The sequence below is a fragment of the Solea solea genome, chromosome 4, assembly GCF_958295425.1.
Source record: "Solea solea chromosome 4, fSolSol10.1, whole genome shotgun sequence".
Classification (NCBI taxonomy): Eukaryota; Metazoa; Chordata; class Actinopteri; order Pleuronectiformes; family Soleidae; genus Solea; species Solea solea.
Window position 1 is genome coordinate 10390426 of NC_081137.1, and position 133920 is coordinate 10524345.

General features: G+C 39.4%; 2 protein-coding genes and 1 long non-coding RNA gene across 5 annotated transcripts; 2 read left to right on the forward strand and 1 right to left on the reverse strand.

The window, feature by feature from the left end:
* Nucleotides 1-2421: 2421 nt before the first annotated feature.
* Nucleotides 2422-34851, forward strand: LOC131458056 (oligophrenin-1-like). Its single transcript, XM_058626736.1, has 23 exons — nucleotides 2422-3119; nucleotides 6969-7064; nucleotides 7570-7631; nucleotides 9930-10001; nucleotides 11705-11806; nucleotides 11903-12013; nucleotides 14818-14922; nucleotides 15006-15135; nucleotides 15759-15859; nucleotides 17358-17449; nucleotides 18886-18964; nucleotides 23634-23667; nucleotides 23787-23849; nucleotides 24433-24507; nucleotides 25364-25448; nucleotides 26817-26875; nucleotides 29340-29445; nucleotides 29558-29717; nucleotides 30704-30851; nucleotides 31577-31855; nucleotides 32628-32775; nucleotides 33057-33107; nucleotides 33766-34851. Exons 1-22 carry the CDS (start codon nucleotides 2966-2968, stop codon nucleotides 33097-33099), a joined length of 2304 nt encoding a protein of 767 aa, XP_058482719.1. The 5' UTR covers nucleotides 2422-2965; the 3' UTR covers nucleotides 33100-33107; nucleotides 33766-34851.
* LOC131458057 (androgen receptor-like) lies at nucleotides 31757-76240 on the reverse strand. Of its 3 annotated transcripts, XR_009240054.1 has the most exons (10): nucleotides 74979-76240; nucleotides 67022-67173; nucleotides 66514-66630; nucleotides 51677-51955; nucleotides 49699-49843; nucleotides 44638-44768; nucleotides 44408-44559; nucleotides 42728-42793; nucleotides 36462-36597; nucleotides 31757-31880 (listed from the first exon to the last, which is right to left on the reverse strand). XR_009240054.1 is itself a non-coding variant. In XM_058626739.1 (9 exons), the coding sequence occupies exons 1-9, from the start codon at nucleotides 76085-76087 to the stop codon at nucleotides 36556-36558; spliced, it is 2193 nt and encodes a 730-aa protein (XP_058482722.1). In that variant the 5' UTR covers nucleotides 76088-76240; the 3' UTR covers nucleotides 36280-36555. The 3 variants fall into 3 exon arrangements, 2 of the variants coding, with proteins under 2 accessions (XP_058482722.1, XP_058482721.1); XM_058626739.1 differs by lacking the exon at nucleotides 31757-31880 and having other exon boundaries at nucleotides 36280-36597; XM_058626738.1 differs by lacking the exons at nucleotides 31757-31880; nucleotides 36462-36597 and having other exon boundaries at nucleotides 37656-42793.
* Nucleotides 75965-86898, forward strand: LOC131458058 (uncharacterized). Its single transcript, XR_009240055.1, has 2 exons — nucleotides 75965-76072; nucleotides 85591-86898. It is a non-coding gene; the product is annotated as an uncharacterized LOC131458058 (long non-coding RNA).
* Nucleotides 86899-133920: the final 47022 nt, after the last annotated feature.

Below are 133920 nucleotides of genomic sequence, written 5' to 3' on the forward strand. Positions count from 1 at the left end.
GAATACACGTCCTTACTAGAGAGGGGGAAAAAACAAGTGAAATATTTCCCACCTGTACATAAATACAAATGTTAGATAAAATGATCATGTCACAGGCCTCTGGTTGAGAGAGAGCCTTACTGCTTAAAATATGCACTGTTAATGCAATAGGTGGATTCAATTACTGCACAAGGAGGACACCTGGAGGTCATTTACAGACATTGCAGTTTATCAGCAATAACAGACTCTGCAAAAGAGGGAGAGAGAGAGAGAGAGAGAGAGAGAGAGTATGTGTGTGAGGTAGATACTGTATATACTATATAGAAAGAGAGAGAGAGAGATAGAGACTTGAGTCATTGGGAAATGACATCAAGCTTGTCAGGAAATAACACGTCTTCAGATAGATCAAGACAGCTAATTTCATCATGTTGGTTTTTTATCAGGCAATGATCAGAACAAAGTCAGTTTTCATACAAGCATACAGTATGTTGCTATTTATTTATGACAACAGGGCCCGCTATTATGAGCCAACGCCTTTATTTGTACTTGAATAACATGTTTTTCACCATGACTTGTGGAATAGTGTGACTTGCAGGACGCCTGTGAATGTAAGGTTCAAGGTTCAAGGTTTTTTCTTCTTCTTTTATTTGGTGGTGTAAGACAGAGGTTTTCAGCTTTTCGTCAGCCATGGACCCTTTACAGAATGGGAAACAAATTGCAGACGGCGTGAATTATTTTAATTAGAAAGTAGAAATGATAAAACATCAAGAAGGTCGCCATCTTGAATTCTGGTTAGACTTAGGACCTTTCTGTGTGGGTTCTCCAGGTTCTCTGGTTCAAAACCATGCAGAGGTTAATTGGACACTTTAAATTGACTGAAAGTGAACAGTTGTTTGCCTCTCTGTGTTGCACCCTGCAATGATCTGGCAACCTGTCCAGGGTTAACCCCGCCTTTCACCCTATATCTCAGCTGGGATTTGCTCCAAACAAGCAGTTGATAATGAGTGAGTGAGCAATCTATGAACCATGTCAGGCCACATAATTCAAAGAATTCCCTCACTGTCCATTACCCTCTGAGAGTAAGGAGTATGTTGTTAAAATACAGGCCTAAACATAGCATTTGGAAAGTGTTGATGGAGCCCACGTTTGAAAGCCACTGCTATCAGGGACTCTTTAGTGCTTGTGTACGAGGTGTAAAGCTGTCACATCTTGTTGCATAGCCTACTTAAACCTGAATATGACTAACTATGAATAACACACCCAGCCATTTACAGGTCTGTCCTGTCTCACTGTGGAACAGTCACATGATTCTCATAACAGTTCACACATATAATGTGTCACTGCAGGTACTGTATGTGTATGTCCCAATCAGTGTGTGAAGTAGGACACAAGAAGTGCCAGTCCTTATCCATATTACTAAATCATTAAACACAAACTTATGAAAGTTTTCAGTAAGGGATAGAGCACATGTTAATTAATATCACTTGTTGTAAACCGGCTGGATTATAGCAACAATGCTAAAGTATGGCTGTTGTCCATAGGTAGGTAACATACAAATTAGCCTGCTAATCACAGTGTAGAACACTGGAGGTGTACAATGAGAAAAATGTAACTACTTTTCACAATATTTATAAAGGGTCACACGGCAGTGTGGTGGCTGAAACTGTTGCCTTATCAGCAAAAATGGCCAGGTTCAGCCAAGGGCCTTTCTGTATGGAGTGTGCATGTTCTCCCTGTGTGTCTCCCCCCCTCTCTGGTTTCCTTCCACAGTCCAAAGTCATGCAGAGGTCAATTGTCTCTAAACTACAGGTGTTCTCTATTGTACTCGTTGCTTGTCTAATTCTTGTCTTCTTGCTGCTGTAACAAGTGAAATGTCCCCAGTGTGGGATCAGTAAAGTAAAAGCTAATCAGTTGAATCTAAAACATAACGGCAAAATAAATATATATACATACACACAAATAAACAACACACAAGTTACAAAATGAGATAAAGTTTGCTTCAGGTTTATCTACAGTTACTATTACCTGGGACGGATTATGAGACTGTGGGTCCCTGGGCACAGACTGGAAAAGGGCCCCTGCATGCCCCGACTCACATGCCACTCCAATACTCATGCACAATTCGACATCAGTACAAACGTTACATAGCCTAAGGGGCCCTATAATGACATCACATAGTAACCAGTGTTATTTGGCTTTAGGGCCCCAATAAAATATTGGGATGAGTAACATATTAGCAAAAATATAAGGATAGTAGGACAGAGGCTTGGGCTTCAGGGGCCCCAAGCCCTTGGTTCAGTAACCGATCCTTGACTATTACCTGTCTGTTTTAGTCAATCCATTTCCCACAGCACTTGAAGGCACCATTGTTTTCATAATTCTGGCTGCGGCCCCTTTAAGAACCTCCTGGGTGCGGAGCGGGGAATTTTTTTTTTTTTTGAGTCCGTGTCCAGCTGGCAACGTTCAGTTTAGCTTTTTGCTAAGCTCTTTGCTAACATGCACAGCTTGTGAGTGTGCACGCAGCGTCTGTTACCACATAAATATACACTCATATACGTGTTAAGTTGTTTAGTTATTCGGTATCAACTTAAAAAATAACGACTGACTTCAGAATGAGGTAAAGGGCAGAATGAGGTTTCGTGGAAGTGTCAAGCATTTTCGGTAGGGCACGCGTCCAAGGGGATGCTAGCCGCTCTTCGACGCTGCAACAAGGAAAAGTGGAAAAGAGAAACAGGCTGCGGAGTTTAAACAGCAAAGGAAAGAGGGAAGTGAATCTAAACCGTGTTCACCCCACTCCACAGTGGAGCAGCAGCTGCCGCAGGCTCCCACGGACACCATGGTTTAACTCTTCTGAACAGCACAGTGTGCTAGTGTTAGAGTGTGTTTGTGTGTGTGTGAGAGAGAGAGAGAGAGAGTGTGTAGGCTGCGTGGCTCACTATATCAACCTCGGTGACTCTATTGTGTGAAAAGGCCAGTGGTCCAGAAGATGGGTCATCCTCCTCTGGAGTTCAGTGACTGCTATCTGGACAGTCCGGACTTCAGAGAGACTCTCAAATGCCATGAATTAGAGCTGGACAGAACCAGCAAGTTCCTCAAAGAGGTGATCAAAGATGGCAACAGTGTCATCACCGCAATCAGGGGTGAGTATGTCTACTTTTTAACTGTCTTTCCCATGTATAAGTGTTTGCTTTACACCTTGATAGCGCGTCTAACGAATGACAGGGGCGTTTGGAGATACTTTTGGACCAATGGGCAAAATGAGCCTGCGGGCCATCATGATCATGGTCTGTCAACTGGTGAATGTTCTATAGCACGTTCTTGTGATAACACCACTCAAAGTGCTTTACACAACAGTTTTGAGATTCAATCTCTTTTACACGGTGCATCTACATGTAGCATCACACATCTGTCATATCATATGTCAGATACCATACATGGTTAATTGTCTGTATTTATTTATTAGTATGTGCATGTGTATATATATATATATACATATATATGTATGTATGTATGAATGTATGTATATATATATATATGTCTATATATATATATATATATGTGTATGTATGTATATATGTACATGTATGTATACACACACGCTATAGCTAGTCTTGATAACGACTCGAGCTGTTTTGCTATTCACCCATTCGCTCACACATTCATACAGCCTGTCTATGTGCAGCACATTTTTCTTTCACACATCTTTCAGTACCCATTCCCATGCTGCGGGCACAGCTGTCATGAGCAATGTTGGGGTTAAGTGTTGTGCCCAAAGACACATTGCCATGTAGACTAGCTTTTTAACTTTTTAGACTAGCTTTTAACATTTCATACAAGACAGTACAACTCAAAGTACTTCACAAGTTTTAAATATTGTCAAGGAAAACAACCCAGCATCACAACAGTAGTGAGGAAGTGAATGAGGCAAAAGAAGAAGTAAGGAAGTGAGGAAGTGATTAATGTTTTTTTTTCTCAGGGAGCTGCTGCAGCAACACTAATTTAGTCAGTGGACTGACTGCATGTGCAGTGATGAAATTTAAAAGGTTTCTTGAATGCATCTCAAACCACACAGCTCAACACACTGTGAACCTTGCAGATGTAATGAAATTTACCAGGTTCATTAAATGCACTTAATTAGCTGCTCCTCTTAGCTCAACATTGTGAAGGAAACAGCTTTTTGAGAGAGATGACAGTTACCTGCATTCACTTTCTGATTAGTTCTTGTTGGCCACAACTCCAACATCAGCTGCAAATGAAAAAGTTGCCAACATTTACTTTCAGTTTCAGTTTCACTCTGTTGGGCAAAAATCCTTTCTCTGACTTAGTAGTGATTTCTGAAACTAAGCAACCAGAGGTGGCACACACTAGTCTACATGCTGAGGTTTTCTTGGGCAAGACACTTAACCCCACGTTGCTCCTGATGGCTGTGCCAGCAACATGTGAATGGATATGAAAGATGAGTGATAGAAAATGCACAGCAACTAGATGCACTGTATGAAAGTGTGAGTGAATGGGTGAATTACAAAACTGTTGAGTAATGCAGCGTTGAGTGGTCATCAAGACTAGAAAAGCACTATATAAATACAGACCATTTACACTTGCCCACTATACCTTGTTAACGTGGATGCAGATACAGAGCTGAAATGCTTGTCTGGGTGCAGATGTTTTTTTACATTTTTATTTATTTAGTTATTTTAATCCAAAAATTCTTTTAAAGATACAAATGTAAATGTATGGATGTAGCTTTTGTCAGGTTCACTTGCCCTATTGCTTGCCCTAATGGTGGTGGTGGTGGGGTGTGTGGGGTTGAGGGGGGGGTGGGGGGGTCAACATCAGTGGGCTCTTTGTGAGGCTCTACCAACTGTGAGTGGGTGGGAGAGGCACATTCAGGGATGTGAGTGATACAGCTCCCTTGGGATAAGACCAAACAGCCTGATTTGAAAGTCTGTGGCTGTAATACAGATGTTCAGGATGATCAAACGCCTCAACAGCTGCTTCCTGTATGGTGTATTTATTCCATACATTGTTTTTCCACCTTTTTCTCTGTGAGATGTTGTAGTGTAGTGGGACCAGCCCAACTCATTATGGCATACTGAAGTAGACACTGGCACTGGTGTAGGATTTAATAACCAAAAAAACCCCACACACACTGTAGATGTGTGTATTTGGGTCAGCGTGACACCCATGAGAAGGAACACTGTGTTGTTTGACTGGCTAAGATAGTATCCATTCTGCTGTCCTCCTCACCAATGACAGAAACAGAAACTGTCATTGTAGGTACTGTGGTGCTGCTGCAGAGTGGTGAGTGGTTCTATATTCAGAGCAGATAATAGCCACAGCTCGTGAGGACTTATTGTCAGCATAAACTGCTCTTGGAGATATTCATGAAAGTCTCATTTGTATCTTTCACATGTTTTTTTTTAGTAATTTATAGTTCAGCATCCAATCCTTAACTGGCTATATCCCAGTTTTCACATTCAAAACTGAATAACACAGAATCTGCCATGGGTTCAAAGTTCGAGTCTGAATCTCAGTATAAATTTGCAGGTTTCTTGATTGATGAGTCTCCTCCCACACCTCACATATAGTACAGCTGATGGTGAAAAGGCTGAAACTGAAAAAGCATTTTTATTTTAGAATTCAGTCTTATCTGTCCGTTGAGGCCAAAAACATTTATGTCTGTCCTTGTGTAAGGGTTAGGGTTAGGGGAAAAGCTGTCATTGGGAATTATGATTTAATGTTTCTGTGTTACATGTGGACCCCAGGAAGAGTGACCCTTAATATAAGGGATGACTCAATTTCACTTTTTAGTGTCTGACACATATATCAGTCCAATACACTTTACACCTTTCAAACTATGAAGCTGTTAACATATATGTGCTGATGCATTTATCACCTACAGCCAATTTCAAGCAGTTATAAAGATATGATTCTCTTTTCCCATAAAGAACAAACAGCCCAAAACATGACTCGGCTAAGATGCTGTTGCTTATTCTTATTTCCATTTCTACAGCCTGTGAATAGTGAGTCATGTGATAAGAATGATGTTTGGATTGTAATGAAATGAATTTTTCTCTTCCCGACCTGTATTGGACTAATACTGACACCGACATCAAGTGTCTTATGGGCTCATCTTTAGTTAACATAATTTATTGATTGGAAATTGCATGATTAAAATATCAGGCAAAGCGTTCCATTACTGTGAAGGATAGTTTTTAGTAGGAGAATGGATTTTTCTTAGGCCAAATGGTCTTCAGTATTCATCTGAGAAAGTGTTTTGTTTTCGTAATGGAAACCAGACGGCAGGGATTGTATAGCATGTCAGTGAGACATTAGCTGCTGCTGTGCTGCTAAGTCCTTCCTAAGATGTCGATCAGACATCATAGTTTCCTACTAGAGATAAAAAGAAAAGTCTGCACTTCAGTTCAGGCACAAAGAGTAAATTCGAGTTTGGTTGTGATGAGGCACGACTTCAAACTTGTATTGATTATTAATTGATTACTAAATTAACTACCAACTGTTCAGAAGATCATTGGTTTGAGATTTATGAAAAGTAAATATGAGTTCTCTGGGTTTATATATGTCCTGGTTTTTATGCTCCTGTATAACAAAGAGAACAAAAAAGTGAACATTTTGGTTTGTTGACGAAACAATAGGATACAATAATAGAATACAAAGAAAACAATAGGATACAGTAAGTGGTTAAGTAGGAATAACAATAAACATCATTTTGTGGTATGGGTGACATGTTAACTCGCCCTAGACCACAAAACTTTCTCTGTGGGGACCCACTTTTTAAAGATGGCAATCCATCATGACCCAAATCACTATATAAATCATGACATGAGCAAATTTTTGCCTAATGTAGCGAATAACTTACAGCTGTACCTGTACCCCCCAAAATTTTCCCCCGGACCATCTGTGGGTCTTGACCCAGTCTTTGGGAACCACTGCCGTAGACTAATTTAGTTCTTGTTTTTTTCTTATAGGTTATTCTGTTGCTGTGCAGAAGTTTTCTCAGACTCTCAGTATGTTCCAGTTTGACTTCATTGGTGACTCTCTGACTGATGATGAGATTAATATTGGTAAGTTTAAGCAACATTATCCTTATGCTGTATATACAAACTGAATGAACTGACTTTTGGAGAACAAGCAGAGAATTTCATGTCTTATTCCACAAGGATTCTCTGTTTACTTTGAAAGAAAGTGAAATAGTTCTCTGGGTTCATAGTCAGAAATACTTTGAGTTTGTAATTATGAAGTCAGAAGTGTTTTACTGTCACAAACCACCTTACCCTGCTTGACCTCAGTGGAGAGGGACATCTTTGGCAGCAGAATGGTAATTCCTCACTACTTGAATCTGAGGAACGAGGAAACAAAATCATTTGGAAAAACAGAAACTACTGCCAGAGGAGCTTGATGATGAATGTGTATGAACAGCAGCTGGAACTATAACCATTTTTACCTCACTCAAGTGTATGTTTATTCACCTTTGTCGATGCTTTCTTTATGGCTTTGAAAACGTTTCTGTATTAAGATAAAAATGTGTTAAATCGTCCTTCTCACCGTCTTTGTTGTTTTGACCCCCAGCCGAGTCCTTCCATGAGTTTGCTGGTCTCCTACAGGAAGTGGAGCACGACAGGATGATGCTGGTGGGTTATCAATTTCCTCCATGTTTACTCCACATCCGATTTGAACCCTCATTAGATAAACCAAATCACATTAACATGCCCTACTCTGCACATTAGAACAACTGGAAGGAAATATTTGATGTGATAAACTGACAAACTTAACTGTTTTGTTAAAATGGAAAAGCAACATCTTATTACAGTTGATATTTTAGATGAGGAAACAATAATATGAAAAAAACTAGCGATCCAAGATATTATCGGCACACAGGGATGGGTGATATGTCTTATAAATAATATCTGGTTATTTTTAGTCTATATCCCGACAAACAAGATATATGTGCATATAAAGCTGTACACAGAATTTTCTTTTGAGATGTTTGTGCTTCTCAAAGGAGAATGACATTACACTGTAAATACACTACAAAATAAAAATATCTACTGTTGATCTGTATTACATGATCTTAAAATACACTTATTATTAAAATACACTTATTACCTTTAATTTCAGATAATTATTTCTTTGGCTGTTTAATGTTGAAGGATATTAACGTGTGTTAGAAACAATGACATTATGACTATAAATATGGCCAAATTCTGCTGTATAATTAAGTTAAGTGACTTTTTTTTTTAATATGATTTAGTCAATTCCATGTATTTTTTTAATCAATATATATAATATCTAGTGTAGTTCACAAATATATTCAATATAATAATAATGATGATTATCAACAATGGGGTCAAAATATGTTGTGTGTCCTCAGCAACTTCAAAACCTAGTTGAAATGAAGGCAACATGACAGTGGAAGGTCCTCCTCCTTCTTCTCCCATGATTCCTCGCCTCTATCAATTGAGTTCACATCCCCACATTACATCGGGCCAGAAGTCTGAACCTGAAAGTGAAAAATAGATGTGAAACCAAATAAATCTAATTTGAAACAGGAAACATAAGATTTGAAACTACCCATTTTTTTATATGAATCTGTAAGAAAAAACATTTGCAACTAAAAAAACTCAAATATAATAAATACAAAAATAACATAAAATAATGTATTGATGCCAAATAATTCCATACTTTTTGTGTAAATGTGAATTTGTGAAGAGAGAAATGCTGGTAATTATTATGCTATTAGTGCTGCTGTTTTGTTCCTTTTTGTCAGTGGTTCATTTATGTTCCATGGGATTTCAAGCTGTGTGTGACAAAACAGTAAATAATGCTCAATAATTCATTCATCTAGTGGTATAACCGCAGTTATTTATGTACACTTTTTTTTTTACTTTCCAAATCTTGAGATACAAGCTCATCTCCTGTGTTTCTATCCTCTTATTTTTCAGGGTTTTTGAATTGCAGTTGTAGTCAATGCTGAATATGTGTCTCAGTAGCTTATACAACTGTGGTTCAGAAAACCTGAACCACGTTGAGCAGCTGTAACATGACATTGAAAGTGGCACTTCCAATTCGACTGGTTTTTCTGGATGTTGATGATCTAAACTGCCGGCCATCTGGTAAATGGTGTGTTTGTGGGAGTGGTTATGAACAGGAGTTTCCCTGTTCAAATTTAATTGAGAGAGTTTTCAAAGTGCTTGTGTCTAACATGCAGTGCATCTCATCTAAAAATGCATGTTTTACACATGACAATGAGACAACGAGTTTATGTGTTTGTGTGTACTTACACAGGTTGTATAGATGAGCTTGAGTGGTCATCAAGACTAGAAAAGCGCAATATAAATACGAACCATTTACAACACTGACCTTGTCAGGACCAGTAGTTCTGGTCCTAATGAAGCAGAACCTTATTTCTGTGGAACTGGTTTAGTTCAGGGCTAAGATTTGGGTTAATGTTAAGGTTAGGGTTAGTCATTAGCTGGTTATGGTCCTATAAGTGTTATAACAAAGTGTATCCTTACGGATCACACTTTGTTTAGGCTGTCCAAATGAATGGAATGAATTGTTCATTCCAAGTATTACTCATGTTGTGGGGACCAAAATCTGTTTACACAATCACATTATGGGGACTTGTCTTCCTTATGGGGACAAAAGCAGTTTCCAACAAGGTTAATTATTACAGGTGAAGACATGTTATATTATTAGGATGAGGGGTCGAAAGTCAGAACTGGTAGTGATGTCACCCCCAAGTTCACCGCATTCCAGTTGAGAAGTTGGAAAATGCAAGCATATCTCAGGGTAGCCAGTGTTAGCCAATAATACGACATGTCCATGGTTAAAAATTAAACAGTACTATGTGTACGACTGATTTGCTGTCAAATATGTGAAGTTTCAGTTGCATCACAGTAACAGCTGATCCATGTTTACATGTCTAGGTTCAAAATGCCTCAGATCTTCTCATCAAGCCTTTGGAGAAGTTCAGAAAAGAGCAAATCGGAGTAATGAAGGTGAGCGTTTTACTGATCCCACTGCTTCTCAAGTAACCTGTGCTCCATTCATGTGCATAGTTAACTTTTGGGTCAGCATCAGAACTCCTGTTCTGCTCCATTGGGTTGCTGAGAACCCTCTTGAGACATGTGCTGTGTTTCCATCATCTGGTACAGTACCATACCGTACTGTTTGGAATGGTAAAACAGGTCAGGCTTGTGTTGAGCAGTACGGAACGACATTTTTCTGTCGCCCAGTCAGCTGGCTGTCGTGGTGAAGCAGGTCTAGTTCCACCCTGACCTTACTGTACTGTTTTACCCTGGAACCCCAAGGGAAGTGTGTCAAAAAATGTAATCGTTGGGGCTTGTTATGTGAAAACATTGCTGCCATTGCGGACGCAAGGAAAACATTTAGTCACTCACTTAACCAAATAATATACAACAAAATCTACACCTGCTTAAGTGTATGATATATCTTAAGGAAGTGTTTGCCATTTTAACTCTTAGCCTTTTCTGAGTGGAAATCTAAGTTTTGTCACTTTAAAAACCACTCACTCACCTGTGATAATTGTTGATTTTCTCTCTGTGGTTTGGTGCTTTAAAGCCCATAGAGAAAATCATTGATTTCACATCACCTCACACAGGTGATGCTGATCCCCTGCTGCCTCCATCAGTAAGTTCAAATGTGTTAATTTGTGACTTCATTGTTTGAAATCCTTTATTCAGAATAAAATCAGTGACACAAACCTGCCAAAGGAGGCAGCAGTAGACCAGCAGCTCCTGTGTCGGTTCAGTGTCACTGTGAGGTATAAATGAGACAGAGAGAGCTGTCTAACGGCAAGATAAAATGGCAAACTTACTTTTAAAGATATTGTACGCTTAAGTTTTTGTTAAGTGGCAGCTATGTTTTTAATGCAAGCCTCTGTCTTAATGGTTTTTAGCTCCAGGAGAAACAATCTTGAATATGTCAGTATTTCAAACCTACACACACAAAACAAACACTGAACAGTGGCTTGCACAAACTGAACAGGATGTTACACACAACTTCCTCAAATCATATGTGTGAAACTGTCCACCTGCTCAAGAACAGTAATATACCAATGTTGTCTTCTTCTTTGACAGAACGTGCTGGGTATGAAGTCCAGTCAGTTTATATTTTGCATTGAAAGTAACCAAGAAACTGTTTGATGTTACTTTGTTTATTCACCATTACATGTTTGTGTTATTCTCACATATAATACTTGTGTTTATATGTTTTTCTTTTCTTTTTTTAATCCACAAGCTGAACCAACATTTCCATAAATCAGTCAAGGACCAAGGTGTTCATGACAATGATTTCATATCTTTTAAAATTGATTTTGCTGTAATACAAAACATGTTATTTAGAAGAACTACTTTTAGTTCTAGGATGTATAAGTAAGAAAACATGAGCTAGCTTAGTAACAAGTGGTTATTCAGTATTTTGGCTAATTTAATATAAAAATACTGATTGAAGTTTTTTATTTAATACAAAATAAATGTCTTTGATTGTCACCATTTAAAAACCTAATTTTCCTCTCAACTGAAAGATGATTGCATTTGTAAGATCATGCCAAATCTTAAAAAAGCGTCTGATAGTCCACAGTTTTAATTTTATGTTTTTCAGCCTACTATGATGAAAAAAATGTTGTTTTAACCTCATGCCTATCTTCTCCATCCTCCCAATTAACACATATGTCCTGCAGGAGAAGAAAAAGAAGTTTGAGAAAGAGAGTGAAAAATATTACTCCCAGTTAGACAAACACCTAAATCTCTCTGCCAAGAAAAAAGAGAGTCAGCTTCAAGAGGTACAGCCACATGCACTTTTTTTCTTTTCATCAGTCATGAAGTGAACATAAAGAGCTGAAAGCCACAGTTTGACATTTCCCTTTGTTTCACTGCAGGCTGATGATCTGTTAGACAAAGAGCGGGTGAACTTCTGCGAGTCCTCAGTGGAATACGTTTACCAGATCCATCAGGTGCAGGACAAGAAGAAATTTGACATAGTGGAGCCTGTGAGTGAAGCATGTAGTCACACACCCTCCTCCTTTTTCATCCCACACACGTAAAGAGAGATGAAGGAAATTTGGCCAGTATCCAATATTTGACACTGAAATCACCCAAAATAAAGGCAAAGAAGTAACATTTAATAAGAAATACTTAAAAGGTACTAATTGTTGGTTTATTTTACTATTGAAAATACACTGCATAATTACCCCGTCTTGTCTTGTCCACCACTGACCTTTTTTTGCTGCTGTGACGAGTACATTTCCCCAGTGCAGGATCAATAATATCTAATCTAATTTAATCAAATCAAATCAAATCAAAACAAATCAGATAATGTTTATTTTAATGTTTTTACAGAGGGCAAGACATCTTTTGTTATACAGCACCATTCATACATAAGACAATTCAAAATGCTTTACAGAGGCATAAGATACATTACAGAGCCATTTGGAAGTTAACATGGAATTAAAAAAAAGTGTGATTTAAAAACATTAACAAAAATAAAGACAATGAAAAATAAAATAAAAAAATAAAAAATAAGAAATAAAATATCATGGGATTCAAAAAAATGTAATGAATATAGAATAAAAATTAAAAGTAGGATTTAAAAACAATATAACCAGGTGTATATACTGTAGCTGAAGAATTAATGGGAAAACTGTATTAATCCCCGAAGGGCAGTTAAGCTTCTACAGTCCACTAACCTCATATACACAATCAGACAAGATCATTTTAGAATGTCGAAAGAAGCAAATCCATCTCTATGTCTTGCCATAATAAACCCACTGACTTCTTACAGAGGCAGGGCCGATGTTGTGCACATGAAACCATTTTCACAAAATAAGTCTCCTGTTGTTTTCCTGAGCACAAACTCCTGAGTACACAGACTCTGCAGATCTCTCCAGGATCGATCGTTTTCTATTACTATAGTACCTCCTCAATGTGGGCGGAGTCATTATGGCATGCTGCATTAAACTGCTGTGACGTTTAATACGCGAAACACTTGTGAAGCAGTTCTTTTCGGTGTAACCTACTGAATAAATAGATTGGTTAATTAAAAAGATTAATGAAATAATCTCACACTCACGATTGCTGCTTTTGGCAGTGCGCCCGCTAAATAGATGTAGAGATTAGATAGACATTTCCTTGCTAAATGTTGAAGATTGACGCATGTATTCAGGATTTCTCACTCACTTGGAACCTCGCCATAGCAGATAACAAAAAAGTACCAGGTACTATCACTAATGGAAAAGCAAAAAAAAATAACGTGCTGGAACTGTGTAGTGCAAAAGCGCCATTTGTCACCTGTGTTTTACATATCGGCACATGTTGGAACTTTTCTTAACTTACCTTTACCATCTTACATAAACATGACAAAAAGTGAGATATATCCAGACTTGTTAAATGCGACTAAAAGATGTTGAATTAATTTAAACTGAATCCGAAATCTGGATCAGATCCAGATAAAAGTTCTAAATCTGACAAGTTTTGACAGAGATATGATTTTTTAAGTTTTTCCCATTATAAGAGATTTATTGAAAATTGGATACTTTTTCTTTAGCCACATTGAAAAGGGGCATACTTAATGGATCAACTACCCATCACAAAAAAATGATAAAAACATAATCTCATTGGCTGAGGTAAATAAAGAAAAGTAAGTAGTAAGTATCCAGTCTTCTTGGGAGGAGATGGGTAATACAAACTCACCAGATGGGATGTGATTATGATAAATGATAATGCATTTTACAACCTACTTCCTCAAAACACAAGATAAGCACTTTCTCTTGTGTCTTTCTTCTTTCTGCACAGCTTGTCATCTTTTTTTTGTCTGTTATAAGCTGAAGTGTTCATATGACATCATGGCTGTAAACTTGATGAAATATCATTATCTGAATTAACAGTGAAGAAAAAGTATACTATAGATTATACTTAACTAAAAACACTCAACCACACTGACACATGTCTGATATACGAGATAATGGGATGAAAAATTGAAAAGTTTTCTTTTGAGATGTTTGGAAAGTGACAATACACTATAAATACATTCTATGATCTATGATGATCCGTATTACCTTAATGTGTTAATAAGTGTATTTTAATATCTTAAAATATACTTATTACCTTTCATAATAAAGGAAGATTTTTTTGGGTCCCCAAACAAATTTGTTGAATTCTTCTGACCTTTTTAGTTGAGATTTATGTGTATATGAAGTTATAATTAATTTACTAAACATCTCTTGGGACACAATTTGTTTCCAGATTCAAATTGATATTAGTTGTTACACACATGCCTGTGTTAGAAAAAATGAAATTACCTATAAATATGGTCCAAAAGTGAAAGAAGTGTTATTAAGTGACTTTATTTTTAATAGAAATTTGTCGATGTCATGTATTTTTTATGTATCAATATATGCAATATTTGATTTATAATATTTGGCGTATTTTACAAATGTATTAAAGATAATAAACATGATGATACCTTATCACGATATGACAATATCTAAAATCGAGAGACAATATCTTGTGCCACAATATAGATAAAATAACGATATATTTCCCAGCCCTAATAAGGTGTAAGGCCCCTAATATACAGTATGTCTATTGCGCAGCAGTTGTTTTTTTTAATTTATTTTTAGATTCCAGTGGACTATTATCTGTCTCATAATTTCCCAACCCATAACACACTGTTTACTCATCTAGTTAAACTTGAATCCTCGTCATCTTTTATTAATTCTTTACCAAATTAATCATTATCTCTGACTGCTCTTGGCAGTGATCCCTAAGTAATGTAATTCATGTGTTGGCTGGTCAGGTGCTGGCGTTTCTTCACAGCATTTTAACACTCAACAACCTGACGGTGGAGATGACACAGGACTTCATGCCTTATAAGCAGGAGCTGCAGCTCAGCTTGCAGAATGTAAGTAACTGGCAACTAGTGATGCTTATCCTTTTATTTCAATGACTGTAAGTTTATGAAGTGCTGTCTGGGTTTGTCTGCAGACACGAAACCACTATGAGAGCACTCGTGAGGAGATGGAGGAGCTGATGAGGAGAATGAGACATCCGTCCCAGATCTGTAAAATGCACAACTACCTGCCAATGGAGGGTTATCTGTACTGTCAGGAGAAGTGTAAGTGTTCAATAGAGCTCAACTATTAAACTCATTGCCACATATTTTGATAAGTAATCTTAGTGCAAGTTTGTACATGTGAATAAGTTCTGTTTCTTTGCTCCTCTGACGGTACACTTAATAAAAATGACTTTGGTTGCATGTCAAACTGCTGAATGATCGGATTCTTTGAGCGGTAGTATTAACTTCTGAAAATTTCTGTGGGCACATCTTTGTTTTCAATCATACTCCAACCTGTTTTACTAGTGCATTGTCGCTGTTCCTCTTCCAGTATCGCTGTTGTTCCTCTTCCACACTGCACACTTCCAGTGTGCAGTGTGGGAATGTTGCTGTGCGACAGGAGATCTAAACACAGCTTTACTGAGAAAAAGAGAGTCATGCGGAGATGAAAGGTTTTATCAGCATTTAGTGAAATAATTTGACAATAGGTTAATTTTTGTGAAATATTTTGACGATAGTTTAAATTTAAGCTTTAATTGAGACTTGACATAAAAAATATATATACGTTGCAAATCAAATCACAGAAGAAAAAAAAAATCCCAAATCATTCAGACTTTGTGTTCAGCATGTTTTACAACACAGGAGTTTATATCTTTTACAGACTTTTGATTGTCTCTGCACAGGGGCTTTGGGCGTCACATGGGTCAAATATTACTGCAAGTATCACAAGGACGGGAGACTGCTCGTCATGGTTCCCTGTGAACAGAAGCCTACAACTAAACAGGTAAAAAGCTGGCTCATTATGGTGCGTTCCATTTAGACATCAGGGGGCGTTCATGTGTAATGACCACCCCCTGGCATTTTCTTGTTGAAATTACCACTCTTCTATACAGTGCACCTACGTCACACACATCTGTGATGCCATCGGTCACTCTAGGAACAGGCATGAATAAACAATGAATGCATCAATTAAAAAAACAGTTCTTTATTCTTCAGTGATGAGACAGCAAGAATGTAGTCAGTGATGAAATTTACATGGTTTCTTGAATGCACCTCAAGGCCACTGTCGATGCATTCCATTTGTAGTCAGAACTAGCTGATACAATACTCGATATCAGTGTTGGTCCGATACTAGTCAAAATCACTGAATCGGATATTAGACTTATAAAAATTTGAAATCTTATACAATCCAAAATCTTATCACGGATTTATCTTATATATATAATATATATTCACTATGCACCAGTCACGGTTGCTCTAAGACAGCAAGGGAAGCTCAGCTTTCTCTAAAATGTGTTGTATTTACATTTAAATTCTAAACATGCACTAGAATGTGATTAGAATCAACTATTTATCGCGTATGAGGGGTCGTCTTATGTGATTTTCGTATTCATCATTTTATTTTGATGATTAAAGGAATTGTCTGAAAGGCAGAATCCGCTTTTCGATTAAGAGTTTTGCAGAAACATACACAGTGGAGCTTTTTCAGCCTCAGTTCGGGGAAGTTTGAGACAAATAGCTGGTCGTAGTGTGTTATTGGCTTGGTAATATTGCCCAATTTCATTTGCACTGTAAATAAAATCACTATTACAACATTTCAGTTTTACATAATTATCACATTTCCTTGTTCTAGTTGTTAATTTGCATATGTATAAATAACTGGACCTGAAATGAGCTTCCCCTGTTTCAAAGATCAGCATCCACCACTGCTATGCACAGACTGTAAATTACTATCCCACAGAAAAGGGGCACTTTTAATAGGTCGTCCGATTCACTGTGAATCCTGTGTATTGTAGCAACGGAGATGTGGCGAGTTATTAAGGTAAACTGGCAGCAGAAGGATACTGCTCAGGCAAAAAAATTAAGATTACAAAAATAGAATATAATTAAATATCAATTTTAAAACTGTTGATATAAAGTTACATATATAGAAATACTATTGTATAACAGCAAACTACATCTTTTTCTCAACTGTGAAAGTGTGTAGTGTGTATGATGGGGAGGGGGTAATGTAGCCTATGTAAAGTGCAGTATATCAGCAACAGGTGGGGGTGCAATGTGTGTAAAGATACATTGGTGTCCATGAAACCTGGTGCACTCAGGGGGGACGTCACTCCCAGTTGTGATGTTAACGACAGCAGCATTATCACACAGGCACAGACAAAACACCACCACTAGCTTTAGCCACTTTATACCGTATATCATAAGCTTTCTCTACTCTCATCATCCATGATGCATGTTGACCATTTTCTGACTTACACTCCTTTTCCCCCCCCCCGTAGGGCCCCACGCAGCTGACAATGAAGTCCTGCATCCGCCGGAAGACAGAGTCCATAGACAAGCGCTTTTGCTTTGACGTGGAAATTATCGAGAGGTTAGCACAAACAAATCTGAGAAACTGTGAGATGAGGCAACACAAGGGCCCTGTGGGATAAACAGGTTTGGGGGGCGAGGTGACCAGGTGGTTTACAAGGACACAGTGTGAGGGCTAAATGGACTGTAGCCCAAACAATCCCTAAGCAGCCAGTGCATGCAGCAGACAGATGGCAAACGGTGATTTCAGGGAGAAGAAGCTCATATTTATATAAGCAGGTCACTTAGTACTGAATACATTATAATAGAGACTTCTTTGTGTGTGTGTGTGTGTGTGTGTGTGGAAATTCTCTGCATGTCAGCACGGCCTTTTAAAATGTTTAAAAGCCTCTTGAATTGTGCATTAAGAGCTTGGAAGTGTCTGAATGTTGAATAAGTCATTTGTTTGTGTGAAATGAACAACAATATAATGACTCAATGGCAGCACTGCCTACATGCTGCACTGTCTAGTTAGTCATCGATTCAGGTCAAGTGTCCCTTTGCCTGAATGTCCTTGAAATGCTCCCAGTGCGAGAACCTGATCCAGCATGAGATACAAACACTCACTCGCACTGAAACATGGCTTCCAGGTGAAAAACAGATTTTAGCCACCTAACTAAAGTCTCACCTAATGAAATCTTCACCTTCTGGTGGTTAGCCAGGCTAAATCAGCACTCACTCCTGCTCCACTTTGCTCACATGCCCTGAATTCTGGAGAGTGAGTGGTTTACAAACTGACACTAACTTAAGTTTCCAGCAAGAAAGGGCTATCTAATGGTGAGATAAAGTGTCAAACGTGTTCTTAATATATCTTAGCTCTAGCTGGTTTTGAGTTTTCCTTGTGCTGGCAGCCATGTTTTCAGTGAGAGTGAGCAAGCTCTCAGTACAGGGGAGGTGCACAATGCAGTCGGCACCTCATGCAACCTTTAAATTGTTCTCCATAAAAGTTTGTGCACATCAATACAATATATATGATAGTTTTTACATCTCTTTTACTGTATTTTCTTTTTGCTTATTTTTTCAATCATTGAAGACATGGCTTTAAAGCTGCACAGTTGTTTTAGTTAACAATTCATTCAGTTGCCTACAAGCTTTAAAACTTGGCACCTGATTTTGTTGCATCTCTAGAAAGACAGATTGCATCAGTGGTGTTTTCATCATCCTAACATGCTTTTCTTATTTATCTCCATTTCCCGCTGCCATCACTGCACGCGCAATTCGCGCACACGCTCAAACCAGGTGACCCAGTTACTCCATGTTGTTCTTCTTGTAGTGGTGCTGTTCATGTGTCCACCCTGTTTTACTTGGAAATGTTTGTGCGTGATTCATGACATGCACAAGCTTTTGAAAAGCCAAATACTCACCCTGGTTAGCAACAGTAGCAGTGCATCCTAGGACTGAATAATTTCGTTGCAACCTTTGCCTCTCTAATTACATTTTCTATGATTGTTTCCATAGAAACACGCCTGTTACTTTCCAGGCACTTTCAGAGGAGGACAGGAAGATGTGGATGGAGGCCATGGATGGAAAAGAGCCTGTGAGTTCATTTCTCATCATTAATTATATTTAGGGTCATTTCTGTGGACTGTAACATGGCAACTGATCTCACACATAAAGCTCCCAGCCTCAGTTAATGTTTCCAGTCTTCATGTCACAACCTGTACACACTTTTTTCATAAATACATTCCCTAGATTTTTTTTGTCAGAAGCTACAAAATTAATTTGTCATTTGCAGTTTCCTAATTGGATTGCACCCATTTAAATGTGTTTTATCTTCACAACATGTATTAATTGAAACGAAGTGAAAGAAATGAGTCAGGAAAGTAGGAGAGTATTTATTTATTTATTTATTTATTTATGTGTTTTAATGATAGCATCATTAATTTGTTTAAATGACACCTCTGTTGAAATGATAGTTCAAGTTTTATAAAGAGTGGCTGTATGAGTTACGGATACAGTCAGTGCTGACTGTGCAGTATGCAACCACAAGCACACACTCAGTGAAAACATGGCTGCCAGCAGGGACTAGGGACAAAAAACACATTTCAGCCACTTAACAAAAGACTGACCTAATAAAACAGAGGTTTCAAACTTCTGGCCAGTGGGCCACAAGTTTTATTGTGAACTGTAAATACTTTAGTAGCACTTCAGTGCTGAAATTTTGTGAAATATTTTAACAACTATCATTATTTTGAGCTCACGATTTTATTGCCAACCCCTACTACTCAACAGTCGAAGTTGGATGTTTCTCTCCTTTATTGTAATAAAAACTGCACCCGCTTAAGTGTACCCTATTTGAAGACTATATTTTGTGCTTTGTCTTTTCCACCTGAAAGCTGAAATTTGTAAACTGCATAAAAGTCCATTGAGAAAAGTAGCATTTTACCTACTGCTGCTTTATTGTGGTTTATTGTTCAAACCTGGTATATCTATCCTGAATCCAATCAGAAGCAGTTCATACTCAGGCAGTTCAGGTCTGAATGTGTCCTGAATGCCACATCCAACCACTTTTGGATGTGGCATTCAGGATGAACGTGTTCACTTAGGGGGAAAGTTTCAGTTTTTTTTTTACATTAATCAGCACTCTTAAGTTAATGTACAGCCACCACGACTGTAATGCTGGGTTTTTCTAAACGAGGTAGGTAAGTATCGATAATTGTTGATTATGTCATCATAATGCAGCTTTTTACAAAGTCTGGGTTGGGGTCCCCTAACAAATTGGCAGAATTTTCCCAACCTTTTAGTTAATTTTTAGACACACCTAAAACAATTACTCTACATTTGTTATTTGTTACATTTGTTTTCACACATTCTCAGCCACTATTTTCTAACATAAAATGTGTAAAGACAAGAAATGCTGAATTTGCTTTACAGAATCTTTTATTTTAGGTCTTCTTCACTTGGGTATGGACATGAAATAATAATGGCACCATAATCCAGCAGTGTGCCGCTTAATATTGGCCCCTAGCTGATCTTAATTTTGCAGTTAGTGTGTTGTTTTTGTTCTTTTGAATAATGGAAAGGAAATGTCTTGCAGTAACTGGCAGCTTGTTGATCTGCCAAACCTCTGCTTCCATGGTGTGGCCCTGGTCTTTACCTTCATGCAGCTATAATGATGACTTTGCTTTTAGTGCTTCTCTGCAGTTGTCGCATCAGACGGTTTATTAGTGGTTGGTATGTGAGTTGTGGACAAAACACATGCAGTTGTAGGATGTGAAAATTACAGAAGGCACAGTTTTCAGTGCCCTCTTCCTGTACCACTTCCTCATTTAATTTGTTGTATCATGACAATTTCACAATAATATTTTCACTGCTTTGTTCTTCTGCAGTCTGCAGATCTCTGCACATTCAGTGTGGATGAGCATCAACTCTAAGTGGTGCCCTTTAATAATATCTTTATTAAAGGTCATGTAGTGTAGTAGGGCTGCAGATAGGGATTCTTTTCGTGGTCGATTAGTCTGTTGATTACGTCTCGATTAATTGATTTGTTAGTTTGGTTTAGAAAATGCAAGAACATGTTGAAAACATGTTGATCTGTTTCTAAAATCTCAAGTCTTTTTTTTTTCAAAAAGCTAAATTATTCAAGAAGCTGAAAGACCAAAGTACTTAAAACTCAAATCAATTAATCACTTTTCAAAATGATTGATGATTAAATGGCCAGCTCCTATTAATGAATAAAAAAATTATTTATTTATTTATTTATTTATTTATTTATTTATTCTAAAGTTTTCTAACTGAAGTTTTGACTGGTTGTTGTTTCTTAACTGAGGGTAAAAGGATTTCCTGCAGACATCTCCTTGGTTTTAAACAAAGTCATGTTTGATTTACTATTTTTTTAATGTTTTATTAACAACACAACTTTTAAATAAATCAAGAAGAATATCAGCACCTGATTCCACAATGAAAATAACATTTAAATGCAGATCTAGAAGACACATTTTTGGCCATTATTTAAGAGGCTTAGTGTTCATACATCCCCTGGGGCTGTGGAGGAAAAAAAAACATGCTGGATTCAGCACAGACAGTTGATTCATGACATTCTGAGCAAATTTGTCACATTTCCAGACCAAGAAGAGGTGGATATGCATTAACCCACGAGCCAAAACGACAAATGTAATTCTACCTTTTCAGGTCATTTCCTTTTTCCAGTAAAGGTTTTTATACTATTTGGCATTAAGGTGTGGGACAAAGAGCAAAATGCTTGCAATGGCTTTTCCAATATCTGCTTTCAATTCAGTGGAATAAAAAGTCATTCAATCATGGGATAAAAAACAAATGAAGCCTCGATATCTTTTCATCCATACATCTGTTTTTTCTACCCTGAAGCTGAGAACAAAATATATGGGAAAAGTAGTGGAACAGTTGAGCTGTAATGGTTGTAGTGATGATAGCTGCTGTCAGTAATGTCATTTTTGGTTATATTGTAGTTAACTTCCCATCCAATGCTGCTGTTAGCATTTCCCTCCATCTTCCCTATGTCACCTCATGGACATGTTTAGTGAGGGGGCAGAGCATTTATATATGGACAAACAGCCCAACCTCACAAGAAACCAGAGCCGCCTCTTTGTGGAGCTCTGTGACTCCTGTGTGGAGACAGTGTTTTATCAGTGATTGCGTTTGTGTAAACAAATATTTCTACTCCAACAATGACCTAATTTGTGCTACATCTATTATGACTATCGTCTATAGTAGTCCAAAGAAATAAATGAATAAATAAATAAACAAATTGCCGTCATATCATCGGCTGCACTGATTTCTAAAGATCGGCATCAGCCAAAGAAAACCTCTATAATGGTTGACAGTTAAGTTAACAATACAATATTTCTGCTGTACGCAGCGCGAGCATAAAAAAGCAATACAGCACATCCTCACCTCATTTTCTTTGGGGGTTGCCGTAGCGGATGATTTGGCATATTTGTTTTGGCAGAGACAGTTAATATTTTTAATGCTCATTAACATTTGGTAATGCTCCATCACCCTTAAAATGAATATTGACCTAAAGATTGACTGAAAATTATTATTCAAAAATGTTAAAAGAAAAATCACAGTTAGATATTTTCCCCAAACAGATATTTTCCCCAAAACAGATATTTTCCCCAAACGGATATTTTCCCTGGCAGATATTTAACTTTGCAATATTTTCATTTCTTCAGCCGTTGGAAAAAAAATATTTAAAGTAACAATGTGAAAGAGTCAAAAAAAATTCCCCACTAAACAAAGCTGAAAATACACGGATACACAGACATGACAAGTCATTTATGAGTAATAAATGTGTTCTCACTCTGGTGTGTGGAGTCTACTGTCATCTCCAGCTGCTCTGTAGTTGACACTGACCTCAGTCATTACTGATTAGATCAAAATCATTAATTTGGTAAATTTGGGTGTTTTTGTGTTTTTGTTTTTTTTTCTGTTTCAATTTTAGTTTGAGTCTCATTGGCAGGTTTGTGCTCCTGGGTGGTGACCAATAGGATAACCGAGTGCTCTGACGTGGTTTAACATACAGACATAAACATGGGAAAAAGGATGCTGCTGCTCTGTTGTTATCTCTGAAGGACAGATAGTCCACACTATCCTCTTTGTGACACACAGGAATGGGTCCACAATCTTTTTTTCTGTCTTTCCTTTTTTGTGTCTCAGCACAAGACTGTGAGCATCGCTGACAATGTTTTTGGTAACCATGATTGACAACTCCTTCCTCTGCCTCCCCAGTGACCTATGAACTGCCATGACAGTGATTGGTCGGGGTCACACTTGTAGTGTAACTAGTCACCTAAACAATACACAGCAAGAATCTGTGCCACTGTTATTAATAATCTGACATGGTAGCCATCGTGAAAGACAAAAATATCATTTAGTCTGATCCTGGCATTAGAGAGCTTCAGAACAATATTCTTAACTCTCTCTTGTGAGACCGTGCAACAGGAAGCTCCAGTGTCATAAAATCTACAACCAGTTTTTGCCGCAGTTTGTCCAATTTTTGCCTCTCTCTGTGTATATATTATTATAATCAAGTAGATTATAACTGAAAAATTGGTGCAACTCTTCCCTTCAGCTGTCCTGGAAGTTTGTTTCAGTGGTGCAGGGTTATATTTTCTGATATACCATCATCAATATTATTTATTTTTTTTGGTTCTTTTTCATAAATCAGGCTGTGGCAAATGTCTCCACAATTTCTTTCCATTTACATTTTTTTTTTCTCATTTCAGATCTATCATTCCCCAATTCACAAACAAGCTGAAAGTAAGTCGGCCGTCTGAAGTTGAGATGCTGACACTGATGTCTGCTTGACATCTTAAAGTCACTGACATCATCTGTATTCATGCATTCATCACCTGCTCATGTCTTTGTTTATGTCACAGTGGAGCTGAATGAAACTGGATTCAAGTTTGTGCGAAAGTGCATCAACTACATTGAATCGAAAGGTAAATGGTTTCCATCAAAGGCTTGGAGTTCACTTATTTTACCTTCATGGCCTCAAGGGGGCACAGTTGATTCATTGGCTAATCATTTTGATGCCAGCTCTGCAGGCTGCTCTCAGGGGAGAAATGCCATTCACTGGAAATGTAGTCATCTGGAATAAGGGTCTTTAATCATCACATCTTTATCCATTGCTTATTCTATGTGGTGGTCCTATTAGGTCTGTTTTCTATTTAAAAAAAAAAATGATTTTCTTATTATTTCATGCACGATCTCAGCTTAGCATCTGAGCCCTGTCTTAAAGGCAAATGTACCCTTATAATTTTCCAGTCATGTTATGTTTCTCCACTGGCGTGATTTATCTTTAAAGAATGGAATTAATTGCTCAACCCATGAGCGTGTAATTCGACACGATTCAAGCATGGACTATTGTTCGTTTTCAGACTAAATGGTTAAATGAAGCGTTCATAATCAGGAAAGAACATCTGTATGTTAATTCAGACTCATGCAGACTCCACAGCTCTGTATTTGTCCAGAGTACACCCCTTTTTTTCCTTACCTCCCTCTCTCTCTCTCTCCTCTTTCCAGGAGTGACACAAGAAGGAGTGTACAGAACAGTTGGCAGCAACATCCAAGTGCAGAAGCTTTTAAATGCTTTCTTTGGTAAGGAAATAAGCCTGTGAACATGTGCTACGTCCGTCCATTCACTTTGTTCCTCTCATCTACCTGATTCTACAACTAAACTGGTTCTGCAGCTTTTTAGGAAGTTTGTGTGATTTTGTTCATGATTTTTTTGTTCAACTTATTGTTTTGATTTTGTGGTCCATAACTTTAAAATTGTGCCTTCTTCTCAGAACATTAGTTTTACTGCAGATGCCCGTTTCACATTTCAATATTTTATTTAAGTCTTTATTTAGACTTTCAAATTCAGGAATCAATCTTTGTTGTACGAACAAATGCACAATAATACAAACTGTAAAAAAAAAAATAAAAAAAAAGACAATCACACAAAACATCAATAACACAATCATTCAAAATGGGAAGAAAAGGAAGAAATCTCTGACAGAAGAACAAGACTCAAAGATTGTGGATTGTGTACAAGCAACATAACACAAAAATCAAAACGGCAAAAATCATAAAGTGGTTTTAATTGTGACTTGTTTTTTTTTTTTTTAATCAATCCCACTCTACACAAACTGTTCAGCATCAGAATGCACTACAGTGATGACCGTGGAGATACTGTATAGTAGCAGCTATAGAGACAGATGATGATCCTGCAGAGTCAGTCAAGATCAGAGTATTGGACTTACAGAACATTTATCCCCTCTCATATTGCATTTACACTTCTGTTTTATGTGGTCATAATGTGTCTCCGACCACCTTCCAATGTGGTTTGGCAGATTGGATAACAATCGGTTCTCAGCTGTAGATCATAGAAAACACATTTTAATTGAATGTGTATTGAATTGAATAGCATTGAATATGTTTTGCTTGTTTCTTCTGACTTGCTTTTTCATAGACCCCACAAACCCAGCAGACGTGGACCTCCACAGCAGCGACTCGGACATTAAAACCATTGCAAGTGCATTGAAGTTTTATTTGAGGTGTGTGTTTGTTTAACATACCAATGAGACACGTTCATAGGGATGGGTTTGTCGCTGTGGGTTCAGATCATGCATGGTCAGGTATGTAATTTGGTCAGGAGACAGATTTTTGATTGGGATCAGAGTGAATACACTGTCAAGATTTTGTTGGTTTTGCTACTGACACAGGTCCTGCTGATCTATGCCCATACCCATACCTTTTGGTGCAACAAAATAACAAGAAATAGCATGAAAATATGTAAAAAAAGATTTGCCGGATTTTTAATAACTATTTCATAAAGTAGTTATATAATAGTAGTTATATAAACCCACTCTTCTGAGGCTAACGCCACTCGATGCCTGATTTTGAAAAATGCCAAGAAGAGGAGGGAAGGAGAATGAGAATCAGTGCAGGGGGCGTAGTCTGGTAGTAAAATCTGACACTGAGGTCGCAGCTGTGGGAGGTGTTCACTGAGACGAGCCTCTCAATCGCTCCAAGAGGTGGAGAGTGAAACACAATGACCCAACAGCTCTGGCATTTCTAAAGGGAGGTGCAGTTTGGGACAACGAGCCTCATGCCGATCAGAGGGTTAAGAAAACGTGTATCAGTGACACAAGCATGACCTATAAGAAAAAACAATGGCCCAATTTGAATGCAGTAGCTGGTGTTTGACCAGAGAGATGCAGAAGATACACCGTGTATAACACATGTATAATTTCAATAGACTAAACTGAAGATGTTGCACCTGGATCAACAAATAACATTAACCTGATACATATACACTGGTTCAAACCTAAAAAAAAAGGGGTTTAGGAGTTCATTGTGCATTACGTATATGCATTAAAAGTTTCCAAACATGATGCTAGCAGTGTCTTGAGTTAGTAATTTGTTCCGTTAGGAATAACCAGTGTTTTGCCGCTATTCATGTTTATATTTTAGAATTTGCTGCGTTTTTGCTAAATTTAGCAAATGGAGCTCAAAATTTTGAATACTTGATGGCTGGAGAGTATCAGCAGCAACTCTGTGTGTCCAGATGCTATCCAGATCAATATTTTGGCTCTGACCAATGAGGAATTGGAACAACTGGACATTTTCTTTTGTTAATACACTGTATTGTTCTAAATATGAACCATTATAAATATCTGAATGTTTTGTACACCCCAGATGTATTTTAATGAAATCATATTATATTATCATGTATAAGTAAACGGTCATTAATTGCATCTCAGTTGAACAAAACATCATACTCAGCTCTTGTTATTCTAATGAACTCAGTATTTTCCTTGATAAAAATAAAACAATTCGCTGATATTAGAATAACAAATGAGTTTAGGTGTATTACAGTGTGGTTTTTCATGTGACTCTTTTTTTTTTTTTTTAATCCACAGGAGTCTGTCTGAACCTCTGATGACCTACGGTCTTCACAGGGACCTCATGTGTGCTGCAAGTAAGACATGTTTGGAAAATGATTCAGAGCTGAAATTGGTTTAGGTTGTATCATGAATGCCTCCTCTTCAAAGGTCCAGGCTGTAGTACTTGAGCATCACAGTTGAGCACATGAGAGGAAAGCAAAAAGAAAATCTGTTGGCAGACAAATTTACCCCAATTTGGTCTAAAGCAGTGTTTACCAAACTTTCTGTAAGGGGACCCAATTTTTAAAATGGCTCCCTGTTTGTTTTAGGATTATTTAAAAATGTTATTGTCGTTTTTTAAAGCGTTTAATGGACTAGCACCATCTTACTCCTCTGAGCATCTTCAAACATCATCCCAAACACTGAGGTCAAGTAACTGGTTGCTTTTAGGCTAAAACTCAAGTAGATCAAGCCTTTTATGTACAGTAGCTGCCCGAACATTATGGAATAGTTTACCCCCTCAAATAAAATCTGCCCCTGCTGTTGGAACTGTTGGAAGTAGATACATTTTTGTTAATCAATGTTTTATTGTCTTATGTTTTGTACCTTGTTAGTTGACCTCTTACTTTTTTTTTTTAAATATATTATTATTTTTTATATATTTTTTCAAATATATTTTTATATATAGCATTTTTCAAGTCCTGACTACACTACAGTTCTGCCACTCACCCATTCACACCAATTCCCTCACACATTCATACAGCTCATCTATATGCAGCACTTTGTCACATATAGCATTCACACGGAGCAACTTCGGGTTAGGTGTCTTGAACAGTGGTATGTAGGTAAGTGGAGTCACCGTGTACTAAATATTATATACAGTATTAATGTTATACGTCATAGACACTAGATAGCATCTTGGTATGTTGTTATACTTATAGAAGAGTATAGGGAGGAAAAACAATTTCTCATTTGCTTTGTGTAGATTTTCTGATTGTCTCTGTAGGCAGTACCACTCAGGGTTATCTTTCCTTTAACAACAGTCAACTCTGCCTTGAAAAGATTCCTTCAAAAGAGTCACTTGTGTATCAATGCTGTGCAGACAGCAGGTCCAGCAGGTCTTCAGACAGCACTACCATCACTGTGGAGGCTGAGGAAATCTAATTCCACTGTTTATGTCGGTCTGTCACGCTACATAGTAGTAAAAACAGGAGACAATGAGTCTAAAAGCATCAGCCTCATTCTGTTGAGATGTTACAGGTGGTCTTTTTTTTTAGACCACTGCTGGTTTCAGTTTCCTGGTAAAGTCATTCATACATTTAGGGCCTGAGTTTTTTTTTTATGAGACTTTCTTTTATTAGTCTCACATCATTGTAGTGACCATATCCCTCTTTATGTTTATAGTTCAGTTTAGGGCTGGGTGATATCATATATATTTTATCCATCATTCAATATTGAGATATATATTCTGTATCAAGATAGAAATCAAATCTGTATGTTTGTAAGGCTGGGCGATATGGCTCAAGTTTTTAAGGTATATCCTGATATATGAGGCCTTATATGTGGATATAAAGCTGCACACATGTTTTTTGTCTGGACTCATGAAAAGTTTTCTTTTGAGAGTGACAATACACTGTAAATACACTCTAAAAATACTTTTCACATGTATCACATGATCTTAAAATGCACTTCTTGCCTTTCATATCTGTGGTTTATTTATTTAGCTATATAATGTTAAATTAAGGATATTTACGTGTGTTAGAAACAATGACATTGACTCATGTCTAATTTTATAATGTAATGTAATATTCATAATTTAATGTCTAATATTTATTATTAATTTCAGTTAATATCAGGAAAAGTCACAGGTAACTTATCACGTTATGAGAATATCCAAAATCTAAAACCATATCAGATCATCTTCCTCCACCCTGTCCTCTTCCTTGTGTCTTCTGTTACACTAACTGTCCTCATGTCCTCCTTCACAACATCCATGAACCTTCTCTGTGGTCTTCCTCTTTTCCTCCTGCTCGGCAGCTCCATCTTCAACATCCTTTGTCCAATATAATCGCCATCCCTCCGCTGCACATGACCCAACCATCTCAACCTTGACTCTCATACTTTATTTCCAAGTCGTTCAACCTGAGCTGTTCCTCGAATCTGCTCATTTCTAATCCTATCCATCCTGGTCACACCCAAATGAAAGCATCTCAGCATCTTCTTGTCACAATATAAATATAATATTGAAATATTTGCCAGCTTTTGGTTCAGGTCTTTTGAAGTGTGAATATATCTGTTATTGTAAAATCGTCAGTGCTGACAGTTCTAAGGGCGCCGGGAACCAGCTGGAGCAGCAGCAAAGCAGCAGCTCCTGTACCGAAGAGCTTAAAATACTGATTTTCTTCTAGGACTTTAGTGCAGGAGAATAGTCGGTTTATAAACTTATATTTCAGAAGTTCCAGAAATGACAAAGAACTGTCAACTGTCTGTCAGTACCTCATACATCTACACAAATCTATTTGTTTAAAATGTCTATCTTTTTTGTACCTTGTTTTATAGAGTCAGATAGTCTGGACTTCAGACTTAGTGAAATTCATTCCCTCACCTACAAACTACCAGAGAAGAACCGGGAGATGCTGGAGATGCTCATCAAACACTTGGTCAAGTAAGTGCCGACAGGCTCCGTTGTCATTTACCAGAGCTGAATTAATGTGTCATTGTCTATTTCTAAAGGTCAGGCACAGTGTATTCCATCCCAGCTCTGTATTTGTTGACAGTGTGTGCAGCCACAGTGATGAAAACCGCATGACTCCCTCCAACATGGCTGTCGTCTTCGGACCCACACTGATGAGAGCGAAGGAGGAGACTGTGGCAGCCATGTTGGATATCAAGTTCCAAAACATTGTCGTTGAGATTCTCATCGAGGACTACCAAAAGGTACTACATTCTAAGTTTGAAGTACATATAAGAAAAAACATTTGTGACATTTTAAAGGGATAATTTAGATTTTCGGAAGTGTTTCTAAAAGTGTGGCATCACCAGCACCAGGAACCAGCCTGGGACATGGAAGCTCATGCTCACAGATGGCTGCTGGCTGTGATAAGAGGAAAAACTGATATTAGCCTCTTAACAAACTGGAGAGTGACGTTTGTGTGGCTTTGTAAACTGCTCACTTTCCTGCACCCAAGTCCATAGAGAAAATCAATGGTTTTATATCACGGCACACAGGAGTTGATCAGTTGCTGCCTCCATCAGCACAATAACATCAAATTTGTTATTTTGTGGTTTCAGTATGTGAAATCCTTTTTTTTTGTTTACCTAAGAGACACAAACTTACGTCATGAGGCAGCAGACAAGCGTGCATGGTGCCATCACTGCTATGTGTCAACACCTTATACAGTCACACAAAAAACAACAACCCTGAACTATCACTATAAATCTTAACCTCTGCCTCATTTCCTATAGATAGATAGATAGATAGATATATAGATAGCACTTTACAATACACTCATAAATAAAAGAAATAGAACAATAGGAGATAAAAGCAAAACATATGTCATGTGAGGAAAATAAAACATAAAACAAAATGTTAGATATAGTCAGCTATACAAGAAGGTAGAAAATATTAGAATAAAAGATAGAAAATTATAATAAAGTGACAAGTGTGAGGGCATATGCTGCAGCTATGCAAGGAAGGAATGGACAAAATTAACCAGATAAACAATCCAAACCAACAACAATGAATAATTAGTGCAAATGGGCAGTTCTAAATGAATATGATATTGTATTAGAATGGAACATGAGTAAAACCAACAAATATGCAGTTTGTGCAAAGTACGAACTCTCTAAAACTAGCTGCTGGACCAAAGTATAACTGCAACTTTGGTGTGTGTGTGTGTGTGTGTGTGTGTGTGTGATTACAGATCTTTAGTTATATGCCAGAGGACAGCACCGCCCCACCTGTCCCTCCTCCGCGGATCACCCCGAGAAAGCGGCAGCCCATCACAATCTCCAAGCGGCCAGCTCGTGTTTTTCAAGCGCTTAGTCACGACCAATTCCAGAAAACAGAGAGTAATTATTAGTCTCTCTTTGGGCCTGATTGTCATTGTCGTCCTCATCATTATCCCATCTGTGCTGATCTGATCTGATACTGTAGATTTACTTTTAACATGTTTCTTCATCAGTTTTACACCATCAATTCATGACACTTTATGCTTCACTGTTTGTCCATAAAATAACAACAATCATTTTCTAAACAAATATTTTTTTATCATCATCATTATTATTTGACTTGATTGTTAATAGGAAATTCCTCATGTGCTTTTTTTTTCCTTCTTAATTTGAAGTCCAAATAAACATATATGCTCGATCTCACATTAGTCTTTCATTTAAAGGCCTCAGACTAAATCATGTAATTTTCCTTCTGTTTGAACCCCTCTTTAAGTGGGTGGGACTCCATCATCTCATACACTGTGGCAGAGAAATGTGCAGCACCTGCAGCTTGTCCTCCCTGTGTTGTGTGATATTTAACACTCCTTAACTTACTGTTTGGTAAAATAACTGGCCATGTGGTGTGATCCATCCAAATGTGTGTATTGAATTCTTTAACCCTTAATTTCTATGCCATCTTGAATATCTGGCCTGGTAGTTGTTATGTGAGCTTTACTACATTTCCATTCACATTGATAGACATATTTGACCTATTGTTTTTTTACTCAATTTCAGCTCCTGCTTTTTGAGTCCACTTCTTGTGGTCGCAACCTTGCATCAATTGTTGTGTGGTTTCTTTGGAACAGATGGCCAGAACGAAGGCTCAGTCACCGCGAACCCGGTTCCCTTGCAGCGGACAAAACCTGTAAGCTTTCCTCCAATGGTTCCAAAAGAACCCCCACCGAGACTACCAATGATGCCCCGACCCAGACATTTGGACTCTGACGCTGGGAAGATAGAAGATGCCAGACAAAGGCCAGATTCCTCTTCAGCTGCAAATGGAGAATCTGGAGTGTATGTGAGCCGAGTCCCATCATTCCAGAGCAGAAAACCATCTCAAAAGACCACATCCGCCCACAGAGAAGGTATGAGGAGTCCTCTCTGTGTATGCTGTAGGGCAATATGGGAAAAATAATATCACAAAATACTTGTTTGATCATTTGATATCGATATGTATCACGATATACAACAAATCAAATCAATATATCTGGAAGGCTAGTGGTTTATAAAAAATAGTATTAGGGCAACACCAATGGCGAGTGGAGCTTTTGAAAATTTGAGGTGAAAAGACTCTAATGGGGGAAATTATTGTTTTTGTATTTACCTTAAAGGTGAGAGAACAACATTTTAAGGTCTTTGGAACAATTGAAGATCTTCCTTGATAAAAGTACTTTAATAAATGTCTACAGATAGAACCCTAATCCCTCCATACTTACTACTACTTACATAAATAACTAGGCTTAAAATTAAAGAGGCATTATTAAGTGGCTTTTTTAAATATAATTTTGGCTAGTCCATGTATTTTTTAAATCAGTATATATAATATTTCATTTTAGATTTTTTTAGATATTTCATTAAAGTGAGTGTATTTTACAAATCTATTCAATATAATAAATATGATGATTATCAATGCAACACGACATCCAAAATCAAAGACCATGTCATGATAGAGAAATAATATCCATCATTTGCCCAGACACACCTGTACGCCGCTATACAGTGTATAGTTGTATAGTGAATATAATAGATACATTGTGATGCAGAAAGCTTCATATTGCACCTTTAATCTCCACATAACCACATGTTTAATTTAGTGAATTACTTCTCATCTTCTGTTTGTGTAATTCTTTTTTCCAGGAGATTCTGAAGGTCTGACCAGAACAAGGTCTGCAGAGAAACCTGCCATTTGTCGACCCCCGGTCAGGCCTCCCGAGCCCCCGTCCAGACTCCCCCCTCCACAGAAGCCTCCGAGTGCAGCCAGCAGTGAGGCCACACCCACTTCTTAGTAAGAGCTCCTCTGAGATATAAAAGCATGCAGACACTTGTTTTTAGATCCTTTGAAAATACAGGCGGGCACAAGAGTTTAAAAAAATGGAGCTGCAGTTTTAATGGAAATAAATGAATAAAAAGTCATCGTAAACATGCAAGAAATGTGCAGTCAGCCAAATACAACAAGCTGACTGTTGCATCACAAAGGTTTCAAAGAAAGAAAAGGGAAAATAGAGGGTGAATCATGTGTTTGTCTGTAAAATGAACATTTCACTTTTTTCTTTTTTTTTCCTGCAGTGTTGCCTCGAAAGCAAAGTTTTTTGAAAATGCCTCCCGGTAAGAAGGAAGGTATGTCTTAGTTATTTTCTTTGTTCTTTGTCACTGTGCGTTGGGCGTGTGTGTGTGTGTGTGTGTGTGTGTGTGTGTGTGTACAAAAAAAACCCAACTAAGCTTCACTCCTAAATTTACTTGTAGATTGAAAAACTAGGAAGGAAGCTTCGGTTCCTGCTGCCCAGACAGTGAGCTGGCCTGTCTTATCAAAGAAAGTTTTATCTTTTTATTATTCCAGTGTCTACATCTAGTTTGCTACAATGTGTCCAAATGGAGACGGGTGTGACCTGCTGGTGTGAAGCTCATGTTTGGTCTTCAGAAGAAAAGGACACATTTTTACTTTAGTGATTGTTCCTCCAAAGCTTTTTTTTGGAATTTTTTTTTACAAAATTTAGCCAGAATTTGTCAAATATGGATGGATGGATGACAGAAAGGTCGGTTTCTCATGCTTTTTTAACTGTATGTTTCCTTTTATGAGTTTAAGTTTGTGAGCCAATGGCAAATTTCCAAAAAAAAGAGGTGAGAGTTATTGGAATTTCACATTTATTGAGTATTTTTTATGCTCTTCAGCGTGTCAGTTATACTAGTTGTAATAAACCAGAACATTAATGTGTGTTTTGTATTTGAAACAGAAAAACTCTTCCTGAGTCGGATTGTCTTTGTTTAATTTCTTCAGAACTGAAGTTGAGGAGCTGAACACCGCATCATGTGACCTGCGTGACCTGAGGACCTGAACTCTTATCCTGCTTCACTGAGGAAAATGACCCTGAACAGTAAATAAGGATAACAACTATGTTTTAAACAACATGGAATCAAAGTTAAATGTAAATGAGCTTGTACTGTCACTGGCTCAGCGTTTTAAAGTTGGGACAGTTGAGTATTTTTTTTCCTTCCCCATCACTTACACTCCAATATTTAGTCATTTTACAGTTAAACAGAAACTAACTGTTGTGACTGGTTATGTCTTGTATAGCATCTTAACACTCAGTAGTGTAACCAAAGTGTCCCAAAAAAAATGTATTCATTCAAATTGATACGTAAAATGAATCACTTGAATGGATTCATAATGACCAGTTTGATAATTATTATTAATTTTAAAATGTGACATATTTGGTCTAATTAATTTATAGATTTTGTAAATTCATTGAGACAAAATCAATTTTATGTATTTTTTTTATTGAATGTGCTTAAAGATGAGCAACTGCTAAATATGCTGTTACAGTATTAAAAAAAGAAGAAGATTTCATGTTACAAAATAAACAAATGATTTGGTGTGTAATATTAATCATCACAGTTACAGCTCAAACATAGTTCACTTTTCAAATAATTAAAATAATATTTGCTACAGGAAGTGCAGGTTTGTATTACAGTGTATAATTTACACTGAAAACAAAGTTATTGTGTTAAACACAGGGGGAAAAAAACCTGATTGACCTCTGACCTGACTAGTCAGTTTGTACAGGTTGTGTAGTTGTTGTTGTTTTGTAAAGAGTGAAAATAACCTTTAATAGTTTTGCTCCTCAAATGGATTATTGTGATTGAAAAAAAGTGGATCAAAAATGATTGCTACGACATGACAAAAACACGTTTTTGTTTGTTGAATTTTATTATATAGTTCTCAAAATTATAATGTTTGGTTTAAAGGTGTTTTTTTTGTAAATTCATTTGAAGAGCCAAACCTGAACTCTCAGGTTGCTGTCTGGTTTCCAAAAAGTTAAATATATAAAAATAAATAAATAAATGCAGCCTGATGTTAAACTGACTGTGTGTAGGTGTGTGTGTGCATGCATGTGTTCTTGCTGTTGTTTCTCTCTCCTCACTTCTGACTCAGTTCACGGCTTCTTAACATGATGAATCACTCTATTGTATCTGATGGCTGCACTCAAACATGACTTAACAGTGCGACACTGATCTCTGCCAGCCAAGTGTCATTTCACTTGTCAGTGAAAGTGTAAAGACGGTGACACGTGCTGTGTAGCTTGTGCTCAGTGAGGTTTCAAGCAGTTACCGTTTCAAATATTTAGTCCGTATTAAAATAACTACACCTGGACTTGTGTTACACATTTTGCCAGCTTTATTTAGATTATTCTTTCTTCAAGTCCATTTTATTTGGTGTCCTCTAATTTTGATGTGGCAAGACGTGAGTGATTATAACTAAACACTAGTGAAAACTATCGAACACTTCCAATAGATATTGTTTTTGTTCAACAATAAAAACGAACACTAGACTCCTGAGAGCGGGTGAACGTCAAGTAGTGCACCCTGGGAAATTATACTGTGTTTAGAAATAAATGAAACAGAGTCCTGGCATCTTCTGACTAATTTCTTTTCACCATCAACAAAGTTTTTGCCAAGGTTGTAACTTTTTAACTCGGGCGAATGGCACAAAAAGGTGAATGACATCTCCTCATATCAGAGTAGATGTCAAAGTCAAAGCTGTGCATTGACTTTGTGTGTAAACTCACCATGCCTACATGCTGATGTGCCCTTGGGCAAGACACATAACCCCACGTTGCTCCTGACGGCTGAGTGGGTATGAAACATGAGTGATAGAAAATGTGCTGCACATAGATGCGCTATATACAGTAAATACAGACCATTTACCATGTGTCCAGTGTGACTGCGGCATATGGAGGAAAGACTTTAAAAAATGCTTTTCTCTAGTCTTCTGTTCAGGATTGTTTCAGGTGTGTCTAGAAATATGGCTTGATGATGCACAGGAGCCATCGTTAGCATAACTCTGCCTCAAGTTTTTTTTAGTGGTTTATGTTTGTTCACAACTGACGTGATGTCAGAGTATTAACATTAATATTCTGTACAAACACTGACAAGCAGCAGTAGACTGAGAAGTGTGAGTAGAGCTGGATACTAAGCCACAAAAATATGCAGTTTATAGTGTTATATTAATAATAGTATCAATAATAGTCAAGTACAGGCTACTCCGAGGTGGTAGGAGGGGCCCCAAAATCAAGTTCTGCTTTGGGCCCCATGAAGGCTTGGATCAGCCCTGAGTGTGACAGTGCATTAGGAGGAGAGGACTAAACTCCAGTGGACACAGACGCACATACATGCTTTAGGTGTGACCATCATTCACTACGTCTTTGTTGAACAGAAACTTAAACTTAAAGCGTTCATTTACATAGACTCTGGTCCCCACCTAACTTACCAGACCAGTATGAGTGTGTGACAGTGCACTGGAAAGATAAGGGATCGCCAAAGTGATTAAGAGCCATTTTGAGAAGAGCAGGTAGTTGTAGCATGTAGCACACATCAGTATGTGACATCTACTTTGTATTATTGCAGTTCATTCAAAACTGTAACCTGGTTCAGATACACTTACACATCAGCCGTTCAGTGTTGGTTTCCACCCACCTGCACAGTTCCAGTCACGTGATCCAGTCCACTTGGTTAACCCGGGCCCTGGCTATGCTCCGGCGGCCCCCGACACAGAGAGGAGAGAGAGCAGTTAACCCTCCGTCCGCAGCCAACCTTTGGCTTTTCCACAAGTCTGCGTTTGAGACAAATAACTGCATCAGTCACAACTGTCGAACACAATTTGAACTGCAATCTGTCAGATATTTCAGCTTGGACCACCATTATCATAAACTAACCCTCATAAAAACAAATGCACACCTTCCTATATTTCCTATGTATAAGCAGGGATTCAAATGTGCTCCCTCCTCCCGTGTTTTTAGCTGGATCTGTCTCCTCCGTTAACTCCCATGCAGCTATCATGTTTCTATAGGAAATACATACAATTTAAGAAGCAGAAATGGATCTCAGGATTATACGCTCTGTGTGTGTGTTCCTGTATTTTCAGTCGGACATTATAGTTAGTTTTGCTCTCTCCTCCCACTACATTCCACCCTCCACTGCCAGCCTGTGCCGCTCCTCCTCATCATCTGCAGTTTTCACTCACAGCTCCTGTACCTCAGCAGCAGCAGCAGCAGCAGCAGCGGATGGAAATTCTTTGTCGATTTGATGCTAATTCATAATTGGATTAATATCAGGCTAAGTGTGTGACTCTTGACAAACAGAGAGCACACGCACAAAGAACAAAAGAATGTGTGTTCTCACTGAGTGGAGCACACACTTTACTGGATGTCCAAACTTGCATTCATGCTAATGTATTCAACTGGTTTCAGTAATCTGTAATTTGGTCGTGTTACATTTGGGTAACTATTCTGCTCTTCCATTAACAATATGTATACTTAGAGTTTGACTTTGGCACAGCGTCACATATTATCTGTCCTCTTACCCTGCTTTAATACTGGAGTCGTATTCCATTATCTATCTGTAAGTGGTAAATAGTTTGTATTTATATAGTGATTTTCTAGTGATGATGACCACTCAAAGCTGCTTTACGCTACAGTTTTGCCATTCACCCATTCACTCACGCAGATTATCTATGTGCAGCACATTTTACACCCATTCACACACGCAACGTGGGGTTAAGTGTCTGCGCTACCGTCGCTGTCTGCCTGTCTGTCTGTCTGTCTGTCTGTCCGTCCGTCTGTATAACGCGTCCAGTTTCTTGAAATGATAACCAAACTTGTCTTCGATGTGTAGAGTCAGAAGTTTTTTAATTGCTTTCAAAAAAGTATACAGTTTTACACCTTTTGAAAAAAATGCACATATTGGAAAAAAAACACCAAAGCAAGTCACAAAAGGTATAAATCACACGGGACGACTTCAAAAGTGTCCGGACGACAAAACAGACGAGGGACAGATCAATATATACACTTAGTGTTTTCATGTACAAAGAATACGCTTAATGTAATGCAGTATACACTGTGCACATATCAGCTATTGTCCACCGACATCATGCACCAAACACAAAAGCCTTCTGTGATGATGTCAGGCCAGTATTCAACATGTACAGGAGCGTCTACAGTCATGTGGCTCATCCACTGTGTCAGATATAATGACACGACACTGCTCCAATAAAAGAGAACTACCACATTATCAAGAACTAGCATTCATTTAAAGGGTTAAAGAAAACCGATTTGAACTGTTAACAACCGTCGCGCAATATAGTGCATTCAAAAAATGGTGAGAAAAGTTTATTTCTGTACTCTAGAATTGGATTTAAACTGAATCCTGTTGTAATGATTTAATACATTAATACAAGAAATCAAATGAGTGTTTTCTGTAAAGACATGGCTCCTGGTTTCTGTTTTGTACCCGACTGCTGCTCAAATAACAGAAGACACATTTCAAATTTCAGAGCTAAAATTAGCGGCTGTGTTGGGGCCAAGTCTCCTGGATCAACTGTTTGTCCACAGCTATTGGATTCCCTTTTCTCCCCTCTTTGCTTTTTACACAGTAAACACAAGAAAAAGACATAAAGACATTATAGGGACAATTCTTTTTTTTCTTTTTTTTTTTTTTAAGTTAACAAATGCAGAGTCAGTGTGTTACATACAGTAATCAGTGTTCAGGAGAACTGGAACCAAATTGACACTTTGCTTTGACGTGATGTGAACAGTGACAGGAGAGAAAATGGCTCCGTAATGCCTGTTACACATAGTACGACTGGTGCGGTCCCATCTAAAAGATGACAATCATGGGGATTTCTTTGGTAATGGCTTCTGAAAGCCAGTGAAGATTTTCTGAGTGTCAGACATGTACAGAGTGAGTGCTGCTGTGAACCACATGAATGACAAGCCAATAAAAATGCAAAATATGGAAGAAATGTAATTCTGTTGTACACCAATTAAGACGGGAATTCCAACTGACCATTGTACACTAACTTGAATCATATCCTATGATTCACTCAATGCCATTTGATTTGTAATGATCTTACAAGATTGCTTAGATACCACAAGGAGGCTTTAGAGAAGGCCCAACTAAAAATAATCAAATAATTCATAACGATTGCATTATTTATAGCAACTGCGGTCAGTGGATTATTTGCGTTTACTTGTGTTACTCACACTCGTAAACATCATCCATGACCGCTCGCCTGGGCCTAATGCTAGACATACAGCCGACAACCATGCAACCAAGAGCTTGAATCAAGTGACACACATGGTCGACCAAGCCTGAGTGAACCCAGCTGAGTCTGCCAGCGATCTGATTTCACTCTGCACACACGTCTGGCACAGATGCCCTTTTGGCCAACTTCAGATAAAGGGGAAAAAGGGAACCAATCACAAACCCCTGGTGCGCTAGAGATGAAGACAGAGAAGTGACGTCCACTCCAACAAGAATGTTTGTTGACTAGTTTTCAGTCGCTCTGCGTACTGTGGCATTTTGATCTATGTCCGTTAGTCACGCCTCTTGAAAGTGGGCGGTGTCTACACCCTTTACAGACTCACACTCAATCTCAAGTGAGATCCTCAGTCAAGCCGGGATCAAAACTGGTGACCTTCTTGATGTGGGGCAACAATGCTAGACACCGCACCACAGTGTGTCCCTCAAAATATAATATATAGAACAGCTGTTATACTTTCAATTATCTGACAGAATGTGGATATTTTTTCAGTTGGGATTTGACCCCTCTCAAAGCAGAACAATGTGTCTAATTCAATTCAATTTGATTTGTATAGGCACTGCACATAGTAAGGCAGAAACCTTTAAGATGTTACAAAGAGAAGCCCAACAATGCACAGGCATCAAACCTCCCTTTTAACAAAAGAAGAAATCTCTGACAGAACCAGACTCCAAGTTGTGCAGCATCCGCCTCGGCCGGTTGTGGTGAAAGGAAAAATGGGGGACAGATGAGAGGTGGGAGACAGAAGAGAGAGACCAGGAGCAGATGTTCCAGTTCTCGTTCTGTATGTTACACAGTGACTCTTCATAAGTCCCTCATACACCCCACAATCTATCCCTTTAAATTACACGACAACCTTCACTTGATCAACATCTGTAGTTAAATTCGTCAGATAACCTGTTACGTAAAACTGTTTACTCATCAGTGTACAAAACAACTGTTGTCATGCCTCCTGATAGATGTGGACACTATCAGTTAGTATAGAATATAATCCAGTCACTGGAGGAAAACATGGATGTCTGTAAAGCTAAAGGCTACACGTACAGTTATACACACGATGCATGCAACCACTTGCTTGGAAAAGACACATTTCTTTATAAAACAAAGTGTTGCATTTACAGAGTTATAAAACACTGATCTGAAGTGCTGTCAGTGTTGTAATCAACATGGACTTTCTGCTATGATTCTAGTTCTTCTACTAAAAAGATGTCATTTCCATCTAAGCTGAACTCACCTCTCGCAGTGTGTAAGTATAATGTATGTACAAGGTTGTTTGACCAGCCTGGTTTATGCAAAATAGGACTACTACAGAATAGTATTAGGGCCATATGTGAATAAAGGCAGCCTGTGGCCAAGTGGAAAGGGAACTTGGCTTGTAACTGGAAGGTCGCCGGTTCAAGTCCCCACCAGGTGGAAAGGCCTGGGGTACCCCTGAGCAAGGTACCCAACCCCCATTTCTCCCCGGACGCTACTCAGTGGCAGCCCACTGCTCCTAATTCTAGGATGGGTCAAATGCAGAGAATAATTTCCCTAAGGGGATTAATAAATTATAAAAACAAAAGTTTTTTCTCACGGTGCAAAAGTCAGACTTGAAAAAAACTACTGGTTCTGAGATTGAAGTCAGAATTCTTAGAAAAAAAAGAGTGAGAATTCTGAGATTTGAGTCCGAATTAGGACTTCTTTTCTGTTTTTGTTCCCATGTGGCCCTAATGCTCTTCAGTAGATAATTGCATTCACTTGACTAATACTTTTCATCAGTTTCACTCAAGCATCACTGTGTTCGGTTATCTTCAAAGCATTCCACAGTTTTTTTATTTAGCATTTTTCCCCCGTTGGGTTTTGGGTCATGGACTCTCACATTGTACATCTGAAGATCTTCCACTTCAAAGCTGGCTGTGAGTTTATATTGATTGTCCTGTTGGAACATTTCTGCCCTAAACTACAACCTGTGGCAAATTTTAATTCACCATTTCTCTGTTTGGTCTGGGAGGAATGATGTTGAGTGAAGAATTGTGAGCTTGGTATTATAGTTGATGACTTCATTTGAGTTTTATCAGCAAATCTCTCATTGGAACTGAAAATGTTGAAATTCCAATGTGGGGCTGAGCGGAGTGTTGTTGAGAGGCTGTTTAAGTATTAATAACTGTGGTAGTATTAATTACTCACACACTCTGGGCCAAGAATCGGCTTGTGATATGAAAACATGGCTGTAAAAAAAACTGATTTGAAAATCTATAGCTTAAGTCGCTTAAGTCTACAAACATGTTTGGCAAATTGTCCCAATGCTTTTTCCCACTGGAAACTAAAGTTTGTAAACCCCTCGCTCCCTGCACCAAACTCCATAGAAAATAAACAACACAGCACACAGGAGTTGTCGAACCACTGCTGCCTCAGTAAGTTCAAAAGTGTTATTTCGTAGCTTTACCTCAGTGACACAAACGTACAAACAGCAGCTCCTGTGTCACAGGAAGCTAAAAATGCTGACATTAAGATCAGAGAAGAGCAAGATAAATTGTGTCCTCGGTGGGGGCCACAAGTGTCTGTGTCTCAGTGCAGGGGCCACACGGAGCACACTCAGTGCTGATTAAGTCGAACAGTTTTGCAGCAGCATTAAGTTTATTCTGCCGTTTTTTTTTAAACAAAAACTTCTGTACATATGAAAATGTACATGCAGCAACACTTTTGGTAGCCATATCATTAGTATCAGGAACTAATTCATGTAACTCAGGCATTCAATAACTGCGGGTTGTTGCTTGAAAAAGTGTCTCTTTAATTATCATATTTGAATTGAATCTTTTAAAAACAGAGTTTTACCACTACATATTAATGTCAGTGCTTTAACTTTAAATGAACAACGTATTGCCAATGATCAGAAAAGGGTTCATTTACATAACACCAACAAACATGAAAGGACGTCTGGATTTTATTGACTCAGTCAAACCAGAGCAACTTATTAAATGAAGACATGTGAACAGGATTAAGAACAAGCATGTCCACTGTTTTTGAGTTGAACAGAATAGTGTCACTTAGCTGCTACTTCTAGCTCAGTGCACTATGAAAGATAACAGTGACACATAATTAGATGTTTAGTTTCATGGCTGCACCACGGCCACATTTCTCCACTTTGTAGAAAGAGATTTGGTTTCTGTTCCCTGACGTGATCCATTTCTCCTGTGCAATCTCTTGTTTGCTTGTATTTGTTTTATATTTATGTGTACCTCATCAGGTATTTGAATAATGAAGGTCACATGCAATACTTTGTGCTGCTTTCATGTTTTTTAGTCGACTTGGTGCATATGTTAAGCAGCAGAACTACAGCAGAGCTGTCAACATGTCGCGCCGCTCTTCAGATAAAAGCTTTATCATTTCTGAGCAAACAGTCTCAATTATGGCTAAAAGGAAAAATAACTTTGAACAATAAAAGTAATGATTATGGGACAGGGCTCAGAGCTATTAGACCAGACGTTAAGGGAAACAGTGCAAAGTTGTCATTTAAGTTTATGGAGGCAACAAAGCTGAGTCATTTATTCAAAATAAAAACAAAAAAGATCTACTGGTGAAACAAGATTGGTTTAGCCAGACCTGCCAGCATCTTTGGTACATGCACTGAGATTATTTCTCCAATCATCTCTGGAAAGCTGACCTTGGTGTGGAGTGACTGAGCCTGGATGAAAAGATCAAATGTAAACTGATGCAGCTTCTTCACCGTCTGAAACAGAAGAATTCATACAAAAAGAATGAATGAAATACAGGCAGATTGTTGTCAGTCACACAGGGTTTTCATTGTTTTCCTTAAAATGGCTTGGAAAGCAGTCTACAAATGTAAGGGCTTTTAAATATCCTGAATCAAAGTGTTTGAGCTGAAGTAAGGATTTAAAACATGTTACAAAATATTCAATTTGACTTTACTGATCCATAGAGAACTGATTTTCTCTATGGACTTTGGTGTGTGGAAAGTTTACTTTAAAAAGCGACACACACTTTTGTTTCCAGTTGGAAAAGGCTGTATATTAAGATATTGTTAACTTGAGCGGGTGTAGTTGTCTAACTCAATGCCAAGAAATGGACTGAGAGCTGAGGGAGGGAGAGGAGGAGGGAGGGAGGAAGGGAGGAAGGGGGTGTGGTCTGATCATGAAATCGGGATCTACAAATAACATTAACTAGATACACATATACCTGAGAGGTTTAGTTACACTTTAACAACACATACATTTTTGAAATGATGCTAGCAGTGTCTTAAGTTAGTAGCTACACAATAAACCACCACACTTGGGGGTGACAGTGGCTCAGTGAGTTGCCTTTCAACTGGAATGTTGGGGATTCAATTCCCAGCCTAGTCTACATGCCAAAGTGTCCTTGGGCAACACTTAACCCAAAGTTACTGCTGACGGTTGCGCTGGCAGCACGTGAATGGGTATAAAAGATGTGCACACATAGATGTGCAGTATGAATGTATGAGTGAATGGGTGTGTGTATGTTCTAGATAAGCAGCACAATGATAAGGCTGCCATCTGCATAGGTTTAGCACTACCAGGTTTGTGGGAGCACTTTTTAGTTAAAGCGTATAATAGAAGAAACCTCTGAAGTGATTTATGTCAGTGTTTGAGAATAAAGTCATAAAATTACGAGAAAAAACCCAAAAACAATCACACAGACATGGAGGAAATCCTCTCATTTGTGGAGAAGGAAATTGCTGGTAGTGGTTAACTACAGCTGGTTACATCTGTGTGCTGTACAAAGTTTAGGTAGCATAGGTTTTACAGTTTCAATAGAAGTTGTATTAAGACTTTTCCACTTTTTTGGTGTGTATACAAACAAAATACTGCGACTTTATTCTTGTAATATTAGGAATTTTCTTTTGCTAAAAAATATTTCAAATACAGGTTTGGTTTATGACAAGAATCAAAATAGTAATATATCAGCTAAAAGTCATAATATTGTGACTTTATTGTCATTATGTTACGACATTTTTCCACTTTTTGTGTTTGTGTTGTATACATCCATCCTCATGATTTAACTGCAGTGTCACACAGCTTCAGTTTATCATAAGAATCAACATGCCAGTAAACTAGTGAAAAGTGATATATAAATACAGTACAATATACGTTTTCAAAATGATGCTAGCAGTGTCTTGAGTTAGTTGATACATAAAATGCAGCATTGTGAAAGCACCACTTTATATTAATTATAATTATAGAGAGATAAGCAGGATAATTACAACTATTTTGATTGATTTTGCAGCCACATTTTGAGGCATGGGGAAAAGAACATGTGTAGATGTGACAACAGTGAAGGTGAAATGATAGAAGATGGTGTTTCTCACCATCTGGAGAGAATCCAGGAGTCGCGTGAGTTGGTAGAACCTCTGAGAACAATTGGTCGCCATTCGATAGTTAACAAGCCGATCCAGCTCATTGATGTAGGTGAGACGCAGCTCGTCAAAGTACTTCTGACTCTTCAGACCCTCAACGGGGACTGAGGGGAAAACAGAGACAACTTTTCACTTCAGGTTCTGTGGGGGACTTTGTTTCCATGCTCAGGTCAGTGACTTACTGATGCTGAAGAGGAGCAGGGCCTTCATGCAGAGATACTCCTCCTGAGTGATCTGCAGCAGCACAAACTCCTGTGACAGATGTCTCATCCGTATGCAGTGCTCGTACATGGAGGAAATGTGCATCCGGTGTCTGCAGATGTAAAAAGGTCCAGGTTAGTGATGTGAATGAATGAAAATGTTCAAAGGATAAATGAGTCTCCACATTAGTCTGTAATGGATGACTACAGAGGAGGAGAGAATGTCAGAGGTTAGATGTATTTTACTTTCAGACTGTAATAGTGACAGTGAATTATCTTCCTAACAATACAGATCTCTGGAGCAGGACGTCAAAAACACACATCCCCTGAATCACTGTCGTTTCTTACTGGTTTAAAATCCATCACAGAAGGGGATTGGATATTTCACAGTCATCGTGAAATCGTTCTGCCCTGGATTATGGATCAGGAAAAGACTGAACACTGAAATATCACCAATCTACCAGAGAAATGGAAAGATAAAGAGATGGAGCGGAATGGAAGTGTATGCTGAGTTTCAGGTGTATGTTTGAATAACTGCAATATACACAAGCCAGTGTACAATGCAATTGTTATCAATGAAATATTATTAAGTTCTGGATAAGCAGAACAATGATAAGGATGTAGTTTGATTTACAGACTTGGGAGTGACTTTAAAATATGGGAGAAACCAAGAAACTAATGAAGACTAGGGACCAATTACTTAAAAAATCACAAAAACTCCTTCCAACTATTTACTTCAGCAAGAAATAAAGTAATCAAAACAATGTGCAAATACAAGGCAAATGTCTTTATGTCGGTTATTGAGTCTGCAAAAGGTAATGTCAAGAAGATTTGGCCAAACATTAAATATATAAATAAATTAAAGGCAAACAATTAGATGTATGGGTGAAAGATCATCTTGCTGTGGCAACTGAATTTAATACATTCTTTAAGTTCAGTTTAAGAAATCTCACACTTCTTTATTTTATTATTTTATGTTATTGATTCCTGAGTCCAAAAGTGACCTCCATTATAGGTGAATAAAAAATTCCAGCTAAGGATGCGTATGGTCTGGATACGTCACGTCATAAGATTCCTTTATATGCCCATTAACACATACCATTAATCTATCAATCAGACACTTTGTTGTTCCTACAGTATGGAAAGTGGCCATGATTACTCCAATTTTTAAATCGGGGGAATAAAGCAGATGTTAAGAATGATAAACTAGTTTATTACCAGTTTTATCTAAAATGATTGAAAAATGGACAGCAAAGCACTTAATAGATCATTTAAATAAATGTTACCCTCCAATTTTGTTTACTTTACATATTAATGATTGAATTAATGTTTGTAAAAATATCACTATCCAGGCACAGTCTGTCAAAGGAGAAGAAGAACTTCAGATTGTACATGAATTTAAATATCTTGGAGTTACAGTGGACTCCAGGTTATCATTTAAGAATCATTTTAAAAAAGCACATCGAAAATAATTAATTTCAACACAATTTCAGGCTAATCAGATCATCATTGCCAGCAAATGCAGACAAGATTATTATTACTATTGCTTCACATCGGGTACTGTTTCACTCACTGGACACTGGCAAGCATGACCACCTTAAAACCAATAGAATCTCCCTTAAAAAGACTTAGATAGAAAAGTATTAGATAGAAAGCCTCTTTCCTTCTATCATTGCCTCATTCTAAAGCAATACAATAATCTTGCTCCAGCCCTCATAGACGTACACCATTCAGTAAACAGGTGATAACAGGTGTTATCAGTCAATGGTAGTGAGATTTGAAATAACATTTCAGCTGCAATGAGACAATGGACTACCTTAAATACATTCAAAGCCCATCTCAAGTGACAGTTTTTACTGTGTTGCTTAAAATCCTCTTCACACCCCAGTTGTAACCAATTAATGAATGCATTGTTACAAAAATGAAAAGTGTCACCTATGGAACGGCAGGCTTGTAAAAACACCATCCTATCATTTTTGAACAGCTCGAACTAATTAATTTGATCGTGTTGCATCAGTCAAACCCCTCTTCATGCACTAATCGCACATGCTCAGTAGATAACACCAGACCTTATGCTATCTTACTAAATCCTACGGGACAGTTGCAGCAACGTTATGGCAGAATAGTGCCAACAACAGGTGTTGGTTGCAAATGAAAGACGTTTTTTTTGGGAAAGCTCCTGCCAAGAAAAAGGCTGAAGCAAAGCAATCCAAGACCAGAGTGAACATCGGTGCTGTGTTTGAACGGTGGCTACAACTGAAAGGGCTGCAAAGTGATGACATGGTGGCCTTGCTTCTACTGGCAACCGGAAGGGTTAACTTAATGTCTTTGTGGACTTTTTAGAGTATTTGTTGTTTTTCATCTTCACATTGTGAAATGAACAAGTATCCAAAAAATTCAAAAGGTAGCCTGCTCAAACAGGATCTCCAAACCCTACCTTTAATGCTGTTAATGTTTTTTCATATTTGTACTGTGGATTCTTATTGATGTTGTGAATTGTCTTTTTAGTTGTGCATTGTTTGATAGTGTGTTATTTTTCTAATGTGTTGTTTTTGTCTGACCTGCCAGGGACAACAGATGTAAAGTAGCCTTTTGGTATTCACAACAGCAAGAGAATCTCTGAAAGACTCAGGTGAGGAGGCGGAGCCTATCTTAGGCAGATGTATCCACTCACTGTGGATTATTCCGAGTTTCTCCTGCTGCGTTCCCATGTGAACCCACTTGGATTATATTCAGCGATTTGACTACGGAGCACCAGGACTGTAGCATTCTCAAATTAAAGTGTAGAGTGTAATTCCATTCATTTTGTCTGTTATACTCACACAGAACTTAGAACTACGTAATAAAGACATTTAGTCAGTGACTTTCTTTTATGTAAGAAGTTAGGACAAAATATTTATTATTGATATTGAAATGCTCACCTCTGCCAGGTGACCAGTGGTCTTTTGGTTGTGGTCATGCTTTCATTATAACACGACATTAAGCCAGTTTGAGACCTCTGGTTTAATACATGGGGTTAGGGTTAGGGTTAACCCTAACCCTTGTACACTTGAGTTTAATTTTGGTACAAAGTGATTTCATTTCTTTGTTAACTAGAAATTAAAGCCATTTATTAGTGTACCCTCACAAATGTTGATGACAATAAACCCACAAAAATGTGCATTTGAAGTTGTGTGTAATCAATCCTGGCTTCATATATAATACACTGTGTATTATATATATATATATATATATATATATATATGTATATATATATATATAAATAGTATATATAAACTGGTGACATGATTGTTCTTAGAGTGAACCTCTTGTTAACCATCAGTAAAAGTGTTTGTTTCTTGGTGTTGTACTAAATGTGATGCTAGCTGCCAGGCCACACACATCCATACACCCCTGTGTTTTTTTGCTTTGTCAAAAACTTTGCTGCTATTTTGCATAATGATTGTGGCGTCACATTCAAGGACACTAAAAACAGCAAAGAGGGAAAGAAAACAACACACTAATGGTCCTCTCTTATTTAAAGTATCCACTTATGTCAACGTGGGTTACTATTCACTATTCAATCCCTTACTTAATTCTCATATTTCCTGACATTTGGATAGGTTGAATAACTCCCGTTTTTAAAGCTGGATTTATTCAGTTGAGCTCCGCAGTGCACAATTTCTCAATTGTTTTTTGGGCCACTTAACAGAAGCCTCACCTTATAAAATCTATGAACATGTTCAGCACTTAATCTTGCTATTAGACAACCGGCACCAAACTCCATTAAGAAAATCAGTGATTTTTACAGCATAGCACACAGGGGTGTTGATCCACAGCTCCTTCCATTAGTAAGTTAAAAAGAGTAAATTTGTGACTGTGGTGTTTTTTTTTCATTCAAATTAACCAAATGAGGCAACAGTAGACCAGCAGCTCCAGCAGTGTCCCCACAAGCTAAAAACAGATTTTCTCTATGGACTTTGGTGTGGAAGAACAAGCAGCTTACAAAGTTCAGTTTCCAGTCAGAAAAGGCAGTTTCACAGCGAGATAGAGCAGCAAACATACTCTTAAGATATTATGGACATATGCAAGGTGAATTTCTTCAGCGAGTGCGACTGGATTGTCTGTCCGGATTGTTAATCTATTTTTTCTAATAAAAAATAGCTTAATTTCTGCACAGTTGAAGTCATTACAACTGAACTGAATGAACAGATGAGGCCCTACAATATTGCATTTTGGGGATAGCAAAATATGCCCCTATTTAAAAAAAATATATATAATAATAATGAAATATGCAAATTTTGCAGTGGCAAGCACTGTTGCTTGATAGCAAAAAGGTCACCAGTAGGGCCTTCCTGTGTGGAGTGTGCGGGTTCTTCAGTTTCTTCCCACTGACCAAAAACATGTAGAGGTTAAAATGGAGAGTCTAATTTGACTGTAGGTGTGAATGTGAGAGCAAATGGTTGTTCATCTCTGTATGTTGACCCTGCGATGGACTGGTGACCTGTCCAGGGTGTACCTCACCTTTCACCCTTTGTCAGCTACGATTGACTCTACTGGACTAGGTCATAATATTTCAATGATTTCAATTTTAGTCCAAATTCTTAGATTTATTTGCTCCATTTTTCAGTGAATTGCATTTGGTTGGGACAGATGAAAAAGTGGTCAATGGGTTTTTTTAACCATTAATGTTCCCCGATCATAATTAGACAGACTTATCCTCTGTAGTTTTTAATATTCATGCAATATCTTCCATCAGGGCCATGAGAGTGAGTGTGAAAACTAATGTTCCCCAATTTAATCTCAGAGTAACAAAAGAGTGATGACCAGTGCCTGCCACTATTTCTGCTTTACTTTTATAAAAGTCTGGAGGTTTCTTTGTGTTTGGGCAAAAGCAGGAAAGAGAATCACAGAAAGATGGAGAGAGAGACAGAGACAAGTGTGTTAGCACCAGCCTACTCACTGGGGTGATATGTATTATGAGGAGACCAGAATTTAGGTCACCCTCTGATAAAACCCTTTTAGAGATGATAATTGAAAAGAAGAATTCAGAGCAGTGCTTACTCATTGAACACAAGATCTGGGGCAAAGTAAAGCATCCTTCCGTTGACGTTCTTATAGGACCTCCATCCCAGAGCAAACACCATCACTCCCATCCACGAATGCTGAATGACAGTCATTTGGTCGTCCATGTGGAGATTTCTAAATCCTGAGGAGAAACAATACAAAGCACAAAACAAGATACTTTGTTGTAAAAAAACAAGTCCATGTACATCTCACCAGAATATTCATTTTCAAAACAATTTCAGCGAGAAGTGATGAATGATTAAATCATGATAGGAGCCAACTGCTAAAAAACATCACCAACACTAACTGAGACAAGACCAAGAATTTTAGGGACCGACACTAAGTCGAAACCAATGTATCGCCTTTTTGTGAAACCAAAAACACTTTGTACTAAGCCAATTTTACAACATTCTAACTATAAGGTTTCTTTTTCATCCAATCACAATAACGATTTGTACAATAAACCAGTTGTGCTCTTGAATAATCCTAAAATCCTCTGACCGATACCACTTTTATGAGTGCACTACTTCTGACCAGAAGAACAGCCCCTTTCTATATTGAGGCAATGCACTGACCTTTATGGACCTTTATAGGCTTTATTAATTTCTTATTTAATCTGACTGAAATCTCTTGCTGATTGTTCTTTGTTACCAAATGGATACAATTAATTGCAAAATAACTTGTGGTGTCCCTCAGGGATCAATTTGAGGCCACCTTCTTTATAATTGATGTGTTACCCATTGGTTGGGCTAAAATGCCTGAAAAGAAAGCAAACAAAGACATAAAGTAGAGAAATAAAAGGGAAAAGAAAACTCAACACAGGGGCACACAGCACATCAGTGGATAGGACTGTTGCCTCGCAGCAAATAGGTCACCAGTTTGAATTCTGATTTAACCACGGGCCTCCAATTTCCTCCCACAGTCCAAAAGGATGAGGATGAAAATAGCCCATAGGTGTTATTTGTGACAGTGAATGGTTGCTCGTCTCTGTATGTTGACAGTGCGATGGACTGGTGACCTGTCCAGGATGTACCCTGACTTTCGTCCTATGTCAGCTGGGATTGACTCCAGCTTCCCATGACCCTCATGTGGAGGATAAAGTGGGGAAAATGGTGAAAGTGGACTGTGTGTGCACCAGCGAGATAGAGAGTTAAAGTGGGGAGCAGGGAGGAGGAACAAGATCAGACTTTGTGGAAAAGTCAGTAAGCAGTGGGTCACAAAGTCTAATATGCATTCATTTGAAACAACTTGACTGTCTGAGTGAGAAAATTGACAAACAAGACAGAAAAGGTGTAAAAAAAATGGATTCATGTAAAAATCATGATTCTTGATCCTCAAAGATTCTAAATTGATTAAAAAATGACAGATATTTTTTTTTTTACAGTATAATAAAAAATAAAGGCTTCAGTTTTAAGTGAGCCAAGGTATGTCATACCCTCACATAACTTTTTCATGTTATACCCACGATATAACTTTTTCAAGTTATAACCAGGATACCTGTGTAAATTCAGCTTAAATTAATGTAAATGTTTTTTTTCTTGGATTTGGTTGTGTTACGTTGCCTTTTTCCAAATATAAAAGCTACATAATCTTGCATCTTAGCAGCTCTATGAAGTAAATCAATTTTGAATAAAAAAAAAAAAATCGATTTTTAATTGACTCTTGACCCAGGAACCGGAATCAAATCAAGATTCACACCTCTACTGATTACAACTGTCTACATTCACAAGAAAGACCCTCACTGACAGACACGTGTCAATATCAGCAGAGACTTCTTCAGGTCATCAGTCGCGGAGCTTAGGGCTTTATAAACCATGGGTGAAACTTAAGAATCATGAGTGAAACTCACAAAAAAGGAAAACAACATATTTTGTCCAGAGCAATACAAGTGCTACATGCAGAGCTGATATCAAAACTTGCAAGGATAATGTGGATTTATTAGATAATTAGCTAATCCTACACTCCTGTGTGTTACCTGGCAGTCCTTTTGCCCATTTGACCACTTTGACCAGCTGTCTCTCTCCCAGCTCGTTCAGGCTGGTGAGCAGTGTAGCAGCAGAGTCCGGTTGCCGATAGTCGTGTCCCGCATTCACCACCTCAGGCTCAATGGACTCCAGGATATTAAGGAAGACTACCTGGGAGTTAAAGTTCAGGCTCATTTTAGGAGACAGGTTCTGGATCACCTCAGCAGAGTCCTGCACAGGATGATCCTCTTCAGGGTTTTTCTGTTGTCCAATCTTCTTTAGCTTACGTGCTGTAAGACAAGAATCATAAACATTCCAACTTCAGCTGTGACATTTCACCATTTTTTTCAAAAGGTTAGTTACAAATCATCCAAATGCTCAACAGAAATGTTTTCATTTGTATGCACACTTTTGAGCACTTTGACATATTAGATTAACTTTGCAGCTGCTTTGAAGGCGATGTGTCCTTGGGCAAGGCACTTAACCCCACCTTGCGCCAGACAGCTGTGCCAATAGCGTGTGAATGGGTATGAAAGATGTGCTGCATATAGATGTGGCGTATGAATGTGAATGTGTGGTTATCAAGACTTTTTACTCCATACAGTGTTTTCCCATGTTTTGTTTTTCATTTTCACTTTTAACAGAACAACAGAACATACGGCCCAGACATTCACACACATACAGTCTGGCTGAAAGTGTTGTGCATGAAGTCACAGTCTATGGCAGGCAGTTAAGGTCCTGTCCAAGGACAGAAATGGCTCCCAAACAGATGAACATTTCCTTCATCTGTATCTGGATCATCTGTAGGGAGGGGCCTATTATAGGCCGGTTGAATATTTTTTACCAAAATCCAGTCAGTAAAGGGCAGGACCAAAATGACCTTCTGGCGCTTTCATCTGTCATATGTTGGTGAAGGAGACGGATACATTCTACATTCAATGTAATCTGGATTTACAGAACAACTTTAAATTGAATCAGATGGTGTCTACTGTTAGTAGAACAGACTTAGATCATTGCTAAGACCTTGTCCCAGTCAGCAACCGACAGTCCTATGCCCAGCTCTTCATTCCATGCTCCCCTAACACTCCTCGTGATATCAAACAAACTGTGAATGAGGCGGAGAAAATCTATCTGTTAGCGAGTCAAAAGAGGCAAATCATCCAACTACACAGTATCTTGAATTAAAGCTAAGCCCTCCCGTCTCCAGGTGTGACATTTACACCTTACAGTTAACTGAAGTGTGTAGACAACGAAATGTTCAAACATGCTGATTTGAATTCAACTCAGTCACTTACAACAGCTAATGTCACCATTGCTAAATAAAAAGAAAGTTAAACACACAATGGAAACTGTTTTTATTGTTTTGTGCATTGTTGAGAATGAAAACCGCCATAAAAAATGTTGCAGCTGTAGTTTTTAAAATCCTTTTTTTTGTGAATTATCAATTTTATCCAACAATACTCAATACTGATCTGCTAATGGCTTTAAGCATATTAAATCAAATTTAATTGGGATGAAATCTGTCATACCAGATGAGCCTCAGCTGGTGGAAGGTCCTTTTGTTATGTGTGTAGATGTGTTTTGTGCCATTATTGCTTTTCTATTTATTATTAATTTCTGCTGGTGGACATATCTGCAAATAACTGGTTTCCTCCATAACCCATAAAGGGAGTAAAAGATAAAGAAAAATCCAAACATGGTAAATAATGAATCTATCTTTGCTCCAAGCAACAAAGCTACAATTTCTTTCCTCGCAAAGCTGAAAATCATGAGGCAACGGCTTCATGACAACCTGCACTTACACAACTACAGTAAATTGGAGCAGGCACTTTGATTTGACTGCCATGTCTACCAAGTCGCGACACAGTCCAACTGGATTAATTCTATAAGATTATATAATATTATAACATATCTATAATATTCTATATACAGCCACCAGATCCATTTCCTTCTTTAGCAGTCTGGCTTAATACTGCTGCTAACCATGAACTACTGACTGTTCTGTGTTACAGAGCTGTGAACAGTTCTGCAGCACTCAGCCTGTTATTTCAGAGTGACAGAAGTGCTAGAGTGCGAGTGACAGACAAAATGACAAATGATGACTATACTGAAAGGGCAGTGAAGAACAATGAAGATATTTTTCTTGTTGAATTTTCTTGGAAAAAAAGCCACATTTTATGGTTTAATTCTTTGACAATAATATCTGCCTTAAGGCAGTAAAAAGCCACTAAGAATCAAAATATGAGCAAACATATTATTTCTGTAATCCCATTTAATATTGTTGACTGGAAGAAGTGTTAATTGTAATGCGACTGCCAGTGGAGAATCTCTCATTGAAACTGCAGCCTGGCTTTCCAGCTCAGCCTGATAAATATTGAATTGCCAGTTATAGATACAAGCTAAACCTCTGTGTGAAGGAGCAGCGCTGAGAGCCGCGCACGCAACACACAGCAAGTCCTCACATTTCCATTTCTGATCCAGTAACAAACACTGGAAATATAAAATGGTTGATTAAAAATTCCTCTGTGGGATTCTCTACTGTCTATCACACAGAGAGATATTTGCTGTTTGCAGAGATCAGGTTGCGCTAACCTTAAGATCTGTGTGCTTGAGTTGAAGGAATATGGATTCAAGTCTTTGTTACGCTCACATTACGTCCAGCGGAACAAATAATCAGCAGATACTGTCAACTGTTGTCATACACAAGCAGTCATTTGACCAGTGTGTGTGTTTCTACCTTTGTGAGGACATTTTGACCTTGTGGGGACATTTTGTCTGGGCCTCCCATATTTAAAGTAATTCTTCGGGGTTAAGACCTGGTTTTAGGGTTAGGGTTATTATTAGGTTTAGGTCATGGTTAGGTACTCAATTGCGATGGTTTAGTTTCGGGTTAGGGTTAGTCCAGTTGTAGTTATGGTTACAGTAAGTCTCAGGAAATGAATGAAGTCAATGTAATGTCTCATCTCACCTTCTCTGCTTTATTGGATCAATGTTTGAATAAAGGAATATTATTTGTAAATGACCTGTTGAATGGTGAGGACAGATTATGTCTCATGACTGTTTTAGGTCAGGAGTTCTCAAACCTTTTGAGGCCAGGAAATCTGAACAGGGGAGGAAATATTCCAAGGACACCCTCAATATATGAACACTGATATCTTATTTGAGTACCTTTTATACTCCAAAAAAACTCTCTGTGAAAAGAAAACTCTGACATCTCTCTGCATAGCTCAAAGTAGGGATGAGCCGATAACATACTCATTCATCCATCTTCTACCACTCTATCCTCAACATGAAGGTCGTGGTGCCAAACCCAGCTGACCAAGGGCAAAAGGCGGAGGACGCCCTGGACAGCAGGGCCACATGGAGACAACCATCACATACCTACAGCCATTTTAATTTACAGTCTCCACTCACTGGGAGAACATGCAAACCCCATGCAGAAAGGCCCTTGTTCTGACCAGGTCGCAAACCCAGGTGTGCTGTTGTGGAATGCTAATAAACACAATTTTTTTCTCGGTTTAGTTTGTAGTGTTCCATACTTTTGACACTTTTTGTCGTTTCTTACGCTGTATATCTTTTCCCTTGCTCCTTGCTGCCTCCTTCCATGCTTGAGGTACTTAAGCAGCGTAAGCTTACTGGACAGCGGACAGTAAGTGAGCGCATTGTGTAACTGTAACCCTGAGTGTCTGATGCAGCTACAGTATACTCGGGGTGATTTTTCTGGGCAGTAACTCCATTCTTTCAGCATATAATCCCTGAAGTCTAAATATTCTTTTCACCCATCTTTCTGCCTGATAAGGCATCATTCTATCCTTCATCACTGATTGTACTGTGGACCCCAACACCATGGGTCATGGACTCCAAGGAGTCCCCGGATCCCACTTTGAGAAGCACTGCTTTAGAGAATTGTAGGACTAACTGTGAATCTTTTACATATAATGTGGCCAGGACACAAGAGATAGGGCAAGATGGAGGCAAATTATTTGATAAAATATCTGCTGCACTTGAAGCTCTTCAGTCTATGCTGAACAAAGTTGCTTTAATAAACATACTTAGATTTGATTTACTCAACTCCATTTGATGATTAGAATTTGACCACTGAAATAAATGTTGTATGATGTAAAAAAAACAAAACAGTATAACAAGTAATATGCTAAACAACTGGACTTCAACAATGCACTTAATGTAGTTGAGGTCTTGTGGGGAAGTGCAATTGTTTTGGAACTGGCAACAAATGTCTTGACTTTTATAGCTGCCCAGAAGTCGTATTATTGGTGATTTAAGTAATGTCATAGAAGCAACTTGCTTAAATAATATCTTGATTATGATGGTAAAAGCTTTAATACTTCAGGAGGCACAAATCAGGAGGCGCACATTTAACACTGACAAAATGAGAATGGCTTTAAAACATAAGTGGGTTCTTCAAAATAAAACTAAAGAATACATTTTTCAAAATGGGCGAGATACACTGCCTGGTCAAAAAAAAAAGGTCACCACCTGGATTTAACTAAGCAAATAGTTCAGGGGTTGCTGCAGTTGGTCAGCTCTAGATTCAGCAACATTATGTGCCCAAAGAATGAGGTCAGCTGACTACCTGAATATAATGAATGACCAGTTTATTCCATCAATGGATTTTTTCTTCCCTGATGACATGGGCATATTCCAAGATGACAATGCCAGACATCATTTTCACACATGGATGGGACACCACAGAGTCCAGACTTTAACTCCATTGAGAATCTTTGGGATGTTCTGGAGAAGGCTTTGCTCAGTGGCCCGACTCTCCCATCATCAATACAAGATCTTGGTGATAAATGAATGCAACACTGGATGGAAATAAATCTTGTGACATTGCAGAAGCTTATGAAAACAACGCCACAGTGAATGAGTGCTGTAATCAAAGCTAAAGGCGGTCCAACGATGTGACCCTTTTTTTTTTTGGTGGTGACTTTTCTTTTGGCCAGGCAGTGTATTTTGAGTCAGAGTAACGTTTGGGGTTCATCTACAAAATACCAGTGCCAAAAATGTAATTCAAGCAATTGAATATCATACACACAATTATTAACTTTGTAACTGTGGTTGTGTGTATACATATGAAGTATGTGTGCAAGCAGAGAATGTGTATTTTTTTGTGTGGAATCTTGTACTGTACTCTCCATTTACTATATTAGTGGGTATTGATGTTTGCAAATATGTTTCTTATCCTGCATAAAATTTAAAATGTAATATATAGTGTAGTGTATTTTCTTTTTAATTATAAGTTTTTCTTGTTTCATATTCTTCTAAATTGTTGATTGATGTGTTATATTATATTGATGTGTGCCCACAAATAAAAGAAAACACATAATTAAAAACTGACCTCCATTGAACAAGTTGCTTGAAATAATCCATTACAAGCACAATTGACCTCATATCATGTGAAATGTATTCTCTGTGTTCTTTGGTGCATTTTTTTTGTGTCACTCTCATCAACTTCAACTGTGAAGCTTGGCTCAGCACATCTTCCTCACACACTGAAATGCCATTTTTTTCACAGATCACACTTTGGTTTCCAGGTTGTAGTTGTTATTACATCATTAGTTCAACAATGTAAATCTCTGAGGTGTGGGAGAGTGTTGCATCTGACAAAGAAGAAGGAAGTGAGGGGAGACTGGGTAAACCTTTTACACCATCACTCCCAAACTCACTCTTTCATCCATGAAACATCTAGTTCATCTCTGCTAATAATTCAGATGTTGTATTTTGCATTAAAGACAAGATCATTGTGATTTTGTGACACAAAATTATGAATTCTCACATAATACAGTGGACTTTACTATTGGGTTCCTTATACCAGTGCAATAATTGGGGTAATACCTTGATAGTATCAAGGATGACGCTAATTCGCTAAAATCAGTGTAAAATAAGTGTATAATCATGTAAAAATAAAAACTGTTTGGTTTTTGTAACCTTAGAATCATCCTTTTATATGAACTTAAGGTAATGACCTTGCTTAACAGAGAACATCATCTTGAAACGACATGTTTTTACAGCAGCCTGAACAGACATGCCTTTAATGTTCTCACGTGGAAGCTTATTACAATAACAACAATGGCATGGAAATGGAAGTGAGGAGAGAATATCTAGTCTGGTCAAGAAGGGGCAAAAAAAAGTGTTTAGTAGCCGTTGGGCTTAAAATTATAACACAATATTCCATCAGAATATCACAATGAAGACATACATAATGATATTTGACAGAATTTGTTTTTAAATGGAAAGATGTATACTTCACACTAAAAACAGATATATTGCAAACTAAATCCATTAATATCAAAAAATAGATCTAAAATCAAGTAAATAATATTGTGAAAAGTATTGTGAGCAAATACATTTCGTATCATATTCTGTCTATATTCTATCACCTCACTGGCAGTGCCTCGACCACATGTGCTGATTTTAAAGGAAGAGCCGTATGAATGGGTGAATGGGAAAACTGTGATGTAAAGCAGCTTTAAGTGGTCATCAAGACTAGAAAAGCACTATATAAAAACAGACCATTTAAATCAGGGCTCCGGACTAACCTTTTTCATTTTAGGACTGAGGTTTTGTCATTTCCCATAAATGTACTGTATATACATCTCATCATTATAAAGCTGAAATTGCACAATGGAATTATGGGGTCAGGTGGAGGGTTGAGCCACCACATTGGACCTGACCTGACCGAATATGTACATGTACATTCGTACATGTTCTGATGATGGGAGGAAAGATGTGTGATAGAAAAGTCACTGCAGATAGATGCACATTTCAGTCATGGGAGTTTCTTAACAGTTACTATGACGTCATCAGGGAGTGTGGTTTGTTTCTGTTAGCAGCTACTACTCTCAGCTCAGATCTGCATGCAAGTGGCAGGAACATGCACAGCTACAGGCAGAAATGTGTGGTCTGATGTTTTGCCAAGTTAATATTGGTTAACAACACTTAAGAGCTGAGGTGTGGTAGGAGCGAAGAACAGAGGGATGGTGAATACCTGAAAACCAAGTTCAAGTTCCTCACAAGAAAATTATTTTGGTAGGAGTTACACTGCAAACCCACTAGAAATAAGCCAAAAACAAAGTGATTTAAAATGTCTTGTTTTGAGAAAAATAATCTGTAAGCTATTTTATGCTTGGCTAGTTTACTTAAAAACAAGCTTGTAAATATCAAACCACTTTCAGACTGTGAAGTGTTCTTTAAAAGGAGGAAAAACAGGCCACAACTTAAGAAAATGAAACATCACAAGCAAATAAATTCTGTCAAGTAAAAAATGTACACGTAAAGTGTAAAAATGCATCTTTAATTCCACACACCAATCTGTAAGAGTGCTCTTAAAGACCAAACAAACATAATAGAAATACAATGTTTAGAGGTTAGTGAGTGTTTGGCGACCTATTATCTTTCCTGCTGTCTTCACAATCATATACACTCTCTCATATTAAATGACACCTTTTCCAAGATGTCGAGACTGACTCCAAACCCTTTTCAATTTCAATTAAAAGCAGACTCTGGCTGGCATTTCAACATACCAGTTCATGTGAGAATTATGAAATCTACCACCATAAACAGGGGTCATAAACATCAAACATAAGCCTTCATCATTAGGGATGTAAGAACATATCAATACACTAAAATATTGCATTATTTCATGGTGTGATACCGTATCAATTCATTAAAGTGCAGTATGGGTTCTTGTCATGAGCTTCAACAACTCTGCCAACTGTGAGTCTGGTTCTGTCAGAGATTTCTTCATCTTAGTTTGACGTGAGTTCTTTTTTCTCTCAACTGAAGCCAAGTGCATGTTCACAGTGGGAACTGTTGGGTTTGCATGGGTAATGCATACTGTGATTTGGTGCGATAGAAATCAAATTTATTTCAAACTGGCAGGAGTTTACCCTTTGTTTACCTTATGCTGCGTTCAAAGACAAAATCAGAGGTCGGAATTTCCCAGTTGAAATTTCCAGATGCATGCCATTCCCATTGTTGTGTAGCATCACATAACTTATTCTCCGTGTCGATGGATTTTGCCGAGCTCACAAGTAAGGACTCGACTTTGAGTGGAGTTCCAGTGTACTTTTTCTAGTAGGTCGGAGGATTCCTACTGTCTCGAACGCAGCACTACTATGTGCGAGGGTCACTGTGACCCACGAAAGCTTGAGACACCTCTTATGTAAGCTGGACAGACATTTCTCCTGCTCAAGCCTAAAGAGCCCCTCTGGTGCTGGCAGGCACATAGAAACCTCCCGGCAGGATGCACTTTGCTTTTGCACGCGGGCGAACACTCACCTCCACATCCTGGGGGAAACACTGAATAGTCATTCACATGTTCAGCCTGTTCAGCTTCACATTGTGGAAAGTGATGCTTGATTTCATTAACATATTGTTAACCAATGACTTGAAAGTCAGTCATCATCTACCGCTTTATCCTCCGCCAGAGGGTCAATCTCAGCTACATCGGGCGATAGGCGGGGTACACCCTGGACCGTACGCTAGTCCATCGCAGGGCCATACACACAGATAGAGACAAACAACCATTCACTCTCACACTCACACCTATGGTCAATTAAGAGTGTCCAATTTACCTAATTCCCACATTGCATGTTTTTGGACTGTGGTAGAAAGCCGGAGAACCCGGAGAGAACCCACGCTCACACAGGGAGAACATGCAAACTCCATGCAGAAAGGCCCTTGTTCCAACCGGGGCTCAAACCTGCTGCAGGGCAAGAGTGCTAACCACTACACCACTTTGTGGCCCATGACTTGAAAGTATCTTCCTCAAAACAATCTAAGAAATATTATATTGTATCAAGCCGTAAAACTGATCATGATATGTCATTAAAGGTGAATAAAACACGTTAATTTTTCATTTTGCAGTCAGTATCCATAAGACCCGCCACACACACTCCTTCTCAACTTGGCGGGCTATTTAAATTACAAATCTGTCTGTGTTACTAGTGCTACTGTGCTGGTGTTGCTTCTGGTGCATTAAGCCCAACCTCCAAACCAGCACCCCACCTGCAGGCTGCAATTGGGGTGGGAGGTGGGGGGTTAAGATGTTTACTCTTCACTCCCCAATATTTCAATGCAAGCGCGTCATAGCCAGGACACCAAAACCAAACCATTTGTATTGTGATTCAATAAACATTGTAACTCTGTTTACGCCTTGATTTGTTCTTTTTTTGGTCTGTTGCTCAGTTAAATGTGATGTTTTGTTTGTAATCTGCTGAACTTGCTTCTGTACATGTGACACCTACTACATTGTCTGTCCGACCACAAAGAGGGATCCCTCCTCTGTGGCTCTTCCTGGGTTTCTCCCATTACAAGGGTTTTTCCTTAATCATTGTGAGGGTCTAGGGATAGAGGACTGTAAACACAGGACAATTGTGTTTGGGATGTTATATATAGCTATATAAATGCAGTTGACCACCCATTGCCACTCAGTAACAAGGTTCATTGCACTTCAGCAGCAGGGCTGCCAGCAGAATCACTGCAATGATGGGTCAGAAATAAAACGTCTGCATTAACATAGACATGACTGAAAGCAGAGAGGAAGTTGACAATAGACTCTGGTCTGTACAAATCACAATAGTTCAGCCAAAGTTGGTCAACACACACACACACACACACACTCTATAGTCCGTTATTGGCGCGTTGTCGTCTCCTCTCATGGTGTGATAATTCTCCTCTGCTGCTCGGAGCACACATCACACTACGACACACTATCACTTTCAATCTCTGCCTGTTGCTGACATTGAAAAAATAACTAAACTGGGTAAATGTTCATGAAGATAAAACAGTGGGACAGTTGCACAGTTGTGTGCAGTATGTGTATGAGTAAGAACACAATGTAACACCAGGTTCAGTAATACACTCTCCAATGTTTTTCATTTAGACTGAATTACCTTTTTTAAATGTTTTTAATGCTAACATTGTGCATTATTCCCATTTAAAGTAACAAGTTAACAAAAGGATGTCATTTATTTACGAAACATAATTTTTGTTTAATTTTGTTAGAAATATAAAAACACAAGTTAAAATGCTTAGTATTACTGCTAGGAATGGACATGGATATATTTTGATTATTCATGTGATTATAAAAAGTGGATCAGTTACTGTGACTCTTTGTAATATATTAATAAGGTACAAAACAAATGTTTTGTCAATGATTGCATTTATAAAAACAAATATTCCGATGACCTTACTTGTGGTGCAACTATCAACACAATGTGGCAGCAGCAGCAAGTATTTAGTGAGTGGACTTTAAGTAAGTTTGCAGAAGGGATGGAATTTACAAGGTTTCTTGAATGAGTCTTAAAGCTCTAAACCAGGGGTGTCAAACTCATTTTTGTTCAGGGGCTACATACAGCGCAATTTGATCTCAAGTGGGCCGGACCAGTAAAATAGCATAATGAAACCAGCATAATAACCTATGAACAACAAGAACTCCTTTGTTTTTTCACCTTTTGTCTTACATTTAATGAAGGATATTTTTACAAAACATAACATTTCTTGAGAAATATTAGTGCAATTTCAACAATATCATGCCTAAATGTGCTATTTACACAGCACACTGGAATTATAAAGGCACAAATATGTAGTCACAGGTATCTGGAAGTGAAAAATATTGCATTTGACATTACGTTTAGATTGTAATCGTAGTGTGAAATTTTAACAAATTCATCCTGTGGGAAATTTACCAGGGTCTGTGAATGCATCTTGTCAGCTGCTCCTGTTAGCTCAACACACCGTGAACCCTGCATTACTGTTACTAGCTCTCATGCGTTTAGTTTAGTTCATAGAGCTGCACGACAGCGAGCGCCCCCACAGACCCGGATAACTTCCGTTATTGAATATGCTGGTGTTTTCTCTCCCGCTTGTGTTTTGGGATTTGTGTGTGTTTTCGGTTTTGCATTGTTTTTTTTTTTGCAGGGTGTTTCTGTTGATGCATGTGTTCTGGCTTTCTGCAGATCCTTTTTCTTCTGCAGCACGTTTCTCACATTGCATTTGTTTTTGTTTTCATTTGTGCTTTTGAATCTGCAGCGTTTGTGAACATGCAGCTTGTCCCTCCTTCTGCGTGTGTTTTGGGTCGTTGCAGTGTGTTTGCCCCTGTCGTGTGTGTTTGCCCCTGTCAGCCACTGTATGTTAAAGCTCCAGAGAAAAGTGTGAGAAAGTGTTAAAATATAAAGGCGGAGTGGCAGCTCGTGTAAATCATTTCTCACTTGCTGGTGGTGAAACAGCCGCCGATGTGTCTTTTGGCACACGTTCCTAAGTGTGTCAAAGTGAACACTGGCAGTAGTGCTGGGCAATATTATATCTATATGGTAACATGAGACAAGATATGGTGCATTGATAATCATCATATTTATTATATTGAAAAAAATGTGTGAAATACACTATGAACAAAAATGATACTTCAAAAATCACTTAATAACACTTCTTTAATTTTAAGCCAAATGATTTGTGTTATTATATAATTTATATTTATAGTCAATGTTAGGGTTTCTAACCCACATAAATATCCTTCATTTAACATTAAAAGGCCAAAGAAAAAACAAACAGGTATTATCTTAAATGAAAGGTAATAAGTGTATTTTAAGATCACGTAATACAGATAATATACAGCAGATTTACAGTGTATTGTCACTCTCTTTGAGAAGCACAAACATCTAAAAAAAAGAAAAGGTTTCATGAGTCCACAGAAGCAACCTGTGTGCAGCTTTTTATCCATATTTATCTCCTATATGAGGATATAGACTAGAAATATACAGATATTATTTATAAGCTATATGCCCAGCCTTACAAAAATAATGATTTGATTTACATTTGATATATATCGATATTGAATGATTATAAAAAAAAGTATATTGTGATAAGGTTTTTATTCCTATAATGCCCCGTCCTATTGTCCAGGCTCTTTTACGCAGGTAGAAGATTTATGTACTGAATTTCCAAATGCACATGTGCAGTTAGCGTTCTTCACATTGCTGCTTAATGAAGTTACTACAATGTTTGGATGGAGATAATCGCCCTGTGTAACCTCTATTTGGGGACATAATCAAAATGCCAGAAATAATATGGAACTCAAATGATGAAAAATGAAATCTCTTGCAGGTATTCTTCTCAATTTTATGCAGATGCCAGACTCAACTAAAGAAATATTTTGAGATTGCATTGCTTCTCTTGAGACTTTACAAACTAAATGGAGAGAAACAAATCACAATGATTTAATATTACAAAAGTAATAACCTCTTTCTAATGCTTTTGCAATAAATTAAGTAAAATCCTATTTGGCAAATTAGAACGTTCCTCAGAATTTAATGATTGGACTTTGAAGTAGTTTGAAAAGCCTCGAGGATAAAAGGACCAAATAGATTATTTTTCTGCCTCCACTGCAACAAATTATTGTCAGAGATTTTCCTGTGAAATACCCCCCATGTGAATTACATGTCCATGATGAGAACATAAGTGAAAGGATCTCTTTAGCCACGAGCAGAAAAGGTGTGCCTTTTTACTGACAATCACAGCATTAGATCACATTTTCCCTCCATGGGTTTGTCAGTGACTGGTGGTGAAATTACCAGCATGTCTGCTGCTTTCATTCACATGTCTCATGTCAGCTTTGTGCCTCTGGTACAATTTTCACCGCTAACAGAATGAGAAAATGGAAGAGAGTGAAAATTGAACACAAGACGGAAATTAGTCCACTACATGTCAATCTCTATGACGAACAGGTCTGGGTGACAGTAAGGAGAAGTGAATGGAAGGGGTCTAAATTGCACGGTAGCTCAGTCAGGGGGCTTGATTATCAGTAACATCCCCTATTGTGATGATGCTGCAATTGGAGAGAGTTAGCTCGGGTGTGCCGCGTACAGAATAAAGTACTTGGTCTTGTGGAAACCAGTAATAGTTTCACTTTTAGGGACTTCACTTTCTCTGTTGTTTGCTTTGTTCACACAGTATGATATATGCTTTTTTTTTAGTATTATGCATATATGTATACATCTCAAAGGGATGGTACAGTTTTTTTTAGTGCAGCTGTATAAGGGACTGACCAGCCCATTTTTATTCCAAGAGCGGCATGTAGTACCACCGCTCTATTTCGTCCTCTGGCGCCGCCTTACAGATGCACAGGTATCCTTCCATGTCTGAAAGAGCAGCTCAGAGCAGCTGCCCAAAGTGTCCATCCACACATTAACGTCACTGTGAGCATCAAGCTGGTACTAATCAGTCACTGGCAAGGAAAATATATCCTCTATTATTTTATCATTATTATTAGTCATGGAAATGTTTATGATAAAATAAAAATAAATTATGAAATAAAAGCCTGTCTGTGTGTGAGCCAACAGTGAATATCCACCTCAGTCCTTGGCCCTGACCTTCACCTCATATTGTACGGCTTTCATTTCACCACTGCTCTGCTCTGAGCATCTAAATAGTGGATTTACATTGGAGTCAATTGAAAGCCCCAGTGTGTCTCTTTCAGACATGGAAGGACACCTTGTGTGTGTCAGGCGACGCAGAGGGACACTCTCGAGATGAGAGAGGGTTGGAAAGACACATCGTTAGTGCTGACTGTGCTAAGTGAGCCCCCTGCCTTGAGAACCAGCCTGTGATATGGACATGAATGCCAGTGGCGACATGGAAAAACTGATTTTAGCCAAAAGTCTTGTGATAAAAGTTACACCTACAAACATTTTTAAGATCTCTTTATTGGATTTTTAAGGACAGAACCTATTTATATTGTAGTGACACCATTCTAAGCCCTGTAAAGTATATAACTGCATCATGTGGAAAAACATAAAAAAAAAAATTCATTCATCCATAGTCTAGCACTATCCTCCACATCCCAGCTGACACAGGGTGGAAGGCGTGGTTCACCCTGGACGGGTCACCAGTCCATCACAGGACCAACACACAGACAAAAACAACCATTCACTCTCACATTTACACCTATGGTCAATTGAAAGTGTCCAGTTAACCTCTGTGTGGTTTTTTTTTGGACTGTGGCAAGAAACTGGAGAACTTGGAGAAAACCCATGCACACACAGGGAGGACCTGCAAACTCCACAGAATGACCCTTGTTTGGGTCTTTTTTGCTGCAAGGCAACAGTGCTAGCCACTACACTTTCCTGAACCCCCTCCTCCAGTCATATTTCACCTGTCCTGCAGAAAATCCATTGGCTTCCAATCAAATTCCATATCTTATTGAGCTGCTTCACACTAATATACCCAGCCGTACTCTTAGGTCTTACTCCTCCACCCAACTCACCCACCCACCTGCCTGCTTGTCCACCATGGGGTTGAGAGCCTTCAGCCACTCGGCCGCCCGCCTCTGGAACTCTCTGCCACAGGACATAACACATTCAAAATTCTTTCACCTCCTTCAAATCCCGCCTCAAAACTCACCTTTTCAGACAGGCGTAAGCCCATTAATCCTGCGACTGAAATTACCTCACTGTTGTACTATACTGCTGTTTTTATAGGATTTATTATGTTTCACTATTTTGACTGTAGATTTAAGCATGAACTGATTTTATTCGATGAGACTTTTTGTCGCTAAAACATTTTTCTCTTTGTTTTTCCACTGACAGCCATGTTATTAATTCAATTCAATTCAATTCAATTCAATTCAATTCAATTCAATTCAATTCAATTCAATTTTATTGTACAGCGCCAAATCACTATATACATGATCTCAAGGCACTGTACATAGACAACATTAGCGAGAGCAGAGAATTGAAAAGCAACAAATGATAATCATTTTATGATACACATGATAATATGGTATGATTTAGGAGACCATATTTTAGTATATACAGTAAATGCATCCTACCTCCCAGAGTCATTCCAGCCTCAAAACACTTCTTCAGCCGACAAGAGGGACAGTTTTTTCTTCTTAGCTTATCAATGGTGCAGTCATTCTTGCTCGCACACAAGTATTTCTGTTTGCCTACATGGAGGGAGAAACCACATGTAAAGAAACACTGCAACAACAACATGGAAACAAATCAGGTTTAGCTGCTGGATTCAAGCATCAAATCAACAAAAAGAGCAAACGACCAGAGGGCTGCATCTGTTAGAAAATGTTGACCAGTGTTTTTCATACCTCAAAATAATGATGTTTTCAAATGTCTTGTTTTGTCGACAAAACAAAATTATTCAGACTTAATTAGTTCTTGATTATATAAAGCAGATAAATCAGGAAATATTCACTTATTTTAAGAAGCTGAAAATCTCTGAGAACGTTAGTAACGGATTCATCTTTGCAGCCCTAAACATCCAATATGTTTGAGCTCAATCGGAGAAGGAGGCTCCAACCAAGGAGGTTCTTTGCTGTTTACCTTCTGCAGCTCTTTTGAAGAAAACCTTGCAGCTGCCACAGGTGAGCGCACCGTAATGGCAGCCAGACGCTTCGTCTGCACAGATCAGGCACGTCCTCTGTGGTGGAAAGAAGAACTCCATGGGGAACATGTGCTCTCTGCCAGCCTCAAACCTGAAGTCAAACATATAAAGCAGACTTTTATAGACCATTAACAGCTATGATCATGGAAACACTGAGTGGTAAAAACACAATACTTCAATTGATGACTGACATTTGACTTGCAGTCACGTCAGTATCGTCACTATCATCTGAAACCAATAGTACATTTGGGATAACTAAAGCCTAACCTTGAACTCATAGACCGCAGCCAGCCCATAATTGTGTTTTACTTGTTAAATTGCGTCCGAACTGTAACCACAGCGCAGTTAATGTTCATTCCCCAGAGTCACACTTCAACCTCTCGCTGCGATTTAAGGAGGGCAGGGAGTGTGATGACAGAAGATGGTGTGGGAAATGTTTGAGCACAAAAACACCACAAGTGAGCAGGAGGTGGGGGGAGGCTGGTGATGGTGGTGGCGCACGGGGCCGCAGAGGGTGCCCGGGCTTCAGCCTTGAACACAGAGCTGAGACTGGAAAAGGCTCAGACACAACGTTGCCTCAGCGATATGCAACACACAGATATAAAGGCTCTCATTGTAAAGCCTCTCCTGTTCATAGGTTCAGATTTATTTCATTTCAACACTAATAAGCACTAAAACGTGTAATTAGTCTGTCTTTCAGCCTTGGACTGAAGTTTTCAAGGCTGTGATTAGTCATATGACAGTTTGAGGAGATGAATAGTGACAGAGAATGATTATGTGGCGTGGGATCCGTCGGTCGTGCAGTACAGTATAACTGTATGTGTAAAAAAAAGCACATCAATATCAGCATGGTAATGCTCTCAGGCCGCAGCTGCTTATAATAACCAGTGATCCTGAAAACACGATGCAATCTGGATTATGTTATATTTGCATGTGTAAAGACATCCACAGTTTTAAAAATAACCCCACAAAAACATTTTTGCTTTCCATTGCCCATAATTGTGTAAATCCCGACTGCTAACTGCTCCAGCTTCTCAGCAGGACTGAGGACAGTGTAATGAGGCCACTGTAGAGGCACAAGCTTTTACTACAAATAACAGCATTGTTTACACTATTAATGGTGAAACAATGGTAATAAAACACATTTCTTTTATTGAAAGTTTTTTTTGTTTCCAATTTTTTAAACACTAATTTGTATTTAACAGTGTGTTGATGTTTACATAATATATTAATGGTAAATGGTCTGTATTTATATAGTGCTTTTCTAGTCTTGATGACCACTACAGTTTTGCCATTCACCCATTCATGTGATGCAGAGCATGTTCACATGCTGTCGGCGCAACTGTCAGGAGCAACGTGGGCATGTAGACTAGCAGAGCTGGGAATCAAACCCTCTAACTTCCAGTTGAAAAACAAGTCACTCTACCACTCACCCACCTTCGCCTCACAATAGACCACACTACACAAACATTTAACTAAACCTGTTTTAAATTAATTTACATAAATATGAATTTGTATGAAAAATATCAAAAGGTCAGCCCTTAAAATTGTGGTACTGAATGCGACTCGCAGAGCTGGGAATCAAACCCACAACCTACTAGTTGAATGTTGAATGGTCTACCAGTGATCCACCATTGCCCCATATTATTTTATAATGATATATTGTAGATCATATTTTGTAAAGGACAAAGTACAAAATATGACTTTAGTTGGTGACACCTACATTTATTATGAAGACAACTTGCCCACTTTAGTCTGCGTGAACTCAATTCATTTAGGTCATATTTTTTTTATGTCCGTCAACCATTCTCTTTTTCAGTGTATATTAAGTATATAAAACTACACAATGTATCTAATTTTGAGAGTCACTTTTTCAGATGATTGGAGAACAAACTAAGATCAAACTAAAGATGGAAATTCTGACTTTAAACATGTGTGGTTACTAAAGTTAACAATTCAAGAGAGCAGCTTATGTGTGTTATTTTGTGTAAAGGATGAGAGACTAAGCAAACCTGGAAGTTATTTACTTTACAAACCCACAGCGAAGAAGTTTACTGCTGTAGTCTTATTAATAAACGAGCTTAAAAGACCACTGTGTGTGTGTTCCTGTATGAGTATCTTTGTGAGGACCAAAGGACATATAAACCACAGGGAGTGAAGACACAGATTTAAAGGGTGTTTTGGGGGTTAAGACCTGGTTTTAGGGTTAGAATTAGGTTTAGGATAAGGGTTAAGGATTAGGGTTACATATTTAGTTGTGATGGTTAGGGCCAGGGAATGTGTGTGTGTGTGTGTGTGTGTGTGACAGAGAGAGAGAGAGTTGTATGTAGCCTTTAAATACAATGTTTCATTGTCTGCATGGTCTGAGAATATATACATTAACTTTATTAAAGACTATTCAACATATCACAATATTTCAAATAAACTTTACTACTGACGCATGTTGAAATCATTTTTAGAAGGAAACGGTCATCACTAGGGATAGGATCACGTACAAATTTAGCTCACATCACAATAAAAAAGTACTTCAAATATGTTGAAGTGACATGAGTTGATTTCCGATTTATATGATTTATAATCATCTTATTTTAAAATTCTTGTTTTTCACTTTAAAACATAACAAATATGTGTTTCAGACATTTTAAGATTTAAAAGCAATATAATCAATATCAATATCACAATAATCCTGACTTTTCATATTGTTTCATTAGCAGCTGCAGAATGTTACCAATTTGAATTCATTGACGCTATACAAATAATTACCTTCCATTAAAATAATACTGTTGCTCAACTATTGGTCCAAAGGTGAAAGGTGCCATGGTTTGTACGACTTTCAACATTTCCATAAACAAGTTGACTTTGTGCCTTTCTGCATAGAGTTTGTGTGTTCTCCCAGTGTGTGCGTGGTCCGTATGTAGCCGGGTTCTCCGGTTTCCTCCCACAGTCCAAAAACATGCAATATGGGGATTAGGTAAATTGGACACTCTAAATTGATCGTAGGTGTGAATGTGAGAGTGGATTGTTTGTCTCTCTCTATGTGGCTCTGTGATGGACTGGTGATCTGTCCAGGGCGAACCCCGTCTATCGCCCTATGTCAGCTGAGATTGGCACAGCACCCCTGCGACCCTCATGTGGAGGACAGAGCAGCAGAAAATGGATGGAAGTTGACTTTGTTGTTACAATATTATTGCCTCAGTTAACTCTGCATCAGTGGCATTCATAAAAGCATATATAAATAAATAAAGAAAGCAGCAGCATGTGAGCCTGCAAAGCGTGTTAACGGTACTATTTGAAAGAACAAAACTGTTCCACAAACATCTGCTTTCACTCATTTGTGAGATAATGGAATGCAGTCTCTCCTGGTCAGAGGAATTACAAGCAGCTGAGCAGGTTAGTATATTTGGCTCGTGTATTGAAATGTTAACTGATCCCACAAAATGTAAGCATCAATATAATTTTACATAAACCCTTAGTGTGTGGTCCTAACCTGTATTGGTGCCACATTACGCATCATTTTTGCTTCAGCTCTCCTCAGATTGGGCTCCAGAGTAAAACAGAGGTTGCAGCCTTATTCCAGCAGCATTTAGGTTAATGCACTTCATTTCCATTAGAAGTGTTATTGTCCCATTCAATCCTTTCAAAGTATCTGACCTTGTTGCAGCATAAAGACACAACTATCAAGTAATCATGGAGCCATGAGTCTAAACTGCTTAAAAAAGTGGAACAAAATCATAGCAGCTGTTCAGCTGAATACACGTTACAGACGGGACAAACTAAAACTTTCTTGACTAATACTCAAACATGGAGCAAGGCCACTTCAAAGACCTGATTGCGCTGGGTTTTGCAGTCGGAGACGTTGTCCAGATAAATCAGCAAACCTGCCTCAAGGTGATAAGACACAGCAGAGCTGGATCTCACAGGACCTCAAGGTCTTTCTATGTGTGTGTCTGCAGTCAGACGAGCTGCTGAGCAACATGGCCCGGCTCCTGTTTGATGTTATTCAACTCAATTCAAATAAGCAGCAGTGTGTAAAATACTATATACCAACACTTCAACATATCGTCTTCACAGTGCACGCTCCCGTAAAAGTGTGAAACGATTCAATCACGTGATAATTACATTACAGTTGTTAAAACTTTTTTTTTTCATTAGAAAGTTTCTCATTTAGTTTGTCTATATCATTTTTTAAGTGTTGATCAATAAATATTTGCTAAGTTACGCAATGTCGTGAATTATTTGTGATTATTATTTAATTGTAATGTTTTACCAGATGGAGGAAAAAAAATATTATCAGCCAAGGAAAAATCCATGTGTAGTAGGGCTGCAACTAACGATTATTTTCATAACTGATTATTTTTTCGAACAATCAAGTCGTAATTTGGTCCATAAAATGCCAGAAAATCTTTATATACAAAAAAGTTTGTATTTTTGAAACCTGAAAGCGATGATGTTCTCAAATGTCCTGTTTTGTCAACAAACCACAAAGATTCAGTTTTAATGAGTAATTGGTAATATGGAGCAAAGATAGCAGAAAATATTCACTTTTCAGAGACTGAAAAATCTGAATTTTTTTATTATTGAAGAATCACCCAAACCGACTCGTCGACTGTAAAATTAGTTGTCAATTAATAATCGTTGCAGCCCTAGTGCTGATCAGTAGATAAGTTCCATGCATCATTTGTTGTTATTTTATTGAGATATTTTATCAGATGGAGAAAAAAAACAAAACACTTTCATATTGGCCATCGGCTACACTGAAGATCGCCATCAAAAAACATATTGTAACTCTGATATAATATAATAATAAGTAAATAAGTTGTGCTGTTTGCGAGTCATTAATGAGTGTGATGGATGTTGGCAGAAAGCCTGACACGGCTCTGGAGCTGTGTCTCCTGCCGGAGGGAGAGTAACTGTGTTGGCTGTGCAGAGTGTGTGTGTGTGTGTGTGTGTACATTCCTTTTATTGTGGTTCTTCTGTTGTAAATACTGGTTAACAGTTCCTGTTCCAGCGCAATTATTTCGCTGCTCAGTTTTATGATTTTGTTTAGTGGGATTCAATGAATGTTACCATGGAAACCTAAACCGGGCTGTAATGTTGGAGGCGATGACAGATTTATTATAGTATTTTTAAAAAACGACACCAAAACAGACTCAGAGTTTGCAAAGTTTTTGTTAGAAGAAACATCACATCTCTCACTTTTATGTTTTACCTGTCATCATCTATAGCTAAAATGTAATGTAATATTAATTTAGTATAGTTATAGTATAGTTTACATAAAAACAAAATTTGGTAAGGTTTGGATATTGTCATATCCTGATAAGGTATCTGTGATGGTTTCCTGGTTTTAAAGGCTGTGGCATTGATAATCATCACATTTATTAGATTGCAAACATTTGCAAAATACACAAGATTACAATAAACTATACAATATTAAGTTTTATTAACTCGAAACAGCATGGGCGGAACATTTTTAAAAAACTGACTGCTGTTCACCTTTTCAGTCCTGTACCTGGTTTAATGAATCACTGTACATAGAGTTAGGTCATGCTGGGTCGTAGTGTACTCTGCTTTAACACTGTGCTCTAAATCATTCACCAGCACAGAGAAAGTGCAGAGACTTGGATGAAGGCCATGTTGAGAGACACGCAGCTGAATGATGCACACGTGGTACCTGGTCGTAGGTGGCGGCTCAATGTGTCTCCTCGTGTGTCTTTTCTACCACGACATTTGCAAACTCATGCGAATTTAACTTTATGAGCAAAAAAAAGGAAATGCTTGTGGACACATTAGGATTGTTCCATAAAATCATCATCCAAGATGTAAAACTGTCAACAACATAAGGCTGGTCTATGTGGGTTATAAATCATATCTGGATACATGGGGATATAAAGCTGCACACAGGTTGTTTCTGTGGACTCATGGAAAGTTTTGTGCTTCTCAAAGGAGAGTGACAATACACTGTAAATACACTCTCAAATAAAACATCTACTGTTTATGATCTGTATTACATGTTCTCAAAATACAGTTCACATTATACCTGGTTCATTCCTTTGGCTTTTTCATGTTAAATTGACTATAAATCAAATGTTACTATAACACAAATATTTAGGCTTAAAATTAAAGAAGTATTAAGTGAATTTTGTAAATGTAATTTTGTTGATTCCATGTATTTTTTTAATCAATAATTCATAATATTAAGTGTATTTCACAAATGTATTCAACATAATAAATAAGCCTTTATACTACGATACGACAATATCCAAAATCTAAGACCATATCTTGTCTCATGTCACAGTATAGATATAATATCCATATATTGTCCAGCACTAACTCTCAACCATCACTGCCTCCAAAGAAAATCCATCACTTCTCACTGCTGTGTTTGGATTCATGCGTGGTCACGTGAAACCAACTCTTTAAATCGAACCAACAAATTCATTGATAATATTCTCTTACGAGGGAACTATATTTATCCCAAGGAAGGGACAAAAGCAGGCTTTTCTCTCCACAGTAGGCAGCATTTAGAAACATCCTTTTTCCATTGTTGGACAGAGTCGGCAGGTGTCCCGGACAAAACATCATTTACTCTTTGATGAAGGAAACGAGACAAGAAAGACAGCGTTTTATAGTGGGACACAAAAATGTGTTTGAACTTCAGGACTTTATATCAGAAAAGACTCAGAAGTATTTTTTGTCCGATGAACAATCTTTACATTCTTTAAAAATATCTCTTCATAAAGGGAAAAGCCCTCAAATTTAACATAATTAGAAATGTAAAATAACAACTTCCTCTCCACAGAGACCTAGTTCGATTCAGTATCTATGTTTCCATGTGTCTTTTCTTAATAATAGTTTAACGGACATTACCAAATGGAGTCATTAAAAAAAAAAACGCAGTATGTTCAATATTTCTTCCCTTCAAGAATTAAAGCAAGGTGTATTTACAAAAATAAGTAAACTTCATGTATTTTTCCATGATGACGTTTGGCATATTACAGTGTGTTGTATTACGTTGACCACACTTGACCAAAAATATTAATTTAATACTTTAATTGTATTTAATGAGAGGGGAAACTTCAAGACTTCCATTACTCATGCTTGTGGTCACCTTAAGGTCAGACCGTGGTCAGGTTGGACACATTTAGTATTAAATAAGGCTCTGACAGTTATTTTTTCTTTGGATATAATTTATATGTAATAAATGAATTATGCTGCTTTAAAAAAAACATCACATTATTCAGGAAAGAAACTGTTGTAGCTGTTTTTGTGTGTGTTCCAGGTATTTCAGGCATGTTGTGGGAACCTAAATCTGTTTACACGGGGGACAAAAATCCAGTCTCCATAACGTAAATGATTACATTTTAAGTGGAAGACGTGTTGTATGGTTACAATGAGGTTAGTTTAAGGTTAAGGTTAGGCCACTAGTAGTTATGGTTAAGGTTAAAGTGAGTCTCCGGGAAATCAATGTAAGTCAATGTAATGTCCTCTGAAGTCGTGGAAACCAGACGGTGTGTGTGAATGATTGGTTGTGTGTCTCTGTATATTGACCCTGTGACCTGTGACCGTCCAGGATGTAGAAACTCCCACTCCCTGAAGTGAGTGATAAATGTATGATCATTATTATGATATTGTTTTTGTTGTTTTTGTTGCTGTTTTAGGAGTGAATAGTTGTTTGTAACAAATGCCTCTCAACCTGTTTCATTTCCCCCGCGGCCCTTGTTGTACCTAATAAATGTATAATGTTTATATCTTATATATTATAATGGTTATTTTTGTTTATTATTATTATTATTATTATTACTATTATTTATTATTATTATTATTATTATTATTATTATTATCATAATTATTATTGTTATTATTATTATAATTGTTATTATTATTCTTTTTGTTTACCTGGTGTCGTTGTAGGAGACATCCAGCCACTCGTCCATCTCAGTCTTCATGTAGCTGGTGTTGGGAAAAGTCGGCCTCAGCATCCCGGTCGGGCACCAGCGTTCGGAGCGCGCGCCGCTTCGCTCGTAAGGATTACAAATGAACGCGGTGCTAGCTCCTGTGCCACGCGCATTCATGCAGTGCCTCGAGCCCCAAAACTGAGAGTTGTGCTTGTCGTTAAAAGTGTAGTCACCGGACCAGAGCACCGACGCCGCGGCGGCTCCGTTGTCCTCAGACTTGACCTGGACGCTGAAGGGTTCAGGCTGATAAACAGTGAACTTGTTCTCCATGGCTTCCCGAGCTTCTCCGCATCTTGCGCTCGGCCTCTCGGCAGCTGCGTGCTCAAAGTGAGACAGACTGCCCGCTGCGGACGGGCCATAAGTGCAGGAGGCAGCGCGCGCTGGAGTTATGTCATCAACCTCGCACAGTGGGAAGTTTTGCTCGTCCACGGATGTCCGAGTGGACTTGAAGTGGTACATAGACGCGGCAGTGTCGGAACTTTTGAACACTTCGAGCAGTTGCTTGACGGGCCGCTCCTCTCTATCGGGGCACCTGTAGCCGGCGGTAGCAGCCGGAGGTCCGGGGCAGCTCAGAGACACAGTCCCGGCTCTGAACACATCTTCCCCGCCGGGGTGTTCGCCGGCAGCGCACGGGGGAAGCGCAGCGTCCATGTCGCTGCTGATGTCGCTGGACTCGATGGTGAGCCCCAGAGACACGGACACAGCTCTGCACAGCTCTCTGGCTGTTTCTGATATTGTGGCGCAGGCGGAAAAAGAGGGGCTGTCGCCCACACGACACCCAGCGCTGCACAGCTCCTGAGGAGCAGCAGCTGTATGACGGCGGTACTTTTCCATGGCACACGCTTCATGTGCGTTCATGAGCCCGGATCCGTAAACGTTTGCGTCTGCATTGTTGGGGTCTTTGCCAGCGCCGCTCCCTGAGGAGTTTTGGGAGAAATAAACTCGACTTTCTTCACTTTTTTGCGACATGCTGGCAGCGTCGCCTGTCCGTGTTTTCTTCCCCTGTGGCCAAATCCTGCCACCAGATAAGTCTCGGTGAGTTTGGCTCATTTCCCAGGAAGAGTTCCGTTGGCCAGGAGTGCGAACTTTGCACGCAGGAAAAAAAAAAGTCTCTATGAGTCCCAGTTAGTGTTCATGCTCAGCTCTCAACTCTCGCACTGTGCACAAGGTTTTCAGTGAAGGTCCAGGGAGAGATACACGAGTCATAAACTCCTCCTAAAGTGAGATGTTCACAGTCACAGGCGCTCAATTTGCGTTTGATTAAAACAGAATACAGGAGAGCACTTTTTCCTTTGGCCCTGACATAAAATAAGGGGGTTGAAGGATTTCTCGTTTACCACAGTGCTACCAAAACACTATTTTGCTTGATTTATGGATTTAAAAAAACACATGGTTTTACTTCATTTCCAATGGAAGCCTCATCACGCTCCTGGATGGGAACATTTTTAGATCAAACTTTTGCCTTCACTCTCAATAACTTTGCTGACTTGAGGGATGGTAGTGCCACTTTTTGTGAATGTTTTGAAGTTTGAATGAAGTTTCCACGCTAAAGTGCATTTTAATTCATTTGAATGAGACATTGATGAGAAATCCAAAAGGTATGATATATTGACTGAACCAACAAATTCTGACTGAACCGTTTGCTGAGCTGAACATTCTGAAGTTTGAATTAGTATAAAGCACTAGTAAGAAGCTGAAAATATGTGTTTTTGAAGAAGTTTTCATCCATCCATCATTTTCTACCGCTTTATCCTCCACATGAGGGTCACAGGGGTGCTGTGCCAATCTCAGCTGACATAGGGCGATAGGTTCGAAGAAGTTTCCAATTTCTTTTTATTTGGGAAAAATGTGCGAAAAAGTTAAATATTTTGGATATGATCAAATATTCCAATTAGAAAAATACAATAAATAATGTCCTATACAAAAAATAATGACTGTTGTGAAGTTTTAATGAAGCTTGTATGGTGAAATATGTAAAAGTAGTTAATGGTCAAAAATTGCGTAATAAGAAGATTTTTTTAAAAATGGCCACCAGATTAACAAGAGACAGGCTTTTTCTTATTCTGCTTTCCAAAAAGATTTGTTCTGCTTGGAATTTACAATTCCATCGTTTACATGGACGCAAATTGAAAATCCGACTGAGGTGTGTGTACACATGCATCAAGCGTCGAGTCTAAATGGACTATTTTGACAGCTCCAGTTCTCCAAGTTGGTTTTCCAACTGCCATTATATTGTAAAGAAGAAGAAGCTTTCTTATTCTTATTACAACCACACGACAAAAATGAATGAATGAATAAAATACAATCTAAAAAGTTAAATACATACAGGGGGCGCTGGTGCCAATCCACTCAGACACTCACAGTCAATTTAGAGGGTCCAGTTTGCCTAATCCCCAAATCTGCATGTTTTTGGACTGTGGGAGGAAACTGGATAACCAGAGGAAAACCCATGCACACGCGGGGCACAAACCGTGCAGAAAGGCCCTTGTTCCAACCGAGGTCGTGAACCTGGGTCTCTTTGCTACCACTCCATAAACCATGTGGCCTGTAATTTTAACTAACTCTTCAGATTATTTAAACAAGGTTTAGGAATTCATTAGGAGAAGAAGAAGAATGGGAACTGGTGAGTTCTGTGGGTTAGACTAGCTCATTTCTGTCTCCTCCTGAGCGTGCAGCCAACCGAGCACACTCCTGAGGATCCACACTCAGAATTGAGACATAGCTATTGTCGGCTCATGTGATTGTGAGATTGTGCTGTGAAAATGAAGATAAATATATTTGTTTGTACATTTTGACTCACACAACACACAAACTGTGGGTCAAAGTGTTTCACTATGTCCATTCACAACTGGTTGTATACCTGTGTGTGATGTTGTCATGTTTTTTTTTAAATCACATACAAATACAACGGGGACTGTCCTGTATGTCTGGTGTGGTACTATAATTTAACAATGGCTTCAAGTCAGTTGATCACATGACAGGGCTACTATTAAAGAAACAGGTATTCTTTTAATTGTCATTGTCATGGTTTAATTGTTCATATAAAACTACTAAAACCAAAAACATCTATATAAATTATAAGAAGTAAATGGTTTGTATTTGTATAGCGTTTTTCTTGATGACCACTTTACACTACAGTTTTGCCATTCACCCATTCACACCATTAACTCACACATTCATACAGCGTTAGGGCTGTCAATATTCTTCTATAATTGCATCCCATATTATTTTTAATATTCAAATTATATCCCCATTTCTTGGATATAATAATTAGCTGCTTTAATATAATTAGCCGCGTTGTCCGTGGTGATGGAGAGCACTGACTTACGTTCTACGAGTGTGTCGCCAGTGCATCTGGCAAAGTTTCCTGCAGCGTGGCTTGTCTGAGCTTCGGTCGTTTTGAGAACGATATCTTTCAGCTCCCATTCCTCATCTATGAAATGTACAGTGACCTTCACATATGCCTCCATTGTAACTCTGTCAGTGATGGTTGTGCGGCTAGGAACAGTGTACCTTGGCTCAGGCCCTTGGATGAAGTCTTTGAAACAGGACCCCTGCGAGATGTTAATCGGTCTCATGTCTTTGCAAATAAAGCGTACCAGTTTATCCGTAATAGCAGCTGTAAACCCCGCGATGTGGAGGGAGGCAAAAAAAAGACGTAATTCTCACCTGCTCTGACTTAATCTAATTAATCTTAATTTTAACATTGCATATTTTGCAGATTACAATATCTTTATTTGTTATTTTTCAGTTTGTTGATGGAAAGCCAAAAACCTCCCACACATGGCTTTTTAGATGGTCAGGAGTGGTGATCTCCGTGGGTGTATTATCGCTCCCCGCCATTTCTGACTGAACATGAGATTATTGTTGTGATTCAGAAAACGTTAATGTTCTGCGAGGGTTGTACGTGAGTCGCCACATTTTAACAGCACTAGATTATTATTGATTTTTCAATATTTGACTCCCAAAATTAGTTCCAACAGCCCTAAACACTGCATCTATGAGCAGCACGTTTTTCACACATCTTTCATACCCATTCACACGCTGCCAGTACAGCTGTCAGGCGCAACGTGGGGTTAAGTGTCTTGCCTAAGGACACATCGGCATGTAGTGGAGCAGGGGATTTAACCCACAGCATTTAAGCTGAAAGATGTCTCGCTCTACCACTCGTACTAAAATCAGATACATAAAAGTGTTTCCTTTTCGTCATAGGTTATTGATTTTTTGATTTTTTTCATATTGATTCACTGAGTGCATACACAAAATGTGTTAACTGACTAGACGTGTTCACCGGCTCACTGCAAAAGCACATAGTGTTAGAGATCAGGGATTACACCTTAGAAACAAGATGAAGTATCAGGCTACATTGTCATGACAGTAAGGAAAGTGTAATTCCACTTTTTACTGACTGATGTGTCTGTCGAGTCATGTGCAACTGTAAAACAGCATTCAGCGGGAAACTGCGTTACTGGAAGCCCAACCTGGTCAGAATGGTTTGACCCCTGATTACTGTCTTTCAGCCTTTAAAATGAAAAAAATAATGAAAAATTCTGTGGTGCACTCACATCCACTCTCACACTCAGTGTATGAATATGACTTTATTTCATGTCATTAACCTTATTCTTTCTGTCCCTAGTTTGTGTCTTTCCTTCCTGTTCTCTCTCTCTGTCCTCATCTTGCAGGCTACAGAATCCACATCCAGTTTCGAGGCTATTATTATTATTATTATTATTAGTAGTATCATTGTCATTATTATGCTATAATTAAAGTTGATATCGGCATAATTTTTTAGCAACAATCTCTGCTGCTGCTTGTATAAATGACACTTTAGTACTATAAACATATCATAACTGATTCAGAATTGTCCTGTCCACAGAAAGGCCCTCAGTCGACCTGAAGATAAAGCGGACACATTAGAAACTTAATGCTGCTACATGCCTGATTCATGACAGGTGTATAATTGCAAATTATGCATTTTTACAGAGACTGGAAGTTGCTCAATATTAGTCCATGCAGTGATTATTAGAAAAACAAAGAGCAGCAGGCTGAAGTTATTTTGAGAAAAAGGGTCTGTTTTTCAGAAAAAATAGTAGATTTGACTGTTTTAATTCAGCCTCAGATTTACAACTGATGCTATTGAGATTTATTCTGTGCACCTGCAGCCTGCTTCAGTCCAGGCTAACAGCAGCCAGCCTTAAGTAATCCGATGTCATATCTGATCATATTTAACACCTCTATTAGTTGCTGTCATTGTCGGTGGAAAATACACAGCTTGTGTCTTCTCCAACAGACACCTGGCTCTGCATGGTTTTGATATAAAAATCTGAATTACTTAGTGAAACACAAGCTGTGTTTCTTCTGCATTTACATATAGACAACTGGACTTGCTTTTGTTAAGTTAAAAATGATTTATCTCTCTTCTATAGGGTTATTTTAGTGCCACATGTTGTTGATACTTGCATACTCCATGTATCCTTCTTGCATACCTTGTTTTGTACAGACATACTTTATGTTTCTTACTCAAGTAATCTCCTCTTAGACCAGGGGTGTCAAACTCATTATAGTTCAGGGGCCACATCCAGCATAATTTGATCTCAAGTGGGCTGGACCAGTAAAATAATAGCATAATAACCTGAACAACAAGAACTCTGAATGTTTTCCCTTTGTTTTACATTCAACTAACTATCTTTTACAAAACATGACATTTCTTGAGAAAAATAAGTGCAATTTTAGAAATATTGTGCCTAAATTTACCATTTGCACATGTGCATTACAACCTACAGATCACAGTGGATCAATAAAGGCACACTAACATGTTACTCCATTACAGTGAGTACCTGTTTCACCCCAACCGGCCGAGGCAGATGGCTGCACATCTCTGAGCCTGGTTCTGTCAGATGGAGTTTTTTTTTTCTCTCCACTGATGCCTAGTGTTCACCCGCTCATTGTGTGAACTGTTGCATGTGGTGTGCATACACATGCATCAAGCGTTCAGTCTGAATGGACTGTTTTGACTAATTCTCCGGAAGTAGAACCAGCAGAAGAAGCTTCACTTCTGCTTCTGTAAAAGAAAAAAAAACGCTGCATGTGTCTGCTCATCCTCACTGTCCATTATCCGTCTCATTTTCCTCCTCTTCCACGTCTGTGACTTTTGTGTCTTTTCATTATTGTTTTTTGGAATGGAAATACACCAGTAACTAAACAGAAACACATCAAGTTTACATGGATCAGACACTAAACCAGGAGGTCGTGATTCGATGGACTATTTATATGAACAGTGTTATCCAACACTGTTCAAGGCTGTGTTTCAACTTTATCACTTTATCATTGCTCCTCAAAGTTCTGGCCTACTAGAAACATAAGGTCTGGTTGGACTGATCCAACTACTCTGCAAAAACAGCTCTACTTGAAAGAGGCCAATATTCTTAAATTGAATTAAATGTTCTTGTTTTAAGAAAAAAAAATCTGCCAATGGGGTATGCAAATTTTGCTGTAAATCTGCAACCACTTTCAGACTGTAATGTTCCTTAAAATGGGGAAAAACTGGACAAAAAAAGAAATTTTCTCATGTAAGAAATATTTACTAAAATTGAGTCTTCCTTTACTTTAGCAAGATTACTTGAAGAATTTGTACCTTAGAATGTCTAATATTTACGCACAACAATCGGTGATAGTGAATTTTACAGAGCAGGAGCAGTTGGGATTTCACGCAAACTGGTAATATCTCATTAAGACAAAGTTTGAACCTTTTTTTCCCTAAAATGAGATTATTGGTCTAGTGCAAATCTTGCCAGGATTATTTTTCATTTTAGGTGAAAAATATGAACAATTTCCCAGAAATTGGGCTTATTTTTGAAAATCTATTTTTGCGGTGTCTTTCTCTGTGATCCTTCATTTCTCCCCTTTGCATTTGTGAAACAGACCTCTGCTGTAACAGAGACTCTCCGCATCTGTGTGTGTGTTCATGCTTGTACAGTGTAGGAGTGTGTTGATAGCTCTGCAGCTTTTAGCAGCTACATATGATGGTCCAGAATCACTGCCATGGTGGCCACTTTAAACACAGAGGGCAAACCAATGCTGCACTCGAAGGTTACACGAAAAATGTATATGAGCTGTGGAAAATGCTTTTTTAAATGGAGACTTAAATCAACTTTCCATCTGTTAGCACAACACATTGCCTTTTCTTAGACTTGGCTTCCATGCAGGATCAAAACTATGAAATTGGTGAGGTGATGTGCCATTGCTCTGGCCTCAGTCTTAACCATAAACAGATGCTATGATTTCTGCAAACCAGATATCACTTTACACTCTGTTTTTCAGTGGCCTGAAGCTTAAGACCGTTTTCAAACATCTAAAAGCTTTTGTCTGAACATTATTACTGTATTCAGTGTCCCAGTGTTTTTTTCTGTACTAGCAGGAAGAGGGTTTGAAAACATTGAGATGTTATCAGTGTATCACTGGTATCATATAATCCAAAATGAAACTGGGGGACAAATAATGGAAATGCCCTACAAAGAATGAATATCAAGCACTTACTACATTTCAGTTATAGTCCATTTTTCTGACTGAGTACACATAGTATTACTTAATAGTACTTGCCGATACTGAGAATAATACCATTACAGCAAAAAAAAAAAAAATGTCAACAAATGTTCTTTTCCTCACTTTGACTGTGAACAAAATACAACATTAGATACTAGTGGTGCTATTTAAACATGAACAGTCTCCTCCAAAAGTATTGGAAGACTACGGACTATTCAATATTCTATTATACTGTTCAATTAAAACATTGGGGTTTGACATTAAAAGATGAATATAAAACAAGAAATCAGTATTTCAGCTTTTATTTCCAGTTATTTACATCCAGTTATGTTCAACAACTTAGAAGATAGCCTGGTTTGTAATGGAACACCCCATTAGATTTAAATGAATAATACTTAATATTTAGTGGTCAATCCTTTACAGTGCGTCACGTTTGTTCTTCAAATGTTTTTTTATCAAATTACTTGTTTTGAAGGTACTTTTCTGCTCCTATCAGAGCATGTTATAGTCTGCTCTACATTTGTCCTCATAACTTATCTTATTGCAGCAGTATCAGAGTAGTTTTACAAATACAAATACGAGTAAGGGCAGCATTGGAGTCAATACCTGATACTGGTATCGGTATTGGTGCATCCCTAGTCTATACAGATCTGTATATTCAGCTTGAACTCGAACTCGAACTTGAACTGAAATTATGTGCTATTATATTCTCTTACACTATAGATTTTAGGGAAAATAATGCAAAATACCCTTATTATTATTACTAACATTATTTTCATTATATTATTATTATTATTATTAGTAGTAGTAGATGACATCAGCATGATAATTATCACAGTAGCTGTTGCTGTCACAGCTGTTGTTTTTATTAAAATCAAAGTGCAAAACATTCCACATGCAAAATTGCAACAATTTGTGTATTCTCGGTAAACACTGCATTGTCTCAGGAAATGTTGTCATCCACAAGAAACCCAGAAAAAAACAACTCTTAACGCTGTAATACATATGCCAGGATTATACTGGCGCTGTACACCACACAGGAAATACAGCATGTGCACTGTGTACAAACCTTTTTTTTTTTTAGATATGGCTTTATTCGTATCAGTATACATTACAATGTATACAATCACAGAAAGAGAGACAAAATGAAGAAAGCCAGGGCAACAAATAAATGAATATAAATCATGAAGAGAACAGATCAAACAATCTCCAAACACATGAAGAGGAAGACAATGCTAAAGAGAGAGAGGTGGAGCTATCTTTTCTCCTAAAGTAGTGTATTGGTTATCTACATGAAGAATGGCGTTTTGAGATTTTACCACTGTGGGACCTGTTTCCAAAAAATAGTGTTTCAGGGCTGCTTGACATGTGGAAAAAAACACTGCTGCAACCCTTATGCCCCAAACATTACTATCCTGATGAGCCTTTGTAATCTAAGGTAGTACATGATCTGCATTAAAAATACAGAACTTGAATTTGGGGAGTGGCTATATTGTGCGCCTGTTGTTACAGTAGCTCTCTCCTGTTTAGAGAAGTGAGATGAGTCTAATTTGTCTAAATTCAACATACAATTTTTAATTTTAGATACTTTATTAGATTTAGAATTAGGAGCAGTGGGCTGCCACACTGAGTAGCGCCCAGGGAGCAATGGGTACCCCAGCCCTTTTCGGTCTGGTGGGGACTTGAACCGGCGACCTTCCGGTAACAAGCCAAGTTCCCTTTCCACTTGGCCACAGGCTGCCATTTATATCTGAAATAAAACTTAGAACATTGTTCAATACAAGTGATAAATGCCACAGATGCTTGTTGTCACTGGCCAGTCATACACATCTGTTTTTCTCTTGTCCAAGTCTGAGTTCATTTAGGGCCTCTTTTTATGACTTACTCTCAAAAGCCATGGTTTGTAGCCCCCTTACTTTGATTTTCTGTGTGCCTGAATTTCCACATTTCACCAACTGGGAAAATAATATTATTGCTTTTGCTTCTCTTATACAAAAAAACTCCCTCCCCTTATTTTTGCCTAAAATATTTATTGTCATTCTTACACTACACAAAAGTACAGTATTAAGGGGTACTCTACTTTTACAAAACGTGGAATTCCTTTCTTTTATTAATCTATTCCATACATTCCTTAAATGATTAACTAGTCAGGTCTGATTAGGGTAAACAGCAGACACAACATTATGCAAAATATCATGTCATGGTCATTTCCCTTTTTATGTCCTTTTCTTTCTTTTTAATCTTTGTAGATTTTTTTCAATCTATTTATATTATGATATTTATTTATTTATCTAGTTATTTTATTTTATTTATTTATTTATGTGCTTATTCTTCATATTATTATTATTTTCTCTTTTATGGTTATTGTCCACCTCCTTGTGGGTGCGTGGAAGGTGCTTAGCTCTGTTTGTTAGTGTTCTTAAGAAAAAAATGGGTGAAATGTATCTTTTTGATCTGAACATGTTATATGTCCTGATGACCCAATAAAGATATAAATGGGAAAAAAACACAAAAACAAAACAAACTTGTTACTTAATCTTCACTTCGGATTTCCACCACAGTCGAGCATTAAGCAGGACTTCCTGTGAATAGAGCATCTGTTATGGTTTAATCCACTTTAGCCTCCGGAACAATTTAAATGATCAGTGACTAAAAAGCCATTATTATTGAGCCAGACTACACACCTTTTAATAAAGTAGGTTATTATTATCAGTTCAGTTCAGACCTTTATTGTCCCTCAAGGGAGGGATTTGGTTTATAGCAATGACACAAGACATTAGAACACAAAACCAGATCAGAACACACAAAATATTGCAAGCAACTTGACAAAATCCAGCCACAAGAAATGGTTGTCACTGAGAAGTCAGCTGAAATATCAGAACTGTGAACACTTGCCTCTCCCTTAGGAGGACACACCTCTGCCAAGCATTTACCTCATATGCACTTCACTTTTTTTTTTTTTTTTTTTTTGTAAGTTTTTTCTTTTTTATTGCTGTGTTTCCACTTCATAGCTCCAGAGATGGCAGTGGAGGTGGCGGGGTCACGTCTGAGACAAGAGACACTGGTGGGCACCTTGGTGAATAACGGAGCGGGTTTGGGCTACTGTTCTCAAAGACCCAGTTTGGCAAGGCCCAGGGCAAAAAGAGACACCATCTACTCCAGGAAGATGTCCGAGCAGGGATGGAGGAAGAGTGAGTGAGTAGAGGGGTAGGACTCCGGCAGGATCACCTGGTCAAAATCATGCATCTACAATGCCAAGTCCAGCAAACCTCCATGTCTGGGGGAAGAATGAGACACCTACCTGCCCACGTTGCTCTAGAAGAGGCTCATTAGAACATCTTCTCAGCAGCAGCCCTAAGGCTCTTGCAGATGGCCACTATCGTTGACAAGACCGCCTAAACCAAGACCAAGACAATACTAAGACAAGAGGGTACCAAGACTGAGAACCGAAAAAAACAAAAAACAGACTAGTGTTGAAGTTACACCATAACTTGCATGAATTGAAGAACAGCAGCATACTGGGGTTCAGCTTACATTCAATACATATTAGAAGGTATTGTTTCAACTACAGGCAGAACAATACAGAGACAGAGTTTATGTCATGTGAGCTCACTCACTCACTGAGATAATGTGTAGCAAATTGCATGACGGCTCTTACTGCACTATTAGCGGATTGTGACTCCCTTAACTTTTGTGTGTTGTTGAGGACTGACATGACTGCTACTGACTGGTCCCAAAGTCATCTGACAAAACAGCTAACACCTCCAACACCATCTTTCACCTCCAACAACTGTCTAAAGAATGGGAAATATGTAACTGATTTAAATCATATGTCATTGGTCATCAAATTGAAGACACACAATAATAAACTTGAAATTGCATCTTGTCCCATTGAAGTAGCCAAAATACTCTGTATGATATCAACTTCCCAGAAACATTAATAAAAATAAGGACAAGTGCTTAGACAATTCTGACATCTTGATGTCTGCAGTGGCATGTGATTACAACACGTTTTTAGGATTGTTAAGTATTTTTAACTGATCTACAGTCCGGCATTGTTCCACTTGATTTGTGTGTCAGACATCTCTTCCTGTGACTTGTAGTCAAGACCGCCTAAACCGAGACAAAGACAAGACCGAGACCACGTAAAAGTGGTCTCGAGACCGGATTCAAGATGCTTCTTGAATATGTAAAAGCTGTAAATTTGTGGCCTGTAAATGTCAGGTTTTGTAATACCTGGTCAGTGTTGAACCCGTCAGAAGAGACTGTCTAACAGTGAAATAAAGCAGCAAATATATTTGTAAGACATTGTAAACTTAGGTAAGTGTGTGCAACCTTCTGTGTCTCAAGCTGGTTCTCAGTGTCTGGAGCGCGTGGCAAAGTCAATGCTGACCATGTGGGCTGGGCATTTCTAGCAAAAATGCTATTTGAATATTAAATACTATTATTCATCAAATATTTGGATATTCTAAACTTCAGCGCATGAGGACTTGTGAAAGTAATGCAGGGTTCACAGAATGTTGAGCTCACGAGATGCATTCAAAGACCCTGGTAAATGCCATCACTTCTGTGGGATCTACAGCATGTTGAGCTGAGAGGAGTGTCTTCAAGATGCATTTAAGAAACCTTGTAAATGTCATCACTTCTGCAAAAACTAAAAATCCTAACTGACTAAATGCTTGCTGCTGCCACCTTGTGATTAGAGCCACATCTAATGGAGTAGAAAGATTTGTCTTTATAAATGCAATCAGTGATCATCACATTTGTTATATTTTTTAATATATCAGGAATAGTCACATTAACTGCCAAACAATCCTCAACAAACCTGAACTGTCTCTTAAAATAACACAAGACAAGCAAAGAGTTATAAGAGTTATAGTTAAGCAGAACAAATAAGATGCATATTTGCATTTCATAAAATCCTGTCACCAATAAACATTTATTTATTTATTTATTGAGTAATTTTGCCAAGGGCGTAGGTTTGGTTACAAGACTGGTGGGGACACTGACATGGCTTTCTCCAAATATTGGTGGGACAAAACTATGCCCTTGAATTTTATTAAACTATGTGGTGAAATGTGTTTCATCTCAAGTCCTCCTCCAACACAGAAAAAATCTCTTATCATATTAGACATAAAACATTGACATTACATTTACTGTCATTATTATACTGTATAACCAGAGCTTGTTCAGCATCTAAATCTAAACTTCAAATGTTCTATAGGTTATTTCTCTGGTGAATCCCTTGCTGTCCATTCAATTATTACAATGAAATAGTAAATCCACAGTCTCGCAGTCAAAGCATTTGTTCAGATAAAGACACGTTGTTTTACCTATGTTAACCTCATGCACAGCACCTTACCTCCAGAGGTTTTAAAGTTTTAATTTTTTTAATTTATATTTTGTTAAGTTAAACTGTTGGTTCTTCTTTTCTTCTTTCTTTCTTTTATTGCTGGGCTGACCGGGTTCTAGAGAGACTGAAATTTCGTTCTGACCTCATGTCTTAATGTGTGTTGGTATGACAATAAAGAACTCTTGAATCTCTTGAATCTTGAAACTTGAACCGCTCAAGATTCAAGATTCAAGAATCTTGAATCTTGAGAATCTGTGGAACATCCATTATGGCTTTTGCATTCGCGTTGGGTCTTCAGGGCAACCATTGTTTTGGGGCCCTACATCAGACCACACCCTCAACCTCGCACCAAATTCAATGCAATATCTAACATTAGTGCTGTTTAGACTGAGGCTAGATAGCTTTTCATTGACAACTGATTCTTTTGCTGCTACAAATTTAACACATGACTAATTTATACTTTTTATGTCTAATTTATGTTTTTTTATGTCTTTTTTTGCTGCTTTTTTCTTTCTCCTCCTGCCATAATTCCTCATGTGGAGGATAAAGTGGTAGAAAATGGATGGATGGACTCCCTGAAGCTTAAAGGAGCAATATGCAACCTTCAGTCTCACAATATATAAGGAAACAAGTAAATACTCACTATAGAGTCTCTATGTGTCGTTATCAGGCTTCTGATTTAGGGGTTGGTCTAGTAGATGCATTTGAATGCCACAGGAAACAACATACCCTGCTGTGACGGGGTCCTTGGTGACACCCTCCGGAATGATATGGCTTAGTCGAGTTGTTACATTCAAAAGAAGTTTATTCTCACCGTGCCCCCAACGAACCAATGACGGAAAACAAAAAAATATTTACAAAGTAACAAAAGAAAAAAATAGTTGAAAACAAAACAAAAAAACCAAATTAACCCAAGCTATTTACAGAGTTTTCTGTGCTGAACAGAGTTCCTCTTTAACTCCTGCACCATCTGACTCAAGCAAACAACAAAAAAACCCAGTAATATTCTTTCTTGGTTTGACCTACAATGCACCACATGTCATCAACTCTCTCCCACCTCAACAGGCTCAAAATGGTTGCCTTATAACTGTTATGCCCCTCCCACTGGGCGTTGCACAAAATAATACTTTCTTATTAGCCACCTCAGTCAGGTGGTCACTTTCCCGCCAAGAGCCCTATTTATCCACCCAGATAGCTACGCCCCTGTTTGGCCGAGAGCAGCGGGGGAAACATCAGTGTCTCTGGTGAGTGTGCCTGCAAGTGCGGTGAGTCTGTGTGTGTGTGTGTGTGGGGGGGGGGGGGGGGGGGGGTCACTAACGAGTGTGCACCCTCGCTATGGAACTGTGGGGAATAGATTATGGTTGTGTTTGTGTCGGATGCAGAGAAACGGAACGGGACGGGTAACCAGGTTACAGGATTCTTCCGGTCTTTAGTAGTTAAAGCTGTGAGTGGGGTGGCGATGGTGGAGAACTGGGGAACAAATCGTCTGTACCACCCTACCAGACCCAGAAAGGACCGCACCTCCTTTTTGGTCCGTGGCCGAGGAAATTTTCGGATAGCTTCCACTTTATCCACTTGTGGACGCACCTCCCCTCTTCCCAACTGGTATCCCAGGTACCGAGTTTCGTGTCGGGCCCACTCACACTTGGCCGGGTTAAGCGTCAGTCCAGCTTCCTGGATTTTCTGGAGGATGAGAGAGACGTGTTGGGTATGCTCTGACCAGGTGTTGCTGAAGATCACAACATCATCCAGATAGGCGGCACTGCAGTGGTCACAGCCCTGGAGAACTCTGTCCATCAGCCTCTGGAAAGTAGCCGGAGCTCCATGCAAGCCAAAGGGCATCATTTTGAACTGAAAAAGTCCCACAGGTATCTGGAAAGCGGTGTAGGGTCGACTTGACTCTTCCAGTGACACCTGCCAGTACCCCTTGCACAGATCCAGGGTGGTGATAAATTTGGCGGCACCAATCTTCTCCAGGAGATCGTCAACTCTGGGCATGGGGTAAGCATCGAACTCGGATATGGCATTGAGCTTTCGGAAGTCGAGGCATATCCTGAGGGAACCATCCTTCTTGAAGACAATCACCACTGGACTGCACCACTCTGAATTGGATGGCTCAATCACCCCAAGCTTCAGCATTTCTTCCACCTCAGTCCGCAGCTTTCCTACCAGTTGTTGTGGGACACGATATGGGCGTTGACGGATAGGTTGGCTATCCTTTAGACGTATACGATGCTCTACCAAGCCGGTCCGGCCCGGATTGACGAATAAGGAGGAAAACTCACTGAACACCTGCAGGAGCTGTGCCGCCCTATCAGGTCTCAGATGCACCAGGACAGGATCTGAGGATGCCCTGGAGGTCTCTGGTCCAGTGTCCGGCTCCTCCTCGTCATTGACCTTCCTGGCCAACAGGACCTTCACTGGGACCTGGTCTGGACGCTCCCTCCATTCCTTCAACAGATTAACATGGTATGTTTGTTTTACCTTCTTCTTATCGGGTTGGTGAACCTCATAGGTGACTGGACCCATATTTCTGGTGATTGTGTATGGCCCTTGCCATTTTGCCAATAATTTGTGACTGGATGAGGGAAGTAGTAGCAGGATCTTTTGGCCCGACTGGAACTCGCGATGTCGGGCCTGTTGGTCATACCAGATCTTTTGGCTCTTCTGTGCCTTTTACAGGTTGACCTCAGCCTCCTCTTGGTACTTTGCAAGCTGCTCTCTCATCTCCAGCACAAACTGCAAGATCCCTTTGTCCCTTGGCATGGTGGAGGGTGCTTCCCAGCCCTTTCGTAGGAGGTCCAGTGGGCCCTGTACATCCCAACCATACAATAGTTCAAATGGGGAAAAGCCAGTTGATGCCTGGGGAACTTCACGGTAGGCAAAGAGCAAAAAGGGTAGCCAGCGGTCCCAGTCCTTTACGGTGTCAACCACAAACTTCTGCAGCATTCTCTTTAGAGTCTGGTTGAACCATTCCACCAGGCCATCAGTCCGTGGGTGGTATGGTGTGGTTTTGATTGCAGCAATGCCCAGTTGTTTCTGGAAAAGCTGCATCAGTTTGGAGGTGAAGTTGGTCCCCTGGTCAGTCAGGATCTCATCTGGTATGCCCACCCATGAGAACAGTTGTACCAAGGCTCGCAGTACAGCAGGTGCAGTGATCGTGCGCAGGGGAAAGGCCTCTGGGAAGCGGGTGGCATAGTCACATTCAACCAGAATGTACTGGTGTCCTCCACTGCTTTTCGAAAAAAGGGCCAACAATGTCCATGGCAATCCTGCGAAATAGGATGGAAATGACAGGGAGTGGTTGCAGAAAAGCTCTATCTGATTTGCGCGCAGGGCATGTTTTCTGACAAACAGGGCATGTCTGCAATATTGCTGAACATCTTTGTACATGGATGGCCAGTAAAACCGTGAGCTTATGCGTAGATATGTCTTATGACGACCTAGATGCCCCGCCCAGGGAAGTGTGTGCCCCAGGTGCATAACAATACTTCTGCAGCTAGCAGGGACAACCAGACGTTTGTGACCATCATTTACGCAATTCAATACATCATTTTCCACAACACATTGTTCTGTTCTCACACTGATGTCATTTGTTTCATTAACTATATTTGCAAACAGGAGTTTTAAAGTTTTTTCCCCCTTTTGTAGCTCTGCAATATTGCTAGGTACAATCTACAATGAACCCAACATTTCAGGTTCCGCCGACCTGTGCTTTTCAAAGCGGCGTTGGCGACGAGACTTTTTTAGATCTTTGATGCTACTGTCACACAGACTACTGTCAAAATCTGGGAGCAGCATAACATCAGGATCGACTTTTCTTGACTCCTGGGTGTCCCCCTCCCCCAGACTACTGTCAGGGGCTGGGAGTGGTTGGACACCAGCTTTTATTTGAGCTCGGGTAACAACAGGACAAGACATTTTGATTTCTACCTCCCCTGTTTTCCCAAAGTCAGTTTCCACTGGTCGATCCCCTAACAACATGTCCAGAAGTGTGGGCACGTCCCAGCCCAAGAGAGCTGCGGTAGGCAGTCTTTTCACAACACCCACAGTTAACAGATAAGGCTGTTCATTAATTGTCACAGTCACTTCAGCAGTGGGGTATGGATGCTTATCCCCGTGCACACAGACAATGTCCTGTTGGTGGCTATAATCAATGGTGCTCAGTGGCACCAGATCCTGTCGCACCAGAGACATAAAACTGCCACTGTCCAGCAGAGCAGTAACCTCATGTCCATTAAAAGTCACAGTCTTATAGCGTTGCAATTTTACTGTCCCCTCAGCCACTTCAGGCCGAGGTGCATAGCAGGCACCTGTCAATTTTGCTCTGCGTAGTGGACACAGCGAGGCTTTGTGGCCGGCCTGCTGGCAATAATAACACACAAGTTCCTTACCGGCTCCTTGTTGGTTTGGGGCAGAACTGGCTGTACCTAGAAATTCCTGGTTAGTGGCTTTCCTCCTGGTGGGTCTCGGCTGGGATGGCTGGAACATAGGCCGTTAGACTGAACTTGTGGGTCATGTAGCTGGTCCTCCTCTGCGGGTTGAGGTATTGCAGTGCCAGCTTGGCTGCGCTGTGGCCATCAGTTGGTTCATGCTCCTTCACCCAGGTCCTCACCTCGGGGGGAAGCACTCGAAGCAGCTGCTCCAGGATGATGACCTCACCGATCTCCTCCTTCGTGTGCTGCTCGGGTCGGATCAAGCGACGATAGAGGCCTCTCAGACGGTGGTAGGTCTCTGTGGGGTTCTCACCAGATGGCACACTGAGGAAGCGGAACTGTTGTCGATACGTCTCAGGAGAGATGTCAAATTTCACCAACAAAGCAGCTTTCAGGTCATAATAGCAATGAGCCTTCTCCTCATCCATCGCACTGTAGGCCTCCAAGGCCTTCCCAGACAGCAGGGGAACAAGTCGGCATGCCCATTCAGCAGCTGGCCATTTCCAAGTTCGAGACATGCCCTCAAAACGCAATAAATAGTTCTCTATGTCCTCCCCCACCTGGTATGGTGGTATTTTAGGTTCAACCTGAGGTCTCCACTCAGGTCTGGGCTGCTCAGACACCCTGCTATCAGCCGGCAACTGCAGAGTCAATTCATCGGCTGACATATCAACGTGTCTACGCTGGGGTGTCGGTGTTGGTAGCCCAAGCCTTGGATTACTGGCGGTTACTGTGTCGGGCGTTGCCACCGTAGGCGCAGCCTGAGGCAGGGAAGCTCTTAGGCCTCGTAGCTCGGCCAATAAACCCTCCTCTCTCCGACTTTGGGCTGTCAGAAAGTCTTTCATTAATCCAAGCATCTCTCCCCCAGTGTCACTCATTGCTACGGGAGCAGGCCTCCATCGGTCACTGTCTTCTTCTTCCGATGAATGAACTGTGTCCCAGACTGGATCAGCTGCTGCCATCTCTTGCTGCTGCTGCTGCCGTTGCTGTGAACGCAGTCCTACTCGTGTTCTTGGGAGACGAATGCTCTTCTTTCGACTAGCCATATCCCACTTCTGACACCATATGTGATGGGGTCCTTGGTGACACCCTCCGGAATGATATGGCTTAGTCGAGTTGTTACATTCAAAAGAAGTTTATTCTCACCGTGCCCCCAACGAACCAATGACAAAAAACAAAAAAATATTTACAAAGTAACAAAAGAAAAAAATTGATGAAAACAAAACAAACAAACCAAATTAACTCAAGCTATTTACAGAGTTTTCTGTGCTGAACAGAGTTCCTCTTTAACTCCTGACTCAAGCGAATGTAACCGGGTGGTTATTGGCTGTATAAATGTATATATTGTATTTCCCTTCTGTGTCTTTTAGTTATGTTGCAGCAGGTCTGGCGATTGCAGCAAGTGTGTGTCACGCCCCTTACCGGCACCTGTAGTGCAGCCGCGTCATGGGCTGCTAATGCAGACCTGTTCATATAGTCCCGTGGTTGTTCAGTCTCTCTCTCTCCTCTGCCAAGTATGTGCCATGTGTTCGCTCTCCAGGTATGTAGTGCAGCCTCAGAATCGCTGAAAATGTGATAAGGTGTAGTGCTGACAATGTTCTGCCGTAGGTTGGCGTGTATGCCGTGATGGTGTGTGTGTGTGTCCCCTTCCGGTTAGCCACCGCTGCCGCCGCTAGCTTCTGACGGCTTCATTATTTATTGGTGCAGGCTACAGCCCGCCATGCAGGTAAACAGTGCCACAAGCCTTACATTATTGTGTCTGCTAATGTAGCTTATATGTATTTATTTACATCTGGCTGTGTCTCTTTGTTTCAAGCCTGCCTGGCGTTAGGTTGCTGTTGTTGCCCTGCCTTGCCTCTTGCCTTTATCTCCACGTTTTGTTTCTTTTTGTTGCCTTGCTCATAGTTGCTCTGCCCTCGTCAGTTAGACGCTCGTTTTAAAGTAGTGTACTGTAGTTCAAGACTGACTGACCGCGACTCCTTAGTGGGGGGGTGGGAAGTAGCACAGCTTTGAGGACCTGCAAAAGTTATGCATGTAGCATTATGGGTTTTGTTTTCTTTTGTGTTGATTTGAGTTTGTTTGATATTTTGTTTGGTTTCTTTTCTCTTTGTTTGCTGTGCAGGACCTCAGCTTAGTTATTTCCTCAGTCTCAACTTAAGCTGAGTCTGTGGTACAGATTAATATTGTGCTCTTTGGAAATAAAAATAACTATAATTGTTTTTACAGTAGATAAGTAACTTAAATAAATTAATGTTTCCATTTGTGACTAAATAAAACTTGTTAAACTTTCTATAAACCGTGCCTGTATTCATTTGTGTACCGACCTGTGCTCTGAGAAAGTAAAGTTTGAAAAAGAGTAAATTCTTTAGGTGCAAGTCCTAAGGTGGCGTTGTTGGTGTAACTCCCTAGATCATCCTTTCGTTTATCGCCCCCACCACATTTTGGCGTCGTCGGCAGGACCATCACAATCAGGCACGGTGTAGTTTTATTGTCGTAACTTTATTTAAACGAAGCAGAGCAAGCTTTAGTGGTTTAGCAGGCAAAGTTTGTTTTTTTCTTTTGTTTGGAGGCAAGGCAGTGGCTTGGGCTGCGGACCGCCCTCCAGGTCGACAGCCGAGGTTCTCCAGGATGTCGCAGGAACCGCTGGACCTCCAGGCCCTCCAGGGTCGGATGGAGCAGCTCCAGGCCGAAAATGACCGCCTACGACGGGATCGGGATGCGGCCCAGGCGGGCTCCAGTTCAAGTGGACTGTTGGTGGACTCTGCCGCACCTGAGCGTGTGGTGTATCTCCCACGCGAGAGACGATGTCCTGTCTTCAGAGGCAGCCACGGTATTGGTATCGATGAGTGGATCGAAGAAGTTAAAGTCAGCATGAGGGCTAGACATTTGAAACACAATGACCAAGCATGTTTCATATATGATCATTTAGAGGGTGAAGCTCGAGATGAAATAAAATACAGGCCCCGTGCTGAGCGAGAAGATCCTGACCGTGTGTTTGAGATTCTGAAAGAAATGTATGGGTGCCCTAAGTCATATATTACATTACAGCAAGACTATTTCTCTAGGAAACAGTTGGAAGGCGAATCACTCCAAGAATTTTCTCATGTATTGTACTGTTTAATGGAAAAAGTGGTTGCAAGCTCTCCAGCTAGAGTTTCAAATTCAGACCTGTTGTTACGTGACCATTTTGTAGAACATGTAAATAACTCTGACCTTCGTAGGGAGTTAAAGAGACTGGTTCGTCGTAATACTGACCTGACCTTGCTTGATGTTCGGGCAGAAGCTATTAGGTGGGAACGGGAGGGAGGACCAGCTGGTAGGGGTAATACTATGTCTGCTTTTTGTACTACACAGACCACCAGCCTGCAGCCTCGACTTGACGGTTTGCCAGATAGCTCCACTTCTTCACAACTGGCAGCTTTAACAGCCTTAGTACACAAGCAGCAGGAACAGCTAAACCAGATTACCCAGACGTTAGCAGCTATGCAGAAACCCCCAGCTTCCCAGCATAGCCGGCCAAACATTATCTGCCGACGATGTCAGCGTCCGGGCCATTATGCTAGCGACTGTGAGAACGAACGCTCCCGCCCTCGCCCCTCCTCCACTGTCAGCGCCCCCCAGGTAGCATCCTCCAGCCCCCCACAGATGGAAAACTAGCTCCCCCTAATGTGCAGAGCCAGACATTAGGTGGGGACACGCAAGGCTCAGACAGTGGTGTAGTTGATGCAGCGCTAAAGGAACGCCTGATTGCCCCCTCTCCTCAGGTAGTCATTAAGTTGGCCGGTGTGAATGTTAAATGTATTCTCGATACAGGGTCCATGGTTTCCACCATCTCAGAGAGCTTCTTCAAACAGAACTTTCAGGGTAAGTTAAAGTCCTGTCACTGGTTAGAGCTCAGAGCTGCCAATGGGTTGGAAATCCCCTATCTGGGTTATTTGGAGCCAGATGTTGAGGTGCTTGGCTGCATAATCCCCAGACGTGGTGTGTTGGTCGTTAAAGACCCACCTGAGCGAGTAACCCCCCCTGAAGTTCCAGGCATCCTAGGCATGAACATTATAAAAGCATGCTACCAGGGGCTCATCCGCCAGTGTGGCCCTCAGTCGTTTGACCTCTCTGCGGTGGTGGAGCCATCCGGGCCCTGGCTGCCCGCCTTTCAGTTTTGTCAGCAGGCAGAGGTCCAGCCTTCTCCTTCGAGCCCCTGTTTAGCTACGTTGAGGAGTAGAAGGCGTGTTCGTATACCTGGAGGCTCCACTAAGATTGTAGCTGCCACTTGTTCAGCGTTTGATACCTCTAGTTCCATTTTGGTAGAACCTTTGAGCTCGGGGTATGATCTGCCAGCTGGCCTGTTGGTGTCTTCTGCCTTGGTACAGGTTGTCCGAGGCACCGCCTACATACCAGTAGTTAATGTAGGAGTATCTGCAGTTAATCTTAGGCCCCGCTGTCCCATAGGCCTGTTGTCTTCAGCAGAGGTGGTGAGTCTTCCTCCAGGGCTCTGTGAGGTACCAGGAAAGGAAGAGCATGTTACTGCAACCATAATGTCTCAGACTGCAGGGGTCAGCTCAGTGCAGAAGGTGATCAGGGACCTTGATCTATCCGTACTCTGTGAAGCAGAGCAGTGCAAGGTTAGAGCATTGTTATTGAAACACGAGTCAGTGTTTTCTGCGTTTGAGGGTGACCTTGGTTGTACCACACTGATATCACATGACATCCCCCTTTTAGACGATACACCTGTGCGGCAGCGGTACAGACGTATCCCTCCTTCTGAGTATGAGGCAGTAAAGTCACACATACACCAGCTGCTAGATACCCAGGTAATTAGAGAGAGTAGTAGTCCCTATGCCTCACCCATCGTCTTGGTGAAGAAGAAAGATGGCAGCCTGCGGCTCTGTGTTGATTATCGCCAGCTTAATAAGAAGACAAGAAAAGATGCCTTTCCCCTTCCCCGCATCGAGGAGTCCCTTGATGCGCTGTCTGGAGCTCGGTGGTTTTCTACAATGGATCTCGCAAGTGGGTACAATCAGGTACCTGTGACAGAAAAAGACAAGTTCAAGACTGCATTTTGCACACCATTTGGTTTATTTGAATTTAATCGGATGCCATTTGGATTGTGTAATGCCCCTGGGACATTCCAACGTCTCATGGAGCGAATGTTTGGTGCGCAGCACTGCCAGACTCTTCTGTTGTATCTGGATGATATAATTGTCTTTTCTTCCTCTGTAGAGGAGCATCTGAGCCGAATGGACGTGGTGTTGAGCCGCCTCGAGCAGGAAGGACTCAAAGTGAAACTGGAGAAGTGCATGTTCTTCCAGAAGGAGGTGCAGTACCTGGGCCACGTCATCTCTCAAGAGGGTGTGTCTACAGATCCCAGTAAGGTCTCTGCGGTGGCTGATTGGCCACGCCCCACCACTGTCACAGAGCTGAGGTCGTTCCTTGGGTTTGCAAGCTACTATCGACGGTTCGTTGAAGGCTTCGCCAAGCTGGCTGCTCCACTGTACAGGCAGGTCGCTGAGTGGGCTGGGAGTAGGACACAGAGAGGACGGAGCACGCTGGTTGTGAATGCATGGCCGGCAGACTGCGAGAGGAGCTTCACGGCATTAAAGGCTCGCCTAGTAAGTGCACCAACCTTGGCTTTTGCTAACTTCTCCCTGCCTTTCATTTTAGAAGTTGACGCCAGCCACAGTGGGTTGGGAGCTGTTCTGTCCCAGGAGCAGGAAGGGAAAGTGAGGCCAGTTGCCTACGCCAGCCGTAGCCTGCACCCAGCGGAGAAGAACTATAGTTCCATGAAACTGGAGTTCCTCGCCATGAAATGGGCGATGGTTGAGAAGTTCAAGGAGTATTTGTGGGGTCACCCGTGTGTTGTGTGGACTGATAATAACCCCCTGAGTCACCTGGAGACAGCCAAGCTGGGCGCCACGGAGCAGCGTTGGGTGGCTGAGCTATCAGCATTTGAATACAGTGTCCGGTATCGGCCCGGCCGCATCAATAAGAATGCGGACGCCCTCTCCAGACAGACAGCTACTGGGGCCCAGATTCTGGAGCAGAGCCTGCCGGGCACCGCTGTACCACTGGGTGTTCAGGGGGCTGCTGGAGAGCATCAGCACATGGCTGTTCAGGCAGCTGTCCTTGCCCTTCCATCACGGTCTCCAGCTGATCTCCAGGCACTCCAAGAAGGCGACGCAGCTATTGGAGCCTTCCGCCACTTCTGGCTTGACGGACGGATGCCTGGCCTGGCAGAAAAGGAGCATCTGAGCCTTCAGGTGCATGGTCTGATACGGCAGTGGGACCGTATTCTGCAGAGGGATGGCTTGCTGTATCGTCGACTCCTCCGCTCTGATGGTGGGGAAGAAGTCGTCCAACTCCTCCTGCCTGAGTGTCTGAAAGAGGAGGTTCTTCAACAGCTTCATCAGAACCATGGGCACCAGGGCATCGAGCGGACTTCAGAACTGGTGAGGCAGCGGTGTTACTGGCCACAGATGGATCGAGACATCAGGGACTGGTGTAAACGGTGTGAGCGCTGTAACCTGGCAAAGTGCACACAGCCCCAGGCCCGGGCTCCCATGGGTCATCTACTAGCCGCAGAGCCTAACCAGGTCCTCGCCATTGACTTCACTCTGCTGGAACCAGCCCAGGATGGGAAGGAATTCGTCATGGTGATGACAGATGTGTTTTCAAAGTTCACCCAGGCGGTGCCAACCCGAGACCAGAAGGCTTCTACTGTGGCTGAGGTATTGGTGAGAGAGTGGTTTTATCGCTATGGTGTCCCGGCGCGCCTCCACTCTGACCAGGGAAGAAGCTTTGAAGGGGCCTTGGTTCAGCAACTGTGTGCGCTGTATGGGGTGCAGAAGACCCGGACCACGCCTTACCGTCCACAAGGCAACGGGCAATGTGAAAGATTTAATCGAACGCTGCATAACCTGCTGCGCACCCTTCCATCTGACCAGAAACGCCATTGGCCCAAACACCTTCCCCAGTTGGTGTTTAATTATAACACCACCCCACATCAGTCAACGGGTGAGTCCCCACATTTTCTTATGTTTGGACAAGAGCCTCACTTACCTGTTGATTTCCTGTTGGGTCATCTCCCTGAGCTGTCAGCAGGGAAGGTGTGTGACTGGGTGGTCGAGCATCAACGGCGGCTCCACCTGGCCTTTGACTGTGCCAGGGGCCGGCTGGAGAATGCAGCAAGACGGAGGAAGGAGAAACATGATCAGAGGGCACTGAGCAAGCCACTGGAAATTGGTCAAAGAGTCTACCTGCAGGACCGTGGCGTTAGAGGGCGCAACAAGATCCAGGATGTATGGAGCTCAACAACCTATCAAGTGGTGAGAGCGCCAGCGCCAGGTGGTGTGGTCTACTCCATTGCTCCAGTGCATGATTTGTTCCGGGTGCGGAATGTGCACCGGACGATGTTGAAGCCAGCCTTGACCCTGCCTCCTGAATGTCCTGAAGAGGAGCCACAGGATTCCTCGGAAAGTGTGTCTGAGGTTAGCGAGGACGAAGAAGGACTGTGGGTGGTTCTGAGGGGGCCAGTCCAGCATCCACCCACTGCAGTGCAGCCAAGCTCCCAACCCAGAGAGCATGTAGTTCCACCTCAGGTGGAGAGAGAGGCATCTGTCCCTTCCCCTGTGCCAGAGAGGGCATCCAGTAGCGGCTCAGCTACTCTCAGAAAGTCTTCCCGGACCACAGCAGGTCAACACTCGAACCCCCACCGCCTTCCAGGGCAGGTAGTGGGTGAGGCAAACAGGGCTACTTCCTCTCAGGTATTGGGTTCTAGTAGTATAGCTGCAGCTATTTTTAGACCTTGGTTTTGATATTGTGTCTGTGTATAGTCTATCGGTGGGGCACCGATAAAACAAAGGGGGGGAGGAATGTAACCGGGTGGTTATTGGCTGTATAAATGTATATATTGTATTTCCCTTCTGTGTCTTTTAGTTATGTTGCAGCAGGTCTGGCGATTGCAGCAAGTGTGTGTCACGCCCCTTACCGGCACCTGTAGTGCAGCCGCGTCATGGGCTGCTAATGCAGACCTGTTCATATAGTCCTGTGGTTGTTCAGTCTCTCTCTCTCCTCTGCCAAGTATGTGCCATGTGTTCGCTCTCCAGGTATGTAGTGCAGCCTCAGAATCGCTGAAAATGTGATAAGGTGTAGTGCTGACAATGTTCTGCCGTAGGTTGGCGTGTATGCCGTGATGGTGTGTGTGTGTGTCCCCTTCCGGTTAGCCACCGCTGCCGCCGCTAGCTTCTGACGGCTTCATTATTTATTGGTGCAGGCTACAGCCCGCCATGCAGGTAAACAGTGCCACAAGCCTTACATTATTGTGTCTGCTAATGTAGCTTATATGTATTTATTTACATCTGGCTGTGTCTCTTTGTTTCAAGCCTGCCTGGCGTTAGGTTGCTGTTGTTGCCCTGCCTTGCCTCTTGCCTTTATCTCCACGTTTTGTTTCTTTTTGTTGCCTTGCTCATAGTTGCTCTGCCCTCGTCAGTTAGACGCTCGTTTTAAAGTAGTGTACTGTAGTTCAAGACTGACTGACCGCAACTCCTTAGTGGGGGGGTGGGAAGTAGCACAGCTTTGAGGACCTGCAAAAGTTATTATGGGTTTTGTTTTCTTTTGTGTTGATTTGAGTTTGTTTGATATTTTGTTTGGTTTCTTTTCTCTTTGTTTGCTGTGCAGGACCTCAGCTTAGTTATTTCCTCAGTCTCAACTTAAGCTGAGTCTGTGGTACAGATTAATATTGTGCTCTTTGGAAATAAAAATAACTATAATTGTTTTTACAGTAGATAAGTAACTTAAATAAATTAATGTTTCCATTTGTGACTAAATAAAACTTGTTAAACTTTCTATAAACCGTGCCTGTATTCATTTGTGTACCGACCTGTGCTCTGAGAAAGTAAAGTTTGAAAAAGAGTAAATTCTTTAGGTGCAAGTCCTAAGGTGGCGTTGTTGGTGTAACTCCCTAGATCATCCTTTCGTTTATCGCCCCCACCACACAAACAACAAAAAAAAACAGTAATATTCTTTCTTGGTTTGACCACCACCAATGCACCACATGTCATCAACTCTCTCCCACCTCAACAGGCTCAAAATGGTTGCCTTATAACTGTTATGCCCCTCCCACTGGGCGTTGCACAAAATAATACTTTCTAATTAGCCACCTCAGTCAGGTGGTCACTTTCCCGCCAAGAGCCCTATTTATCCACCCAGAACTGTGGGGAATAGATTATGGTTGTGTTTGTGTCGGATGCAGAGAAACGGAACGGGACGGGGAAGTGTTTGGCATGTTGCGTATGTGTGTGGCGTGTATGTGTGTGGCATGTGTATGTGCACGAAAACTGCCCTCACTCAGTGACGGGGCCGCTCCGTGGATGGACTCCCTGAAGCTTAAAGGAGCAATATGCAACCTTCAGTCTCACAATATATAAGGAAACATTATCTAAGTAAATACTCTCTATAGAGTCTCTATCTGTCGTTATCAGGCTTCTGATTCAGGGGTTGGTCTAGTAGATGCATTTGAATACCACAGGAAACAACATACCCTGCATATCAGTGGTCACCAACCTTTTTTTTTAGCCCAAGATCCTTGACCTTGGCCCTGAAAAAGGCAAGATCTACAGATTGAAGCATCAAGAGAAAAAGGCTAAAATTCTTCAAACTCAAGGCCTTTTATTCAGACAAAATCTGGCATATTAATCTTTGCCTTTGCTTTAAGAACTGTACATCACATTTTCATCACACCTTTTTTCTCTCAACAGTATAGAGTATAGATCATATTTAGTGCCGTTGATAAGAGTTAACTGTGAATTGTGTTTTGTTGTAAGAGTGCTGTGGTGTCTTTAAGAGCTGTGTGTGTGTGTGTGTGGCACACATGTGGGGGGGTCAAACGAGAAATAAAGAGAAATAAAAGTCCAGACTCCTCTAGAGAGAGTGGAGTATCTGTGAGTTCACTATCTGTCTGAAAGTCTGTCTGTAATTGTACCTTTATCTAATTATTATTTAACTATAACATATTGATGTTTCAAGAGAGAGGAAGGGTCTTCTGTTGCTGTGTTGTTGCTACTCAGCTTGGTGCTCCAGGTAATCACTGGCTATGGCCACCATGTTTTAACACCCCTGGTGCTTAAGTTCCATACATACGTCATTAATAAGTTATCTATTGCTTTGTCCTTCACATGAGGGTCATTAATCCTAGTTGACTAATTAATTTGATTAAATTGCAAATATTTTATTTTTCTGAGATGAATATACAATTCAGAAAGCACATTTCTCAGGGAGCTAAGACATCCTCTCAGTAAAATCACCAGATGTGCCAACAGTTAACTTTTTAACTGTTAATATTTTCCTTATTTTGAAAATGTTATTAGCATTGGCAGAAAGAAATGTAACTGCTAATGTTTCCCCCAGCAATGGCTTTGAGACCAAACTGGGAACCCTGAAGCTGTTTGTGTCTAACCTTGAATTTCCACTTGCAGAGATTCCCCAGTTTTTCAGGAGAGTAAGGTCTGTGTCTGAGCCTTGGCATTTTGCCTCTTTGTCTCTTTCTCTTCCCTGCTCTCCCACACATTCCCAGCTTTATCTCCAGGCTCTTTCAGCTTGAGGGTGAGGGTATTCTTAGACTTCATATGCAACTGAGTTGAATCAGGAGAAGTCCTGTGATGAGTAAAAGTGAGCTGTTAGTGTGAATTCATGCCAAGTATTTATGCAGGGAAAGTTACATGTTGCTTTTCTCAGTGTGGAGCCTTCAGGATTTAAAGCAGAGTGAACACAACTGGAACTGGTTTGCATATTATGTTTAAAATCATATGACAGTAGTATAAAGTTTAATGAAGCTCAGAATAGGAAACTTTTCTCAGAAATCCAATTGCTTGGGTTGTTTGTTTTCTATACTCCTATTTCAAAAGACATGATCAAGGCTACGATGGGGCGAGAGAAAAAAGAGAGGACATAATGCAGGTGTTAAATGTTGCTGTCAGCAGGCTTATCTGGGACATTTTTGTCTGGCAGCCTTTCATGGCCTTCATAGTACTTCATAGCCTTTTGGGACTCAGTCCTTCATGGGGAGGACAAAGAGGAAGTAGAGCTGTGGTCAAACTCACTTTAATGTACATAGGGTGTACAGATGCATCAGGTCATGAATTATATGAATGACTCAGTAACACATTGATATTTTCAATCAATCAATCAGACTTTATTTATATAGCACTTTTTATACAAATATAAATGACAGGACAAAGTTCAAAAAGATCAAATCAAACACCACACCGTCACAGACACAGACATGGAGCCAACAGACGGAGACAAAAGTGTCAGGAAACATTATCAAAAAAGAAACACTGAAGTTGGATAAAAGTAACTGAAATTAAGGAAAAATAAATAAATAAAAAATATGTTTTGATGTGACTCAGGCCAGAGCCACACTGAATGGCTTTGCACAACATCTTGGCCTTCAATCAGTCACACATGTTAAACTGATTAGAGTAGCCACGCTATAGACTTAGAATACAAGCCCATTCTCCACGAGCTGCTTGAGAAAGTATCTCTCACCACACCTTTCAGTGTTTATATCTCTTACATGCGTCAGAAACACAACACGTCATGTTTCAAACGCATGGATACAAGCTGTGTCTCAATAGTCAAGGCTAGAACTAATTGTATTTATTATTATTTATTTTAGTTAGTCCTTTTTCAGTCACTTCTAGTTTTGTGTTGTACCCCTTTTATTAGTTTTGTGATTATTAGTTTTGATGTAAATTCTTCAGAATAAAACTCTGTTTAAATAATATGAAGAATGAGTTAGTAAGTCACTGTCAATATTAAATGATAAAAGCTTCAAAATGATATCTAATTGTATCATTATTATATTGTTATTGTTATTATATTTGGGAAAACAGTTGCCAGCACCCCTGCGACCCTTGTGTGGAGGATAAAGTGGTAGAAGATGAGTGAGTGAGAGTGAGTTACCAGGTAGAAATGTAATGGTGACATCCACACCCAAACCCCCCCAAACAACTCTACACGTTGTAAAACATATGGCAGGCCTTTATGTGCCACTGCAGCACAGCCACTCTAAAACCAGGGGAAAAGCATTGAGCATGCACCTGTTTTTTTTTAAAGAAAACCAGGGCAACTAAGTAAAGAAAATCAAAGTCATCATAAAGAGAACAGAGCAAACAATCTCCAATCTCCAATTATGGGTGGTGTTTTGAGATTTTTCCCATTCTGGAACCCGTTTAAAAAAAAGCTGTTCAGTGCTCCCAAAACCCTGGTCCGAGTGGATAAAAAGATGATACGGTAAAAAAGCACTTACGAATGATTCACTTGTTTTCATGTGTGCGGCCCACTGAAGATGTGCACACAGCACAGTCTCCAGCTTTGACCATCTTCAGTCATCAGTGGATGCTATGGTGTGTTTGAATGTGATTTCATGTTGGTCAGTGTGGCATGTCATTGAAAATAAGGACAAATAACCTTTGTTTATGTGAAACTAATAAAGATCCCATTAAATGAACAAATGTTTTCAGGGATCAAAGCTTTATCAGACGACTTGTTTAAAGTTGAAACTGGATCAGGTCACTGCGACATTACATGGAATCCACTGGTCGTACATAATGCAACACAGTTGTGGTTCAGAGCTATAATAAGAACTGTTCCGCTATAATTGTTGTAAATTATTTTTATCATAATAATGTGGACATTGACATTTACATTACACTACATGCATCAACTGTGCAGTCACTGCTCGTACAAAATGTTCCCAAGTCAAACATGGCAGCACCTGTGTGGCAGACAAAGCACAGACAATAAGAGAGAGAGCGCATGTGTGTGTGTGTGTGGGCTGTCAATTTGTGAATAACATATCCATATTTGCAATGAAACTACTGTGTTGCCTTAAAGCAGATACAACATAACTGGTCTATAACCAGATTCAAACACACAAGACAAACTGTTTTGTCTTGACATTCTGGGTTCTTTGAATTACACAAAGCTGTTCTATCACATTTTACTTAAGACTTTTTTTTTTCTTTTGGGAAAGTGACACATTTTTTGTAATTTTGCCTTACCACAGTGAATTTGAACACAAACACACTGAGATGTGTCCGACATGTCTTTAAATTCCTTTACACTCTTCAGATACAGTATATTAGCCTTCAAGCAGGCATAGATTTTATGAGCTGTTCCCACTGGCAGCCATTTATTCAATCAATCAATCAATCAATCATAAAAAATCTATCCAAAAAAAAGAGAAGAATCAGAAAATACTGTGTACATTAAGAGCAGATGGTAGGTGTCACTGTGCTATTAGGTATTAAAAGCCAATCGTGTTTTAAGTTTTGATTTAAAAAGGGCCAGATGATGGTGTACAAATCAGGGGGAACTCTAGTAGACACTAGACATTGAGGAGTTATTATTGTGGAAGACTAAAATCTCTGTCAAGAAAGGTGACGCAAGGGACAGACGATGCAGTAGGTGTAACATGTACAGAAACAAGATTACAAATAAAACATCAAATTTACAAAGAGAGGAAAGAAAAGAAGATAGAGACCAGGAGTATTTAAAAAACTATCGTCATCACTAATAGCTTCATCATCTCGTACAGGGTATGACCTGCCACTTGTGTCAACGCCATCTGGGGTTGGCTCCACCTCCTCATGTCACTCTCAGAAAAAGGCAAGCAGTTGAGGCGTGGATGAGGATAATATTACTCATAATTAGTAATGAGTTAATATATAGTAATAGTTATAGTTGTAATATTGGAGCTATAGTGTTTTGGCATCAGTCCACTTATTTCTCCCCCCCATCCCCTTCCCAAGAGTAGTCACATTTTGCATTTGTCATGATTGATTAACATTATCCTTATTTGATTAATCTGTTTCCATTGCACTTACTGTATGTGCATTTACAGATATATATTTATAGATACACCACCCTTTCACCTCCTGGAGCATAAATGAATTGTGGCAAATTAAAAAAACCACATAAAAACAGAGGTTTGTGTCAGTACCTCATACAACCACACTTACATTTAATTCCCTTTAACCTCCCAAGGGATTGACCATAATGGAGAAATGAAAATAAAACACAAAAAAACATAAACTGTGTGTGTCTGTTTGAATTTATCCCCTTTAACCTTTTTCTCTGAAGTTTCTGACAATTACTCTGATGCTGTTTAAGAGATGAACAAAATAAAGCTGCATTGTTACATGATCGCCATTTCTAAGACCTGGACACATTACAGCTCAAGTCGGAAGAGATAAATGATGTAACACAGTTAAATATTTGTCTCTCTTTCTTCCTTATCAAACTCGTGATTGTGGCTGAAGTATAGTCAAAAGACAAAGGAACACAGGAGGATTTGTTTTGTCTCAAAAAAAGTCAAAATTACTGCTACTACTTGTTAGGGAGGGGGAAGCAACATAAATAACCAGATTTAAATAGGTTGTTCAAAAATGTAATTGTATTTTAATGAGGATACATCTGTATTAAGCCCAGCAACAAAAGAACAGGAGGAACTAAGGGAGGAGGATGCTATTCAAAATAAAAGGTACAGGAAACCAAACTAAAATACAAAACAATGAACGTAATGAACCTAAGTCTGTCCGGCTAGATAATGAATATTTAAACTAAACTAAAGCACAGGTCCAGGCCTTCAACATGAGTCACAAAATATGGCGCACAGGCCAAGCAAGCGAAATGGCTAATAATCGATACTCACACTAAAAAGCTGCTCACACAAAAGCACAGAGCCCCCTGATGGTGGACGAGAGGCAGGTACAGTACCAATAAGAGAAGGAGGGGTGGCACACTAAAAGTCTGGGCCCATTAAAAGTGGACAAATAAACAGAACGCTACTCAAAAATCCTTAACTATACTTGACAAAACATGACACAAACTTAGCGAAGTAACCCAAAAAAAACCATAATGATAAGCCCACAGTGATTAAACAAGAGGGTGATGGAAGCGTGAAGTAAGAGACAACTAAGAAAGCCAGTGACAACATTTAAATGCAGAAACCAGAGAGAGACAATAAATACACCATTTTTTTTACAACATGTTTAATTTCAATACTTTAAACTATAACTGTAAAGATTTACATCTGGATCAGCAAATAACATTACAAGTTAGACCATGGATACCCAACCGAGCCCATTGGGAACCCAAGGGTCCTGTGGGGTCCTGTCAGCACAATATTAAGTCCAAAATAAACAATACATTTTGTTTTATTGGACCTTACTTTACATTTGATTTAATTAGTTTCCCCCTGGCAGCCATGTTTTTAGAGAGAGCAAGTTAGTGTAGGTAGTGTAGTCCAGTGATTGCTGGTTATGTGCCTGTACCTCATACAATCACACTTCAAAAGAGGTGCACTATGACTTTGAAGTCAGTCTCCGGTAGTGAAACCACACTCCTGGTTGTTTAAAGGATTCCGCCCTCTTGCTTTCACATCTATGGCTGGAACAATTATGTGAGGTTTTACAGGCGAGTGAATCACAGAAGGGTTGATTACCTCATAATGAATAGTTTGAGCTTAGATCAGAGAGTCTTGCTCAACCCCCAGTTGTTTAGTGTCAAGTCCTCTCACACCGATCAACACATGTAATGGTAGTGAGAGACTCACCCATTCACACCCATGTGCAGCGCATTGTCTATCACTCGTCTTTCATACCCATTCACACGCTGCCGGCACAGCTGTCAGGAACAACGTGGGCTTAAGTGTCTTGTCCAAGGAAACTGAACCGTCAACCTTCAAGTTTAAAGATGACTTGCTCTACCACTGAGCTACCTTTGTCATGTGAAGTGTTCAAGCTATGGATTTCAACTACAAATAATAATATTTTTAATATATTAATCTATTTTTTATTTTACAAGTGTCATCTGAAACATGAGTTTACAGGTTAGACTATACGGTCATGGGGGATGATGGAGCCAATCCCAGCGGACATAGTACACCCTGGACAGATGACTTTCCATTGCAGGACCAACATATATAGATGAACAACCATTTAGTCCCATTCAATTAACAATGAATCCAATTAACCTCTGCATGTTTTTGGACTGGGGGAGAAAAGAAGAATCCAGAGAAAACATGCAAACTCCACGCAGAAAGAACCCTCAGTCATGAATCGTGTGTTTTCGCCATAAGGCAACAGCGCTAGCCACTACATTATTTAGCCATTATCTATGTAGCACTTTTCATTCATATGAAATGCAACACAGAGGGGTTTGCATAAACTACTCAAAACTTAAGTCAACCCTTGGACTGAGTAACCGGTTGAACCTCCACTGGCAGCAATAACCTTAAAGAAGCACCACTGGTAGCTGTGTATTAGACCTGCACACTCAGCCATGCTCTTTAGTAGTCTAATGTGAACAGCTCAGTGGAGTTCATTCTACAGCATCTCTTATGTTGTAAGGTCTGGGCTCTCACAGGTTCACTCCAAAAGTTTATTTTACTGAAGCCATTCTGAAGTGGATTCACTTCATGGTTTTGGGTCATTGGTCCTTTCTCAATATCCATAATACTTGTGCGCACTTGTCCGTACTTGTGTACTCCCGTACTTGTGAAAACGTCATCAGCCTCAGTTCAAGTTCTGTTCCAATTCTCAAGTAAGCAAGCAGTGAATATGAATCTCATACCCGGAAGTGTTCTCGCTCCGCCCATTTTACCAAGTATGAATCAGGTGGTGACTTGGGTACTTGGGTAAGCCATTTTCCCCAGAATGCAGCAGAAGAGAATACAAATATAAACCTACATGAACGCAGTTTTAAGGCGAGAAATTAGTCATTTAGAATTCAAACATGTAGTTTGTGTATTAAGAGCTGACATATTTATAGTTTGGCAGCGACGTTGTCGGAGGTGATCAGCTCTGCCTCTGTGTACGCTCGGTGCTCACTGTGCCCGGGGCAGAGCAGCGTTACCTCGGCCTGTCCTGATGAAATGATCGGCTGGCTCAGACGTCGCTGTCATTAGAAGCTTGGTATGATCCATAGATTTGTTGATGTGTTATTTTGTTTTTAATGTAAACGTTTTGACCTGACAGTTCAAAGGTTTGTTTTTTAGATGTATATTAAAGTCGCATGGTCATTGTATATGTTTTATATATTTAAATATAATATATAGATATATACATATATTTAACTATGTATATATATATAAATAACTATATATGTTTATGTCTATATATGTATATACATATATATATTTATATACACTACTCTACACTGCTGTAATATATTTTCCACATGGTACTGTATATTTTAATAAAAATAAATGAATAAATATAAAAGTTAAATATATAAAATGTGAAAATAATAACAATATATATGTATTTATTAAAAGTATTTCATATGTTCATTTATCAACACTGTAGGTGGCCGTAATGAGGCTTAAGCACTTGGCGCCACCCACCACTCAAACAGTAGAACAAGGAAGTATACGCTGCTGTTCCAATTGAAGAGATCATACTTGTGTACTCCCGTAGCTACTTGGCAAGTATGTACTCCAGTCGTGCATCTCAAGTATGTACTTCCCAAGTACGCAAGTACGACTTGAGTATTGAGAAAGGGCCAGAGTTTTGTTGGATTACTTCTACAGGGCTTCGTTTGGGGAACAGACATCCTGACATTTTCTTGTAAATTTGAGTGATAAACTTTTGACATTTGATTTTTCTCTCAATGATGTGATGTATGTAGTGCCCTTTTCAGCCCCTAATGGCGCATTTCCATCGGCTCTACTCGCCTCGCCTCGCCACGGCACGGTTTAAGTAGCGTTTCCACTAGCCTAGTACCTGGTACCAGGGACTTTATTTAGTACCTCATTTCCTCGATGCAGCACAAACTTCTCCAAGTTCCTCAGTGCAGTTTAAAGTTCCTCTGATGCAGCTCAAAGTTCCTCAATGAAGTTCAAAACTCCTTCAAGGCAGTTCAAAGTTCCTCAACACAGTTATATGTTCCATCATTACAGCTCAAAGTTCTTCAACACAGTCCAAAGTTCCTACTCAAAGCAGGTCAAATACCCTTAAAGCAGTTCCTCAGTTCCTTAACACAGTTTTAAGTTCCTCAGTTCCTCAACATAGTTCAAAGTTCCCTTAATTTCTCAATGCAGTCCAAAGTTCCTCAGTTCCTCAACACAGTTCAAGTTCCTTAAATGCAGCTCAAGTCAATGCAGCTAAAAGTTCTTCAATGCTGCTCAAGCTCCTTCAATGCAGTTTAAAGTTCCTCAATGCAGATCAAAGTTACTCAGTTCCTCAGTGCAGGTCAAAGACCCTCAACACAGTTTTAGGTTACCGTAGTTTCTCAATGCAGTACAAAATTCCTCAACACGGTTCAAACGTTCCTCTGATGCAGATCAAAGTTCCTCAGTTCCTCAGTTCCTCAGTGCAGGTCAAAGACCCTCAACACAGTTTTAGGTTACCTTAGTTTCTCAATGCAGTACAAAATTCCTCAACACGGTTCAAACGTTCCTCTGATGCAGATCAAAGTTCCTTAATGCAGTTCAAAGGTTCCGTCATTACAGCTCAAAGTTTCTCAATGTAGTTCAAAGTTCCTCAACACAATTCAAAGTTTCTTCATTGCAAAGTTCCTCACCCGAGTTAAAAGTACCTCAACACAGCTCAAAGTTCCTTCAATGCAGCTTAAAGTTTCTTCAATGCAGCTCAAAGTTTCTCAATGTAGTCCAAAGTTCCTTTATTACAGCTGAAAGTTCCTCAAAGCTCCTCAATGCAGTTCAAGTTCCTAATGGGGATAAGATGCTAATGAGTAGTGAGAAGCATGGATGATAAAGATCTGGGAGTACGGGAAGGTGAGTATATGGAGGAGGTTAGAGAGGTACGTGGGTGCTAGGTTATGGAAAGCCTTGAAGGTAAATTGCTAAATGATCTAACTTTTATGATATCTACAGTTCTTAAGATGAGTCTGAAAGTCTTTATTTGTGAAGCATGGTTTACATCAGCAGATGGTTCTTGTGATCATAGCAAAAATGTTTCAATTAGTCAAAGTAGCTCTAAACCACATTTCCAAACATCGATAGGACACCAGCTACACCAAACATTGACTCCAATTAGCTTTTACTGAAGTTATTAGTCAGGGGGTTCACTTACGTTTTCCATCACCACTAAATGAATAATGAGGGTGTTTAGTAAAACATTAAATATTTTAGCTGTTTGTTATTAGCTCGAGCACGTTGTGTTTTGTTAAAATAGGTGACATGCATGAAGAACAGATAACTGTTTATGACAAATTCATGCAAAAACAGGAAATTCCAAAGGGCTCAGGCAGGGTTTTTATAGTCACTGTACATTAATTGCTTTCAAATCAAGCTCTTGTATACATATTGTATCAATGTTTGTCTCTAGTTCAGTTGTATTTCAGCTTCACAACTAAATCAGTCATGTCACAGGAGGCCTTCACTAATCAGCGGGCAGTTCAGACAGCCTTGGTTGGAATAATTGCTGATTACGTCTGCAGGAATAACAAATTACTACAAAGAAACTAAAAAGGAAAGGAGTCTCAAAGAGAGTCAAGCAATGAAAAAAACGAAACGTATCAATATCAGCAGTGATTTTCATGGATGGAGAGATTGCCTTGGGCCATCTGTCATGTCCGTCTGTGCTCATGTGTTGAGTAACTTGATAACCTGTAGTCGGGTGGACACATAGACAGAGAGATACCGCAGATTCACCCAAAAAAGCTTTGGTGGAGGTAATACATTAAAAGGAGCATGCTGATTTGAGCTGGTGTTATATTGACCATATTATACATGTTATTTTATAGTGTTGGTGTCTCTGGCTTGAAGTGGTTCAAGAAAACCAGCTGGATCTGCTTCAAAACTTACTGAGTGGAAACTTTCAACACGCCAACATCGACATGTTACTTGTGCAGAATGTTCTCTACTCCTTCATGGGAGACGCTTACAGCATTGTCTGATTATCTGATTAACATGATAGACGATGTTTTCTTGGGTGGTGGCCATGGCAGGACGTTTGGACCTTGGGTCATTTTCAAGGTTCTCCCTACCCCTCTTGAATTCACCTGCACACATTACACAGTTGATAAAGCTGGAGCATCATCCCCTAATGTAGCAACCATGTCAGCATAAATGTCCTTGGGGCTTAAACCCCTTTTTATGCCAAATTTTGTCCACATTCACAAAATGTCTCCAGTACAAATGTTCACGTTTTCAATTAGCTATGAAATGTGGGTTTATCTGGAAGGAAACAATGCGGTGAGTATCACGAAAGGTTGAATTTAATACACGCCAAGTTTCATTGCTCTGGCATTTACTCCTTCTTTGTCAGCCCACCCTCGTGCACATCCAACATGGTTGCAGATGTTAAGCTGTGAGGTTGAGTGATTTGTACAGTCGTAAACAAATTGGCAAAAACTTTATGCTCATTTCAGAAGAAAGTTATAAGTAAAGAATGACAGTAATATTTGTGTGAATTGCATTCACCCTCTGTAAGGGTAAAATAAATTTACTCTTTGAGCACTTACAGGTAAACACTTCTCATTCAGTGGCAGAGTCTGCACAGTATGTTAGAAAATTTTAAACTATGATCAAGCCTAAAAGGTTTATTTTGACAGTAGCAGCCTGAGTGAAAAATAAAAAAAAATATTTTCACAGGCAGCTTCATTCCAAGTTTTCTGTATTTGACAGGCATACAAACACTGTCACTCTGTCACAAACTTTACTCCGATTACTTGACCTTATTTAACCTTGGCACTCAGTCAAAATAGAAATGTCAACTGAACAAATCAATGTTAATGATTTCTTTGTGGATGGAGAAGTTTTATGATTTTGAGAAAACTGCTCTGCATAAGCAGGAGTTGTGCCTAAAGTACAACAAGTGAACTCCACAATCTTGAGGCTGCCATTGCTGTAGCCTTTGTTTAAGGGGTTTTTCCATGGCAACCTTTGTCTTATTTATACTCTTCAGACTTCCCTGACACTGCACCAAACTCATCTAATCAAACACAAATCTCAGCCTCAATTAAGTGTCATTGCATGAGATATGCCTGAATACTGGAAAACTAATTATGTGAGCTCTGTGATGTTTTTATTTGAATTACTTTTTTAGTAGCAGGCAGGGAACAAGTAATCCTCCTTCAAGCTCACTTAACAATCTCTCCCAAAAGGATGATTGGCTCCTTGCAAGCACAAGTCAGAGTGACACTAAGAGGGCAACAATGAATCAGGTCACTGGCACACTAAAACAGAATCAAACAGAAGACAACTCTTAATATTCACACACACAACGCAATGCATGCGCACAAAATCTGGAGCAGCCCACATCCACCTATAAATGATGCCACAGAAATGGAACATCAAGGGATATTTCAGGGGGGTTTAATTGTGGTTGTATGAGGCACTAACTCCCAGTCAGTGTTGACTGTGCCATCCTCCCTCCTGGCACATTGCTGGTGCCAAGAACATGCTTGAGACAAGGATCCTAGCTCTCACTGAAAACATGGCTGCCAGTGAAGACACAAAGGACTAACTCATTTTTAGCCACAACACATGTATTTATTGTCATTGTAAACCATGCAAACTAGAAGGGCAACTCTGTCAGGTGCATTAAAAACAAAAGCCTTTTAAATGTACACCAATGTAAATAATGTCCCCACCTGTGAAACTTTTGTCTTCACAGGGGGAAACTATTCATTGAGTGGATGTCATGGCAGAGGCAGCGAGGAAGAAATATTGGTCAGTCTTTTACTCACTGGCATTTGCTTTCATTTCGCTAGTTGAGGGAAACTCGTGAGGGCAGTGTGGTTCTGTTACTGTTGGATTAGTAAATGTAAATAGATACATTTACTCTGTATCTAGAGCAGGGGTGTCCAAACTTTTAAGATGTGAAGATGTGCGGGGGCCAATGGTCACTTCAGACCTTTTTTTTTTTAAACCTTTAACTTTTACTTACAAATGCACCATTTAATTAAAATTTAATTTTTATTGTCACAATTAAGGGCCACACGGTTGGTGTAGTGGTGAGCATGCTTGCCTTTGCAGCAAGACGACCTGGGTTTGAGCCCCAGATGGAACAAGGGCCTTTCTGGAGTTTGTATGTTGTCCCTGTGTGTGCGTGGGTTTTCTCTGGGTTCTCCAGCTTTATCCTGTAGGATTAGGTAAATTGACCGTATGTGTGGCAGTGAGAGTGAATGGTTGCTTGTCGACACTCCTGTGGAGGATAAAGCGGTAGAAAATGAATGGATGGACTGTCATATCATGTTTAACTGTCAATGTTACCACATCTAGGCAACGCAGGAGTGAAAAAATAAAAGAAAAAGAAACCAGAGGTTGGTTTCAAACCCGGGACTCAGGGTTAGGGTTATTTGTACATTAGAAGTCCTGCTTCAGAGTTCATTGTTGGCTTGTTGGAACAAACATTACCATTTACCAACTGTGGGGGGTCCATGAGAGCAAATCTTGCATTATGTTACTTTAAGTCTACAATATCTTAAGAATATGTTTAGTTGCAGGTGACATGTGTGAAAGCATAGTGCTGCTGAAATGACAGTCTCAAGGCTTCAAAATGGGAGTTCAGATACTTGGTTGCCACAGTCGTGACTGAACTGCTATCAAAACACTAATGTCATAAGCAACTACTGTAATTGCAAAAAAGACAAACTGTGAAAAATGTGTTTTCCACCTGTCTCACTGTGGCATAGTGGATACCACTGTTGACTCACAGCAAGAAGGCTGCTGGTTTGACTAGGGCCTCTCTTTGTGCATGTGTGTGTGTGTGTGTGTGGGTTTTCTCCAGGTTCTCCGGTTTCTTTTCACAGTCCAAAAACATGCAAGTTAAGTTAAATGAATCGTAGGTATAGTGTGTGAGCATGAATGGTTGTTCATCTCTGTGTGTTGGCCCTGTGATGGACTGGTGACATGTCTAGGGTGTGACCTCGCCTTTCACTCTGTCAACCGGGATTGACTCCAGCTCCACCATGACCCTAATGTGGAGGATAAAGTGGTAGGAAATGAGGTTGAGTGTTTTCCACCAAAAGGAATTGTATCCAAAGTAGATTGAGTGGATTCTGTCTCTGATCTGCACTGTGATTGGTCAAATCTTCCTGTGATGCAAGAGATTTTGTGAGGCTGTGTGTCAATCTCTCTCTCTGATCACTTGATTTACATTACAATACATTCATTCATCGTCAACAGCTTTATCCTCCACATGGGGGTTGCCGGACTGATGGTGCCAATCCCAGCAGACATATAATGATATATGATACAGTAATATTATATTTGTGTAACAAAATGGTGTTTATGTAATAATATGGGTAGTGACATTAGCTGTGGTGAACTAGGAATTATCCCTTTAATTCAATTCAATTCAATTTATTTGTATAGCGCCAAATCATAACATACATTATCTCAAGGCAGTGTACATAGACAACATCAAAGAGAGCAGAGAACCCCAACAGTTCACACAATGAGCAAACATTAGGCATCAGTGGAGAGAAAAAACTCCCTCTTAACAGGAAGAAATCTCTGGCAGAACCAGGCTCAGAAATGTGCAGTCATCTGCCTCGACCGGTTGGGGTGAAAGGAAAATTGGGGACAGAGGAGAGGTGGAGGACAGAAAGGGGAGGGGGGAAAAGGGACAAGAGGGAGATGATGTAGAGACAGAAGAGAGAGAGAGACCAGGAGCAGATACACAACAACTGTATCAAGTTACAAGTTAATACAGTTAATGATATCGACTTTTTAATTATAGCACAATAATAATGGTGATGATGTGGGTAGCCTTGGAAACTGGATCTTGATCCCGCAACCTGCATGATGAGAATACAGAGAGAGAGAGAGGGAAGGAAGGAAATACACAAACTAGGGAGAGAAAGAGACAAGGTTAATGACATATAAAAAGTCAAAATCATATCCTGAGAGTGAATGTGCGTGCAGTCAGTCAGTCAGTCAGTCATCATCTACCGCTTTATCCTCCGTCAGAGGGTCGCGGGGGGTGCTGTGCCAATCTCAGCTACATCGGGCGATAGGCGGGGTACACCCTGGACAGTTCGCCAGTCCATCGCAGGGCCACACACAGATAGAGACAAACAACCATTCACTCTCACACTCACTCCTATGGTCAATTTAGAGTGTCCAATTTACCTATCCCCACATTGCATGTTTTTGGACTGTGGGAGGAAGCCGGAGAACCCGGAGAGAACCCACGCACACACGGGGAGAACATGCAAACTCTATGCAGAAAGGCCCTTGTTCCAACCGGGGCTCGAACCCGGGTCTTCTCGCTGCAAGGCCCGAATGTGCGTGCACCACAGAAAAAAAATGTCAGTAAAGACATTGCGCCTGTATGACTTTGTCTGTGTCTCACTTCTGTCACAGACATCCCAGCAGAGTTGGTTCTCGACACAGTTGACAAGAATAACTAACTTCAGATTTTTTTGTGACAAACATCATTATTATTTTGTCAATTATGTTTGACTAACTTTTTCCATGACACAGAAACTGTTGTTCTTTAGTGTGCTGCCCCATGATGATGGATGATTCACACTGTTGAACCTTTCTTTCTTTAACAAAACAAAACAGTTTTTTTTTTTTCATTATACTCATGTGCTCTGATCTGGTTTAAGTAACCCTTAGTCTGCTGACCAATCCACATGTCAGACACTTTAATACACTTAATAGTTTAAGTTGTTCTAACAACAATGAGATACTGTAGTGAAAAATATGGGATACATGTTTCATCAGGGTGCAATGTGTAATTGATTAAAGAAATACAACACTGTAAATCCCCAAATAGTGAGCGGGGCCTTTATTTCCCCATCTGAAAAAAGGCACCTTTATTTACCTTTATAGGCCTTTATTTGAAGGAGGCCTGGAACAGAGGCAGGCCTTTAAATCTTTAATTCCCTACAAATAGATCATACTGGAATTAAAGCATGAAGCATTTAATGCACCAAGATCCAAAAGACATGCCACCACTACCGTAGGTTACCGTTGAATGAATTGATGAAAAAATATAAAATAGTATGAGCCAGGCGTGGATGCAGTTAATAAGAAATCAACTAAAAATGATAGATCTGAGTAGAGTCGGTTACCTTTTCTCCATGTAGATGTTAACAACTACTGTGGATTACTGTACTTGTTGTGCAAAATTAGTCCGTTTTCCTACTGTTGTTGTGTTATGTTGTGTACCTTCACTGTCTTACGCTGTCTTATGCTCTTTCCCCTGAAAGATGTAAGTAAGTAAGATGAGAGACATTTTTGCATGATTTGTTTTGTGAATTTATTTTTGAGGGTCAATTAGAAACATGCTTTTCTAATGTGGTGGTTTGTTCTATGGGATGGATCAGGAACTATTTGTGTGACACACCTATATGGAAAAAGGTGATGAGGTGAAATCCTGCTGTTCAAGTGATGAGAGGAAGAACAAAGTGTGTCTTTCTAAATTAAGGAACACTTTTTCTCTCCCCTTTTTCTTTACCCTCCTGCCCCCTTAACACGTGCACATAATACTAGACAAACCCAGGATTTTGTAAATTGTGTTTCTGTAGCACATTTTGTAAAGCAACCTCAGTTGACCAAAGTGACAAACCACCTACAGTATACATACATGTGTATATCAGTGACGTGCGGTCATATGACAAGTAAAATACGAACAATGATAAAAGAAAATCAATTTGTCCACCTGACTGTTCCACAAATTAGTTTTCTAATGATTGTACGATTTCAACAATTTTATGGTCAAAATCACTGAATTTACGCATTTCCTGTTCAAATACACGGGAGAGCGGTGAATTGAGGCAGCGATGAGCTGTGCCTCAGTTCTGATGGTGCTGTGCCACACACACTGACTGAAGGAGGCACACGCTACAAACAATTGCTTTGGCTCAACAACAAAAATGAACGCAACAGTTTGCATCAATCTTTTTTTAAGTTATGACAACTTTGAATGAAATGAAGTTAAACCAACAAACTACATTGAGTTGGGGGAATTCTCTTTTCTTCTGCAATCAAAGATATTTTTATTACCAACTACTTAATTATTGGTATAATTAAACACGTTTTTGGGTTAATTACACGTAAAATGAAGTCTAGTTTTTCCACAGTATTTTGATAAAAAGTACTTAGTTACAATAATTATGAACACAAGTTTTTAAGTTGACAATGGTTTAAAAAAATGAAGTTGGTCCAGTTATATTTTCTTCACTATAGCTTTTTAAAATATTATTATTCATGAAGCTTTTATGAAATTAGCCAGTTCTAACAGTAGTATAAAAGATTTTGGAACACATCAACAGTGTTTACAGGTGTAGCCTAACCTCTGTACATTAGTCCAGTATTGATCATATCACAAAAGTGAAATGATTCTCACCTCGAAAATGTCCTATGAAATGTATTTGTTCAGCCGACAGGTTTGTGTCTGACACACAGACACAAACTGTCTGAACTTGTCCAGGCATGTGTTAAGTTGGCAGGGGAGAGGACTTGAAATCCTGAACTTAAGGTTGTGAAAAATTAAGTCATCAAGCCAATTCAATTAAGTTACTGCAACTTGAATTTAGTTTGAAATAATTTACGTTTAAATGACATACAATATTAAGTTGATGTAATTACCAACATTATTGTGTCAACACAACTCATCAAAATAACGGCGTTAGTTTTTTTTATCGCAAGATTAACGTTCTTATTGTTCTAGCAAAGTTTTTTTTCACATGCTGTTGCAACAACTAGTAACGTTAGAAGAACTACAACCCCACACCAGACTAGACCAGAAACAAAACAACAGGCACACACTTGTTTGGGCTTGCGAGCCGACCAAAGAGTAGTAAGCTAACGTTATGTTTTGAGTGGATGGCCAGCGCCGTGCGCTTCTCCCTCTCCAAGCGGGCTCTCCGTATCTAACGCAGCCTGTATCGTTTCTCAACGCACTCCCCACATCCAAGTAATGATGTATTCAGTGTTACCAACCAAGCTGGCAGACCCCCGAACGGTACTAAGGAGACCACCGAAGACCACTAGCTCCTTTAGCTCGGATTAGCTCATTACGGCAACAACACATTAAACCACGGGACTTCGTCTGCAGGGTATTCACACACTGCAGGCTGATACACAGCAACTCTCACGATAAGAGGAATAACTCCGAATATGCGGGGTGACAGAGATATTGTCTCAGTAAAAAAACATTTGCACAAAGCAAGCCAATCCACTTTTCTATGTTGATAAGAGCATTCAAATGAAAAAAAATAATGGGACAAAAAGAAATCAAGGGACATATAGATGAAATAGATAATTTGATCGTTTTGACAGCAGTAATCTAGATCAATACATTAGATTTTTTTAATTTGCAGCCATGCATTTAAATAAGTGGTAGTAACAGGTTCCCTGAATTACTTTTTAGAGTGCAGTTGGTGCATGTCCATTGCTGCCTCTCTTTATATTGCCAATATACATTGATTATGCATGTACTACACAAGCTGACGTTCCACAGTCTGTCTTATATATGTAATGAATGTGTGTGACCTATTTAGTCGTTCTAATCGGCCATGAATGCACAGTGAAACAGTGTGAGGTAGAAAATACCATGCCACACTGATAGGGGGCAGTGCTGAGCCCTATAGGCACAATGGGTAACAGGTGCAAGTCGCTGCATGCTCTTCCTCTATGGAGAGGGCGGTTTTTATGACAGTGACAAAAATATCCTTGGAGAAGGATTAGGCGCAAGGACTTACATGGGAAACCTTTATACATATAAAGGTAAAATCATACACGATTTTCAATTTAAAAAAAATTAAAAATGGAGGAAAATAATAATACAACTCCTTCAGTTTTTTTCATATATATATATATATATATATATATATATACTGTACATGTATATACATATACATATACTGTATGTATATACACTCAGATTTGGAGGTGCTGATTCTTTCCGATGAACTCTGCCAGGCCTCACTGGCATCCTCTCCAGTCATTGGAGCCAACTCGCAACCAGTTGTGACCACCTAACTCACATTGCACCTGACCTCCTTGGCATCTCCCACAGGTGATGAGCCCTTGGGAAGGGGGACCCATGTTGGCCCCATGGACACAGGCCCAACCACCAGGCGCTCGCCATCATGCCCCACCCCCAGACCTGGCCCCGGAGAGGGGCCTGGTGACCTGTGTCTGGGCGAGGGAGAGTGTGGTCCATGTTTATTAACCTTCATAGGAGGTCTTTTGAACCGCTCTTTGTCCGGTTCCTCACCTAGAACTTGTTTGCCTTGGGTAACCCTACCAGGGCCATAAAGTCCCTGACAAATGAGTTCATTGGGACACAAAAACCCCTCTACCACAATAAGGTGGCGGCTCCAGGAGGGGATAAATATTTATATCAACACAAATAGAGACATATTCCTGTGTCATCTGTATACATTTCTACATACCTGTTTATAGTTTACTCATTGGCTGTCATTGACTGCTAGACGATTCGATCACTGCTATGAAAATGGCTGGCAGCCAATGAGTTAATAAAACTAAGTAAATGATGTCAAATTGTGAGATTTTTAACTGGTGATTTAACTTCAGTGAACAAATGATCTTGGCTTTTTGTGTGTTGAAGTGGGCACTTTTATTTGCATACCAGCCCCCTCACAAGATACTGGTCCTCTGCTGGTACTGTCCATTTCATTATGATGGCCCAGAATAATAATTTATTATTTATCAGGCTACACTACATTACACTCACCCATTCATGTCAGAGTCTAGTGTATTTTTTTCTAGTATCTAGAGTTTTTATATTTATTGTTAAACAAGAACAATATCTATCTATTAGGCAAATGATTGACTGTAGTGACCCTTAAAAGGGAGAAGCCAAATGAAAGTATATCAATATTTAGTTATATTAATTGACTTCTCCTGGAGGAACAGCATAATAACAGGACATTAAATAAAATGGATTGTGCTTTAAGTTTAAATTATTGTTGGAAATGTTAAGGATCATCTAAATAATAGACAACTTGGTAAAGTCCAATTTTTTTGTTATTTAATATAGACAAAATATATAAATAAACAGATGCTCACTAACATCTTCAGGTATATTTTATTTATGAAGATTTTCACAATTTAATGTTTAATGATTTAGTCATACGAACGGACAGACATTACTGGCACCTATTTTTTTTGCCACTTCACGCACTGGTTATCCAGCAAAGTGAAATATGACATGACGGCTCTGAAACAATAGTAAAAAAAAAGAAAAACCTGTAAAAAAAAAAAAAGATAAATAAACCTGCAGTACGTACAGTTTTATGCAACAGACTTGGCACAGTAAAAACACGGGGTGTAACTTTTAAATCAACAAATGTCATACAATCCTGATTTAGTGTGTCATCTCCACTCACTTTTGAGTTTTACAGAATTTGAACAGACATTTGTTTAGGTTGAAAGTCACACACTGCAGCTTTAACCTGATTGTCATTGTTCACTGTACATTAACATAACATTAAATCATTGCATTTTTGTTTGTTGGCAACTTCGCCACATGCCCACCCACCACCACCATACTGCTCAAAAGAAAACAAAATGGCTGATCCCCCTGCTTTCTTTCCCCCAATATCTCAAATTGATCCCACATGTTGGGTCGTGTACAGTACTTGTTATCATAGGAACTGAACAACATCCCATGATTCTCAAGTTACTCTCAGAGGTTAAGGGCAAAATCTTAACACTGGCAAAGTTGGCAAGTTCAAAGACGTAGCAGGGAACAATTGTGACCTGAGGTGTTGCTGTTGCTGTGATCCTTTTCACCGTTTAAATTAGACTGGTAGGTGTCAGGAATAATAGCAGACAGCTGGATGTCACCACTTACTAAGAGTCCTGATGAAATCTTTGAAAAAGTTCAATCACTCTTTTTTTGGAGAAGTCACATAAGAAATGTGTTCAACTTCCACCTGATCCCGAACTCTCTGCCGCTGCAGAGGCCTTGGATCAGTGAACGCGCTCCCTGATGATGAGGTCACGTCACGTTTTTGGTGGGGTGTTTCCACCTTCTAGAAAGTGGTGTCAGTGAAAAGTTTCCATGTTCATCCATTGAAATGATGAGGTAACACTTTACAATAAGGGCACATTCATTAACATTAGTAGATGCTGCAATAACCATTCGCTAACTCAATTCAATTCAATTCAATTTTATTTGTATAGTGCCAAATCATAACATACATTATTTCAAGGCACTGTACATAGACAACATCAAGGAGAGCAGAGAACCCCAACAGTTCACACAATGAGCAAACACTAGGCATCAGTGGAGAGAAAAAAACTCCCTTTTAAAAGGAAGAAATCTCTGACAGAACCAGGCTCACAGATGTGTGGGTCATCTGCCTCGACCGATTGGGGTGAAAGGAAAATGGGGGACAGAAAAGGGGGGAGAGACAGAAGAGAGAGAGGGAGAGACCAGGAGCAGATACTGTTACCTTTAACGTTTGAATTAAACATTGACTCATGTAATTAGGCTAAGGTATTCATTCATACATTATTCGAAGCTACTGGTAACTGTAATAACTGTTTATGGTAGTACTGAACTGAATAAGCATTATTATACTATAATGAAGCATTTATTAAACATTTATTTATCTTTAACCTTAAACAACCACACAGATAAAAAACACTAGAAACATGTTTCCCACTTTACAATAAGGGTAAATAATAACAAGCAACATTAATAAAGGGTAATAATGGTTAATAAATACTTGAATATAGTTAAGTAATGCATATTCTGTACTCACATTTATTGAAGTCATGGTTAAGGGACGCATGTTTCACACTTTACAATAAGGGACACAAGGACCAATAATGAAGGTAAACATATGCTTAAGTAACGCTTAGTTATAGATAAGATTATCTAGTGCTATCATACATAAATGAAGTGTCACTTAAGGGAAACAAAGTGTCAACTTTGCAGACAAAGAATCCTTTAATAAATGTTTAATAAACTAAATTAAGACAGTTACTTAAAGCTTTTAATGGAATTTTTAATTTTCAGTTAACAGCTATTACTGACATTTACAGTAACTTTATATACGTTTGAAAATATATGAATTAATGTTGTTAACTTGAATAACATTAATAAACTATTTGTTAAAACATTACATAAATGTTACTAAGTACTTGTAACAACATTAAGTGTACCCTTTTTTAAATTGTGTTATTGTTCCATGAATACTTTTATTTTGAAGGGGCTTCTTCTCCCAGGAAAAATTTAAAACCAGCTCAGTCTTTAAAGTGCACACAAAAAACAAAAACATTGTGTTAAGGTTTAGAGAAAGTATTGTACACCTACAGACTTTTTTGATGAAAAGCGAAAAACACTTGCGAAACAGTAAAATTAACATTTCTCTATGGACACAATTTTCTTTAATCTATTTACATAATGGAGCCTAAAGCAATGAGATTGTTCAAACCGTTACATATGTTTCACACATTCGATACACGAGTGTGAAATTATTTTAAGCACTCATTAGGAAAGCATTTGTGAAAACTTCCTGATTAGAACAAATCTAATAAAGGAACTCTGCCTCCACCTACTGGGCAAAGGGAATTATAGCAGCAGATGCCAGATGACATGCAGCGAAGAGAACAGGACATTTATAAGTCACATTACAGCATTAGTCAATTCAATTCGATTTTATTTGTATCATAACATACATTATCTCAAGGCACTGTACATAGACAACATCAAGGAGAGCAGAGAACCCCAACAGTTCACACATGAGCAAACACTAGGCATCAGTGGAGAGAAAAAAACTCCCTTTTAACAGGAAGAAATCTCTGACAGAACCAGGCTCAGAGATGTGTGGTCATCTGCCTCGACCGGTTGGGGTGAAAGGAAAATGGGGGACAGAGGAGAGGTGGGGGACAGAAAGGACAAGAGGGAGATGAGGTAGAGACAGAAGCGAGAGACCAGAGTCAGTGATGACATGTTTATAGAATGTAATTTATATAAGCAGCAGCAGAGACTGTTGATAAAAAGTTTACTGATATCGACTTTTAATTATAGCACAATAATAATGGTGATGATATGTATGATAGTAATAGCCTCGAAAACTTGAAACCTGCAACCTGCAAGATGAGAATACAGAGAGAGAGAGAGAGGGAAAAGGAAAGAAAGACACAAACTCGGGAGAGAAACAACAATGTTAATGACATATAAAGAGTCATATTCATACCCTGAGTGTGAGAGAGTGAGTTTGCGTGCACCACAGGAAAATCCCCCAGCAGTCTAGGTCTATAGCAGCATAACTAAGAGATGGCCCATGGATTTTTCCTCACATAAATCACTGTTTGATTATTACAAAGGAGTAACATCTTTACATTTTAGAGACACTATTTAAATCATATTTAACAGTAATGAATTGAAAATGTATCCATTTGTTTTATTACCCTTTATTTTTCCCGATAATCTTGTAATGATTTACTGTAATGTCCAGTTATCATGTAGAAAACAATTCAATTCTAACAGTAAAACAATGTGTTTCAAAATCTTAGTATGCCTATTAAACCTTCAATATTATAATTAAAATAATAATAATAATAATAATAATAATAATAACAATAATAATAATAATATACAGGTTTGTTTTTGTTTTTTTACTAATATTTGTGATTCAGTTACAGAATATTTACATATATATAAAATATATATACTGTATATATGTATATGTATATATATATATATATATATATATATATATGTATATGTATATATTTGTCTTCCAAACAAAATCATTCTGACACACGTTTAAGGCTTCAGTTTGGGATTATTATTAAAATATCATTATTTTTCTCTATATATTCCAGTATGGTTATAGTACTGGAAAGAATGAACTGTGCCAACATCCTGTTTGGAAAGTATTTCCAACCATTTTGAAAACAGCTACAGGGTTTTGGGAAAACGTTGAATACATTTATGTGACAGCGATAAAGTATGATGGACAGATTCTGTTTCACTGACGGTGTTTGGAGTTTTGACAGTGTGACTTCAGTTTGCAGCAGTGATAGCAATCAAAACACTGTCATAAATGAATATGGAAAGTTTGAAGAGGGAGGAGTGTGGTGATCTCTATAAAACATACCGACTTCTATATCACGAGTCACTCGCTATCATTTGTGGGCAGTTTTTCAAATAGGTGCTGTGGTGAGGACCGTCGCGCCTGGGCAAGTGAATTAGTTGAGAATAAATGACACTGGCAGATGTCCAGGATTCTTGGGGCAGTTACTCCTAAATTGAAAGAGAAACTTTCAAAAATGTTTGCAGTCTTCAAATTATTCCTAAGACTTCAAAACATGTGGTGAATCTCTGGGCCAAAGCAATGTTCATTTAAGAACATTCCCAGAAACCTTGGATGACGGACAAGACTGGTTTACAGTGCACAGTTCAACTTGACATTTGGACAACCTTCACTAAACACTATCTGGAAATCAATAACAGCAACACGATACACTTTGGGCTGCAGCACTTAACTTAACTTAACTTAACTTGATGTATAAAAAGAGAAAAAGACGCCTGTAGATGATGAAGATAATTATCATTAATATTTTTACACAGCTCCTGGTCTCTGTCTTCTTCTCTTTCTTCTCTCTGTAAATGTGATGTTTTGTTTGTAATCTGCTGAATTTATTTCTGTACATGTGACACCTACTACATAGTGTGATTCCTGCTCTGTGGCTCTGCCTGAGGGTTTCTCCCATTGTTCCCCCTGTACAAGGTTTTTGTGGAGCTTTTCCTCACTTGTGAGGGTCTAAGGACAGATGGTGTCACTTGCTGCAGCAAATTGTGTTTGTGATGTTGGGCTATATAAATAAACTTGACTTACTGACAGACTGACTGAGTTACTTATTCACTTTACTTACTTATTCACTTTACTTACTTTACTTACCTACCCCTACTAACTTGCTTACAAACTTACTTACTGACTAACTGACTGACTTTTTAATCTGCTTACTTTATTTACTTACCTACCTACCTTTACTTACATATTTGCTTACTTATGAACTTACTTACTTACTGACTTTTGAAATTACTTCTGTGCTGACCTACCTACCTACCCTTACCTACCCTTACTTACCTACTCTTACTTACTTATTTACTTACTAACCTACCTACCCTTATTTACTTAAACGTACTGACTGACTTATTTACTCACTAACTTACCTACCCATACTTGCTTACTAACTTACGTACTTACTTTACTAACCTACCCTTGCTTGCTTACTAACTCACGCACTGACGTACTAACTTAGTGTTCTGTGCAGTGTTTTGAATGAAGAGCGTTGCAGTTTTCCAATCAAGAGAATAACACAGTGAGAGCTGAGGCTTTGGGGGAATCAGTGTACAAACAGATGGTTTTTCTTTCACCATTACATAATGACAATGTTTATTTCTATTCCAGTTTCAACTGACACCATTGACCTTCCCCTCAAGTGTTCAGTCTAATCTGACCCAGTTTCAACTTTGCCTAAGCATAAATATTCCCACAGAAGACTTCATTATATCATCTATTTGTGCTGAACATCAGAACAAAGAAAATTCCTGATGATCAGCCTTTTAATTTGATTGAATTTTGAGTGTGTTTCCTGGTCAAAAATGACCAAAGATAATTCACCACTGCCCCAGAAGAAAAACAAAAGAAGGAACATTTTGTTTTGGTATTATGATTGGTTTAAAAAAAAAAAAAAACTTTGGCTCTCAGTAAATCAGTATTATAGATAGAATTTGATTTAAAGCCCCGTCCTTATCTATGTGCCTGGTTTCCATATGGACAACACAAATTCACCTCCTAATTTCAAGATATAGATTTAGATTTTGAATCAAATTATTGCCATTTGAAAGAAGAATTCATGAAACATATGGTTAGGACATGTATTTGAAGAATCATGGCAGCCATTGTTCCTCTCTTGCAGTTCTGTTTGTACATATATATGTGTTTGTTTGTATACATGTACATACAGTATATATATATATATATATACACACACTATACACTCTAATTCCATGTGTGTTGATGAAGGATTTGTATAAATTAATATAAAGAAGGGGGAAAAATGATTGCCATGGGAAATGAATGGGTAAAACTACTAAATGTTCATCCAACAAACCAATCCTTTGTCATGTTCCCATGAGGAACACAGCTTTCAGAATATTTTCAGTCACTGAAGTAACCTGCAGTTACAAGTGTTAACCAGTAGATGGTACCCTACAATGTTTCACTGTTTAAGGGGTTATTAACAAAATGTAGTCACACTTTTTTTATGTATAAGAGCATTTAAAACACTTGACAGTGGCCCCCCAACGGACAACTGAAACATCCCCACAGCAATGACACCAGGTTGTTTGAACACTACAAAGTCAGGATGTCACCTAAAGGGGGCCCCTGTCAAGAGTCTGTGCTTACCCAGTGTCCCTCTTTGCCTAGGACCCCCAGAGACCCTAGAAACAGCTCTGACTGAACACTGAAATAAAGGGAAACTCACTGTTTTCAGTATGTTACTTTGAATATTTGATTTGATGAAGTCATTTGAACTGATAATAGTTCTGTATGTCATTGTGATGATCCTGTTAGGGGGGAGTAAGGGCACCAAATACCAATCTTACCAAAGCTGTCCAAATTGCTAGAGCTATCCCTGCTTACATCACATGTCACCAGCTATTTCATGCCATAATAATGTACATAGATTGCAGCAGTACATGGACGTTATCCAGTAACAAAACCCTTCATCATGAGAGTGAAACCTTATTTGGTGTCAGTGAGTGAATGAGTAATAATGCAACCATAGGAAATGTATCATGTCCCTACAGGAACAGGAAGTGCAGGGCTGGCTGGTGTGTGTGTGTAGTGATATAAGTTGCAGGATAGAAATGAAACAATTTAGAGATGTACACCCCCCTTCACCTTCTTTATTCTTGGGTGATGCATTTGTGGCAGATCAAAACTTAGAGGGTGCACAAGAACACACGAGGCTGCTTGTTTTTGCTCTTTCTTCCCTGCATGTTGACCAGGTCAGAGTCTGATGATGTCCCAGAGAAAGGAAACTTTAATCAAAGCTGAGAAACGAGAAGACAGTTGTCCGGATAATCACCATTCATCAGTTTTAATAAAAAGGAGTTGCTCTTGCACAAAAACAGTCCAGACGTGCTTTTTCCATTTTATTTGCACCTTATGCAACATCAAGCATATGGAACTCAATTTTGTATGTTGTTAGAAAATGTGTTCAACCTTTGTCACCATTTGGAGCCACAGTTCAGAAATACTACATATTAACATTAATTATTATTTTATTATATATCTTTTTCATATAGTACTTTTCCAGAGTTACTGGTTATTTTACAAAATGAATACTGTATTAGCATGTGTTTTATATCAATGAAGACATTGTAGACTTTGTTGGTGAGATATTTAGATTCACATGACTAATGAATGCAGAGGCATAAGGTTTAAATGTTGTGCAGCTTTTCCATTGTACACTTTCACTTCTATACAAGTATAAACTATATTATACCTGGTTTTGCTAGAAACACTTCTTGCCGTGATGTTGTCAGTATCTCCAGGTTGCAGAGGCGACTGTGACCCAGGACGACCTTGGTTTGAAGACAAGTGACACCTCACTTGGGGTATTTGACAAACTGACACTCGCTGATACAGAGTGTCCAACTCAGCTTGCCAAATACACTAAGTGGGGGGCCTGATCGCCACGACATCAGAAGTGGCTCCTGCAGAGTACATGAATGTGACACTGGTTCCAGTAAAATCACACAAAACCGAATACAGAGATAAAAAAAACAAACTGTACAAATGTGTCAGTCACACAGAGATGTGGAGATGTTCCATGCTCGGCTTTTACCTGCAGATGTAGAGGCAGCTGAGTGCAGATGAGTGCAGTGCTCTTCTTTCCTCTCTCATGAGTTCACTGTGATGACCCTGTGCACAAGACAAGTCGTTTGACCACCGAGCCTCAGCGCTGCAAAGAGGAAGTCAAAACAAGGAAGATAAGTGCAAAGCTTGCTCTCAGGAAATATGTGGAAATGAAGTGTCATCATGTCATGGTTGTGAAATGCTGCTGAAGGCACTGTGTGGCTCACAGTTCTGAGAGATAATGGTTTGATGAAGCACATTTGTCCGTTGTTTGTTTTCTCACTGTAATGTTCAGTGTGTGGTGTGGATTCAGGTTTATAGATCTTTAGGTGAAGGAGCAGCCCCTGTGACATTCCATTGGTGCCAATGGTGTGATACTAGTATATTTAGGGAGGATTTGTAGCTATTCATTTTACCAACTGAGCTCCTGTTAAACCTGTTTTTAATCAAAAAAAAAGTCCTATTGAGGTTGAGAGTCCTTCTTTTCAAAAGAGACCTGACCAAGACATGAAGCAGCACAAATAAAACACGACATTGCATCAATAAAAAGACAAAAGAGGACAAGTAAATAAATAAATGAATGAACATTCAAGGAGTTCAGATGTTCAGTTTTATAACTGGTTCCTCTAAAAAAGGCAGTAGATGTATGAAATGCTTTTTAGGATTGTGAAAAGGTCCAGTGTGTAACTTCTAGCAGGATGTACTGGCAGAGTAAACCCACCTCATAAACACTCATGAATATGTTTGCATTAAAGGTGTATTAACATTAAAAATCCTTTTGTTAAGCCTTTTATATCTACTTAAGGTAAGAGCCTTGCTTTACAGAGGCTGTCATGTTGTTCCTCCATTTTCTCCAACCCAGTGCATAGGCAAAGGAAAACAGAAGAAGGAGAAAACGAGTGTTTATCCTATTCTGGTGTGTGAAGGCCACCGTAGTTACCTGATGTGCTTGAGCAGAGGAGCTCTCTGTGTGTTGCATTCTGCAGTCTCACCATAAGATGATGCTCACTCTCACTAATTCTTTACAAACTGAGCGCAGGCATCATCATGGATATAATAGCACACAAACCCAGGCCAGGTCAGATGAGAGGGACGAGAAGAGCAAGACTGAATTGTCTTTCTAATTGTATTTGACAACCTTAAAGGATGAACTTTGTTTTTGTTTTTGTTTTTTTTTAAATGTACCGTAATAAGGACATTTAATGCTGAAAATAAATTGTTTTTATTTTACCCTTATGCTCCTTATGTTTAAAGCTGTAGTGTGTAACCTTTCAATATAAACGAACCATTGTTAAATGAGTTCCCATAACGCTGATTCAGCCCCACGTGACTCTCCTCAACATAGCGGCGTTTTGTTTTTGTGTCTGTGGAGACACAAAACTGATGGACAGTCACAACTGATGGACAAATGATGGAGAAAGGATAAAGCACAACACGTCTATGCTAGTAAAATGAGATGGCAGCACACTTTAGGTTAAGGAATTATCCCCTCTGTTCTCTGAAACATGAGTGAGGTGGCAAGATACTGAAATAAATGTTTAAAGACAACGGTTGGAATATAGAGCAAGAGTCATCCTTTCAGAAAGCTCTGCAGGCTCACCTGAGGGGTGGGGTAAGTCTGGGGGGGTGGAGACAATATTTTGGCAGTATTTTGGCGTTTTAAGGTTTTGTCAAATTGTGTTGTTGTTGATGTCCTTTTCTGCCTCTGTTTGGTCTTTGTGAACAGAAATGATCAAGTAATCTGAAAACAGATTAAAGCAATACTATCACACCTGACTGAAGGAGCGTTTGTGTGTATACAGCAGAGGAGCAGAGGTGGGCGGGGACAATAAGTGTATATCCTGTCAAACTGCTGAATGACCAGGTTTTCAAGCAGTATAATTCACTTTTTCACATAATTCAGTTGTGCAGTGCAGTTGCTCATTTGACAATGGTTTGAATGCAACAGACATTTGTTCATATTTAATTGTTAGCGTATTATAGCATATAACAGATTACTTTTCCTACTCGTGTATAATAAATACTTTTAGTACACTCATAGTTTTGTTACATGTGACTTTAACTTCTACTTCTTGTAAGTTTGCTAAAGTGTGGCTTTGCCAAAGTTTTTGTCAAGGAAAAGTTCAGCAGTATTTGTCTCTAATTTTAGAAAGCGTCCCCTCACGTTGTGGTAATGTTCCTTTTCCTCTTCCAAGGACAAGTGTCAGTGTTTAGTCTGCACTACACAGTGTAAAATCAACACTTATAGAGTTCATTTAACACTGGGTCCAAGGGTATTTGGTCCTTATCAGAATTGCTGTTAAATGAACTCTTTCCTAGGGGGCATTCTACTCAATCTATTGTTGTAATAACTCTGAGAGAGTCATTGAACTTTGACACTGCATGTTTAACACTGCAAAATTTACTGTGTACATCTGTCACTTTACTACCAAAAAAGCCTCGAGGAGTCAGGCAAAGAAAATGGCTCCCGCCTGTTTTGTTTGTGCTGTGGGACAATTTGTGTGGGACTTCCTGTCAGCTGGCATAACCAGCCCAGCGAATATAATCACCTTACATGGACTTCTTCAAGAAAACAAAGTCAAAGTAATTATTTTTGAATATTAGAACAGAGCGTATGATACACTGTGCTGTTTAACTTCCTCATGTCACAGCACCATGAATCAGTCGTTTGACTTCCCTAAGCGACACCTCCACCATGAGTCGATCTTTGCTCTTAGTGTGGAGGTGCAGCTGTTTCACTGTGTAGCAGCCTAATCACACATGTAATGAAGGCCACATGATAGAGGATAGAGCAGTGTTTCCCAAAACCCTCACTCATGATCTTCCACTCAGCAAATGAACCACTGATGTCTGACATATGCAAATATCTCACAAAGCACTGTACACATAGTCAAAGTCTGTCGAGTGAAGTTAACTGCTGCAATTTGTTGGAAAAAGAAATCTTAAAGTAATAGTTTGGGTTCTTTGAAGTGTGGTTGAAACGAGTCCAATCCCAAACGACCACCTCACGACCAACTGTTACTTCAAATAACGCTCCACTCACAGCTGCCATGGCAATGATAATGGTAGTGATACTTAAAAAATACGTGAGTGAAACACGGCAATATTTAAAACAAATATATCAAAAAATATAAGTAATAAATATCAATTAAATCAAAAATACATTATGAGCTAAACTAGAATAAGATATTTAAGACAGAGCAACATAGTCTTAGGTTTACTAAGTTTGAAGTTAAATATTTTAAATTTCAGCTTCACAGAATAAGACTTATAAGCATTCACTCTCCCTGTCAACACATACAACACACATGCATAAAGCCATGAGAATTATTAAAGGCTGTATATTTTAGAATGAATTTGACATATTTCGAATTCATGGATATGTATTTTCATCTTTAAACACTCACTTTTTTTTAATGAAACTGTAGAGTCAGTTTGAGGAACACAACGTTTGATTGAAAATCCTTGACATAGCAGTAAGTTAGAACTTGTTTCATGCACTTCCTTCCACTATTTAAGGCTGGACACTTCACTCACACTCCACAGTAATTTGTTCTGGGCAGAGTTCTGAGGAAACGCACAAAAGGAAGGGGCGTGGGTAGGAAGAGGGGATTGGGCCATAGTCATACGTGACCCCTGATCCAGGAAACATCATTTAGCCACTTAACAAAAGCCTTACCTTAAAAATGATTTTTATTTATAATGTATTGTACCATTAGCCTGCCTTTTTTTTACTTGAAAATGAAGCCTTGATTTAGTTCATGTAGGATACAGTGGTCACACACTGCAGCTGTAATCAGCTGACAGCAATCTATATGTTTCGCTCCAATCACAGCCATCTAATTTAAATAACACTAAATAGTTATTCTTCTGCATATCTGCCCTTTACAGACACACAGCGGGAAGGAGGGTTAAGTTAGTTGCTAAGAATGAATTGTAAAACATAACTGAAACATAAACTGAGCATACGAACAGAGCCACCTCCAACAAGTTTACCTGTATTTCCATGTGTTTTACAACAAAACATTATGAGAGACAAGAGTGTTCCTGACTGAGCTGAAGCTGAGCTTTGTAAAGTGCTCAATCTCCTGCACCAATGTCCACAGGAGCTGCTGGTCTACTGCTGCCTCATTTGTTAAGTTTCAGTCTCTTAGTTAAATTTGAACCAGGGATTTCAAACACTGAAAATCACAAAATAATGCATTTGTTACTGTGTGCCGTGATATAAAATCACTGATTTTCTCTATGGACTTTGGTGTGGGAGAGTTAGAGGTTTACAAAAGTGTTTCCAGTCAGAAAAGGCTGCCTAATGGCAGGATAGTGGCTAATATATTCTCCTAGATATTATGTCGTTAATCATTTTTACTGACACAAAAGACAACCTGTGTCACTTAATCTTCAGATAACAGGGGAAGTTTCTTGGAAGGGCAGTTGTATGAGGCACTGACACTGTCAGCACCACCCAGTGCACTGGCATTGCTGCAAACCAGCCTGACACAGTGATACTGAAACATGGCAGCCAGCAGGGACACATGGGGAAAATATGACTTTCACAGCTTATGACATATTTAACCCTTAAACCTCAATGAAATATGCACCTGCCTAAGTGTACAATATCTTAAAAATACCACTACTGTTAGACAGCCTTATTGAACAGGAAACGGATGTTTGAGAAATCAACATTGGCCAAAGACAGTGTGCACCAT

What these genes read in the sequence shown, in the direction of transcription:
- LOC131458056 (XM_058626736.1), top strand. Translation starts at nt 2,966, where the DNA reads ATGGGTCATCCTCCTCTGGAGTTCAGTGACTGCTATCTGGACAGTCCG. An exon ending in GCATTGAAGTTTTATTTGAG is followed by an intron (nt 25,449 to 26,816) that starts GTGTGTGTTTGT and finishes TTTAATCCACAG; the next exon opens with GAGTCTGTCTGAACCTCTGA. An exon ending in CCAATTCCAGAAAACAGAGA is followed by an intron (nt 30,852 to 31,576) that starts GTAATTATTAGT and finishes TCTTTGGAACAG; the next exon opens with ATGGCCAGAACGAAGGCTCA.
- LOC131458057 (XM_058626738.1), bottom strand. Translation starts at nt 76,087, where the DNA reads ATGAGCCAAACTCACCGAGACTTATCTGGTGGCAGGATTTGGCCACAG. An exon ending in CCTGCTCCTCTTCAGCATCA is followed by an intron (nt 44,560 to 44,637) that starts GTAAGTCACTGA and finishes TTTTCCCCTCAG; the next exon opens with TCCCCGTTGAGGGTCTGAAG. An exon ending in TCCTGGATTCTCTCCAGATG is followed by an intron (nt 42,794 to 44,407) that starts GTGAGAAACACC and finishes CTTCTGTTTCAG; the next exon opens with ACGGTGAAGAAGCTGCATCA.